This window comes from Gossypium arboreum, chromosome 3 (assembly GCF_025698485.1).
Source record: "Gossypium arboreum isolate Shixiya-1 chromosome 3, ASM2569848v2, whole genome shotgun sequence".
Lineage (NCBI taxonomy): Eukaryota > Viridiplantae > Streptophyta > Magnoliopsida > Malvales > Malvaceae > Gossypium > Gossypium arboreum.
Genome location: NC_069072.1, coordinates 133,301,075 through 133,445,253, shown reverse-complemented (window position 1 = coordinate 133,445,253; position 144,179 = coordinate 133,301,075). Strand labels below are relative to the sequence as shown.

General features: G+C 31.4%; 12 protein-coding genes, 2 long non-coding RNA genes and 2 pseudogenes across 24 annotated transcripts; 7 read left to right on the top strand and 9 right to left on the bottom strand.

Annotated features, from left to right (window-relative positions):
• The first annotated feature begins 12,641 nt into the window (after nucleotides 1-12,641).
• On the top strand, nucleotides 12,642-13,441 carry LOC108475793 (uncharacterized). The gene is made up of 2 exons (XR_001870015.2): nucleotides 12,642-12,809; nucleotides 13,115-13,441. It is a non-coding gene; the product is annotated as an uncharacterized LOC108475793 (long non-coding RNA).
• Nucleotides 13,442-18,494: 5,053 nt separating this feature from the next.
• LOC108475612 (glycine-rich cell wall structural protein 1-like) lies at nucleotides 18,495-19,440 on the top strand. Its single transcript, XM_053025956.1, has one exon. The coding sequence runs from the start codon at nucleotides 18,551-18,553 to the stop codon at nucleotides 19,331-19,333; it is 783 nt and encodes a 260-aa protein (XP_052881916.1). The 5' UTR covers nucleotides 18,495-18,550; the 3' UTR covers nucleotides 19,334-19,440.
• A 7,169-nt stretch (nucleotides 19,441-26,609) lies between these two features.
• Nucleotides 26,610-31,323, top strand: LOC108476230 (protein NPGR2-like). Of its 2 annotated transcripts, XM_017778372.2 has the most exons (7): nucleotides 26,610-26,702; nucleotides 26,925-27,001; nucleotides 27,510-27,790; nucleotides 27,957-28,209; nucleotides 28,386-29,602; nucleotides 30,036-30,189; nucleotides 30,523-31,323. In XM_017778372.2, exons 3-7 carry the CDS (start codon nucleotides 27,533-27,535, stop codon nucleotides 30,837-30,839), a joined length of 2,199 nt encoding a protein of 732 aa, XP_017633861.1. In that variant the 5' UTR covers nucleotides 26,610-26,702; nucleotides 26,925-27,001; nucleotides 27,510-27,532; the 3' UTR covers nucleotides 30,840-31,323. The 2 variants fall into 2 exon arrangements, with proteins under 2 accessions (XP_017633861.1, XP_017633863.1); XM_017778374.2 differs by lacking the exons at nucleotides 26,610-26,702; nucleotides 26,925-27,001 and adding an exon at nucleotides 27,020-27,312.
• Nucleotides 31,052-32,537, bottom strand: LOC108476232 (50S ribosomal protein L28, chloroplastic-like). The gene is made up of 2 exons (XM_017778375.2): nucleotides 32,241-32,537; nucleotides 31,052-31,427 (listed from the first exon to the last, which is right to left on the bottom strand). Exons 1-2 carry the CDS (start codon nucleotides 32,443-32,445, stop codon nucleotides 31,195-31,197), a joined length of 438 nt encoding a protein of 145 aa, XP_017633864.1. The 5' UTR covers nucleotides 32,446-32,537; the 3' UTR covers nucleotides 31,052-31,194.
• A 3,683-nt stretch (nucleotides 32,538-36,220) lies between these two features.
• Nucleotides 36,221-38,755, bottom strand: LOC108476317 (multiple organellar RNA editing factor 2, chloroplastic-like). The gene is made up of 4 exons (XM_017778498.2): nucleotides 38,237-38,755; nucleotides 37,830-37,927; nucleotides 37,676-37,741; nucleotides 36,221-36,607 (listed from the first exon to the last, which is right to left on the bottom strand). The coding sequence occupies exons 1-4, from the start codon at nucleotides 38,656-38,658 to the stop codon at nucleotides 36,465-36,467; spliced, it is 729 nt and encodes a 242-aa protein (XP_017633987.1). The 5' UTR covers nucleotides 38,659-38,755; the 3' UTR covers nucleotides 36,221-36,464.
• A 1,220-nt stretch (nucleotides 38,756-39,975) lies between these two features.
• On the bottom strand, nucleotides 39,976-41,509 carry LOC108475765 (cyanate hydratase-like; annotated as a pseudogene).
• Nucleotides 41,510-58,579: 17,070 nt separating this feature from the next.
• On the top strand, nucleotides 58,580-64,265 carry LOC108474524 (protein NRT1/ PTR FAMILY 5.2-like). Its single transcript, XM_017776473.2, has 4 exons — nucleotides 58,580-58,869; nucleotides 60,806-61,023; nucleotides 62,472-63,037; nucleotides 63,142-64,265. Exons 1-4 carry the CDS (start codon nucleotides 58,755-58,757, stop codon nucleotides 64,025-64,027), a joined length of 1,785 nt encoding a protein of 594 aa, XP_017631962.1. The 5' UTR covers nucleotides 58,580-58,754; the 3' UTR covers nucleotides 64,028-64,265.
• LOC108475205 (protein unc-13 homolog) lies at nucleotides 63,978-68,272 on the bottom strand. The gene is made up of 5 exons (XM_017777191.2): nucleotides 67,387-68,272; nucleotides 66,323-67,207; nucleotides 65,763-66,218; nucleotides 65,471-65,657; nucleotides 63,978-65,327 (listed from the first exon to the last, which is right to left on the bottom strand). The coding sequence occupies exons 1-5, from the start codon at nucleotides 68,005-68,007 to the stop codon at nucleotides 64,360-64,362; spliced, it is 3,117 nt and encodes a 1,038-aa protein (XP_017632680.1). The 5' UTR covers nucleotides 68,008-68,272; the 3' UTR covers nucleotides 63,978-64,359.
• Nucleotides 68,273-70,552: 2,280 nt separating this feature from the next.
• Nucleotides 70,553-72,860, top strand: LOC108475993 (heterogeneous nuclear ribonucleoprotein 1-like). The gene is made up of 2 exons (XM_017778026.2): nucleotides 70,553-70,971; nucleotides 71,370-72,860. Exons 1-2 carry the CDS (start codon nucleotides 70,750-70,752, stop codon nucleotides 72,519-72,521), a joined length of 1,374 nt encoding a protein of 457 aa, XP_017633515.1. The 5' UTR covers nucleotides 70,553-70,749; the 3' UTR covers nucleotides 72,522-72,860.
• Nucleotides 72,861-75,890: 3,030 nt separating this feature from the next.
• On the bottom strand, nucleotides 75,891-85,470 carry LOC108476262 (uncharacterized). Of its 3 annotated transcripts, XM_017778422.2 has the most exons (25): nucleotides 85,189-85,470; nucleotides 84,916-85,090; nucleotides 82,583-82,800; nucleotides 82,385-82,490; nucleotides 82,162-82,263; nucleotides 81,906-81,965; nucleotides 81,695-81,773; nucleotides 81,155-81,302; nucleotides 80,731-80,854; nucleotides 80,175-80,355; nucleotides 79,826-79,854; nucleotides 79,488-79,636; nucleotides 78,924-79,026; nucleotides 78,531-78,626; nucleotides 78,395-78,450; nucleotides 78,183-78,306; nucleotides 77,968-78,030; nucleotides 77,820-77,879; nucleotides 77,583-77,744; nucleotides 77,267-77,340; nucleotides 77,094-77,187; nucleotides 76,851-76,987; nucleotides 76,653-76,733; nucleotides 76,303-76,408; nucleotides 75,891-76,153 (listed from the first exon to the last, which is right to left on the bottom strand). In XM_017778422.2, exons 2-25 carry the CDS (start codon nucleotides 85,087-85,089, stop codon nucleotides 76,082-76,084), a joined length of 2,598 nt encoding a protein of 865 aa, XP_017633911.1. In that variant the 5' UTR covers nucleotide 85,090; nucleotides 85,189-85,470; the 3' UTR covers nucleotides 75,891-76,081. The 3 variants fall into 3 exon arrangements, with proteins under 3 accessions (XP_017633911.1, XP_017633910.1, XP_017633912.1); XM_017778421.2 differs by having other exon boundaries at nucleotides 84,916-85,470; XM_017778423.2 differs by lacking the exons at nucleotides 82,583-82,800; nucleotides 84,916-85,090; nucleotides 85,189-85,470 and having other exon boundaries at nucleotides 82,162-82,271.
• A 2,759-nt stretch (nucleotides 85,471-88,229) lies between these two features.
• Nucleotides 88,230-91,190, bottom strand: LOC108475206 (uncharacterized; annotated as a pseudogene).
• Nucleotides 91,191-106,179: 14,989 nt separating this feature from the next.
• LOC108475911 (uncharacterized) lies at nucleotides 106,180-116,085 on the top strand. 4 transcript variants are annotated; one of them, XM_017777890.2, is made up of 25 exons: nucleotides 106,183-106,411; nucleotides 106,672-106,856; nucleotides 108,931-109,148; nucleotides 109,241-109,346; nucleotides 109,469-109,570; nucleotides 109,767-109,826; nucleotides 109,959-110,037; nucleotides 110,428-110,575; nucleotides 110,862-110,985; nucleotides 111,346-111,526; nucleotides 111,847-111,875; nucleotides 112,063-112,211; nucleotides 112,658-112,760; nucleotides 113,059-113,154; nucleotides 113,238-113,293; nucleotides 113,382-113,505; nucleotides 113,656-113,718; nucleotides 113,807-113,866; nucleotides 113,941-114,102; nucleotides 114,327-114,400; nucleotides 114,479-114,572; nucleotides 114,826-114,962; nucleotides 115,081-115,161; nucleotides 115,374-115,479; nucleotides 115,779-116,085. In XM_017777890.2, the coding sequence occupies exons 2-25, from the start codon at nucleotides 106,683-106,685 to the stop codon at nucleotides 115,848-115,850; spliced, it is 2,598 nt and encodes an 865-aa protein (XP_017633379.1). In that variant the 5' UTR covers nucleotides 106,183-106,411; nucleotides 106,672-106,682; the 3' UTR covers nucleotides 115,851-116,085. The 4 variants fall into 4 exon arrangements, with proteins under 4 accessions (XP_052881915.1, XP_017633379.1, XP_017633380.1 ...); XM_053025955.1 differs by lacking the exon at nucleotides 106,672-106,856 and having other exon boundaries at nucleotides 106,180-106,411; XM_017777891.2 differs by lacking the exons at nucleotides 106,183-106,411; nucleotides 106,672-106,856; nucleotides 108,931-109,148 and having other exon boundaries at nucleotides 109,258-109,346; nucleotides 109,461-109,570.
• Nucleotides 115,899-120,011, bottom strand: LOC108475912 (heterogeneous nuclear ribonucleoprotein 1-like). 5 transcript variants are annotated; one of them, XR_008280269.1, is made up of 5 exons: nucleotides 119,533-120,011; nucleotides 117,806-119,096; nucleotides 117,072-117,354; nucleotides 116,857-116,881; nucleotides 115,899-116,191 (listed from the first exon to the last, which is right to left on the bottom strand). XR_008280269.1 is itself a non-coding variant. In XM_017777893.2 (2 exons), the coding sequence occupies exons 1-2, from the start codon at nucleotides 119,752-119,754 to the stop codon at nucleotides 117,942-117,944; spliced, it is 1,377 nt and encodes a 458-aa protein (XP_017633382.1). In that variant the 5' UTR covers nucleotides 119,755-120,011; the 3' UTR covers nucleotides 117,536-117,941. The 5 variants fall into 5 exon arrangements, 1 of the variants encoding a protein (XP_017633382.1); XR_008280270.1 differs by lacking the exons at nucleotides 115,899-116,191; nucleotides 116,857-116,881 and adding an exon at nucleotides 116,254-116,627; XR_001870043.2 differs by lacking the exon at nucleotides 115,899-116,191 and having other exon boundaries at nucleotides 116,791-116,881.
• A 1,897-nt stretch (nucleotides 120,012-121,908) lies between these two features.
• On the top strand, nucleotides 121,909-122,503 carry LOC108474701 (uncharacterized). The gene is made up of 2 exons (XR_001869922.2): nucleotides 121,909-122,034; nucleotides 122,119-122,503. It is a non-coding gene; the product is annotated as an uncharacterized LOC108474701 (long non-coding RNA).
• Nucleotides 122,504-122,970: 467 nt separating this feature from the next.
• LOC108474700 (uncharacterized) lies at nucleotides 122,971-125,546 on the bottom strand. Its single transcript, XM_017776700.2, has 2 exons — nucleotides 124,655-125,546; nucleotides 122,971-123,564 (listed from the first exon to the last, which is right to left on the bottom strand). The coding sequence occupies exons 1-2, from the start codon at nucleotides 124,891-124,893 to the stop codon at nucleotides 123,504-123,506; spliced, it is 300 nt and encodes a 99-aa protein (XP_017632189.1). The 5' UTR covers nucleotides 124,894-125,546; the 3' UTR covers nucleotides 122,971-123,503.
• Nucleotides 125,547-130,276: 4,730 nt separating this feature from the next.
• Nucleotides 130,277-132,261, bottom strand: LOC108474698 (eukaryotic translation initiation factor-like). Its single transcript, XM_017776698.2, has 5 exons — nucleotides 131,916-132,261; nucleotides 131,135-131,303; nucleotides 130,921-131,046; nucleotides 130,619-130,684; nucleotides 130,277-130,541 (listed from the first exon to the last, which is right to left on the bottom strand). The coding sequence occupies exons 1-5, from the start codon at nucleotides 132,122-132,124 to the stop codon at nucleotides 130,494-130,496; spliced, it is 618 nt and encodes a 205-aa protein (XP_017632187.1). The 5' UTR covers nucleotides 132,125-132,261; the 3' UTR covers nucleotides 130,277-130,493.
• Nucleotides 132,262-144,179: the final 11,918 nt, after the last annotated feature.

Genomic DNA, 144,179 nt, shown 5'->3' with positions numbered 1-144,179 from the left:
AATATCCTGCTATGTTATCCACCAAAGTGTCTATGTGTGGCAGAGGGAAATTATCTTTGGGGCTAGCTTTATTTAAATCTCTGTAATCAACACACATTCGTACCTTCCCATCTTTCTTAGGATCTGGTACAATGTTAGCTACCCATTCGGAGTATTTTACTTCTTACAAGAATCCTGCATCAAACTGCTTATTGACTTCATCCTTTATTTTCAGAACAATATCTGGCCTCATTCTTCACAACTTCTGTTGGATTGGCTTACAATCCTGTCTTATTGGAAGACGATGTACTACAATATCGGTACTCAATTCGGGCATATCCTGATATGACCAGGCGAAGATAGCCTTGAACTCTCGAAGCAACTCAACCAGATCATGTCTTGTGTCCTTAGTAATCAGGGTTCCAATTCTTAACTCCTTCCTTTCCTCTAGGGCTATATTCTCTATTGCCTCTTTCTCATGTGGCATAATTTGTTTCTCTTCCTGCTTTACCATTCTTAACAGATCGAGAGATACATCACAATCTTGAACATCTTCAAAATCCTGAGGTTCCTCTAAACACATGTCTTGCTCGCAAGAGAAATCAGGAGTTGCAGAATTCGTGCTCATATCATTGATATCTAAGGACCTGTGGAGGTATGAAAGAATATACAAAGAATGAATAAATCTAAGAATGATTGTTTAAGTACTATGAATAAAAGAATAAGAATTTCCAGAATTCAAAAGAATATTGGTCGATAAAAATGAAACAATACTCGTTTAAATTGATAAAAGTTAAATTTTATTGAAATAATTATAGATGAACACAGGCCTATTTTCACAAATGTAATCCTACTACTCCTAGGCCCTAGAGTAACAGACATGTTTTGAGAATTACTCTGAAAAATTTCTAAAGACTCTAGAATGGTCCTCCGGAGTCCAATTATTCAGATAGCTCCCCGGTTCGTAAGGGTGAATGCCCTCGAGGCTTCCTTGCTCCGATCCCTTATTGTGTACAGCATTAACTTGATGACTTTCTTCTATCAGCAATCCTCCCGACTTAAAGGATTTGGATATAGGCGGGAATGTCATCGGTTCCCACTCCACTTCTCCTCCATTCAAACGCGCATTTCTTCTCGCTTGGCACTTTTCAATTTCCTTCCTTTTATGCTTGTGGTCTGACTTGAAGCCCAAGCCAAAGCGATCCTTCTTCTCAACCAGTTTTGGGCTCTGAATCCCACCTTGCAACTGTCTTTCTAGTCCTTTTCCTGGCAATGCTCCCTTCGCCATCATCATTTGCAGGGCTATCCTAGTGGCTCTAGACATTTTGGGTACCGGTATCTTATTTTCTTCCACAATGAAGGTAGCATTAATGATTTCTAAAGAGTGGAAAGAACATTCGATAGCCTCTTCACTTGTCTCGACATAAGGGACATTGCTGGTGACTGCCGCTATGATGTCCTCCTCCGCATTGATGGTTATTAAGCATCCTTCTGTCACTAACTTCAATTTTTGGTACAATGAGGAAGGCTCCGCTCCTACCGAGTGTATCCATGGTCTCCCCAACAAACAATTATAGGAGGGCTTGATATCCATCACTAAGAAATCGACTTCATATGTATTTGGCCCAATCTCCAGAGGGATGTTAATTCATCCCATCACTTTCCTTTCAGTTCCATTAAAGGCTCTCACCACATTGTGACATGTCTTCATATGCGAACTATCGATGGGTAATCTATTTAATGTGGATAATGGAAGGACGTTCAAAGCAGACCCATTATAAATGAGTACACTTGGGAGTGTGTATCCTTTGCACCGAGTAGTGATGTGCAGGGCTTTGGTTGACCCTATGCCCCCGGGTGGAATTTCATCATCATTGAAGTAAATGAAGTTGTCAGCACTAATGTTGTTTACCAACTGGTCCAGCTTGTTGACGGATATGTCATGGGTGACATATGTTTTGTTAAGCACCTTTAACAATGCATCCTGATGCACCTCAGAACTCAAGAGTAGGGCAAACACTGATATACGCGTCGGCTGCTCACGCAACTGCTCGACCACGCTATACTCACTATGCTTAAGGAATTTTAGAAACTCTTTAGCCTCTTCCTCCTTCACTGGCTCATTGATGGGTATTTCAATTTCTTTCTCCCTCTCAACCTCAACGCCTTTTGTCTTTGTAGGCTCTACTCCGCCGCCCCCCGTATTATATAGTTTCCCACTTCACGTATGGGAATCTTCATTTTACACATCTCTAGATGCGCTGGCTATACTCTCCCCCTCAGGTATTGTCACACTGCAATCATAACTCTATGGCACCCTCTTGTCATCCTTGTAAGGAAAATGATTGGGTTTATGGATGACAACCCTGGGCCCAGTTTGCACCCCCACTTCATTATTCCCCCGTAAGGAAATAATAATCCTTGGCCGGTGGGTTTCTTACTGTTCATTTCCAAGTACACATATTTGTCTTTCGCCAGAACTACCCTCAAAAATTTGTAGCTCATTGTTAACCATAAGGCCTTGCACTATGGCCCTGAATTTCTCAAAATTTTGGATCACATGATCCATCTCTCTATGGAATTCGCAATAATTCTCTATTTCTCTTCTACCTTTTCCGGAGGTCAATATACCTCTCTTCACCATCTCCTCCCATATTACTTTCATGGGTGTCTTCACCTCCACAACATCTTCTTTGACTTTTCCTTCCCTTGTTTCGTCGATTGCATTCATTTCTTGATTGCCATGATCTGGTAATGGATTTTTAGTACTAGGGGTATTGTCGAATTTCACAATCCCTATCTTGATAAGCCTCTCCACAACCTTCTTGAATCCTGTGCAGTTTTCAATCGAATGCCCCGGTATTCCTGCGTGATACTCGCATTTAGCATTGGCGTCATACCATTTGGGGAACGGTGGCTGCAGTGGTTTCAAGTGGAATGGAGCGATGGCATGTGCATCGTATAAACTTTGATAAAGCTCACGATACGTCACAGGGATAGGCATGAATTGTATCCTCTCCAAATTCTGTCTTGTACCTGATTCCTGTCTTTGAGTACTTTGTTGCTCTACTTTGGGTTGACCAATTGTGACTGCTCTCAAGTTGAAGCTATTCACCTTGTTGTACTTTCTCCTTGGGGCCGATCTTTTAGCCACTTCCCCCTTGATTTTACCGCCCCTCACGGCATTCTCAATCATCTCACCTACCATAACTATATCCGCGAAACTTTTCGTGGTACTTCCAATCATATGAGTGATGAATGTCGCCTTCAAAGTGTTGATAAATAACATGGTGGTCTCTTTTTCCAACAATGGTGGTTGTACTTGCATTGCCACCTCCCTCCATCGTTGTGCATATTGCCTAAAACTTTCATTAGGCTTTTTCTCCATGTTTTAAAGTGTGATCCTATTTGGCGTCATATCAGTCACATGGTTGTACTGTTGCATGAAGGCCTGTGCCAGATCTCTCCATGAACTGATTCTTGCACGGCTCAATTGATTGTACTATCTAACCGCTGCTCCTACTAAGTTGTCTTGAAAACAATGGATCAATAATTGATCATTGTTCACATATCCAGTCATTCTCCTACAAAATATTGTTATGTGTGCCTCTAGACAAGTAGTCCCGTTGTACTTTTCAAACTCTGGCATCTTAAATTTATGAGGAAGCACCAAATCTGGGACCAAACTTAAGTCTTTGGCATCAATCCCATTATGATTGCCAGCGCCTTCTAAAACCCTAAACTTCTCCTCTAACCACCTGCAACGATCTTCCAATTATTTTGCGGATTCAGTTGCCATTCTTTCCTTCTCCATCAAATCCAGATCAGGAGTGATAGGATTGATCGAGCTATCACCCAAATTATTTCCCAAACCAGATGGGAAATTTACGGGGATTCTAGCATCAACTGGCCCATGTTGAGGCCTCACGGTGACTGATGGCCTTTTAGGAGGTACCTCGGTTTGCAGTGGCATATGAGGCGGAGTAAAACCCGAAGGAGGACTGTCATTCTCCTCTTCAGTGATTGCCATGGGCGCTTTTCCTTTATCAGTGGTTCTCAGCAGCTGAGCCATTTCAGCCATCATGTTCCTCTGAGCCTCTAGCATTTGCTCCCTCATTTCATTCTGCATTTTGGCCAACTGTTCTTGCATTTGGTCTTGCATAACTTTTTGTAATTGCTCGAACCTTTGATCCATACTCTTAGTTTTAGTGCAAGTGCCGTAAGTATGTGTGATTTTCAGGCTTTCCTTTCTCCCTTTGGAAGTAAACTTTAACTAATTAGGGTCCTTCTATAACTCTGAATGCAAACGATGTGATGAAATGCTATAAGATGCAAATGCATGAATACAAAAAGGATATCAATTCTGGTTCAACTTCATTTAGAAAATTTTATTTAGAAAAAAAATATCTTTACATACAAGAGGATTACAAATACGCTTTCGCCCTAAAGCCCAAAGTTTTAACTCTATCTAATAAAAGGGCTAACTCTCGTCCTATATCCGACGATGATGAATACATCAGACTCAATACATCAGATCGAATTGCCAAGTCTTGCATATATTCGGCAACCTCTCGAATCTGGGCTATAGCCTCACCAATGACATGATCCCTTTCTCTAACTTGTCCTCTAGCCTGATGAAGCTCTCCCTTCAAATAATCTTCTTGTGCCTTGAGCTGCTCAACCCGGAGTTCACCGTCATGCAATGCCACTTCCAAATCCTCAACCTTGCTTTTTAGCTCCTTTAACTCGACCGTAGAATTATGGTTTTGGTGCCAACGTAGAGATCTTCCAAGCTCAGCTACCTTAGTTTTTAACCCTTTTATTCTCTTCCTCTAATGCCAAATTCTGCACCTGCATCTCTTGGAACTTTATCTCCCAATACTCGGATCTAGCCTTTTCCTCTTGGACCTCTTTCTGCAATTGATCTGAAGATCCTCCTACTCTCACTCTCCTCAAGGATACTTGTGCCCTTTTGTAATGCTCTTTTAGATCATCTCGATCTTCCTCAATCTTCCTCTTTTCTTTCCTCTCTTTCTCGACCTTCATCTTTTGAACGTCGATGTCCAAGCTCAAGTACATCTTTTCTTCTTCGAGCTTTGCTACCCTTTTCTCGAACTCCAAGCTCTTTCTCTCGAACTCCTGCTTTATTATTTCTAACTCTGAGGGCATTACTTGCAAATATTCCTTTATCGGTCGAGCCCCTTCCATGCTTGGCTTAGGAATGTTATCATTAACCCTTCTGCCTCTCCATTCAACGTATTCCGGTGTGGTTACAAGGCTAATAGCTACTCCTTTTAACCGACAAGCTTTTTTCCAAGCACTAGAAACTTTACTAACCTTCCTCTTGTAATCGGCTCCTCTGTATACGAACTCAATTTGCGCTAACCCCTGAGTCGCTGGTACGAATTGTCTCAATCCATGCTACCTCAGCATGAGCAACGGGGCATAACCAATGGCACCCCAAATTCCAAACAGGGGAACCCAATCAAAACTGCCGCATCGGTAAAGAACCTCACCAGGAGTCATCCACGGAGCCCGCCACTCGACATCTTTCGACTGAAAGTTCTGAAGTAGCGCCATCCAATTCTCTTCTGGAACATCAACTCTCCTAGTTGAAGCTACTATGTCCCTCAACGGTGAATAATCCTTGAAGAAGACCCGACAAACCACCCTATCTATCAACCAGAAATGACTGTAAAACCAAGCCAAAAGTAACTGAGCACATCCTATAAACCTGCCAGCACCATCCTTCCTACATGCACCTAAAGACCTGAATGCCTCCTCTAAAATTGCAGGGACGGAAGTGACCTTTTTACTGAGTCGATGAAAAAGATCCGTGGTTGCCTCATCCACATATCCTAAAGCCCTAGGGAAAACCATCAGTCCATACAAACTTAAGGCAAAAACATCTACCTTCTTCGTCTCATCAGGGTGTGTCAGAATCAGATCCTTCAAAACGTCCCACGAAATGCACTTGCACTCACCTTTCTCTTTAATTCTGGCCGTGATCTACTGCTCGCTCATCCCCGTAATAATCATCAATTTTTTCCAAAAGGTAGGGACACAAGCAGCTCGAGAATAGATCCTATCATTCTGAAATCTGGGACAACGAAGTAAGGCAGTGTACTTCTCCACAGTAGGTACCAAGTCTACTTCCCCAAAAGTAAAACAACTGTACGCCGGACTCCAAAACTGAGCAAGGGCTCGGAATAAGTGCTCTTCTACCTGAACATCAAGCAAGTAAGGTAAGTCTCCGTAATTATCATAGAATAACTGCTTGGTCTTTTTGCCCCACCGATCCCAAATTTCCTTAAGCTCTTGGAGATGATTCTACGTGACACTAATACGAGTGTACACTGACAACTCCGACACGTATCCTACAGCTATACTATCTCCCTTTTCTAGTTAAGTTTGCTCAGACCATCTATGGACGTTGTCGTTGCCTTCCACTCTATCAAGAAGTTCGTTCTCCATAATAAAACTTCCTAACTTAGAAACTGATCGTGAATCGATACCCTTGTAAATGCAAAATGACATGCAAACAAAAGAAAAGAAATAGTCAGTATCACATGATATCAATAAATCTCAACGATAACTTATAAGGGTAATATCTAAAGTTTGAAACTAACTAAGTTGGGCTTTTACAATTTTTCAATATGAGGTTGGTTCTAAAGTTTGAGGTACCCGAACCAGCAGATTCCTCGATCCTCACCCATTATAGGCTCATTTGAATCGAGTTTAGTTCAGGGGAATATATTTCCCTATGGCTACACGGAGATGAAAATCTCACGAAACCATAGGTACGGATGTATCCCGAAAGTGATCCACTATCCTGCACGGAGGCGAAAACCTCACGAAGGCGTAGCTTTTCACTCCCACTTAAGGGTGTGACCACAACGGTCATGCAAATGCAATGCGTATCAAAATATAGCATGCAATAATACAAACACATGTAATGCAAAGAGGATTAAATTTTAAAATTTTTAATTTTCGACATTAAAGACACTTGATAATCAATTACACGGCTTGAATCTCTTATTTAGTCCCCAGTGGAGTCGCCAAGCTGTCGAGACCAATCTTTTTAAATCGAGTTTTTTAAAATGGGAATCGACTTTAAAAACAAAAACGGAAGTCGCCACCAATCTTTTTAGGTGTGATTGGATCACCTTTAAAACATTTTTTGTTTTAAAATCATTAGTTTTGGTCTACGAAATAAAAAGAACGGGTTCAGGAGTCGGTTACGTACAAGGAAGGGTTAGCACCCTCGTAACGCCCAAAAATTAGTACCTAATTAATTATCAAATATCTTTAAGATCGGAAATTTAAAAAATTTTAAGATGCAATCCTCTTTAAAATATTTTGGTTTTTGAAAATTGGGGTTCACTTGTATCCAAAGTATTGACACTAAGTTAGCTTTTTAGAAATCCCTATCTTGAAACAACAAGACGCTACATCCAGTACGTTAGGACATATTGCTTTGCAATTCCAAGACAGTTGCTTACATTTGAAAAACCGTTAAACACTTAGAGGGGTACTTGATTATTCGAACTCAACCAGAAAAGTCACAACCTAATAAGTTAGGGCACTACTTTCTCGAAATTTCCAAACACCAAGCATTGCCTTTATATTTTTTGAAAACGTTGGAGCCTTATTTTTTTAAAAAAAATGATGCGTGGGGAATTGTATTATATTATAAATCATACATAGTAACATATTTGTAACACCACAAACCCGGCCTAGACGTTACGACAGAATTTGGCGTGTCACATTGAAGTGTTTTTCGAAAACCATGTTTTTATTAAAAACCCTTCTTGATGTAAAACTCATTGGAGCGTTATTGTAAAACTCATGTTTTAATTAAAAATCTTTGAAAAGAATATTTTTGTTATAGATTAAAGTGAATGGAAGCTGTGCACCAAGTAGAAAGCCAGAAAAGAGGAGGTGAGTCTATTGAACTGCTTAAGTACCAAGCTCTTCATGGATCCAATCCTAGACATGCACACATCCATTGCCACACTTAAAGCATATTACTTGTCCACGAACAACAAATTAATTTTAAATCCATTTAAAATATTTATTTCCTTTGAAAACATTTACGTTGCGGAAGCTTTGCTTAATAATCGTGATATTTTGAAAATAAGTAACTTTTATAAAACGCGCCCTAGAGCTAACCAATTTAATAACCCAAAATATTAAAAATAATAAAAAGAGCGGCCTTATTACAACTTAAACTAGAATAAAAAAAATAATCAAAATAATAAATGCAAAACTTATTTTAAAGAAAACAGAAACTTAATCTTAGTGGCCACTCTGAACCCCGCCCAGCTCCAAGTCCACCAACTAGGGCTCACCTACAAGGATGGAAGAGAAAGGGGGTGAGTTTGGAAAACTCAGTGTGTAAAGTATCCCAACCAGAGCCCAAATCAGTTCAAGCTTTACTAGGCCTAAGCCCTATTCAGAAATCAGTGTTAACTGGGCCTTAGCCCATATCAATATTAATTTGGGCCATAGCCCCTTACAGTATCAGAGTATATTGGGCCTAGCCCATATCAGTATCAATTTGGGCCGCAGCCCTATTACAAGTCGAGATATATTGGGCCTTGCCCATATTAACATAGTTGGGCCCGCTTCAATACAGTTGGCCCATAACAAAATAGTCTCATATGATTAATGCATGATAACCCCATCCAACCCTGCACTTCCCTCCGTCCATCCTTACACTTCCTGTGGGGAATAAATCACCCACGCCATCCCTATACTTACAGTGTTAACATCGGTTGCGGCACTAACTATAATCCGCAAAGAAAGTCGCTTATATCGGAATATGTGGCACAGCCACCAGAACGAGTTCTTCCTTCATAACAAAACCCAACCCCATGCAACAGATATACATGTCATGGCATACAGCAAACAGAATCAGAATATCATGCATTTCAGTCAAAATCAACCTTAAGGGTATAACGGTCATTTTGCACCTAGGGGTAAAATGGTAATTTTCATACTTAGGTGTAGTTTAATAAAATTTACTACTCTAGAGTTTACATACATATTCTAACCATTAACACATTAACAGAAACACTTACCGAGCATTTTTACCGAATTGGGCCTGTTGGCCCGCTAATCCGTTTTTGGCTCATTAAGCCCAAATATACCGAAGTGCACGAAATCATGCACTTTGTAGTCTAAAACATAGCAGCTTACCCAAAACATTAATCGATTTACCTCACGAGCATTCGCACACTCGCAAATCTATAAAATTCCGGTTTTCGGCATTTCGGCTCTTTGGCTTTTATCGATCTAGACTATGAAAGGGTGTCAGTTACACACCTGTTTTTCAATGAAACGCTAACGAGATCTCCCCCACGATTAACCTTGTTGATCTTTAACTACTAGATCTAGATCTCGACCGCTTTGAACCTGTTGATCTTACTAGCCTCCAAATAGATATTGATCACTAGCCTTCGATGCGCACATAAAAAAAACCGAATGAAAAATACTTAATTTTAATCTTGGCAAAAATCGATAGTATCCCTAAGGTATTTAGGGGTTTTCAGCTTATCCTCGAATTACTAAATAAAGAAAAATAAGATCTGAATGCTTACCACCAAAGACGTTCTTGTTAGAAGCGTTTCCAACACTTTTCAAATCTTAGATCCACTGTGAATTTATCTTAATCGCAAGTAGGAAATAGATCTAAAAATTAATTCCCAAATCACTAAAGTATGGATGTTTCGAACTTTAGTATAATGAAAAAGAGAAAATAGAAAAATAGAAAAGAGGAGATGATAGTACAGATTCGACTTTGAAGGAAATTAAAGAAGGAAGAGATAAGATAAAAGAAAAGAAAGAAAAGAAGAGTAGAAGAAGATAGGTTCGGTTATTATCGATGAAGGAAAGATGAACAAAAAGGGAATAATTCATAAAATCCAAAATTAAAAGAACAAATACGGTACTTAATGCTTATTAAAAATTCTTTCTAATTTCAAATTCCCTTGCTTTGCTCCATGAATTAAGCATTTGAAATTCATCCAACCACCTAGCAGCCTTATCCACCGTTTGACCGCTTCAGCCTGCTGCCTGGGAAGAGTTTTGGTCCAACTCTACTACTCTCCCACACGCATGCAGCAAAAAAGAGCATCCACACGCTCAGCAGCTCGAACCTAAGCCTTCCACACGCATAGGCACGCTGCTGGCCACTGCGTCATAACTTGCTCTTGGATATATGACAGTCGCAATTAACTTTAAACATTACCTGCTGAAGTCTTGGTCCGCCTAAAAACAAACCAAAATAACGCCAGCACTTGGATTCGAGCTCGTGCCCTCTCAGTCCCTGTAACGTGTTGCTGCCACTGCACTGAAGCTCTTCTCATGATATAATCTGCTCACAACTAATCTTAAGACTTATCTACTGCAGTCCCGATTTTGTTTAAAAATAAAACAAAATATGCTACTTACCAGACTAGAACTCCTAACCACATGCAAACTCTTAACGCCTCCTTGCCACTTGACCACGTGCCCTTTTAGTGTCACTTTTCCTCTCGAAATATTTATAAAGCCTTCTTGTGGAAATTCTTGGTTGTAAAAAATACAACCATTTGCGCACGCCGTGCCTTGAACCCAAGCACCTCCCATGCCTTTCCTAGTGTGCTTAGCCACTGGGCTAGGCGTTCCTTCATGCTAAAACTCAGCCTAATTTATTAATAAGGCCTACTACCCAGATTTCCTTAAGAGGCCAAATTTAAGAATTTTGTGGGTCGAACCCTGGACTTTTCCCCACACTATAAGCCCTTCGTTACTTATTTAATTACCAATAATAATAATTTTATAAATATATCTAATAATAAAAATTTTAAATAATACGGTAAATAAAAATTTTCATAAAAATTTTTCAAACATACATACAGTAATATTTTTTTTTCTAATAGTAATAATTTTATCCCATAATACTAATAAAATTTAAAATATCCGTAATAATAAATACAAAAAAATTTTCTAGTAGTAATTTAATTCAATTTTTTTCTTAAACGATAATATTTAAAACTTCTTAATTATTCAGGTTTTCTTCTATCCGAATCCCAGACTTAAGGCCCAATTCTTCCTAGGCCCAATTTTTGGGGCGTTACAATATTATTGTAGTAGGTAAATAATACATGCACTTAAACAAAATGATGGCAATAATATCAAGATCGTGCTTTAAATACACACATATAAAAATAATATATATTGCAAATATTAACAATATGCATACAAAGATATATATATATATACAGCATGTATTGAGAATGAATAAACAAAACGTACCAACATACAAAGTATAATTAAATAATGCATAATATACAAAAAGTGATAATTAAATAATGCATGACATACAAAAAAAAGTAATACAATATCAATGTACATGTTCATGAAATGTAATATCAAATAATAAATATAAAATAACATTTAATACATAAATGATATATACAATATAAAAATATATAAAAGAATTAGTATATACAAAAATAAAATGAGTAATTGATAACAAAATATATTTATAATACAAATAAAAATATGATATTCAATAATAATTTTAAAATAGTATTTAATATACAATATATAATATATAAAAATTTATAAGAGAACAATAATTATATAAAATAAAAATATATTGGTTTAGAAAAATAATGTATAAAATATTAAATATGTGAAAGAATTTATATTTATAATAAAATAATTATATAATATATATAAATATAAGTTTAGAATAATATGAAATAAGTAATTAATAATGAAATATACGTATTGCACAAATTATTATATTATAATATCCTCAAAATGTGCACAAATTATTATATTATAATATCCTCAAAATGTGTAATAATAGAATATAAGTAAAATAATTATTAACGATAAATAAAAATAAGTATATAATACAAGTTAAAAACTTTAATAATAATAATATATAAATAAAAGCATATAATAGTATAAAAGTGACATAGTATAATATATAATATAAAGTATATATGTAAAATAATATATAATATATAAATAATTAATAAATACATAATACAAGTAAAAAATAATAACGATGAAAAATAATAATAATTTATGAAAAATAAAATATAATAAATAATAATATAAATAATATATAAATAGATAATTATATAACATAATATAAAAGTACGGTTTTAAAAAAATAAAACAAATAACAATAAAAAATTTGTATACATGTAATGATAGAAATAAATACATAAGGTCAAATTTGAAATTCTATAAAATTACAGGGGTAAATTTTAGAAAAATAAAGCTGAATTGAGGTCCTAATTAAAACACGCGCGAAACGAAAGGGACTTATTGGGTAATTAAACCCTCATCCCAAAACGACGTCATTCGCTGGAACTGCTTTTTAAAAGGGGTCTGGGATTAAATTGAAATAAATATAAAAGACTGGGGCTAAATTAAAATAAAAATAACATGAAATTTAAAAATTTAAAAACACGGAAGGGTCAATTAAACAATTCGCCCATTTTACCAGAACACGCGGATCCTACCCAGGTTTTCGAATCAACGCGCAGATCTTGTGCCGAGAAACGACGTCGTTTTATGCTTATTGGCTTAAACTAAAACGACACCGTTTCATTTATGCTAATATAAGTTAAATTTTAGTTTTGAAATCATTTTGCACCTGGTTCTGAAGAAAAAAAAAGGCAAAATCCTCTGAATGAGGATCTGGGACTGGCGTCGGAGCTACATCGAGCCTCCGTTCTCAAGCGTTCACGCGCCGTCGCCAACTCCACCACACACGGCGGTTGGGATTCGAAAAGCTTCGCTTTTCGCGGCGAATCTAGAAGGTATTTCTCCTTCCTCTGTTTGTAATGTACTATATGCATGTTGTTTTCAATAAAGTAAAAGAGAATAAAAAAAGTAGAGTGAGAACAATCGATCACCTTTGTTTCTCGCGAAATAGTTCTGATATATTATTGCAAAAAAATATTTTGTATACAATCTTTTTTCCTCCCCTTTTTACAGATTTGAGGAAAGGCTTTATAGCCTTAATCTACTGCCTACTTTGGAAAGAAATCGAAAGATTTCTTTCCAAACTCTGTTCTAATCCTTTTGCTACGATTTTGCTTTGATTTCTTTCCTTTTCTTGCAGGCGAATCGCTAGGATTTCCTTCGAGCATCCATGACTACGCGCTGATGGGGGGTTGATGGGAACTGAAGAGGCGTGACTCTTGGACTGATTGCGACGCTGCGGCGCGAGGGTTTCCCAGGAAACCCTAAGTCTCCTGATGTTTCCAGTTTGGGCTTTGTTGGGCTACTGCTTGTTGGGTTTGGGTGTAGACGGGTTTTGGGTAGTTCTGCTGGGTTAAGGGTTAATGGGCTATAATATTGGGTTGTAACAGGGTATAAGGTTTAAACAGGCTAATTTTGGCCCTACAGGCTGTTGTAAATGGACTGTTTTAAAAACATTCATTTATTATTACTACTTTTTAAGGCCCGGACAAATTTGGGCTATTACACAATCGGTAGTAATTATTTAAAATAAGGATCTAATTTTTTAATGGGCTTACAAAATGCAAATGATTAGTTACTAAACTCATTCCGATAGATACCTTGAAAAAAAAAAGAATATTTATCAAACATCTAAAATCTTGTAGGTTAAAATATAATACCTCAAACTTGGCCAAGATGTTAGAACCAGATTATGAAGGTTACACTAGAATCTTAAACTTTTTCTCCTTCAAATCCAAACCAAAAACCTTCTTTAAAACCTTTCGATTTGATAAAAGTATTTGATTTCGTTTCTTTTGAGTGTTTTGGTGCTTAAGTTTATACATAACACCATCATGTCTTTGATTTTTTTTTTTTTTAAATTCCATGCTTCAATTAGACATTTTTCGCGGAAAAACCTTTTAGAGTTATTATCTTTAGAAAAATCATTTAACTTAATAAATCATTCAATTAGTTTAATTTATCAAAAATAACCAACTAATGAATATTAGCCAAAAATCCAAAAAAAAATAATCGTCCAAAAAACAAACAGTTTAAAAAGTCCATAATATCCAAAAACAAGTTTCCTAACGAAACCAAATTCAATACCAAATCGAGATCCAAGATCGCTGCCCAAACTTATTTGAGAATTACCTAAAAATGGTAAAATAACAAAGTTAGCTAAAAGCCAATATGTGTGCCACGGGCTACAAACAGAAATCACATGCATAATCAGAACATACATATTAGAATTTCACATGTGCAAAAGTATCTATCAGAACAAATTAATCCTACCCCCATCCGCTATCCATCATCTCCATTCAACCAATCAAACTATAAGGATTGCAAAAGCCCATCCAACTATCACACCGTAATGTGGTTGTATGTCATTCAGAAAATTTACAACTAAACTGTCAAATAGAAATTTATGAAAATATGGTCAAAAATGTAGTAATACTGTCAAAATAATACTTCCTCCAATCCATATCATATCTCACCCCAATGCACATATATTATTATGCTAATATCTCATACAACATATATTCTTATCGAATAAAAAATATGGCATGTTTCATCAATATCATTAATTCAGATTTTATCACAAGCTTATATAGAGTTATTACTTGATTTCATGCTTACTAACATACAAACACAAACTTTAAGAATTTCAAGTCCTACATGCTTATAGAGTATCTAAAAATCCAATTTCAAAACTTTATTCTCGATCCAAACAAACCCCACAAAAAGATCAAAATGGGTCCACACACTCATGTGACCCACAACAAATCAGACTGTGTTGCCGACACGGCCATGTGACGAATTGTAATTTCATGTTTTTGAATTAGAAACATACATGTAATTGCTGTAAAAAAGTCGGCACCACAACAGAAACAATTACTGAACACAACATTTACAACCCAACCTAATTAGCAACTAAAAACGAATTCGGTGAGTAGCACTTAAACCAATCCCCAAACCGGCATTAGAAACTTAACCCCGGGAAATCAGCAGTAGAGTAGCGACTAAACTATCGGCGGATGATTGTGCGCCTCACGAACTTCTCCTATCAAAACAACAAAACATCCATCTAAGCGTTACCCAACAAAATAACGACCACCTACTCTAAGATCATATCAACAAAAGAAGTACCACATTACAACCGGTAACAAAAAAAAAATAGACGTTCTTACCAGCAAATTCATTCTTGTCAACAACCTAATGAAATTGAAAGATATGCCCTACAACCCTGGTGTGACATAATTTCCAAATTAATATGAAAATCCAAAACAAGAGAATCAAATTCAAGATCTCTTGATATGTGTCTGTATGTGATATAAGTAAAGTATGTGAAAAATATATGTACGATTTATGTTTTGAAAAATCCAAAATCTTGATTACGTATGAAAAGTATGCATGACATTTGTTTATGAAATATATGTGTTAGTTTATTTATGCATGTGCATCGGGATGGTTTGATATGTGATTGAGAAAGTGTATTCTGATAGTATTACTGTAATTTTGACAGTCAAACTGTAATATCTATTTGGCGACTCAACTATGACTTTATGAGTCTGAAATTAACAATTCAAACTTAATAAAAATTTTGAGCGTTACATAAAATATTTTTAGTCTCTCTATTTTTATTTTTAAACTTTAAATTGTTTTTTATTTTTCATATTTTAAAATTTAATTTTAATTGTTAATATTATTAAATTTTATTTTATTTTATTAATGTAATCTTTTGAATTTTATAAGAAAACTTTAAATAATAGTATTCAAATCAACTTAAATTCAATAATAAAATTTTAACATGACGACGAAACCAATTCAGTATGTTTAAATTAGGGATTAGTAACATCATCGACATCAATTTCCACAGCCAATCTCAATTATTGCAATTTTTGACCACAATTCATTTTCAGTTTTGCAGATTCACGAAGGCATATATGATCATTTAAATTATGATATATTAATATTAATATTTAAATCCAGGTGAAATTTTTGTATTTTTTTAAAGTTGATTTGATCAGTTGGTATAAATAATTTTGTGTTAATTTTTTAATATTTAATTTATTATCTCAAATGTTATATACAATTGAATTTAAGTGTAATATTATTGAATTTACAAAAGAAGAATTTCGCCTTCCATCGTTGGAGATCCGAATAATTATAACTAGAATCAAATTAATATAAAACAGACTAAAAACTAGAATACAATTACAAATAATACAATTATATTATTTTCACTCGTGCTTTGTGTTTGGTTAATTATTTATTTCTTTATTAAATTATATAGTGTAAAAATTTAAAGGTTTCAATTTGCTCAAAATTTCTGTATTTTTCATATATTTAGAATTTAATCTCCATACTTTTTAAATTTTAAATTTTAAATTCATTTATTAACGCTATTAAAATTATTTTGGGATGTTGTGTCATTTTGAGAAAAATAAAATAAACTTTATATCCACATACATAAATTTATAAAAATTTTAACGATACTAACAATTCTTAAAAGTTTGTACCATCAAAAATTAAGATATTAAATTAAATCAAAATTAAAATATATACATTAAATCTCTATTTTAAGTGGACTATAATAACAAATTAAAATTTAATCATTCTTATTCAAACTCAAATTTACTCATAATATTCTAATGTAAAAGGAAAAATTGACAGAAATTCAATGTGGAAAGCGTTAGGACAATCCTCAAATAAGTCAATCTTTAAGGCACATATTGACAAAAAAATCTTACATTATTAATTTTGAAAAACCTTGCATTAATTAACGTCGGTGATGATACTCTTTGACGACAGCGACTTGAAAAGATATCAAATACCGACATTTAGCTACACTAGTTTCTTAGTGTATTTTCGTGTTTATTTATTTAAAATTGTATTTAATTAATATAAATATTATTAAAATACAACAACAATTGCTTTTATTTAATTAATAATATTTTTTAGAAATTGTAAAATAATTAAATTATTTTATAATAAGATATTACTTATCAAATCTTAATTTAATCTCTTTTTATATTTATTACATATGATTTTTAACTTTTATTAATATTAAAATAATAATTTAAATCCAATACTCTATAATAAATAAAAAATATAATTATTATCATTCAACTCATTTGTATAGCTAAATGAATAAAAACTTTGTTATATTTATCATATTATTTTATATGACTTTAGCTATTATTAATTATTAATTAATATTGAAAAATAAAATCATTTTAAATTTTATCTATTATTATTCAACATAGTTTAAATGTATAAAGCCTTTATTATCATATTTATAAAACATTTTAATGATAAGTAACCTAATATTTTCATATTTATCACATCAATTAATATTATTTTAATTATTATTAATTAATATTATAATAATACGTTAAATGCAAAATTATGTTATATCTTTTTTCTATTCAAAATTTTCTTCTAATTACGACTAAAAGACAAATGGTATTACCAAGAAATCAAGCTAAGAATTAAACATTTCCCCCTTCCTTTTTTATGCAATAAATTCTGTATCTACCAAGCACATGGATATGGCTTTATCTTTTTGAAACTAAAGAATAGTCCAAATTATATCATTGTCACTTCAACAATTTTTCAAAGGGTTTGTTGAGTTTGGAGCCCAAGGTCATGCTTCACCTACGTTGTTCACACTTGAACATTGAAGTACGTGTTGGACATGTAAATACATTCAAATTTTAAGGTTATTTAGATTGACAAACCCATATATACACTACATATTTCACAAAGGAAACAGATTATTGAACTTATATGGACATATTTAGCTAACATATATGGTGTCCATGAATAAGCTTTCACCACACTTACTGCTAGATTGGGTGAATTTGTAGATAATATTTCTAGCTTTTAATACATTATTAATGAAGTCTTTTGTTTTGTTTTTATTTTTCAAGTTATACTAAGTGGGGTTAAATTACTATTGTGAGTTTCATTTATTTTTAACTTTTAACTTGCCAATTAAACTAATTAGTGGAGTAGTAAAAAATTGTACTAAAATTTTCAATTGACATCAATTTCAAGTTTAATCAAAATAACTCGTAATCCTACCTCTTATTACAAAAAATTCATTAATTATGAATATATAGAGCGTATAGGATACTTCAAAAGTGAATATGAATATTACCTAAAAAGAACTTATAATATAAATATGAAGTTAAATTGTATAAGGAAATTAACGCAAGTATAGAATTTTAGCTTGATTGACATCGATATTGTTGCTAGTGCAAGAGTACTTGAGTTCAAGTGTGTTGAAGTGTATTTATCTTCTTATTTTAAGGGTGGGAAAGGAATTATAGGTAATGCTAAATATTGTATTGTATTGAAAAAGAGTTTAAATAAAATTTTATAGTATTTTGGGGTTTTTTAAGTCAAAGTTAGTATACTCGCTATTGAGTCAAAAGGCATATTTGGTTACTTAATAATAGTAGAAATGACTATTTGGTTATTAAATGTGGTGAACGGTTATTAGTTGAAATGAATTAATGGGGTCCAAATTGGCTTATAAAAGCACTTGGGATGTTGGAACTGTCATGAACCAAGCTAAAACTCAAACAAAATGGTGAGTGTTACTAAAAGAGTTGTCTTGTTATCTTTGCTTTGTTTTAATGTGTTTGTAGTAAATGTGATTGCTAAAGAAGTGGTGAGTACGAAAGAGGAGGAAGAGAAGTACTTAACACAGGGAGGTGGCTTTGGAGCTGGAGGCGGGGGTGGTTTTGGAGGAGCTGGAGGTGGTGGTGGATTCGGAGGTGGGCATGGTGGTGGTGCTGGTGGAGGCTTTGGTAAAGGTGGTGGATATGGTGGTGGGATTGGCAAAGGAGGAGGTGTTGGTGGTGGATACGGAGGTGGCATAGGAAAGGGTGGTGGGATTGGCAAAGGAGGAGGTGTTGGTGGTGGAATCGGAAAGGGTGGAGGATACGGAGGTGGCATAGGAAAAGGTGGTGGGATTGGCAAAGGAGGAGGTGTTGGTGGTGGAATCGGAAAGGGTGGAGGATACGGAGGTGGCGTAGGAAAAGGTGGTGGGATTGGCAAAGGAGGCGGATATGGAGGTGGAATTGGTAAGGGAGGAGGCCATGGAATTGGTGGGGGGCATGGTGGTGGAGTCGGCGGAGGAATTGGAAAAGGTGGTGGATTTGGCGGCGGTGCCGGAGGTGGATATGGCAAGGGTGGTGGTTTTGGAGGTGGAGTAGGTGGTGGAGCTGGAGGTGGAAAGGGCGGTGGTTTTGGAGGTGGTGGGGGCGGTGGTTTTGGAGGTGGTGGGGTGGTGGAAATGGACACCATTGATATTACAAGCTTCACGATGCATGCATGCATGGATCAACATTCAATATATATTTATTAATCCAAAATGAGGCATCTAAATAAATATTGTTTTAACTCTTCCTATGTGCTCTACCTACTTTAATGTACGACAACAAAATAAATATATGTGAGTTTTAAAATATCAAAGATGAATATGTTTTATTTTATCATAATTCGATTTTTTTATTTACTTATCATCTGAATTTATATTTAATTAAAATTTTAAACTTAAACAAAAATAACTTATGATAAACTTATATGGGTGAAAATTTTAATGTATATATTTATTTATTATGAATATTTTATTATTAAATTGATGTCTATTAAAATTAAAATAAGTTTAATATACATTAAGACTCTAATGTTTATTAGAAGTAAAGCTTCATATTATGTATACTTATTATATCTATAAATATAGACTTTGAAAAACACGTTTAAACATCCTAGCAATAAAAATACATTCTCTTTTATTCTCCCATTTTTGTTTCTTTTATTCTCTTTATTATTTACTTTTTAATACGTTATTTGCATGATACTGCTTTTCATACTTCCTTCTAAAATTTATCTAGTTTCTTTTTTCTCAATTCTCTTTAAAAATACCTTCTTAATTATATTTATTACTCTTTAAAAAAATGGATGCTTAATTCATTTTTAAACTAAATTAGTATCAACTGTGGAATATTTAATTTATAACATTAACTCAATCAAAAATTTAAATATAATATAAATTAATTATAAGCTGACGTCATATTCGAATATAGTAACTAATCAAAGCCCATCTCGATTAGCAAATATTTAAAATACTTATCAAACGTCTAATTTTTTTTAGGTTAAAATGTTTAATAATTTTTTATTTATTCATTTGGAATTTAGTTTTTTTTATTTATATTTTCAAGAATTTAGTTTTTTATTTTTTAATTTCAAATTTTAGATTCGATTATTAATACTGTTAAAATTCTTCTTTTAATTTGTTAATGTGATCTTTTGAAACTAAAAAAATACTCACTAACTTTTAAATATATGAATAGTATCATAATTTTCCTACCCCTGGAAAAGGTCTTTCCCTTTTAGGCCGGTTGTGAGGAGGAGGGAATTGAACTCCCGACAGCATGATTCGTAGTCACGTGCTCTAATCCTGTGAGCCATAGGCCCCTCCTCATCTCCATTGGATCTTTTTCTCAAGAATACCTTAAAAAAAATATTTCCTACTTAGTCATTTTGGGTTAAAAAGATGTGAAAGTGTATTTATTTTTATAAGAATGACACGTTTCAAGGTGTGAAGTGAAAGAAAGGGAATTTCATAATTGTGATTTTAAATAAGACAACCTTTTCATTTTTCATTCTTATTACTTTTTCAATAACGAAGACTTGGAGCATATTTTAACCAAACTTTTAATATCTATTATGGTATTACACATTCATCCTATATGATAAATATATTAATCTTGATGTGATTATATGCTATAAAAATAATAATTAAAACAAATTACAATAATAAATCAACACAACATAGATATATAAATATTTCAGATTTTATATATAATACTAATTATCAATATATTAAAATGCACAAATTCTTTAAATTCAATTATTAAATAATAAAATAAAGTGTAAAAAAGAAGAAGAAGAAGCTTAATACCATTTTTAGCTTTCGTATTGTAAGAAAATTCTCACTTTTAACCTTTTTACTATTTTTATCATTTTATTTCCTACTTTCATTCTATCATTCAAATTAATCCTTTTATTTTTTTAATCACACAGTCATCTTTCTCCCTTTTCTTTTTCTTTCTTGGCTTAACTCAAAACTCAAGGAAAAATTTAGGCACCTCACTTTGTTTCAAAGGCGAAGTTAGAAAATTATTTGAAAAGTCGAAATTAAATTATATATTTTTACAATAGTAAAAATTACAATTTTATTATTTTAATAGTATATATCTTTATAATTTTTAAAAAATTAAATTAAATTTTTATTATTTTTGAAGGATCGAAATACAATTTTATTATTACTAATTTAAAATTTTATAAATTATAAAAATACTTAAATAAATTCTTTTTCATTTTAGGGCCGGGCACTGCTACCCCTGGCTCCGCCACTGCTTTGTTCTTACTCCCATTGCCTTATTCCAGCATTGGAGCTCTGATGAAAGAACACCCTTGGGCTCCCCTTTCCCCCGTCCTTTAACTGGTCGACCTCAAGGAAAGCATCGAAGGAGGTTCATTGAAGGTTTGAAACTCAAGTCTTCAATCCGTCGCTTTTCGTCAATTCGACATCGCTCTGACCCCCATGGCCATCATTCGTCAACATCTTCATCACCACCACGTTCCATATACTTCACTTCAAGAAATTGGGACCAATCCTAGCGGTTGACTGACAATAAAGCTAGAGCAGCCATTTTGGGGTCTTATGAACTTCCTTCTTTCTTGAGAAATTCTCAAAATTTTGTGTCGTTTCCAAGTCAGCAAACAACAACACACTGCCAGATTCTTAAAGCATTTTCAAATATAGAAACATTTCATGTTGGAATATATATATATATTTTTCATGAAAGAAGAAGAGAAATGAAAAGAAAAATATTTTATTATTAAGAAAAAAGAATAAAAAAAAACATGTTGGCATTTTAATCATTACAATGATGCGAATATAGTGTACACGTGTTAACTTTTGATTTTTTTAACAAAAAATATGGGTAAATTGAAAAAAAGTCACTTTTATTTGTCTCAGATTACGTTTTAGTCACTTATGTTTGAAATATTATGTTTTAGTCACTTATGTTATCGTCTTGTTACAAAGTGGTCACTCTGCTATTAAGCTCCGTTACCTACATAACGGCAATCATATATGGCAGTTCAAATAGATTTTAAATGTCAACTTGGATGTCCAATTAGGACGAGAATAAATTTTTAATTAAATAAATTTAATTAATTGAAAATTTTAAATTATTTACCTCTTGGACTGGAAAAGAAAATTCATCTGTCACCTTTTTCTTTTAATTTTCTTTTCCATTTGACCGAAAAAACTATTCCCATCCTAGTTGGACATCTAAGTTGGCATTTAAAACTCATTTGGGCTGTCATGTAGGATTGATGTTAGGGAGGTAACAGAGTTTAATGGTAGAGTGATTACTTTGTAACAAAATACAAACGTAACTGACTAAAACATAATATTTTAAACATAAAAAATTAAAATATAATTTAAGGTAAATAAAAATAACTATCTTTATAATTTACTCAAAAATAATTAAGAGCTTAACTTTAGTGACGGAATAAAAATAAAAAAGTAAAATAATAAAAGAGAGGATTTTCAATGATGAAAATGATATTAAGCCTAAGAAAAAGGTTAGCAATAAATTAGGGTGGCATTTGTGCTGACAAGCTGTGGGCATTGAATGGTAATTAGTACACATTTAATCAAGACAGAAACAGAATCATAACCTTCACTTTTATTAACTGCATATTTTCCCAATTCCAACGTCAATGTTGGAATTAAGTACAGTACAAGGCACAAGGATTATTTTGTGCCTAAACAATAATTTAGATATTACCAATACAATAATAATTAGAATTATTATTACAATTAATGTATATTTTTAAAGTTAAAATGTAAAAAATGAATAATTATATTTATGATCTAATTTGGAGGTGTTTTTTTTTTTTCTAGGAATGTGAAATAGGTTTGGATATTTGTAGATGCCTGTAAAATAAATATAAGTTTAGAAACGTAAAGTTTATGTTTGGATATAATATTTAGAGTTTCAAAAATTCAATTGATTCTCCAATAAATAATATTTTGAATTTTCTTTTTCAAAGGAAGCAACAATCCCAACAAAATTAAAGTCTAAATGTACACAATGCTATATTTATATTATAGTTTTATTATTCGAAAATTTATTTTATTAACTGTTGGCGAAATTCATATGAAATTGAAGATGCGACATATATTTTATAAAATATATTTAAAAATTAAATATTGTTACGATATTTGTTATTAGTGGTTCAAAATTTAAATGGGACTTGAATAGGTTCAGGTCAGATGCCATCAAGTTCACAAGCTAAGTTTGCAGACCAAACTCGCATGATAATGGTTGTTTGCAAGAGGGTACTTATATTCTTCGATGAAATCACACATGAGATCGCGCAAAAAATTACTTAAGCACGTGTTAAGTCTAGAATAACATATATATATATTGATAGATATAGAATATATCTAATATGACATATCGATAAACAGTATTTATATCATATAAATAAAGAAACATTACCATTTAAGAGAGAAAGAAAAAATAGTCAACGAACATATAAATTAACAGAATATTTCTCACATCCTTAATTATTTTAATTTTAAATTTATAATAAATTTTATATAATTAAAAATGAATTTAACTGAGTGGGAAACACGCTTTGTTAGATGGAGTAAAGTAGAATAGAAAAGTAGAGACATATTTGAGTTTTGTCTTACACAGTACATCTTCCCCCAAATTTATAATAAATACATTGGATTTGGATTGAAACCAAAGCAACACAACAAACACCTACTTTCCGACACATTAAACACTCCTCACACCTTTTTGGTGAAGCTTTTAATATACGTGTAGTTTCAAATATATATATATATTTAAAAGAAAAACCTTTTGGACTTGTTTGTACCTCCTTTGGACCATTATTCTTTATCATATCATTTAATTTATACATTCTATTTAATTTATTACATGCACATAAAATTATAATGTTTTGACGTAATATTTAGTATTTGATATTTGAATTTGAATTTTTTATTTGGTATTATTTATGTTCGTTTTATGATCTATGTTCAAAATTTATGATTGTTCTTAATGATGTTGTTTTAAGGTTTGAACCGGTACTTCGTGGTTGCCTTTCTCCAAGATTGAACTTACGTTTGCAATGTATTTTATCATTATACCCAATACTTGTTAGTTACATTTGTTTCTTAATTTGATACTTAACTTTTTTTTTTGTTTGATTTAGTACTTGAACTTGACAACTTTTTTTCTCCTATTTTGATGCCTAAGGTTTTTATTTTTTATTTGGCATCTGAACTTGATAGTTTTTTTCTAATTTGGTATCAAAGCTTTTTATTTGTCCAATTTGATACTTAAACGTATCAAATGTTATAGAAATTACCCTAAAACACTAATGGTGTTAGTTTTTATGAGGGGTCAGGAATAGTTAATGTATACTCATCATGTAACAGATGACATGGACGTTAATGGTAGGAATGCCTAAATTTATTTAGAGTTTCCTCTAGTTCGCTAAACAATATGTTCAAATTTTATTTTTCATAGAGTCTATGATTATTTTTACTGTTAATGACAAAGATAATTCAAGCCTGATCTTTAGAAAGCCTTCAATTCCACAAAATATTGCGAGTATCAGCAAAAATTTGTGTTAAAAAATTATGATTTGAGCTATGCTTAACGAATGACTATTAAGAAAACAAGAGGTTTAAAAAAAAGAATTTCATTAAGTTATATTAAAATAAAATAATTTAACATTTAAAATACAAAAAGAAAATTTACATCATATGTTTTATGTAAATTATACATTAATTATTTTGTTACCTAATAAAAATAACATTGCTAGAGGATTAGGTAACATTTAGTATAATGAAAAGTGATAACTTTCTTAAGAATTTAATCAGTTGAAAAGTTATTCCAACGTTTGCTATGTCAAAATAAAATTATTATTTTTAGAATCTAACATTCCCTTGAGAATTACTTTCCCATAAACATGATAATATGATTCCCGTGAAAAAAGGTGGGAAAATAGCTTTCTCATGTGCCCATGTAAGTTTGAAAGTTAAAAAGATATTAAAGTCAAAATTAACCCTTTCTTATTTTGGTTTAGGGTATTTATCTATTAAACATAAAGAAAAAGCTATTACCTCGTTCCTACTATCAACTCTCTTGTTATTTTAATTAATTTTTTAAATATTATTTTCTATATGCATATTTAATCATCTATATAGTATATTATTTATATATTATATTTATTCTTTATTCTTCTTCATATCTTTCCTTTCGATAGGTTGATTGATATTTCAATTTCATTATAATATTCATTTAAAAACAAGTTTATATATGCATTATTATTTAAAAAATATATGCAAGATAAACATGAAATAATTTTATATATGGCCAAAAAATTAAATACTAAATTAAAAAAGTCAAATTTATAGATACTAAATTAGAAGAATGTAAATTTATATATGAGAAAAATTTAAATACTAAATTAAGAAAAAGTGTTAAATTTATTAAAAAAATCCCAAAATCATAACATAGTTACCATAAGAAAAAGTTGAGACATACCATAAATTAATTGTTTATTTATGTTTAAAATGAAAAAAAAAGGGGGAAGAAAAGATTGGCAGGCAGCTAGAGGATTTGCATGGACCATGAAACCAGCATCTGACACTAAACTATAGAGAAGATTTCAAACTGGGGCCATGGACGTTGCCTTCGAGAAACTGTCTTTAATTTTTTTTTAAAAATAAGGGTAAATTGCACCTAAGATCACTAAATTATTAGTAAATTTACATTTTGGTCATTTAATTTCAAAAAGTTACAAAATGTCATTGAACTATTCAAAAGTTTTAATTTAAGTCCGTGAACTATTTAAAAGTCTTGATTTAAGCCACTAGGTTGTTAAGCAAAGGTGAAGCTTTGTTCACCTCTTAAAAATGAAAAACTGTAATTTAGTCCCTTTAGAAATAGTAAAATTATAAAAGTGCAACTTGGCCCTTCTAAATATGAAAAAAGTTAGTCCCTTAAAAATAATGGAGTTATAACTTAGTCCAAGGTAAAATTTTATTTTGATCTCTTAAAATTTTATAATTCAATTTCAGTCCTGTAAAAAAAATTGCCTTTGCCGTTGTTATTAAGTTGTTGTTTTTTTAAGTTTGAGTCGTTTAGCTAGTGAGCTCTAAGTGATGATTTGACAATTAGTATGGTGGATCAGTACCTATTAATGAGTAGAAGAATATACTTTAGATTCAAGTTGATCTGACAACTAATTATGAAAATTGAAGAAAGCTATTTGAATTTTAGTTAACATATTCATGACGTTCAAAATTGTTTAATGAAAAAAAGTGAATTGTAGAAGAGAAAAAGGAGGAGAGCTTTCGGTTAATACAAGCAGTGCGAACAGAGAAAGTCATACAATAACAGCCCGGTGAATTAAATAAAAAATTTAAAATAACTCAACGACCATTTTGTAACTCTCTGAAAGTTTATAACTAAAACGTAAACTTTCTAATAATTGAGTAACTAGAGTATAGTTTACCCAAAAATATATTATTTTGAACGGTTCAATAATTTATTACTCTCGAACAATGAAAAAAATTTGAAAACTTTTCCTTTGGTTCACATGTTTTTCAAGACAAAAGAACCCAACTGGTACAGTGTTAGATTTCATAATTTAATGCACTCATTCTTCACCATATAAAGCTTAAAACCTCAAAAAAGAAAATGAAAATACAAACTTTTTTCCAAATTGAGAAGCTAAAGCAGTAGAAGAAGAAAAACAAACAAAAAATAAAGTTGATAGCTTTGCTTTGGATTCTTGCTTTGCAAGTGAAAAAACTAATTTAAGGACCCATTTTTTTTTTTTCTCTTTAGGATTGAGTGAATTGTGGAAAATGCACAGTGATGAGAGTGTTTGGTGGGCTCAGTCAATGTTTTTTAGCAATGAAAAGGTACTTTCTTTTAGCTGTTTTTTAACCCCATTTTTTGAATGATGATTGTCAATGGTTTGATTAGTTTCACTAGTGTGTTTTCTTTTACCTCTAACTGTACCTTTCAAATTATGATATTTTTAGATTATTTTATTTTATTTTTTATGTGGTGTAGGTTGCTCTGAATTCATCATGCTTGTGTTGAATTTTTCTGGGTTTTTTTTTTTTTGTTATTTACTTGTGTTATTTATCTTTGATGAGAAAATTGGCTGCTTAAACCCAGATTTTGGATGTTTATGGTGATTTACTCAACCTGTACTGTATGAAAATAGGTATTTATTTACTTTTTTTGGTTTCAAATTTTGATTTTTACTTTAAATTTTGGGTTTTAGGTTCAGAAATGTATGGTTTATCAAGTGCTGAGAATTCAGGATATAGCTAGGGTTTTAATTCTCTTATTTCATGACGTTTTATGTTGGAATGCTCCTAATCTCGATTGGCTTTTGTGATGTCGATGCCGTTTTCGAAGGATTTTGAGTGTAACGGAACGGTATGGCGGTTAAGGATTGGATAAACAAGCGAGGATTCCATATTCGAGGGGGGTTTCAGAAAATGATGAGGTGTATATGGTCAGGACAGCAATTAAGAGTTGATGATACTAATGCTTCTTCCGAGTCGCTAGCGACTCGGGACTATTCGGTGAGTGGTTACTCGTCTCGAGCAGGCGAGATGGTGGAGACTAAGGCTGATAGTAGTAATATCGAAGAAGCTGAGTCATCGCTTCGCGAGAGTGGTTATCTGAACTATGAGGTCAGTACCATCCAATTTCTTAGTTGCGTTTTTGCACTTTCTTGATCTTCGATGTTTGAGGAAATTTCTCGGTGATTTTACGGAAGGAATGGATCATGGTGTCGATTAATGTCTATGTTAGATTTATTTACGGTATAGGCTTATCTAACAGATAGTTTAATTATAGGAAGCAAGGGCATTATTAGGGAGGCTCGAGTATCAAAAGGGAAATATAGAAGGTGCACTTCATGTATTTGAAGGAATAGACGTTTCTGCAGTGACTTCAAAGATGAAAGCTACCCTTTCTAGAAGATGTGAACAAAACCGACGCCGCTCGGAAAGTGAAGCTGCTCCTGCCATGTCTATGCATGCCATTAGCTTACTTCTCGAAGCTATTTTCTTGAAAGCAAAATCATTGCAGCACCTCGGAAGGTCTGGAGGTATGCCCTTTCATTTTCCTTATATTTTACTAGAGATGACAAAGCCTAAGCTGCTCCACGGGTTACCCACCTATACGCTCCGAAAGACTGAAATTTAGGCTTTCTTGATGATTCAGTGTGATAATCATTGTTACCTATTCATGCTTTTTAAATTTTTTTGCCTGATAATTTTACAGAGGCCGCTCAATCGTGCAAGATTATTTTGGAGACTGTTGAATCTGCGTTGCCTGATGGCCTGCCGGACAACTTCTCTACGGATTGTAAATTGCGGGAAATTTTGAACAAAGCTGTGGAATTGCTTCCGGAGCTATGGAAACTTGCCGGAGATCCCCAAGAAGCCATATTGTCGTACCGGCGGGCTCTCCTCTATTACTGGAATCTTGATACCGGAACCAAAGCGAAACTCGAAAAAGAATTTGCAGTGATGCTTTTATATAGCGGTGCCGAAGCAAGCCCTCTAACCCTCCGTGCGCAGATGGAAGGCTCATTTGTGCCGAGGAACAATGTTGAAGAGGCCATTCTTTTATTATTAATTCTACTTAGAAAGTTTCTTCTCAAAAGGATCGGATGGGATCCGTCGATATTGGATCATCTTGCTTTTGCGTTATCTGTTTCGGGGGAACTAAGAGCCTTAGCTCATCAGGTTGAAGAATTGCAGCCCGAGATCATGGAAAGAAAAGAACAATATCGTACGTTGGCTCTCTGCTATTATGGGGAAGGTGAGGAGATAATTGCTTTGAATCTTTTGCGGAATCTTTTGAATAGCCGAGACAATCCGGACTGTGTCCTGGAATTGTTGCTAGCCTCGAAAATTTGTGGGGAGAATATGAATTATATCGAGGAAGGGACAAATTGGGCACGGAAAGCTCTTGTCGAATTGAATGGTGAGTGTTGGCAGATGGTGAGCAAAGCAAACTGCTTACTGGGAGTTCTATTATCAGCTCAGTCAAGGATGGTTTCTTCCGATTCTCAGAGAAATTTGCAGCAGTCCGAAACAATTGAGGTACTCGAAACCGCAGAAAAGCTGATGAAAGAAAGTGACCCATACATCGTATTCCATATTTGCCTAGAAAATGCCGAGCAGAGGAAGTTGGATGTTGCACTTCACTATGCAAAGCAGCTTTTGAAACTCGAAGCAGGGTCTAATGTTAAGGGATATGTCCTTTTGGCTCGGATATTGTCAGCTCAAAAACAGTTTGTTGATGCGGAGACGGTAATTAACGCTGCTCTTAACCAAACCGGGAAGTGGGACCAAGGAGAATTGTTGAGAACCAAGGCTAAACTTCAGATTGCACAAGGGCAGTTAAAAAATGCAGTTGAGACATATACTCATCTTCTTGCCGTTCTCCAAGTTCAGCATAAAAGCTCGGGATCCGGGAAGAAACTTCTAAAGGTAGATTCTGAATACCCTTTTATCGAGTTTATCCTTTTGAAGTTGAATTGCCAAAAAAAGTGATAAAGTTGTATCCGGTTTACAATATTAGGAAAGGAAGTGAAAAAAACAATAATTTGAGTTTCCTCTCTGATAGAACTCGATACCATAAGTGTCTATTTGATAATGGTGAAGATATTATCGAGCATCTATTACTTTTTCATACTTGCATGTGGGTGCCGAAACAAAGAAGTGGCTCAATGTTCATGGATTCTCCTGAAGTTTAGTCTCATGCAAAACATTTTGGGTAAATAGAGTAAAAGGATACTTTATGTTTGTTTTCAGTTCACAAGTAAGATAGCTGCACGTTATTCCGAGCCACTAGCATGTAACTCGTAGAATCCAACGTCTGTCAAATGATTCTCTTATAAATTGTTCTTTCCATTCCTTGCAGACTAAGGGGAAGTGGGATCGAGGCTTGGAAATGGAAACATGGCACGATCTAGCTAACGTGTACATAAGCTTGTCGCAGTGGCGGGATGCCGAGGTCTGTCTCTCCAAATCCAAGGCTATCAGTCCTTTCTCCGCTACTAGATGGTACTCTACAGGTAAACACGTACTTTGTTCATCTACTTGTCGATAAATTATTCTAGATGTTTCGATTAGTACTGCATATCATGTTAAAGTTGCTGACAGTTTGCACTCGTACAAGCTTGTTGAGAGTTCTGTTTTCCGGAAAATTGGAAAACTAGTTTTAAGCCGAATCTTCTGATTTTCTAATATACATCTTTAATCATTCGCACTCTCTTTTGAACTCATTTTCTGTTCGATGCCCGTTATTGCTTTGTTCATATTTGTAATATCTAATATTTGCGCGATAGCCAATCCTTTTAGTTGGAGAACCAAACTAGTTTGCTAAACCCCGAGGGTGATTTTGTTAGGTTTATTGAACGAAGCGAGAGGGCTTCATCAGGAAGCACTGAGATCATACAAGAAAGCATTAGATATAAATCCCACACATGTTCCAAGTTTGATATCCATTGCTTGCATTCTCAGACAACTTGGTGGTCAATCAATGCCTATTGTTAGAAGTTTTCTAATGGATGCCCTTCGACTCGATCGAACCAACCCGGCAGCCTGGTACAATCTCGGGTTGCTTTATAAAGCCGATGTTAGTGCATCAGCCCTAGAGGCTGCTGAATGTTTCGAGGCTGCTGCAGTTCTTGAAGAATCTGCACCAATTGAACCCTTTAGATAAAAGAAACAACTTTGCCCGCATTTTGTTTTTATGTAATTTTGGACATGCCATTTTTGTAAATCTTATAGGTTAGGCTATCTAACATCTAAAAATGTTGAAAATCTTTATGTGAGTTGCTTCAAAAGTTTAAATTAAATTGGTTTATTTAGTTCATTTCAAAACCATCCCGAACTCTTAATATCCGTATCCGTTTCAGACACATACGATACCCCTTTCGAATTCAGATAACATATCAAGCTAAAAAGAGTTACATAAATTAACCCAATGTTTTACCAAATAGTGTTGTTTTCTGGTGAAAATGGTTTCTGCAAAACTAAAACTGGAAATCTAAAAGTTTAGTACTTTTTTTCTTTGATCATTCCTTGCGAAGATCTATCCCAGCCTTCTTAGCAACGGCATCCAATCCGTTCTTCTCGATGGTCTTCAACGCCTTGGTCGATAAACGCAATTTTACATAGCGTTTACCGGCTTCCCACCAAACCTTCTTGTATTGGAGGTTGACAAACTGTAATTTCTTCGTCTTGTGATTTGAGAATGAAACTTTGTTGGCTTTGTTCGCTTTCTTGCCGGTGAAAGGGCATATCCTACCTGAAAAAAAGATCAATAGAGATCATTGAACCGCCATTCATTTTCAGACTAGCAAATCGAATTTCACCTTCATGCTATCTCTAGTTCTATATCCAACCTAGAAAGCCATGACGGCCGTTCCACGACTCCAATAGCCATAAGTTTTCTGTTCGGTCTTGAACACTTAACCTGCTTTACCCGGCTCTTCGTTTGCTCTAGAGTATTTATATTTGACACTCGTATTCAACACATGCTCGAGTAATGTTGAGTATATTTGTATTGAACATGTACTTCTATCCGAGACGCCCTCTCTAATTCCGACAAAAAACACATTGATTTTAACTTTCATAAACTCTAATTTATAACCAATTCCGGCTTAGAATTAGCGTGCTAGGTAAGGAAAGGAAGTTGCCAATACGAGTTCTTAAAAACAATGTCACACTCAAACAATACAAAGATTATAACTCGGTCATATCCACCAATCCATGTCTAAGTACGAGCTGGACATAGATATCAAACACAAATAATTGGAGAAAATTGAATAATTCAATCAATATAGCTCCATATGCTTGTTCAAAAGGCAACTCTAAGCCTCAAACCAATCAAGCTCACATTGTAAATTTTAAAATTAAAATCAACAAACCCAGAAAACAATTTTCACTACCAAACTCCCCAAAGCACCCCACTTAGCATTACAAAATCGTTAACTTCAACGCCAGCATGAAATTTCACATAATTGAACAAAAATGAAAATGCAAAATTGAAAGAAACCCAGAAAGTTTTAATCACAAAGAACATATGACTAAGAAAACAGAAAGAGATGAAGGTATTTACGAGCAACAGGCTGGAGAGCAGGAGTGAAAGGGGAAGATATGGGTTTTAAAGGCGCCACCACGACAGGGAGGTTGCAAGAGATTTTGATGCCGCTGAGTTGGGAAGTAACGAAACCAAGAAATGGTGAAGATGGGTTCGTCTTCAGAGGCTCTGTTTTGTTGAACCGAAGAACTGAACTACTTCCCACAGTAGCCAACGTCGCCATGGTTGCCTTCTCTGGTTTTTTTCACTTCTTTTTGTTTATCTGTTTTGTTTTTGTGAAGGAAAAAAAGAAGAAAAGATTATTTGGATAATGATTTTGTTCATTTTTCTTTTCATTTGGGCCTGGGCCTTATTTCTATAAGGATTTAAATTTAATAATAGTATAGATATCGAATATTTGAATTTTTTAAGATTTAAATTTAATAAATCAAGTTTATTTTACAAAATTTTCAAATCCATTATTCGAAAAATAAAGCAATCTAGCTAATTAGTTATGTTGTCGGTATAATTAATATGTTTGTACGGGAAAGTGAACATCCGACTAATATGTCATAATTTAGAGTTTTAATTCTAGTTTGATCTTGTAAAATAATTAATTAATATGAATTTAAGTAATACAAATTGAAGGATGTGGATATAAAATTACCTCTAATAATGAAATTATCCAAATATAAATAAGATTATCTCTAATTGTCGAATATGTTACAATTTCCTAATTAATTTAATTTAATTTGTCTGACTAGAAACTAAGATTACCTACTATATCATCATGTACCTTTTTTATTCTTTTACTATAAGAGTTTAAGCTTATAGTATTTTATTTTATTAAAAATTTCTCTTGTAAAATAATTCCACATCTCATTTTTATTTAAATAAATAAAGCTAAGATTCTCGCCAATCAAAGTTACCATTCATTTTTATTTTGTTATGGCTTAAAGATAAATTTAATTAAAATTATAAAATGTAATATAACAAAATATTAATTGTTATAAGTCAATTTTGGGCCAGTTCACATCACACAAAGCCCAAATACAAAATAACCTACCTAAATACTAACTAGCCCATAACCTAATTTGACCCACAAAACCCAATTGTATTACAATTAAACCTAACTACCCATTTATAGCCCAATATAACAAGCCCAATATCATTTAACCCTTTTACAACCCAAACCCTTTAAACCATTTAATCCACCCTCGGCCCAATACTAACTTAATACCCAAACCCCACATACAAGCCCAAATTAGAAAAAGAAAAACAGAAACCCTAAAGCTAACCCTAACCTACTTCCTAGCCGCAACCACTCCCCACTTGCCTCTGCCATCTGACTAGCGCCGCTCCACCGGTCAAGTCCCCACCACCTCTCCAACAACTTGCACCTGCAACCAGTGAAACGAAAAGACAGATAATAATAGAAAATAACTTGTAAATAAGGTTATAAAAGCCGAATGAAAAAAGGTTTTGGGGGTTCGAATCTGGAATGAATGAAAAGAAACAATTTCAATACACACATGCAAGCAGTGAATCAAGGAAAATATAAGAAAAAAATACGAGTATAACACAAATCAGAAAATCAAAAGTCAAAAATCCGAAAACTTGAGGTGATCTTATTTTCTTTTATTCATTTACTTTTATTTTTTTTGAATCTATCGATCTACATAAATATATATAGTAAATACAAAAAAAAATTACCTTTGGTGATTTTCGGCCACCGTGTACGATGGCCGGCACGGCGGACGGTGATAGGCCCGACGACCAGAGGTCTTGGACCAAGAGAGAAAAGAGAGAGAGCCCCTTTCTTCTTTTTTTTCTTTTCTGAAACAAGAAGAAAAATGAAATTTTTAGAATTTTTTTTACTTTTATAATACAAGAAAACGGCGTCGTTTTGAAAGACCCCCAAACACGCCCAAAACGGCGTCGTTTTGGGGGCAACCTGATTACCCGACCTATTGGGATTAGGATCCGCGTGTTTTTGCGGAAGGGTCTAATTGCGCGAATGACCCTTCCGCTTTTTAAGTGTTCTACAATGTAGTTTATATTTATTTATAAATTGGCCCTGAAATTTAATTTATTTTATAAATTAGCCCCTTTTACTGAGCAGCGTCTTAATAATTGGGAATATTGTGCTCTTGGTCCCTCTAAGTCATGCGCGCGTTGCAATTTGGCCCTGTGTCGTTTTTGCTCTCAAATAAAATTTGTAATATTAATTTCGCTATTATCATTATATTATTGATACTTAATATTGTTATTTTTATATATTGGTATATATTTTCCTTACATATTCATACGTATATACTTATATATAGTGCTTTTTAGTTACTTTGATTTCATGTTATCATTATTAGTATTATAATATTATATTTATTATTAATGTTAGTATGTATTTTAGTATATGTGTATGTATATATATACTTTTCATATTGTATTATCATTTCTATTATTATTATATCTATAATTTTCACTATTATTATTATTATTTTTCGTCATTATACATGCAAGTATATGTATATATATAGATATTTTAGTATTTATTATAATATTTTCTTACTCTTATGTATATTATTTTTACTCGTTTCTTCACTATTTTTATTTCTATTTTAATACGCTTATATTCTTACATTATGTATATTATTATTTTTATTTTACATATCACGTATACATTTTTTTAATATCATATTATTTATGTATTTCTTGATATATGTATATATCTCTAATATATATAGGTATATCTTTATGTAATATTAGTATTGTTGTTAATATTAGTATGTTTTTAATTATGTGTGTATACATATTATGTAAATGTTTTAATATTATATTATATACGTTTTTTATATATTACGAATATACATGCCTTTTAAACCTTGTATTTATGTGTATATCATGTATATATTATTATTACTCTTATTATCATTATTAGTACATGTCCATTATATATAGAGATTTTTAATGCATATAGGTACATATTTATGTAGCATCGTTAGCATATGTATATAATATATTTTTCTGTTATTAATATTTCTAATATATGTTGTATATGTTCATTTTATATGTTATGTATATGTATATTTTATATATATATTGTTATTTTCTATTGTCATTATGAATATAGTATTTTTTTCTTATTATAATTGGTAGTACATCATTTCTATTTTTTGTAAATATTAATATTGTTGTTTTAATATTTCAGTTTTAATATTTCATTATTAATTGCATCGTTGTTTTGTATTATGTACGAATTCTTATTTTAAATAATGTTTTACTCATAATTTTTATTTTCAATAAATAAGGCAACATGCCGATTTAACATTAAGTCATCGATTTCATCGCTATGTTGGGTAAATATTAATCGACTCGTGTTAAAACGGTATATCCTTCTCAAAAGAAAACTAAACTTGAAATTTCTCGTGTTTTGATCGGATCACTATTAAATGTTACTTTGAACTTACAATTTTGAAAATTAAGATGACACTTGTTTATAAGATACAAATTTTGAGCGTCGCGAGGGTGCTAATACCTTCCTCGTACGTAATCGACTCTCGAACCCTAATTTTTCTTTGAATTTTCACGTAGACCTAAATTTAGCCTTCATTTTGTTCGAAAATAAATTTTCTTTCCCTAAAAATGATTCATTAGGTGTCCGATCACACCTATAAAAAAAATCGGTGGCGACTCACTTCTTATTTAAAAAATCAAACTTCAATTTTCAAGTTTTCAATAAATCACCACAAATAACGACTAAGCTAAAATTTTTACGTAATTTTTAATGTTGATTGAAGATGATATCAAAGAAATAAAAATTTTAATTTATTATTTCATTTTGAAGTGATTAAAATTGAGATAATTATTAAAAAAAAATCACATTAAAAATGAAACTCTAACTATTGCAATTGTAAGATTACGGGCTGCAAATCCATATGAGATTTCGAAAGGAATTGCAGATGAAACATAATTACATGAATCAACTACGCTGTCAACAATCAGTAAAAAGGAAATAAAAATTTAGATTCTAAGGAGAAGGAAAATAAATAAAAAGTAATATCATAAATAATCCTACATCAGTTTTTATGCTGAAACTCACGCAGACCACAAAACATTCAAGTTCAGAATCAGAACTACATTAAAAAACATCAACATAAGCTTTTCTTTTCCACGTCTTCTCTTCATAATAATAATGCTCCCATATCTCAAGGAACACTTAAAAAGAGTTCTATACATCATTTTCTTTCTTTCTAATTATACTTTTCACCTCATGTTCTCTCTGCGACGAACATAACGGGTCCGATCGTTGTACCTTGGTCTGTCTTGGGCCCTTTGCGGTGGTGGTTCCACCCTCCTTTGTCTTTCTGGTGATCGTTGAACAATCTCCCCATTAACAAACAATTCAGCTGCAAAATAATAATTGCAATTGTCAAATATCAAATATTATCCGTCTATCATGAGATTAAAGGCAATTTTTTTATGTATCTTCTCCGATAACTCTGTAATTCCATAAGTCAAAGCACAAAACATGAGTACCGTGAGGACTTTGATGTGAGTCCATTAGTAGACCAACTCATGACTAGTAACTTAGCGAAGATGGACTGAGGTAATAGGTTTACAAGCATTAGAATATAGACAATTTCTGTTTTTAAATTCCCAATGAACAATATTGGCTTCCATTGCCATAACATGCAGTTATCGACATAAATAAAGGATAAGATAATTGAGATAAATGCTCAGTTATTGTTTCAAAAGAAGATGCCAGAAACTATGTGCAAAAACAAAATAGTGTATCATCTCTATGAATCCGAACTCCATGTAGGATGAGATCAGAAAGTCATGAAAGATGCATTCACTGTAAGTCCATTAGCATTCAAAACTAAACATTGTCTATAAGACGTTTTAGCTTTGCCAAGATGGACTAAATGCATAGCTAAAATACTCAAACAAGAACTTGATCCCTTTTGATGGTGCAAACCATATGGTATAATGTCTTCTCCAGTTCTTCCTACTGGTTTGAACTCCATGTTGTAAAAATGGAAGCACAAAGTAGTGAGAGAGACATTTGATTTAAGTCCATTAGCATTCAAAACTAAACATTGCCTACAAGGCTTTTTAGCTTTGCCAAGATGGACTGGTACGTAGGCATTCCCTATTATGCTCATGTAAGTCATGCTAAACATCAGCATGCAAATTACCTTGTTGAGGTCAGTTAAAACAAATATAACATTTCAACGAGTCTCATATGAACTGATAGGCGATTAAAAACTTGAAAGAAAAAATATAAACAATAAAAAGAAAGTATACAAACGCAATCACATAACTGAAACAAGAAGAAAAACGAGCATTTTAATGACAGTTAACTACGCATACATCGTAATGGAAGCACATCTCCAATGTTAAATTAGCATTTTATGTAAATACTAGCAAAAGTTTTTGCAGAACTATATTAGACAAAGAGGCTAACAGCTTACCACCATAGTCCTTGTACTCGGGATCGACATAAGAATCTGGGAGCACGAAGAGAACGCCAGGCAATCCTGTTAACAAGAAAACAACAAAATTTATAAGTTAGAGTAAATGCGGAATGAGACAATCCATCAACTTAAAGGGAGCTAAAAGCAAGACCTTCTAGCTTATTTGAGGTCTCCTCGTCGATCTCGCATCCGAATCCAAAGTACCTCTCACACGAAACGTTGTAGATCTTCTTCTTAGCTTCTTCCTCGCTAACATAGAGACATTAGCAAATAAAAAATTAATATCAAACAGGATGGTCTTAAAATCCAAACTAAGTCTGAATAATGTAAGCAACAGAAGAACTCTCTAAATCCTGAAATGAAATGTACCATAAGCAATCTTAATAAAGAATCAATTCTTGTGAAAAACAAAGGTAAACCCAGAAAAATAGGTAATAAAAAAACCCAAGATATTATCTTCCTTTTCAAAATTAAACCAATTTTTTCCTTCCCATTTTCCCAGACTTTCTCAGCATCCAAACACCCAAAAGAATCCACGAAAAGAATTAAAAAAAAGACCTGCCGACGACTTTAGCAAGGGTTTTGATATAGCAATCGATCATTTCCTGCTTAGTAGCTCCTTCTCCACCGGGCTTATCCATGACGATAAGCCAATGCTCATAATCACAACCCGGAAACAGCGGGGCCATTTCAGTCGGCGGCCGGTCGCTGAAGTTCGACCCGGAGTTGAGCGGAGAGTAAGCGGAGTTCCCGGAGCGGTTGACGCGGCAACGGATGGAAGTGAAGCGCGTGGGAGCGAGAGGGAGACATCGGACGGCGTGGGAAAGAGGGGTAAGAGGGCGGCGGGAGAAGCGGAGGGAAGGGATGGGAGGAGGATGGGTGATGGATTTGGAGGAAAGGAGGCGCTTGGGGAGGATTAAGGAGAGAGAAAGGTGGCGCGTGAGGGTGGATGTGGCCGCACGGGTAAGGGTTTGTGCCATGGTGAGAGAAAGATTGAATTTGATAAGAGTCGAGAGTGTAAGAGAGGATAAACTGAGAGAGGGTTTTTGGGAGTGAAGTGGGTTTTTTCAACTGCTACTATTTATGTATCTCCTCTCTCCCTTTGGGCTTTCAATTGGGCCCAATTGCTTGAAAGTTATTGTTCGTTCGATTTGTGAGCTGAGGATAATATTTAGTAAATACATAATTATTTATTAGTTAAAATTTACAATTTATTCAAAAAAATTATATTTGTTTACATTTTGAATTTAATTTAATTTTTAATTTTGAATTTAAAATTGAAATAATAATTAATGTCAGTAAAGTTTTTAGACTCCACAAGCACTATCAAAGTATTGACAAGTATCTTATAGAAATATAGTAAAATATTTTTTTAAATAAAGATATGTACCAAATACTAACCTTAACATTTAGATCAATTTGTTAATACTATTAAAATTCTTTTGTTAAATTTATTGTATGACATTTTAAAATAATAATAATAATAAACTCACTTGATATCCCTGTAACAAAAAATAACATTTAATTGAACCGGATCATGGGTCGAGCCACCCGGCCCACCTAAAAAATGAGAGGGTTTGAGCAAAAATATAAGATCAAAAAATGGGCTTGGGTAAAAAATAAAGCTCATTTTCTAAACAGGCCAAGCCTCAAGTAAGCTTTTTTTAACCGAGCCTGGCCCAAGCCCAAATTTGCAAAAAAGAAGAAAAGAACTATTGTTGTGTTTTGCTACTCTTTCTACTATTTTATTATTATGTTTTGTTGTTGTTTTACTATTATTTCGCTTTTACATTATTACTATTTTGTTGTTGTTTGGATCTTGTATAATTATTGTTTTGTTGTTAATTTTGCTATTATTTTAGAGACATTTATTTTTAAGTTACACATATTCTAGTGTTATTTAAGTATAAATACTTTTTTTAATTTATTTTCAATTTGTTGAGAATTATTTATTTTAATATTTTTAGTATATTTGATGTATTATATTTTTAAAATTTACTTTTATATAAAAATAATATTATAAAAATTAATATGAGCGGGCCGAACCAGACTTGAGTTTTAGCATTTTTATTTAAATCGAGCTTGGGCAAAATTTTAAGCCCACTTTTCGTGCTCTAGCCTAAAAAACATGCCTAAAATTCTATTGAGGCCCGACCCATGATTACCTCTAATTGGAACAGACTTGAATTTAATAAATAATTTTAATAGTGCTAACAATTCTTCAAATTAACATAATCATTTTAATTAAAATAAAATATTTAGATTAACTAATCTCACTATAAAATTGAGATACCAAGTTATGTCAAAATTAAAGTATATAGATTAAATCTTATTAAATCTTAAATTTGAGAAAAGTATAAGGATCAAATTGAAATTTAAACATTCCTATAAACTAAAAAAGTAGAAGGATTGGAATTAAAATTTACCCATTATGCTCTCATGTAAAAAAACAAAAAGTATGAACAGATATTTATTGCGCAAGACCTTAGGATCTTCCTTCTATATATATGAGTATAGATAAGCAGCTGTTTATTGTTTTAACTGTTCGTTAGCTTCGATGTAGTCGTAGACTTTGAAGCCATATGCTCCGATTTCTGCCATTAGAATCAAGATTTAAATGAGTATTTCTCTCATTTATGTGTATTGCATACCAAAAAGAGATCAGCTGTGCTTCATTAGTGAACTAAAGCAATCAAAGGCAACAAACCTGTTCAGTATAAGGCAAAAACTTCCCGTCAAACGTCACAACAAAGCGGTCTTCCCCATCGCCGCCTTTAACTTTGTCGGCCGAGCGGTAAAAAACAGTAGCTGAAATTCTAAGCAAATACAAACATGGATTAGTGAATGACTACATGAAAATCAAACTCAATTTGACACAATTTGTCAAACTTTCCATGCTTGAAAGATGAAATGAAACCCAAACCATCGCTTCCAAGTGTACCTAATGTGAATCAGTTTAAACCAAAACCAATCCTACATCTTTTCTCTTGAATCATTCATCGTTAATAGTCCCTTGGGGCAACCTTAATTCATGTTATAAAAGTAAAGTGTATCCTATTGTAGTCTGTAACCAAGCATCCTAATGCAAACACCAAAAGACCCAAAAATTTGAACTTAATGTTCAATAAGGAAATTAAGCAAACATGTAGAGTTCATTTTATTTCTCGGTTCAAATTCATTTACATGAACCAAATGCTAACTATTTCTCCTACTTCCTAATTAGCTCAAACACGAACAACCAAAATATAATGAAGGGTTAATTGCATTAAACGTCAACTATAGACTAGATTGTAAATTAGTCCCTAAACTTCAAAAATTTCTAATTGTGTCCTTAAAAAAATCAATATTGTATTAATTAAGTTCTTACTTTAGTCTAATTGTTAACTCATATAGCATCATTAACATTTAGTACTTTTAAAGTTTGAGATCAATTAAGAATCCAATCTGGGAATGTGTGGTGCAGTTAACTACTCCTATAATGAATTACAAATAAAATGGGCAAAAGGAAACCCCTAAAAAGCTTACATGCAATTACCAAATTCTTCATTGGTAATCTCGTTTATGCTCTCACCATAATGCATAACTGCCTCATCCAACCTGAAACAAAAAATGGGTATTAAAAACGGATCCTCATACATACATGAAATAAGTAAAAAGGAGGAGGACCTGTAAAGAGTTGGTTAATGAATAAGGTTAAGATGATAGGATGGGAATGGGGATTTCATCATCTCACGGAGAAGCTCGCGTAGAAAGGGTTTGAGGGTTGAGCTGAGCCTGGCATTTAAGGAGCTGAGCTACATACACATTGGTTAACCCAGTTTCTTCCGCCATTTGGAACATGAAAGCAAGGCGGAGTTGGGTGCTCATACTCTGCCGCAGTATGATGTTAGTCTCCTTTCGAAGTAAATCGCATCCCAATTCAACGGCTTCAAATTTTTCGCCTACTTGTCATGATCTCCCTTTGTTACCTACTTGTTTCTTCCATATCTCATCGTAGCCTTTTCATATGCTTCCGAAGGTTTTCGAAGAAATGAGTAGAGTTTATTAACATGGAATTTCGGCAGAGACGAAAGTCCAAAAACCTTCGGAAACGCATGAAAAGGCTACGATCAGATATGGAAGAAATAAGTAAGGAACAAAGGAAGATCAAAGAAGGGCAAAGACAAGTAGGAGAAAATTTGAAGCTGTTAAAATGGAATGCGACTTACTTCGAAAGGAGACTAACATCATAATGCGTCAGAGTATGAGCAGAGCACCCAACTCCGCCTTGCTTTCATCTTCCAAATCTTGAAAGCAAGAGAAAACCATGACCTCGACCAGGCTGCCAAACTCCCTTCCGTTCTCCCCGGTTGGTTTGCACGCATAGCTGTTAAATTTTATTATTATTTCTTTTGGGTTTAATGTCATATTTTGCAATTAAAATTTTATAAATTGGTACATAAAATTCTAAAAAGTCAGATTTTAATACCTGAACTTTAATGCTGTTTATCAATATAGTATCTCTGACTAAGGGTGTTAATATTTTATCTGTCAGGACACGTGGGCCGTGGCCCACTTGTAGATGCCATGTGACACCATTTGTCAAAAAATAAATAAATGATCAAGTTAAGGGACTTTAAAATAATTATACCAATATATTTTAAAAGCGATAAAAAAAAATCAAACTTTTGACATTTCTACTAATTTCTTGCAAAAAAAATTATTTTATTAATTTTCAGAATTAATTTGCTATTTCTTTCTTTTTTCCCTTTTATTCGTCTTCTTCTTCCTTTCTCAACCATCGTCACCGCCATGACCAGCCTCCTTTCCGGCCCGAAAGTGATACCGGAGTGTTGTTCTCAGTCTCCTCTTTTGATATCTCTGATTATATTTCTCAGAAAACTTCCCAAAAGCTACAAAAATGCCTCTAAATTTTCGCACTTCTCTGACCCCGATCTAAAGATCCAACCGTCGAACCATTGTGTAAGTTTGACAATTGCTTATTCTAGGTATGGCGAACTTCTTCACCGCTCGGATTTCTCAAATGGTTCCTAGAAATCTATGATTTCTCAAATGGGTTTTTATTTGAACTTTTGATAGTCTCTTTTTCTTTTTCTGATTTTCTCCTTTGCTTTATTCAGCTCCGTATAATTTCGTTGCTCATCTTCTCTTTTCTCAACCTTATATTTGGTTGAAAATAAAAACAGTAACCGATAGAAATTGGTCTATTTTTCTGAGTTTTCATTGGGTAACTTCCCTATTACAACACACTGCAACAATATTTCTCACCACTACCATCCTTTACTTTCGATAATAGACCAACCACCATTTTTCAGTCCATGCTATGGGATTGGCTGGAGGAACACTAGCAATCCTCATGATTATCGATTCATCCAGCAAACTCCATACCTAATTTCTTGTCAACAGCAATTGCTGTCATTTTTAATAAGATTTAATGTTTTTTTGTCATTTTCAGTTCTTTACACCATTAGAGAATTGAATTATGATAAGAAAAATGCCTTTTAATTAAAAAGAAGATATTTTTGCCGTAAAATATAAGAATAAGCCTTAAGTTTGAGAATTTTACTCGTCTCTTCTTTTTTTTTTTGGCTTTTAAAATAATTGGTATAATTGTCTCCATGTCCCTTGACTTGATAGTTTTTTTCCTGACAACTTATGATTAGACTATGTGTTCTGATAGGTCAAAAGTTAAGGTACCACATTGATAAACAGTGTTAAAGTTCAGGTATCAAAATCAATTTTTTAAAAGTTCAAGCACCACATTAAAAGATTTGTTAAATTTAAGTATCAAATATTACATTAAGGATAGGTTTAAATAGGCGGTGCGTTTATTAGTGTAAAAATAACAGTAACGGTGATATTAAATATTGTAACATGAGACAAAAAGTAAACTAAACGTATTACATTGCACCACACCGCACCGCTCATCCAAACCCATCCTAAACATTTCTTTTACTTCTTAATTAGCTCAAACACGAACAACCAAAATATAATGAAAGGTTTAATATCATTAAACATCAACTATAACTTAGATCCCTAAACTTTAAAAAGTTTTAATTGTATAGTATCAATGTATATTAATTAAGTTATTTTGTTAATCTAATTGTTATTTTGAGCATATTTAAAACACGTAAATCGAATTTTAAATATATCTATATTTATCGACAACTTGTAATTTAGTAATTTTAATGTTTGAGATAAATTAAGAATCCAAACTAGAATCTCATGCCATTACCAAATTCTTCATTGATATTCTCCTTTATATATATATAGTTGTTCGAAAATTTGTGTGCATGGCAAGTTGGATGATATTGATAAATTTAAAATACTTGACTATTTATTTTAGGTTAAATCTTGTTATTAATTTCTATACTTTGTAATGCATTTAGTTTTTGTACTTTAAGTTGATCAAATTTAGTCCCTATACTTTTCAAATTGGTTAATTTTAGTTCATGTTTTTTTTTTTTAATTTTGAGATTTTGGTCTTGACCTAAATAATAACAGTTAAATATGTTTGTTTAAATGCAATTACTAGTCTTGCACTATGCACACAATTATAAATTTAATTTGTATTCTCCAATTAGATCATTTTAGGTCCCTATACCTATCGAATTTTGAAATTTCAATTTTGAGGCAAAAGACTGTCATTAATTCATTAGCTGAATTTTTAGTCAGTAATATGTGAAAATAACAACCTAACATGGCTTTACACATATGATAATATATTTCTCGCATCAGAATTGGAAAATAATAGAACTTAATTAAATGAATTTAATAGCTATCGTTTAGTGGGATTGAAATTTTAAATTTTCAAAAGTACAGAGACGATGTAGTACCCCGAACCCGGCCCAGACGTTATGGCCGGATCCGATATGCCACATCGAAGCATTCAAAACATTTTATATTGTTGATCCAGAAAAACCTACTTAGTGTTTTAAAAGATAATTTCATTATAGGTTAAAGTGAATGGAAGTCATGCACCGGTAGGAAACCGGAAAAGAAGAGGTGAGTCTATCGGACTACTTAAGTACCAAGCTCCTTCGGATCCAATCCTAGACATGCACACCGCCATTGCCACACCTTAACGTCATGTATATTTCTAGAAACCGATTTGATTAAGTCATTTTAGGAAAAGTGATTAATTTTGGAAAATACTTTCATTGCGGAAGCTTTGCTTGTTGTCGTGTTATTTTGAAATCAATTGTTGTTTTTTTTTTTTGAAAACGTTCCCTAAAGCTATCCAATTTCAACAGTTAAAATAAGTAATACTTATCTTAGTAATACATATTAAAACCATCAAAAATAATTAAGCGGCCTTATTACATTTAAAAACCCAAAACTTCAAACGTAAATAAAAGAATGTCCAGTTCACCAGAAGAAAATCAAACTTTCGAGCGGGTGGCCACTCCAATTCCCTCACGACTCCAAGCCCACTATGGTTAGGGATTACTTGCGTGGATGAAAATAAAAAGGGTGAGTTTAGGAAACTCGTGTGTAAGAAAACCCATTCAAAGCCCAAGTCACTCAAGCCTATTGGGCCTAAGCCCATTTAGGTAACAGTGGTCTTGGACGAGCCCTTTTCAGATTACAATAAACCGGGCCTTAGCCCTTATTCAAATAAAATATGGCCCATAGGCCCATTTCAAAATACATGCAACATCAATAACATATGCAAGCCCATTTGGGAGACTACTCAACCCACCAACCACTACACTCCACCCGTACCAGCCCTACACTCCATGTGGGGAATAGCTCATCCCACCCATTTAACACTCCACAGTTGCAACCTCACTTTGCTCGATTAACGATAAATTGAGGCAAAGCCTCCAAGACGTGGACAAGCCACTTTCAAGACTTCCTCGTCAATATCCCAATCCCATGCATCGATAATAACAACATGGCATGCAGTAAATAACAACAATCAAACATGCATTTAGGTCAATTTAACCCTAGGGGTATTTGGTAATTTATCTACTAGGGGTAAAACTGTAAATTTTCCACTTTTAAAGGTATTTCAGTAATTTATCTATTTTAGGGTTTTTCATGCATATTCCTACTTTTCACGTACTAACAGAATCATGTACCGAGGGTTCTTACCAAATTGGGCCCGTTGGCCCATCATTCCAATTTTGGCCCATTAAGCCCAAAAATATCGAGGGCACAAAAATCATGCACTTTGCAGTCCAAATTTTGCAGCTTACCAAAAACATTAATCGATTTACCTCACGAGCATTCGCACACTCGCAAATATACAAAATATCGGTTTTCGGTATTTCGGCTTTTTGACTTTTACCGATCCAGACTAAGAAAGAGGGTGTTAGTTACACACCTGTTTGCGACGATATGCTGACGAGATCCACACACGAACTGCCTACAATTGGATTACTAACACATTAATCTAACTATTCAAATACGAACTACGTATTAACCCCTTACAATATTCGGCCAACCACACCTACAGATCATAGTAAGCTTATAAGAAATCAATAAGCAACTCATTAACAAATTTTTGTCAATGTTTACCACATAATCATAAGCTCACTGCAAGCTGTCTTCCTGAACAACAGTCACTAAATCATTTATAACTGGAGCTACGAAACTCCAAATAAAGTGCCGTTAATTTTACCTGAAAATAGACTCATATATCTTTTATCCATAAAATTTTCAGAATTTTTGGTTTAGCCAATCAATACCAGATTTTTCTTAAAGTTTCCCATGTTTCACTGTTTGACTAATCTAACCACTCTTCATTACGAATCAAATTTCTCATTGTACAGAATTCAAAATATGTTCTCGTTTATTTCATTTGAAAATAGACTCATTAAGCTTTAATTACATAATTTATGCAGCTTCTAACTTATCTCCCACAATTTATGGTGATTTTCCAAAGTCACGTTACTGCTGCTGTCCCAAGCAGATTTATTACCAAATCACTCTTTCACACCTAACTTGCATGCTTGTTATTTAAACATGTATATCACCAATCAATCATCACATATCTATGATTTTACTTAAGTATAATCTCCATTTCATCATTTTAAAGCACAACATGTTAGCCGATTTTTCCCCTTAGCATCTAAGGCACATGCATGCTCATTTGTTTGGCTCAACTTCACCTATCTTCCATTTTTCATCAAAAGAATATGAAACAACAACCATTTCCTTCATTTTAATTCATGACTAAATGCTTACAACACAACTAAAAACCAAAATATGCTTCAAGAGTTAAGGTAGAATCAAGAAGAACTCATGAACATCAAGATAGAAGCAAACTACCATGAACTTACCTTCAATTTTCTTTCCCAAGTGACCGAACATTCAAGAGCTTTCTCCTCTCCTTTCTCTTCTCTAACTTTAGGCTATGATGAACAAAGATGGACAAAACTTTGTTCTTTAAACCCCTTTTTTTTTAATAAAATTTCATATTTCATCCATTTAATTCTTTAATACAAAAGATATGAAATTCCCATCATGGAACATTTACTTAAACCATTATCATGGAACATTTACCTAACCCATTATCATGGAATATTTACCTAATCCATTATCATGGAACATTTACCTAACCCATTATCAATTTGTACCATGAATTATGGATATCAAGTGCTCATATTGTCTACAACAACATGATGGCTGGCCACTTCATGTAAAATGGGAGGTTTGACATGCAAATCCTCCTATTTTGCACTACTATTTATTTGGCCACTACAAATTAGCCTATAGCATTTTCAAACATTTTCACATAGGTCCTATTTCATAATTTCACTCACAAATGACAAAATCAAAGCATGAAATTTTATCAACATTCACAGAATTCCCGAAAGTTGGAGTGTTACAGACGAAAAATGACCAAATTAAAGTACTGAGATTAAATCTACAACTTTTATAAAGTAGAAGAGCAACCTTTGTTTTATGTTTAAAACTTCTAACAATTAAATATATATTATTAAGGAGACACAATATTAAGGATTGATGTGATAAAATTATTAGATTACTTTGAAATTTTATATGCAAATATAACTGTATTGTTGATTTCAAAAGCTTAATTATTCAAATATTAGTTATATAAAAATTACATTTAAGTGTGTAAAATTACTTTAATTATATGTGAATCCTCTTTATGTATATTATCGTGTCATTATTTTATTTTTAATTTTTTTCATTAATTGAATTAATATTTCGAGACACCTTCCGATGCATAAATAAAAAATTATTTAAGAAAAATAAAATGAAATAAATTTTTACCTGCATCACAAATATAATTATATCAATTTAAATAAATTTTAATCTAAATAGATGGAGTATAACAAATTCTAATACAAATTCATATAAATTATTGATTCTTAATTTCACCGGTTTGATAATTTATCCAAATCAATTTTTACTCATCATATTCAAAGGTGAAATCGAAAATTTTAATAAAAAGATCAAAATTTAATTATAAAATTTTTGGGTCCAAAAACAAAATATTTTCCTTTCACAAGATCAATATATTTTTCTTCCCACAAAAATTATTTGTCACATGTGAGTTTCAATAATAAATTAGGTTTATTTGGGCTTGTAAGTCCACTTTTGTACCTAAAAACAAAAGGGCTCCTTGAGTTAACATGTCTTCCTTACCCATTTCAAAAGGCTTTCCTAAGTGCCTTTGGGTCATTTCATCCCACACTTGTGAGTTAAAACGATAATAAAAGTTTTAAAATACATTTTAAAATATTTTAATATTAAAATTCAAAAAAAAGTGTTTTGGACTAATTATAGAGAGAACCGTAAGCTTTAGTCAAAAGTCAACAAAAAAGTGCCACATGCTGTCACTCAATTGACTAATGTGCCACATGTCGTCAGTAATCTATTAGTAGTAAACTGAAGATTTTAACAGGAGTGACTAGTTTAAACAAATATTTTATCTCGAATGATTAAATAAAGAACAAAATTTTAGAGTAACCAAAATAAGAAGAATCACATTTTAAAGTGACATTGGGTGTAGTTTACCCATTTTTAAAATTTTAAAAGAGTACAAGGCCTTCCTCATATTTAAACCTAATTCAAACTATCAAAGTTCTAAAATTAAAAAATATTATATTATATTATTTTTACTTTTTTCAATCATAATATTTTTTAAAGATAACTTTATTAATTCGTACAATTGAAAGAGAAAATAATAGCAAATATTTGTCATAGATGGTAAAGAACAAGCTCCATCAACACAACAAAAGTTTTAGCCTTAGCATCAATAAAACATTATGACATGTTGACAATTGGCTTTGTCACAACTCAGACACGACATATGCAAGCACTTAATACGATAAGGAAATCAAACACGGATGATCTATAGTGACGAGCAAAAATAACGCAAGAATCGAACATTCACCAAACTAGAGAGGATAACAACAAAATCATCCCTAAAATCACTTGTAAAACTAAGATTATATGTATAAGCAAGACTAAAAAACGTGCTACGAGAACAGACATAAAACTAAAGATTTATTAAATAATGGAAAAACAGACAAAAAAATATATAAAACTTAAAACAATACAGATCCAAATCGACACGTGAAGTCATTTATTATTCTTGAATACTCTCAAAACAAAAATAAATTAAGACGTTGACGAAAAACCGTCTACTTTCTAACAAAAATTACTTAATTAAAAATCAACCAGATAATTATTGAGAATACTGTACCTAAATGCTTAACCTTCTACTCAATTGACCACCTGTTTCTTGTAAATGCATCAATTAATTTGTAATTTATTTGTTGGCTGTGTTTCAGACTTTTGGTACCAAAACAATTCCAAAAAAAAAAAATCCCTTCTAGATTTTTTACTTGTCTTTATTTTTTTTTATTTTGCAAATTAAAATGTTGATATTTTATAATTAAGATCATATTTAATAATTATAAACATGATATAATTAGATGATATTTTATAATTAAAATCTACATGGTAGGAATTATTTTATCTTATCAATTTTTTTTAAATGTGAACAAGATTTTGATTATATTTACTCTTTTTGATACAATGCTTAAAACTACTTATAGCCTTCCTCAATCCATAAATAAGAAAATAATGCGCTCCAACACACTTACACCCATATTCTTCTGTATTGATAACAATACCTATGTCAATCGAGTTATGAGTCAATCAGCAAAAGCATATAACAACTTAAATATATATATATGTCGTTTTGGCATCTGGGGAGGCCAAATGAAATGGTGTCGTTTCATGCTACTATTTAAGCCGAATTTTTTTTAAAAAAAATTCATTTCAACCCATCCTCTTTAAAAAAAAATGAAAAACCTATCAGCCTCTCTCATCCTCTCCCTTTCTCCGGCCAATTGGGCTCGACCGCCGAAGTTCAAAAAAAAGGGCTTTTAGTTTGTATTTGTTCTCCCTAAGCCCGATTTAAAGCTAAAATTTCCAATATTCGAACAAAAGTTCTCTGAACAAACGAAAAACCCTTTGACTTCTGGCCACCTTTCATCAGAGGTGGCTACCTCAGTCATCCACAACGATGGAGCACAAGCCCTCAAGTACGCCTTTTTAGGCTCTTTTCCTTTTTAACTTATGTTTTTTTTTTAAAATAGATTTAAAAAAATAAACAGAAAACAAAAGAAACGAGAAAAAGAACAAACAAACACGTTTTAAACTTCAGTTTTGTTTCTTTCTTTTTTTTATTTGCCCGTGTGCGTAAAAAAATACAAGGAGATGTTGTGGCTTTTTTATAGCCGAATTTACAAGTTGTTCATTACAAATATTTTGCTTTTTTCTTTGTTGTGTTCTTCTATTTGGCATGTTGGCTGTTGCGTATTCATTTCTTTGCAGGTGGCAATAGAGTGACTGATTGTGGCGGTGGCAGGCATGTCAGATCGCACGCGGAGAGGCTGTGGCACGTGTGGCGCTAGTCCTAGGGTTTCTTTTCTGTTTTTGTTTTTATGTTGGGCTTGTCATGTTTTTGGGTTAGAGTTAGTTTTGGTTCAGCCTGATATGTAAATGGACATATTAGTGAACTATTAAGATTTATTTTGGGTTTTTATTTCTATTTATTTTTGGGTCTTGAGCCCGGGTTAAAATTGGCTTATTATATAAATCGACACATAAAATCATTTATTATTCTTGAATACTCTCAAAACAAAAAATAAAAATAAAAAATTGACGAAAAACCATCCAATTTCCAAAAAAAAAATTACTCAATTAAAAACCAACCAGATAATTGTTGAGAGTATTATCCTTACATGCTTAACCTTCTACTCAATTGACCACCTGTTTCTTGTAAATGCATCAATTAATTTTTAATTTATTTGTTGGCTGTGTTTCAGACTTTTGGTACCAAAACAATTCCCAAAAAAAAAAAAACCTTCTAGATTTTTTTACTTGTCTTTATTTTTATTTTTTAAATTAAAATGTTGATATTTTACAATTAAGATCATATTTAATAATTATAAACATGATATAATTACATTATATTTTATAACTAAAATCTACAAGATAGGAATTATTTTATCTTATCAAAATTTTTAAAAAATTATGAACAATATTCTAATCATATATAATCTTTTTGACATAACATTTAAAACTATTCATAACTTTTCCCAATCTATAAATAAGAAGATAATACGCTTCAACTCACTCACACCTATATTATTTTACATTGACAACAATACCTATGTCAATCGAGTTATGACTCAATCAGCAAAAGCATATAACAACTTAAATATATATATATAATTATGACATAAAAATAGACAAATAAAACATGAATTATTGGATCTAAAATTAAAATTTGTCCAGATTAAAAGCTTTGAAATTTCAAACAAGAAAACCATCAGAGTAAGTTTCGTATTCAAGTTTGAATAAATATTTGGTATGGATTTGATGCAATGATTAAAGGAAAATATATTTCAATAATGTTAATCATCTAGAAGTGAGCTGTAGATGTGGATTATTATTATTATTATTATTATTATTATTATTATTATTATTATTATTATACATTTAATTTCATTGATTATATCTTGCACGTTTATTTGACTAATATCCACTATCGAATCTCTTGTTAGTGATGGTGTTCAACTAATTTTACATGCTATTTGTTTAAGCCTTATTTTTAAGCAAAATAGTTTTTTGGACTCTATGATATTATGGAAAAATTATTTTAGTTTTTATTTAATTTTTATTTTTTAAAATTTTAAATTTATATTTTTTGTCAATTGATTTTAAAATAATTAAAAATTTTAATATTTTTAATTTTACTGACGTAATATATACATAAATCACACGTGAAAAACAATCTACGTGTTAAATCTATGATTCTCCTAGAAAAGGTCAAATGATAAATCCAAGATTCCTAGATAGGCATCTTTTTAAAATGGTCCACACTAGAAAAAGCTAGTATTTCCTTACATTATAGAGTTGACAATTGGTCCCAAAGTGTTAGCTTGTCATCCCTTTTTCCTTATAGTCTACTACCCACCTAATAAATATTAATAAAAGGCCTTCTTTTTGGGTGTATATTTCTAGATCTTCATTTTCTTTGTTTGTTATAAAACGATCTTTAAATACAAAAAAGTTGTCATTCATTTATACATCTTTAAATTATTTCTCGAATTTTAAATTAGCAGTTGAACTTTAGAATATTTTAATTGAATCCTTAAAGTATCGGTATTACATAGGAATAGAACTTTACGACTTTCCCAACTTGATTTTTAAACGTTTTTTTTTTTGTTCAAATTAGTCCTAAATTTGAATTCTATCAAATAATTTAATCATTTTTAAACATTGTTAAGAGATAATGACATGGCGCTTTAATCCCTAATTTTTTTTATTTTTTAAATGGAAATTAAATTTAGGGACTAATTTGGACCTTAAAAAGTTAATGGACCAAGCTGAGAAAAGTTACTAAGTTCGAGAACTAAATGCTACTTTATCCTTATTATAAAAATTAATCATTTTATCAACATAGTCGTCAATTAAGGTTTTAATTTCCGGCTTGAATATGATGTGGAGTATATTTAGAACACGTAGGATTATCATATGAACAACTTAGATCTAACATTTAAAAAAAAAAACATACACTATCATTAGCCTATTTTTTTTAACACATCAAATCCAATATTTCAATACAGTAGGTACAAACATGTTTACAATTTGATTATTATGTTTTAAATAAACTCTAACTCTAATTTTAGCTAGTATTTAATGCTTAAGCTAATGTTAGGTTGACAGAACAACCTAATAGTTAAAATATTGATGACATGATGTCTTAATTAGAATAATTTAAACTTTTGAGATTAATTTAAAATTTAAGTCATAGTTTAAGGTCAATTTGTTTAGATTCATTTAAGATGTAATTTTTAAATTATAAAAAACATTTTAAAATTTATTTACAAACCTAAAAAATATAAAAAAGTATTAAAATAAGAAAAAATTTGTGGCATTGGTGTTTGATATACTTTCAAGGTTATTTTCTCTTCCCGTTGTTAATTTCAATGTAGGATGTAAAATTGTAATATCAAGAAACACACTCACTGTCATGGTGAAACACATGCATAAATTTTTTTAATATATAAAAAATTGTTCAACACAGATACCAATATACTTGGTGTTAACACCCGTTACTGAATTCCTAAACCAACCAATGAAAATTCAATACATAAATTTTTTCACCAAATCATTAAGTCCACATAAATATAATAACATTATGTGAAAACTAAATAAAATAAATAACTAAATATATGGTTAATAAAAAGAAGTAAAATTTAAACTTATATAAGCAAACACGTCATCTTCTCCGTTTAAGATCATCTTCTACAAAGAGTTTTTCATTTTAAATAATATTTTTTAAAAATATTATCCTTGAAAATCTGAGTATTTTCATTTAAGTTTAGTATTTACTTCTTTTTATTAATCGTATGTTTAATTATTTGTTTCTAATTTAATTTATTGTTTTATTTAATTTTTCACATAATATTATATTATTCATGTGAACTTGATAATTTGAAAAAAAATTTCTTTGTGTCAAAATTTCATTGGTTGGTTTATCAATTTACTAACGTTGTTAACTCTAGGTACTAACGTTGTTAACTCTAGGTACTATAATAAAAAATACATTAATAGTTTAAATACCACATTGGATATTTTATGAAAGTGCATATACCATAATAAAAATATATATTGATAGTTCAGGTACTACAATGGACATTTTCAATATATAAATACCTTATCAGATAATTTATAAAAATACATGTACCAAATATGAAATTACCCCTTGTTTAAATCCACATAAAGCAAGCAATTAAAACACAAATGTCACACGGGATTTATTCATTTAAAAATTGTCTTTATTATAATGTTTTGTTCATTTTTTAAATTAATTTTATTTATATTATAATTTTTATCATATGTTCACTAAAATAATTATTTCTTTTCTAATTAAAAATTTTAATTAAAAATAATTTTAAATTTTTGTTAAATGGTTGTGTTAGACATAGATTATTTTATGTCAAATTATGGTTATGATTCCTCTATTATGTTTAAATTTAAGATTCAATATCTATACTATATTTTGATGTAATTTGTTCCTTTGCTTTTATAATATCATTAGTTAGTTTAAATAGTCAACACCCTTAATTATTTTGGATAAAATGTTCAGATGGAATTTTTTCTTCATAATGCTCATTCCAACTGATCATATGCCAAAATACTCATTCTGTGTTAGGCAATCCATGTGTGTGTCACATTATTTGAGGTGATTTGACAAACATCGCAAGTTTAAGGGCTAAAAGAGAGAAAAATTAAATAGAAGGTTAAAATAACTTTTTTTATAAAATTGGAAGATTAAATAAGTCATTATATTTAAAAAATTAAAATATTAATTAAGTTCTTATCGAAAACTTTCACCCAAATGAGTTCTTAAAGTTGAAATATTAATTAACCCAGCTTCTCGTTAGCATTAATCATAACCATAACTTTTTACTGACATGACTATTTGAGTGTAAGCAATCGACAACACATGAAATACCATGTGTCATTGATGTTAACGTATTATTTTATTATGTCACTAAATATTTAGAAAATAAAAAATTCTTAAAAATTACTAAAATGCAACTCCAAACTAAACCTAGACATCCTTTTGTCCAGGTTATAATTTTTTAAAATAATTATTAAAAATTATAAAAAATTATAGAAAACCAATTAAAATTATTAAGAATTATAAAAAATTATAAGAGATTGTTAAAAATATTAAAATATTTAAAACTTTTAAATATTACAGAAAATTCTATAATCCTTGTTATAGAAAATTCTAATCCTTTTATTAATTCTCAACTATATAATATTATTCACATTTAGATCCTAATTTGGAGCACATAATTAGTCAGACAAGAAAGTCGTTATAATTTCCATTTTGTTTTCTATTTGATAGTATCTTTTCTTACAATACGTGTTTTAATCTCCAAGGTAATTTTTATCTTCCTCTTGCTTAGCTTAAGTGTATGTCTTTTCTTTTACGATGCAAAATGCCATTTCAACATTAAGTTTACTTGGCATATCACATTTCGTCATTTACTTAATCGTTTAATTATATTAGAAAAAGATACGATTAAATTCTATCAATGTTTTAATAAATTAATATTATTATGTTAAAATTGAATTAGTAAAAATTTTCTATGAAAACTTAATTAATTTTTAAATTTTTAAAAGAGATTTATTTAACCCTAAACCCATAATATTTTCATCATTCAAAGTATTGATGGTATAATTAAACTAATAGTATTGATGGTCAGATCGTAATAAACTTAAAATTTTTTTGTAGAAAAGAATTTAGGACAAACAACTAATAGTAATAAAGGACTTGAAGCAGCAAGATTACACCCTTTTATTAGCTTCCAAGTATCCTCCTCCAATAAATCACGAACATTATTTAGAAGTTCTTCAATGACCACCAATTGATTTAAATCACCCCCAACTGTTTTAGTAAGACAATCAACAACTTTATTACTATCTCTTTGAGTGTCTTTAAATTTGACTTGTCAAGCTTTAGAGCAATAACTACGAATCATTTTAACTTCATCGACATTATTTGCTACTGTGAGACTGTTCTGAATAGTTTCGAATAGCTGTGCATTATCATTTTCCAATTCTACTTGCTTGAATTTATGATCCCAAACTAAATTCAAACATTCCAAAGCAAGCCGAGCTTCAACATAAAGAAACTTTAAAAAAATTGCATTAATTGAACACTAGACTAAATTTTGAGTTAATCATATAATAATGGGATTTATTATCTTTTAAGCTATCGATTGTCTTAATTGACTCTCTAGATTTTGATTATTTTTGTCTTCTTCTCCAATTTGCGATAATTAATTGTAATGTTCATCGAGAAGGAAGCAAAAGGTAAGATCCAGACTGAGACCCTTTTTCTAAAATAAAATAGTAGATTTACTAAAAAACTAGTCATAATTTCATGACAATCACACTTTACTTTAAAAAGGAGGTACGTTTTCATGTTAATTAAATCTAATTAATAATGTGCTTGAGGTATAATAGATTTGTCCATCAAACAGTTTTAAACTATGGATGAAATAAGGCATATATGTGAACTGTCACGTGAATGATATATCGGTATTTAATTAAATTATATTTTTAAATATTTTAAAAATTTATTAAAAATTCACGTAGCAATCTACATGCATGCCACGTCAATAAAGTTAAAAAACATTAACTTTTACATCTATTTTAGGGTGATTAATAAATTTCAAATCTAAGGGTTAAAAATTAAAATTAAATGAAAAGCTAAAATAATTTTTTGTAAAGTTGAAGGGCTAAAATTCAAATTCGAGTGAAGTTTATCTAATTAAAAATTGTTTTAAGTGTTGCCATGAACAAATTTAATATTATTCTCATTTTTTATATTTAATTTCTCTTTCAAAATACACTTTTTCACACACGTTGACAGAATACATATAATAATCCATCATCAAAATCAATTTTGTAAAAGAATAATTTTAGTGTCATATCAATTGGACTAATTGACAAATAAATAAGTTTAGCAGTGGTAAATTAAAAACATATAATTATGTCTAAACTATTTAACTTCTATATAATATTATATATATTCTTATATTAAAAGAAAATTTCTTATTAGGAGGCACAATAAAAGCTCAATATTTTAAAATAACTCGATCATTTTTAAAATTGATGATTAAATTCGATTTTTTATTAAAATATTAATGACTAAATTTAACATTTTCTCGAATTTTTTTCTTTCTAATTTATATATGTAGAATAATTGAAGGAGAGAGTTGACTTAATTGCTTGCAAACAGACGCTCAATTACGCCATTTGCTTGCAAACAAATATTGGACTTAAATGGCTTCTAATGATAACTTGCTTAGACTATTCTTATGTTATTATTATAAGTTTTATTTGAAATCGGAATCCTCAACCCTCACTATGACAATCATATTTTATTATAATAATCGAGTTTATTGTAAAATTAATTTTTATGTTTTATGTTTTATCTTTTATAATAATTTTTATCTAAATATAAAATACATTTTTATTAAATTAGTTCTCTATAACAATTTTTTTAGATTGAAATATAAAAATAAATTTTAGTTAAAATATTGCTTTAATAAAATATTTAAATTTATATAAAACATATATTGATAATATTTTATTAGATGAAAGTAATATTTAATAAATAAAATTTCATTTATAAATTGAAAAAATATTTAGTACACTCTGCTAGTGAAGTTTTAAACTCTAAAGTATAAAAGGGTTGACAAGTGTTTTATAAAATATAATAAAATATTAAAAATAAATATTTTTAAAAAAGAGACATGGGCTCTCTTTTTTTTTAATTCTCATTAATTTCACAAAATTTTTAAAAGTTTAATTAGACCTCATTTTTTTGAAAAAATCTCATTAAACTTCTAAAATTTTGAAAATTTTAGTTAAGTCCCTCTAAAACTTAATCCTAAGATTCACTACTAGAGGGTTGGTTGTCTGTTTTATTGTTCGTGAAAAATGATTCTTTCGGGATTTGTGGCTACCTTAAATTCTCTCCCTATTAACGTAATGTACCTTATTATTACATCTAATATTCATAGTTGCTGTTTGGCCTAAATGTTAAACATTGTAGCTATTTGGAATATTTAAAATCATGTGAATAAAATAGTGTAGATGTATTTTTAGTACCATTTTTAATCACATGTCAGTTTTAGAAATGTTCTCGCTTTCGACGGAATCGTATGTAAATGTTGTAAGTACATTGCTATCAATTGAATCACACAAGCCTTCAATTAGTTTCCATTAAAATTCGTTTATCTCTTAATTAGGGATAAAGTTAGGTATTTCGTATCCACCGTCGAGGACTAAATAATTTGAGGGGTTCGAAACTAACAATTTAATGTTAAAAGGACTTAAATTGAATTACTAATTTTAAGAAAGGTTAAAAATGTGATTTGACCAATACAGGGGTGGTCAAGTCCCTTACTCCACTATGCCTTTGCTCTTCGGTTTAAACTAGAGTTCGAATGGCACTAATTTAAATGTATAATTGCTTTTCTAGCTCATCTTAAATTTAATAATTCAATTTAATCTCTTTTCAGTCCCTTAGTTAAATGAAAGAATTACATTTTCTTCTTTTTATAAATTAATAATTTAATTTAAATTATTTCACCCAAAATCTTTTCTAACCCATAAATTTTTTTAATTTTAAAAAATAATCGAACCAAATTCGATTTTCTTTAGGCAAGCTCGTGCAATAAACCCTTTTTTTTCTTTAAATGTAAAATAAATCCAAAAAAGGAAAAATTAGGCAAGGCCTTTCATAATCCAAGTCAAACCAAAGGGGTGGAAAATGCAAATATATATATATATATATATATATATATTGAAGATATTGGTAGTATCTTTTAGAGAATCAAATCATATGTCTATAAAAGGGATGGATATGCACGAACTCCCCCCATTGCAAAATGCATGAGTATCTATATAAAGGACTAAAAAGAAACCCAAACTAGTTCTTATAAATATATATCTATATACATATAGAAGCTCAGTTTATTGTTCATCAATGGCGGTTGAAGAAGGAATAGATGATTATACACAAGATGGAACTGTGGATCTTAAAGGAAACCCAGTTCGTAGATCCAAGAGAGGTGGATGGACTGCTTGCTCCTTTGTTGTTGGTAAAAACCTTCATCCCTTTTGTTTTTGCAATTCCCCCCCTTCTTTTTTTCCCCTTTTGGCACAAAGGTGAAATTAATCTCGGGATAAGATGCCGAGAAAGTTATGGGTTTCTCTCCTTTTCTTCGTTTTCTCCCTGTTGGTGGAATTCTATACGTTTGGGATTTGAGTCACAACATTTGGAATCTCTTGCTTTATTCCTAAATAACTCAACTACAAAATTAGTCCTCAAATTATGTTACTTTTCTCATTTAGGTACAATTCATATTGTACTTAAGAATGTGTCAATTATTACGTTTTAATAAGTGGGTACCGTGTTTTGGGTAAAATGAGACGAAATTAATAGTTTATGTATCATTATTGACCGAAAAAACTTAATATACCTATTAATGTATTAAATCAACAGTTCTGAAAAGAGATAGAAAGGTCCCCTCAAATGGAGCATCTTAGGGTTATTTAGCCCATAAATTAACCATGGGTTTTCAGGTTGGATTATCAAGTTGGATTATTACATATTTTATTATCACTATATAACAAAATTTGAGGTAAAACTAAAAGTTTTACATAAAAAGGATTTAATTAGATCATTAAATTTTTAAAAAGGACTAAAATACAAAATTTTAAATAACCAAAGCCACTGTCGGCCTTGTTCAAGTGTAATATATTTTCAATCTTCATTTTTTTTTTCTTTAAAGACAATAATCTTTTAATAGATTCATTGCAAGAGAAAAGTCATTTTGGATTTTACTTTTTTTAAAGACAAAACATGATGATTTTAGTACTTTTTTTTTATCAATTAAAAAGTTTGATAAAAAGGCATTAATTTGGTTCAACACTTCAACTACCACATAATAAATTGAAGAAGCTTCCTTTTTTCCACAAATTTAAGACCTAATTTAATGTCACCTCCATTTCTCTGTCTTATATCCTTTCTCCAAAGCTTGAATTCATAATATTTAATAAATAAATATTTTAAATTCGAATTTCGACATTTGCAACGCGTTTTTCTTTCGTGGAATTATGATGTCTTTTTTATATATGAAAAAATATCTCTTCGTCAATTAATAATGAAAAATAAAAGTTGATTTTCTTTTCATACACCCATGGACGTGTCCATCATGGACCTACATTAAAAAAAAAAAAAAAACCCTTATCAACATATGATGACAATGAAGTATCGAAAATTAATGTTGAGTAAGAAAAATTGAGAAAATAAGAAATTAATTCGAATTGAAATGTTCGTTTTGTAAGGTTGAAGTCATTAATTTCAGGGGGGGAGAAAGACAATGATGGTTGTGTCTTAAATTAAATTATAAAATTTGAGAAGAGTAAGAAATTAAGACTAAAACCTTGTCTACCCCTCTTGAAGTTGGTTTTATCGGTTTGAGAATTATTTAAATCATCCGATAAGTTTAGAGTTTAAATTTACTTGAGGTTTAGGGTTTTAATTTTTATGGATTTTATATAAAATATTAAGTTAAAATTTAAAATAATATTAATAATAAAATCTGTAATTTATAAGTGAAAAAGTATTCTTTTAAAAAAATTAAAACATACTTCTAAGTTCATGTATTTTTTTTATATTTGAGATTGTTAAAATTATTCTATTAAATTCATTAGCGTGACATTTTAAAATAATAATAAAAACTCACTCGAAAACTATTTAACCAATAAAATAACGTAATAAACATGAATTTATTAAAAATTCAACAATATTAATAATCAAAGTTAGATTTCTAAGAAATTAAATTTCATGAAAATAGTAATTCACCATAACATGTGCATGAAGAGGACATAGTGTTAAATCCCAAGGAACTTACAGACAGTCACCATAGAAAAGCCTTATTTTCTCGTTTTTGTCGTTTTTGAAAGTGTGAGCGCAGCTTTGTTAGAAAAAGAACATCCTTAATTAATACGAATCCAACATGTTTTGTGCAGTGTATGAAGTGTTTGAACGAATGGCGTATTATGGAATATCGTCGAATCTGGTGCTATATTTGACTCGGAAACTGCATCAAGGCACAGTGAAATCAGCGAATAATGTGACCAATTGGGTGGGCACCATTTGGATCACCCCAATCTTGGGTGCCTATGTTGCCGATGCTCATCTTGGACGCTATTGGACCTTTGTCTTCGCCTCTCTCATCTACGTCACTGTAAGTTTTCATTATTTTATTATTTAGGGTTTATTATTTTTCTCCTACTTTTCCAACTTTTAAAATTTAGGGTTTTTAGTTTTGTTAAATTTGAATATCCGATATTTTTAATATTCAGAAGCCAATTAACAATATTTTCAATTAAATTTTAAATTTTAATTTTAATTGAAAATAACATATAAAATTAAAATTTTAGAATTAAAAATAAAAATTAAATTTCAAAATTTAAAAGTATAAAAACAAAGGACATAATTAAGCCTATTCGCCAGCTTTGCTTAAAACACCCTAACCCCACTGATAAAAATAGTTAAATTGCTTTTATATTAACTAATCTTACATAAGACATTTTTATTATATATACATGACGTATTCGTAATAAAGATATTTTTATACTCATGCATGCATATTACGAACACATCACATATATAATAAAATAATTAACTTTAATACCTTAAAAGAAAGTATACGAAAAATTCTAATTTCATCTCTATCTCAATCCCTCGAACATATGATAATTAAAATTTTAAACCTAAACTCATTATTTTAGATTTTTTAATCAATCATTCAATCAAGAAAAGAAACATTGTTGATTTTAATGGTTTGAGATATCAAATAAGAGCACATGGTTGCAAAAGAGAACAAAGAAAAGACTGATTTAAGTAAAATCACTGAGAAAATAATTGAATTTTCAAACATGGACAAAATGTGAGACTTTAAATATATATATTCTTTACTTTGCTTCTATTATTACAAGACAATAAATAGATGATGATTAATGACTAAGGTACTGTATATTATTGGTTGGAAATTATTGTCAAACATGTGGACCACATGTCATAATTTCAACTTTGTATGTTTACAAAGTCTATATTTTTGTACATATCTTAGTCAATTTGGTATATCAATTCACATTGAATTAGACCCACATGCTATCGGTCCAAAGTGAAATTGAAATTGAAAAATAAATTTATTTAAAATATGGGTAAAATAAATTTTTATATTTTGTAGAATTTATATTAAAGTAAATTAAAAATACTATACCATAACTTAAATGTTTAAAAAATATATTAAATTATTTATGGTTAAAAGTTTTATAAAAGGAAAAAAAACATAATGGTAATAAAAAATATTGTTGCGTATGCATAAATAATGATAGTAGAGTGGGCCCTGAAAATTTGTATGCCCAAGGCTATAGATAAGCTTAGTTGATGCTGATGATGATGATAATAATAACACACTTTGACTGTTTTTTATCAAACTGATAAAAGAAAATTCGATTGAACTGATGAAGCACATTTATTAATATTTTATACTTATTGTTGTCAAAATTTTATTTCTAATTAACGTGTTTTTAATAATTAAAGTGATTTTAAGCCTTTAATCTTTTAGTGAAAACCATTCCACGTTTTAATTATTAATCTTTATTAACCCAATTATTCGATCAACAGGGAATGTCGTTGCTAACATTATCAGTATCAATCCCTGGACTAAAACCACCACCTTGTCACCAAGCCAACATAGACGATTGCAAGAAGGCATCAACATTACAGTTAGCCACATTTTTCGGTGCATTATATACGTTAGCCATCGGAACTGGTGGCACGAAGCCGAACATTTCGACGATTGGCGCCGACCAGTTTGATGATTTCCATCCGAAAGAGAAGGCTAGCAAGCTATCATTCTTCAATTGGTGGATGTTCAGCATCTTCTTTGGGACACTCTTCGCCAACACGGTCCTCGTTTACATTCAAGACAATGTCGGTTGGACGTTAGGGTACGGTTTACCCACGCTCGGGCTCGTGATTTCTGTTATGATTTTCTTAGCTGGCACCCCGTTTTATCGGCACCGGGTGCCTGCCGGGAGTCCGTTCACGAAGATGGCTATGGTCATAGTGGCTGCCACTAGGAAATGGAGGGTGCCACTTCCTAGTGACCCTAAAGAACTACATGAACTTGACTTGGAAGAGTATGCTAGGAATGGGAAGTTCATGATCGGTTCGACACCAACTTTGAGGTTAGTATTAATTATTGTTCGCATTAGTCACTAGGGTCGAGCGAAACTCGGTTTTAAACCCAAAACACAATTCAATTTACTCGTTTTGGGTGTGTAAATTGCAGGTTTTTGAATAAAGCTGCTGTGAAAACTGGGTCAACAGATCCATGGATGCTAAGCGCAGTAACCCAGGTAGAGGAAACTAAACAAATGTTAAGAATGATCCCAATCTTGATTGCCACATTTGTGCCAAGTACCATGATTGCACAAATCAATACATTATTTATAAAACAAGGCACCACCCTTGATAGACATATAGGGAACTTTAAGATTCCCCCAGCGAGTTTAGCCGGATTCGTGACGATTTCGATGCTTGTTTGTGTCGTCCTCTATGATCGCTTTTTCGTTCCGGTCATCCGGAAATGGACTAATAATCCGAGGGGCATCACTCTACTTCAAAGGATGGGGATTGGCCTTGTTCTTCACTTCGTAATCATGGCGGTTGCTTCTTTAACCGAGAGGTATAGGCTCAATGTGGCTAAGCAACATGGTTTAGTTGAAAATGGAGGCCAACTTCCATTAACCATATTCATTCTACTTCCCCAATTTGTGCTCATGGGAACAGCTGATGCATTTCTAGAGGTGGCTAAGCTCGAGTTCTTCTACGATCAAGCACCAGAAAGCATGAAGAGCCTCGGTACTTCTTATTCATCAACAAGTCTAGGGATCGGGAATTTTCTCAGCAGTTTCCTTCTGTCAACGGTTTCTGATATCACTCAAAGGGACGGTCACGAAGGATGGATCTTGAACAACCTAAACAAGTCTCATCTTGATTACTACTACGCATTTTTCGCAGTACTCAACTTCTTGAACTTCATTTTCTTCATGGCAATGATCAGGTTCTATGTCTACAAGGCCGAAGTTTCGGATTCAATGCACGTGCTTACGGAAGAACTGAAGGTGATGAGATTAAAAGCATCAAATCAAGAAGCAGCAAAAGGAATAGCTTGATGGAACAACGTTGAACAATATCACTTATACTCTCCATTGAAATGCTATGTGTTAAAGAACAATTAAAAGGTTGCCTAATGTTACAAAAGAATTGAAAATGAAGCAAAAGAAAAATGCACAGTAGCTATCTCTACCCCCCAAAAAGATCTTGTTATATAACATTTAAGGTAACCGAATTTGATACATTGTGCTTGCGCTCTAGTTTCCTTTCAATATAAAAAGAATATAATTTAGATCATTGAGAACCAATGCTATGAACACACCCCCCCAAAACAAAAAGAATCTGTTCCGGAAATGCAAAAATGTATACAATATTACCTGTATCACATATGTCATTTCCTTTTTGCCAACTGAAATGACTTCTTTAGGAATTGATTGGCGACTCGATCATTCCGATGGCACAAAACTCTTAGTATTGTGTTTGGATCGGATCTATCCCACCTTCCTGTTGTTGGTGGCATAGGTAGCTTTTGCCCCGTGCCTACAAGACCTATTCCACTAGTTTCACAAGTGATAATGCTGAGATCTTCCGTTAGTTGTTCGGTGGATAGAGACATCAATGATATAACCCCTTCAATGGTATCGGCCTCCTTTTCGACTACATCATCAGATATCAATCCTTCTCCGCAATTACAAAATACCCTTTTCAAACTGTCGAAATCGTCATTGATCATCTCATGATCTGACCGATTAAAGGTCCTAGATGGTCCACCAGCGAGCAAAACCATGAGGAAAGCTTCAAATGATGCTTTCATGACTTCTTTCATTGCTACTGCTTGGACACGATCTATGACTATTGCATTAAGAAGTGTAAGGTTCTGCTTTAGAATTTTGACTGCAGGTCGAATTCTTGAATTGGCTACGTCACCAACGTAAAGGTTCTCGTAGAAAACAGAATTCGAGTCAAGGAAGATAAGGCGGTAAGCAGCAACTTCTGATACATGATCACATGCAGATTGAATAGATGCATTAACATTTTCAAAGAAGGAATATGAAGCACCGCGTCCACTTCTTCCATTGGAATTGTTTTGTGTTGAAACTTTAGGAGAGGTGGCTAGAGCTTTATCAAGAGAAGGGAGGTTAGTGATTAGATAGTGCAAGGTATTGAGTCGAATGTAAAGGCGTTGTGTGCCACGGCTTGTCGATGGGCGAGAATGGTGACCATCCATATTCACAATTCGATGCATATGTTCTACTCCAACACTGCAAGGACTGGCCTTTTTCCAGATTTTGAAGAATTTTGAGTCTCGGTTGCATCTGGTTAGAGGAGGAAGTGTAGGGAGATAACTCTTTTTTGACCCTGAAACAAAAAAAAAAAAAATCAAAAACGAGAAATACATCATCCCTATATGTTATCGACTTATTGCTAAGAATAATTAAAATTGTTCCACGAAATCGAGTAGGCTTAAAACAGTGTATGAAACACAACGAGGTGACTCTCACCACATGATGCTACAAAGGTAGTGTATTCTTGGAAGAGCTGCTCTAAACCTTCAGCTAGATCAAGAATCAAATCGTTGGTAATTCCGATTGGAATTTCGAAGAAATCTTTCACCATTTCCTTGGCCAAATTCAGTAGCTCCTCAGCGGACTGCGCATATGGTTCGGATTTGGACTTGGGATTCCAATTCTACAACATAAAACTAGAACCAATTAGTAAGCTCAACCATAAGATTATTAATTTCTTTTTCTCAGTTATGAACTCGATAAAGAAATTACAAAGAAATTGACTGACTTCGGTTTCTTTTGCTCTAGAAAGAAGATCTTTCCCTTTTTTTAGCCTTTCATCTATCCATTGTCTCAAAAGCTTCAATATGATTGAATCAACCTCGTATGGCGACATTTCTCTAATAATTCCTTTTCCTCCATCTTCACATTCTACGGAATCTTCGACCACCATCTGAACCAAAACCTTTTCTAGTTTTGAAGCCCCTTGTAGTACCCCAACTATTTCGCTGTTCAACATACGTGTCCCAGACAAATGTTGCTTCAACAGTACCCCATAACATTGGTGTAGTGTGACAACCGCAACTCCGGTTGCAACCGGATGCCATCTCTTCAATATAGGACTAAAAAGCTCTTTCTCTTTCTCGGCCAACATCTCAGTTTTTTTAGCGAATTTTAATATAGTTACACTAGGTTCTTCCTTTTCTTGTGTATTTGCAAGTTCGGCATTTTCATTTTCTACCATCTATAGCAACAACAACAAAAAAAGAACACTAAGGAGTAAATGAAAATTATGCCGAAAAAACGAGTAATTGGTCAAGATGGTTGCCTACAATGTACATTACTCACCTTTGCAAATGCATTTTTCACAGAAGATCGAATGTAAAGATCTACACGATCACTGGTTGAATCCACAAGCATTATATCCCCATTTTCACCGCCTTCCCCTTCCATGATCTTAACATCTTCACCTAAAATCTTTGCTGAAGATAATGCCAAAGGCAAAAGACTTTCAATTCCACTAGTAGTTCCTTTGTTGAAATAATCATGGTAGCTAAGTAACCTCTTCTCTGCCCAATTTTGAATTGAATCCAACATTAAAGACAATAGTTTCACATACGATGCCTCTCTATCCGGCTTTTTAGCATCGTTTGCCACCTCTGTCAACATAGTATATGCGGCATAAAGAAGATCAGGCTCCGTTTGATTAGTTGAAACATATTGTTGAAAAAGCACCCAAGTGAAACAAGCATTGTGAATCGGCCTATTGATCCCCAACGTAGTCCATGTCTTTTTCATCAATTCTAGCAATTCATCGACCTCGTCAAGGACCTGGGTCTCGTCCCTGATATCGAATATGGCCTGAAGGAGACAAGTGTAGAGGTGAACGTTGAAAGGGAATCCATCAGCCCAATGGGGCACATTGTTAGGAGAACCGTTGGTACTTCGGCAAGCTAAAGAAATGGCGGTATTGCTCAATGTTCTCATCGTGTCAGAGTTCTTGCTAATGTCTATAGGCTTGAAATCACTGGAACGGATTATCTCGCGCAGACACGTCACTAAAGAATTTGATTTCTCGATAGGGACCGATGGGTAGAGGAGAAGGCCTGCTTCTAGGATTTTGAGTTGACGCTTTTGCCAAATGTGGTACTCGTGCGGATCGTTGAATTCAGATGGTTTAATAAATCGAATAAGCTCGAGTGGAAGAATGATATTCTCTGATTTCTTACCTGTCTGTTCAAAACCAACGTGGAGAGATTAAACAGCAGCATTTAGCACCTAATTAAGCTTGCAAATCAATCCCAAATTCAATCCTAAGGATCTAAACATTATAATGCTACTTTTCACATCAATTAAAAGGAACAAATGAATTGGGAAATTAATTGAAGAACATAAACACAAACAATACTTACTTGGCCAACAAGGGTTCTCATGAGAGTCTTCCTAAGCCTATTATCACTTTGTTCTGTCACCCTCATTTGTTGTCTCATAAGCTCCGCCGATGTCAAAGGTCGTCGAGGCCTCCCCAACAACGTCGAAAACGCTGAACCGACACCAGGGCTAGAACCAGGCGACGATGGCGAAGACGACCCACCACCGCCATCGCTGCTGAAATTCAAAGAAGACATTGACATCCTTCTAGTATGTTGTGGTCTTTTCACCATCTTCAACCCCAAAGCCCTTTTAACCCTACTGGAAGGGGCATTCACCGCCCCATGGTTAGCCCGCCGACTAGGTGAACCCGGTCCTTGTGATGATAGCCCACCCGAACTCCCTTCATCCCCGTAATGATTATGCTGATTCTCATGTGATGAATAAAACATCAAAGCATTCCGACCTCCGAAACCCGGCGATGAACGACAAGACGTAAAGAAGATTTCGTAAGCCGTTTCACGAATATCATCATGGTCGATAGTTTCAAGTTTGCCAAAAGGCCATGCAAGGTCGATATTGGCGGAGCTAGAGGAGGTGGTGGGGGAGGTGGTCAAACCATAGAGAGGACCAGAGAAGAACTCCCGACGGGATTGGACCATGACGGAGGGGCGAAAGGGAGAACTCAGTGACCGGCGGAGAATGGGAAAATATCCGACAAGACAAATAAGGGACAGAAAAAGGATAACATTTCTTCTTATAAAGAATGAGAATAATACAAAAAATACAGAGAATAATTTTTGTTGGTTATGGATGACACCATGTTTGTGTCAAAGAAGGAAAAGAGAGAACGAAAAAAAAGAGCATGGATTTGTCTGATGGGTTTGGCAACAACGTTGTAGTACCATTCAAATCAGCAAAGATAGGTTGGTCATTCACACTTAACATAGCCTCCCCATTTTTATTTTTTTTAAATACTATTTTAAGAATATATATATATATATATATATATCAAATATTGGTTCTATTCATGATTAAGTCTTGGGTTTAAATTGTCGATTGAGTTATAGCTCAATTGACATGAATATTATTGTCAATATAAGAGGACGTGAGTTCGAGTGCAATAAAGCACATTATTCTTCTATTTATGGATTGGTTAGGTGACAATGTCATTATATTCGCGAACTATTTGTGAGCTAGTTTGGCCAAAGGTCCTTGAGGAGCTTGTGAGGGGTTAGCTACCATGTGTCCCATTCTATGAGGGGTATAACAATCATAAACTACAAAGTTGAGTTCATAGGATTGACATAAGAAGGTCCCTAATCAAGACATTTTTTATACGTTAAATGTTACTCGAATTAACATTTATTATTTAAAAATATAATTTATTGTTTAAAGAAGTTAATATTTTTAAAGTTTAATGTAAATGATTTTTTTAGAATTGACTTGTATTTAAAAAAATTCAAAATATTTTTATACATTGAATATTAACTTTATTATAATTTAAACTTATTTCATTCTTTTTAATAATATAATGATTAAATAAATATTAACATAATGTGCTGATGGATCAAATGCTTTTGTGTATCATGGTTTTACGTGACAAAGCTTCATTAAGAATTTTCCAGAGAAATATAATTACCTTGCATGGTAATTTGAGTTTCCATAGAAACTGTCATATTTTCTTTGAGGTTGTTGAGTTGAGCATGATTATGTTATTTATCAATAAATTGGTGAGTCTTGAAATAATATTTCACTAAAATTTCTCCATTGTGAGTATACAAAATGGCGTTTATTTCCCACCATCTTTATATATCTATATCAGACATCTCATTTTTAATTATTCTTTGATTAGGTGTCTCTATTCGATATAATTCTTTTCATTTGTTAGCATTATGTTAGGTGATGTTATTTGATAATATTTTTCCTTTTAATATGCTTTTTCACACTCTAGAATTTTTAGGTTTTTCCTATTTTTCAAGGAAGTTTTCATTTGAACAATATTTTTTAACTAATATTTTTCTTAAGAGTCAACTTTGATTATTCGTAATTCTCCGGACTATTTTAACCAATAAAGCTTTGTTCGAGAGTTGCATGTCAAAATCCCTAGAATTTTTGCTCGAGCAAAGGTGGTCTCAATTTAAATAATGAAGTTTCATTGTGTTCTCTTCTTCTCCCTACCAGAATTTTCATATTACTTGATCCATTTTATTTTAAATATTGTTTAGGGCTTGAAAGAAATAGAATTGGTAAAATATGCGAGCTTTCTATTTTCAATTTTATCAGGGTAAGTTTACCTCATTGGTCGAGTAGCTTGTTTTCCATGAAAGAGAGTTTGGACTCCATTCAGTTTAAGATGGGTTGGAAAAATCTAATTTTGATTTAGCATGTCAAGTTCCATTCCCAAGTATTTGACGCCTTCTGTTGCCATCTTCACCTGTAAAATTCCTCTGAACATTCTTTTAAATTTTGGATCTTGATCTCTGATTTATTGTAATTAATCCTCAACCCTGAGAAAGAGTAATATTGATTCAATATGCTTTTAACTACATATGGCATGATTCTTTGTTAGTTCTGATGAATTGAAAATTATCTTTTGCGAAGAGTAAGCGAGAGATTGAAATACTTCTTCCTACTTTGAGTAACTACATCTTCCTTCATCGTTCTAATTTATTGATTATTTAAGAAAGAATATTTTAACATAAAACGAAAAGGTAAGGTAAAGAAAGGATCACCTTATTTCAAACCTCTTTCAGGCCTAAAATTACCCCTGGGAACTCCATTAATTATGATTTAATTCCTTCAACATTGAAACGTAAGTAAATATTTGTGTTTAAAATTTACGTTTAAACAAATATACCTAAGTGTACTTCTATCCTTATTTCATTTCTTGTTTCGCTTTTTCCACAAATATAATTACAATTACAAATTATACATAACTGAATAACTATAATAATAAAAATATTTAAATTTAAATAAAATATGAATTCCAACATGAAAATTTGGAAATAAACCAACTATTCATAAAATTATGTTCTTAATATTTAATTGCAAAAGAAGATGAGAACCTTATTTAAAACCCAGCCCAAATGAAACTAGACCTATCAGATCCAATAGTTCGATCTACACGAAATCGCAACCGTTCATTCCCAAAAATATTCCAAAATCTCAGCCGTCCAAACGGCACACAACACGATCCCTCACACTTTTCTTCCCTTTCTTTATTCTAGGCTTTAGAGCAGCTCTAACTTCCTCTCTCAAAATCGGCCCCTAAAATATTTTCTCTTCCTTATTCTCCAAATCCCTAAAAAAAACCCCCAAAACCCTAAAACCTAAAACAAGGCTAAAATCGGAAGCTTGTTTCATTAGATTTGGAGGAATAAAAGAAAATAGTAGAAGGGGGAATGGATTCAGATCAGGGGAAGCTGTTTATTGGAGGGATATCATGGGAAACAAGTGAGGATAGGCTAAAGGAGTACTTTGGCCAGTACGGCGACATCTTGCAGACTGTTGTTATGAGAGATAAGGTCACGGGGAGACCTCGTGGCTTTGGATTTGTTGTCTTCTCAGATCCGTCCGTCATCGATACTGTTCTTCAAGAAAAGCATACCATTGATGGTAGAACGGTAATTTTTTTAAAAATTTTCTTAAGATGATTTTCTAGGGCTATTTTTATCTGCAGTGTGTTTTCCTTTTTAGTACTTACTCTAGGTAAGGAATTAAATTAGGGGGTTTTATGTTATTTTCTCTTGATTTACTGTTTTATGATTGCATGGTTCCGTGTTTTCCTTCACTTTTTTTTTTTTACATATTTTAAGTTTTCTTTCTAAGCACGAGAAGGTACTTGGATTTCTTAGTGGATGCTATATTCTTTTGGTGCCAAATTTGCAGTTTAAGATGTTTTTAATTTTTATACTATATGTATATTTTTAAAGATTATCCGAGTTTCTGTATTTTATCTCTATTCTTGTTGGCCTTGCCTGGTGCAAAGATAGTTCCCAATTATAAGATAATTGTTTCCCAGGTTGAGGCAAAGAGGGCATTATCTAGAGAGGAGCAGCAAACTTCCGCTAGATCTGGTAATTTTAATCAGGGTAGAAATTCTGGAGGTGGTGGAAATATCAGAACCAAGAAGATTTTTGTTGGAGGGTTGCCTCCGACTTTAACTGAAGATGGATTTCGCCAATACTTTGAGGCTTATGGTCATGTAACTGATGTAGTAATCATGTATGACCAGAATACCCAGAGGCCTCGTGGGTTTGGTTTTATCTCCTTCGACAGTGAAGAGGCGGTTGATAGGGTTTTGCACAAGAGTTTTCATGATTTGAATGGCAAACAAGTTGAAGTGAAACCGGCCCTTCCTAAAGATGCCAATCCTGGTGGGGCTAGCCGGTCTATGGGTGGTGGTGCCGGTGGTTTTGGAGGTTACCAGGGATATGGTTCTTCTGGTGGGAATTCAAGTTCTTATGATGGTCGTATGGACTCCAATTACATGCGTGCCCAGGGCACTGGAGCTGGCTTTCCACCTTATGGTTCATCAGGATATGCACCTGGTTATGGTTATGGTCCTGCTAGTAATGGTGTTGGTTATGGTAGTTATGGCAATTATGGTGGTGCAGGTGCTGGTTATGGTGCCCCTGCCGGTGCAGCTTATGGGAATCCCAATGCTGGCTATGCAAGTGGGCCTCCTGGTGCCCCTAGAAGTTCATGGGGCACTCAAACTCCATCTGGTTATGGTGCTATGGGTTATGGGAATGCTGCTCCTTGGGGTGCTGGTCCTGGTAGCGGTGGTCCAGGTTCTGCAGCTACTGGCCAATCACCCACTGGAGCTACTGGGTACGGTGGTCAAGGTTATGGATATGGGGGATATGGAGGTAATGATGGATCTTATGGGAACGCTGGTTATGGGGCTGCTGGAGGTCGTTCTGGTGGTACTCCAAATAGTAATGCTAGTGCAGGTGGGGGAGATATGCAAGGGAGCGGTGGTGGTTACATGGGAGGTGGATATGGTGATGTAAATGGAAGTTCAGGGTATGGAAATGCATCATGGAGGTCTGATTCATCCCAAGGTTCAGGAAATTATGGGGGTAGTCAGGCCAATGGTCCTCATGGTGGACAAGGTGGTTATGGTGGTGGGTATGGTGGTGCACAGGGCCGACAAGCTCAACAGCAGTGATCCTATCGCTTGAATGACAACTTGATCTCTACCTCTTCTGTGCATAGCCTTCTCTTTGCTCTTGTAACTGTGATGGTTCTTACTCCCAGCAGCAACAGGAGAGGCTCAAGTTGGATGTCAAATCCCCTTGGGATCGGTTGGATTGCTTGAAACCCTGTAGTTTGCAGTATCTATTTTGTTAGCCATAATAAGTAGTTTTGAGGCATAATAGATGCCTTTATTCGGTTGTGCTACTGAGTGTAGTTTTATTTGGCGTGCTTTCTTTATTTTTGTCTTGCTGCTCCAGTACCTTATGTTTGGTAGTGTTTAAGTAAGCTTTAATAGTTTATATATCTTAAATTTGTGTTGTCTTGCTATTTTGAATATTTTGTTGTTTATATCAATCTAGGAAAATTTGACAATAGATGATTATGCTTGATTTGATATGATCAGTAGGGTATGGAGATTTACCAAGGATTTTTATTCATAGCAGTGGAGCTATGGGCCACTTGGGTTGATCACTCGTAGTGATAGCGATAAACGTAGTGGTAGTTGAGACTTGAGGATGGCATAATCATTTTTCCCCTGTATTTGCCCTTGTGTTGTACAGGCGGAGAGATGCTCAAGAGTTCAAAGGTGGAGTCAAGTGTCCACTCATGGCTGAACCCAAGCTTTGTGGTGGGGGTTGTTCAGTGAGGGGTATGTTCAGCAGAGGACTTGCTCAGTTCATATTTTGAATTAACTTGAGATGGGAGAGGCTCTTCCCCACCCAGGTCTCGCCACTACGCTGCGAATTCTTGGCTTTTGAAGTCGAATGGTTTCCCGATCTTCATCCAGGTTCTGTGGGGTTTTATTCAAGATGGAATTGAATTAGTGAAGCACACTGCTCGGGGGTATGTTGACTCGAAGCTTAGCTGACAGATCAAGATTACAGTACTCCCTAATTATTGAGTGCGCCTTTTGATTCTTTGGAGTAGTGATTACTGATTATAGAGCACTAGAAAAGTACATGTCCTTAAAGTTCCCATTAGTTTTGGAATGAATTAATTGAGTTTTGCCAAACATTTAATGCAAGGGCTTTTTCTCCTTTTTACTGGCAGTAGGTTAAATTCTCATGAATGCTTTTGGTAACCTCATAATTATTCATTATTCTGGGCAGTTGAATTGAGTTTCGGTTGGTGTAAGGAGTTAAGGACTTAGGGTTTATGTTTTCAGGATTAGAATGCTCAAAGCATTTAGGATCAAGCTTTTATACGTTCGGCTTCTTGACAACCACTAGAAATGACTCGGTGAATGTATGGCAGCATGTATGGATAGAAAAACTCAGCTTATCTATTATCAATAGAGTTAGGCAATGAAAACCGCAGATATCGTCGGTACTGACTTTCCATTTAAGCTATTTCCTGATTGGGATAATCAAATGTGTATTAGCTCTGATTGATGCATTAGCTTTAGTTATTGCAATGAGAAATGAAAAAGCTGGTAGAAGGTAAGTAATGGGCGATGGTTGTGTAGCAAAAATTTGGCAGCCTTGACCGAAGTGAAAACCTTGGAATGGACAGCCAGGTTGTATGCTTAATGCCTTTAAACAAGATCAGTTTCGAAGATGAGTTGTTTTCTGCTTTTATTATTCTAAAACTACTATTGCTTTCTACTATTCTTTTACTCATTATCAACATGATTTGACGAATTCTCAATTTATATTGCCAGCGTTCTTAACCCAGAGGATGAATACTGTGTTTTCTGTTTTTGAAAAGTTTGATTATTGCTATCAAAAAGTGTTTTTTTTGAGCTTTTGAGATTTTTTTTTCCCAAAAAGTTAAGTTAAAAATTTTAATTTAAAATTTGAGGTTTGCTTTTTTAAAGACATTTAAGTAGATATTTATCGAGAATAGTATTGGACTTGTTGAGGAAATCATTGGCTTTGGACAAAGAATGAAATCCCTCAACAAGATGCTCCAATATGTAACTTCTTTATGTAAAAAGATTGGTGATTGTGAAGATTTGAGAGATTTGAGTTCAACCTATCTCTAATTTTAGGAGATTGACTTGACTGGTGGAATGTGTATAAAATTTTTATAAGATTCATCATTTTTCTATTTGATTCACTAACAAAGTAATATCTAGTTTAGTTTAGGATCCGTTTGTTTACATGTAAGATTTTACGGAAAATATTTTTATATTTTTCTATGTTCGTTTCATGGAAAATAGTTTAGTTAATAGAAAATAACTCACAAATTAAGGTAAAATAAGTCATTTTTCCTGTAAAATAATTTATCCTTATCTTTTTAAAAATGAAAGTCATTTTTGAAAAGAACTTATCTATAGATAATTTTATTTTATTTATAAAATTAACTTAAATCAAGCTTAAATATAAATAATAAAATTTATTTTTATTTTTAAAATATTATATTTTTAATATTATTAAACGTACATATTTAATTATTTATTTTTAATCTTATAATAAATTATTAATATAATAAATATAATTTATTATTTTAATAAATTATTTAATATTTTAATTTTATTTTAACAATAAATTTTAAAATAATAATTTTAAATAATATTATTCACATATTATTGAAAATATTCAATATTAATATTTTAATAATAAATATTTATTACAATTATAAATATATTAATAATAAATGTTTTGTAATATAAAGGTTAAAATATGTCATAAGTCTATGTACACTTTAAAATTTTTAATTTAAATACTCATTAGTCATGTAATTAGAAAATGACGTAATGAGTCTGAATTTAACATATTATTTTTAATATATGCAAAAATAATGTAAAATATAAAATTATAGATAAAAGTAAATTCAATTAAACAATGAAAAAATAAGAAAATCTCAAATGTATGTTTGTTTAATTGAAAACAACTTTTATGAAATATTTTAAGAAATCTATCAAACAATGAAAATATTTTACACAAATTCATCTAAACACCGAAAATATTAGCTTTTTCAGAAAAATAAACAAACGGAGCCTTAATTGTATATTATAATTCATTAATATTACATTTGGTAGGAATATTATTTTTATACATGTTTTAGTATATAAATGAGCAATAAACTAATTCATTTAGTAATATATAATTCCTATGACTTGCTTTTAGCAAAAGATCGAACACCATTTATTTTGAATAAATTTTAATTTCAAGTTTAAAATTGTATGAACTATTCTTTATTTTATGTCTCAATTATTATAATATATATATTTAATAAATAAATATTTTTATCATGTTATTATACTTGTAACCAAACGAAAAATAAGAGTTGTGTTTTCAACCTTTATTAGAAAAAGTTAGGTTATTGAGTGAATTCATAAAGGGTGCGCGAAAATAAGATTGCAATAAACTTTGTGCTGATAGAATATATATTAAAGTTTATACAATGATTGAATAGTGAATTTATTTCTGAATCAGTTCCTGCATATGCAGGTTTAAAATCGAACTAAGCAAGCAATTGTAATGTTCTTTTCTATTTTTATATTTGAATATAGGTTTAATTTTCCATAAATTAACTTGTAGTATCAAATTTCTGCAAACTCATATCAGAAATGAGGAGAAGAAATAATTAAGCAGCAGAAGGGAAGCCTTTGAAGGGGTTGCCAAGTGCAGCTACATTTCCAGGGCGAGAAAGTACAACCTACATTTGCAAAACATTAATGATAATTAAATGGCATAAACAAGGTACAAAATACATGTATTCATGTTATTTGGACTTCAAATATATTTTTTTTGTAGGATTCTATGTCATATTTTCATTAAATAGATGTGTAGTTACTTGAAACTCACCTGGTAATTACCAAGAGTATTGGACTTGAAACCAGCAGCACAATAATCAAAATGGTATTCCCATGTTCGAATGAACTTGTCACTGAATCCCAATGCATTGATTTTGCTATGTAACCACAACACAATCAAATTTCCAAATTTCATTAAACAGGTTAATACTACGTAATGTCTTATGTATGTCCAACACGTATTTTAACATGAATTTGTTGAATTTCCTTTTTCCTTTTTTTAAGATTTTCTTGTATTTGGAAAATTCTTAAAAAGATATCATGGTACCGACATTTAGATGTGTGTGGGACACAAAATTTCAAATAAAAAACACGAAGAGTCGGAATAGCACACAAATGTACCTCTGCTTCTCCAAGAAATTCTTTCTCCAGTGTCTAAGCGTTTGGTAGTAATGAAGTCCTATGTTTTCCACATGCTCCACACTACATTACACAACTTCCTTCACTTTTCTCCATAACCAAATATGTGTATAATAGAAACCAAAACAAAATGCATGGATATGTACATAAACGTGTACTAGGGAGGAAATTGCATTATACCAGAGTCTGGATGCAGCATTCATGGCTGTTGCTACCCTAGTCAAAGAAGGTATGCATGCACCAGGGAAGATGTATTCCTTGATAAAATCTGAACTTTGCCTGTATTCATCGTACCGTTCTTCTGGTAGTGATGTGAACTGCAGTAACATGAACCACCCCAAGCATTAGACAAAAACAAATGTACTAGTAATAATGATGGCCATAGCTAAATGGCTATAATAATATTCTTCAAACTGTAGTTACTTGTAAAACAAGAAGTCCATCTTCTGCTAACACGGATTCGCAACAACCGAAGAAGTCCTCCATGCATTCATGGCCAACAGCTTCTATCATCTCACTGGAGATGGCCATATAGTGTTATGATCTTTTTTTTTGGGTATGTAATGGGGGTAACATTGGTGGCTTAAAGAACTTACCAAGATATAATTCTGTCATACTTGTAGGTGCTAGGTAGTTGTCGATAGTCTCGGAGTTGAAATCTTATATTTTCCTGACAATAAGTTAAAAGAAAATTCTGAATCCCTGAAAGTCAATCAGATGCAATGGCCAGAGCCATTGACAAACTCGAACTGGTGCTAAAGCTGATACAAAATTACTACTAAAGTTGCTAAATTAAAAACATGTCGTGACTTCAATTTGACCTTCTCTATAATGGTAGATAATTAGAAGCTTATCATGACTTCAAAATAAGCTGCAAGGAAAAATTGAAGTCGCAAATTATCATATAGGTACCTGAAGTCCAGCTTCCTTCACTCTTTTTTCTGCAAGTTTGAGTTGCTCTTCGGATAAAGTAATGCCGGTATATTTGCATCCGGTTCGTTTGACAACCTCGATAGCTAAGCTTCCCCAACCACATCCAATCTCAAGAATTTCATGCTTGTTATCAATTCTTGCCTGGAAAATCGAGATGGAAAATTCGATAAAAGATCATGGAATGACCAGAAAGTAATTATTATTGTAAGGACTTACTTTTTCAATCAAAAGAGAGATCTTTCTGTGTTGTGCATCTTTCAAATCCTCATCTTCTGTCTGTAAAACAAACAAAAATCAAATTTACCAACAATCTTATTTAATAATATCATCACATAAAGTGCCAAGTATTGACAGCGAGTCAAACCTTAAATACTGCGCAGGAGTATGTCATTGTCTCATCCAAGAAGAGTGCAAAAAGGTCCTTACTCTAAGAATACAAAGAATGATTATAAGCATTATGTATGTCCTAAAATCTTAATAAGCTGCAAATAATCAAATATATACACACACACATCGAGCATAAGATACTTCAGCATACTTGGATAAACATCAAAGAATTTACAGGTCAAGGCCTCATACCAGGTCGTAATGGCGAGAAACGTTCCTACGAGCTTGTGTAAGAGTATTTTGTCTTAAGGCATGCTTGAAGAAATACTTTGCTGATGTTAAAGCAGCTGTAAACAACAATGGTGTCCACCAACCCCTTAACATAAAGGGTTAGATATACTATCTCAATTGGGATTTTAGGTGAAGAATATGCTTATCATCTTTGGGTTTCCAAGTAAGAGTACCTTTTCTTATTCAGTTTTGAGTTGGAAGAAATCAAATCTCTGTTGGCGATAAGAATCTGCAGGTAACAAGGCAAATCTTATGAACAGATACCGGTAGTTATTATAACACATTGTTATGATTGTGTCATTTTCTTACCATTATAAGGTTGAGCAGACCATCATTTTTATCAACAAAAGAAAAATCCCCATTGATATATGAATCTGCAAGGCCTAAATCTGCCTCTGTCATAACCTGAAAAAGCAATTCTTCGTGCTCATCAATAGCTGAAATATCATGCATAAGGAAAACCGTATCCATAAGTTCAATACATTAAACATAGTTTGACATATACATTATTGAGAGTGTGGATACGGTATATTTTCTCCTATATTTGGAGAATCATGCTCTTGTACAAATATGGAAATTTGTGATGGAAATATGTGTCTGACATGAGTGTAGGACAAAGTAATTCAGTTAAAGTAAAAAGTCAGAGAACATAAGATAACCATATGGTATCTTCATTGAACGATTGATTTCAAACGTATTTACCTTCCAGTAAAAATGTGGACTGTGAACTTTAATTACAGTTTTTAGAGAACACTTATTGCTAGTTCCTTCAAAGGTAAACATAGTACCACCTTCTTCCAATAAACTGTAATGGAAAAAAGTAAAAGTTATTAATTATTAAAATTTAAAAAAAAAATGATGTTCATGGTTGAATCAAGGGCATAGATAGCATTTCAGAAGTCCAAGAATCCTTTTTTCAAAACAGAAGTCTAAAACATAGATAGCTGGTTCATATCGAATGAAGAGGTTTGAACGAGTTGGCCTGTTCAAACCATGCACATTGTCATGAAAATGACATGATAAATGCCTCACAAGTAGGGTTTTCTACTTGGTCTTTAGGTGAGTGTTGGATACTTAGCCTTGTCTATGGTTCTTAAATGAAGAACAAAAATGATTTGGACAATAGATGAAGCATACTGATCTTAAACCTAAAGCTGAAACCCTGCAATGGCAATCAAAGCACATAATGATTTTATAATTTGACAAGTGTGCACACATTAGAACAGACAACAACCAGCAGCAAAGTAGGACATTGGAGGAACTCACATCACACAGCCGGTTGATATAAAATGACTGAGGAATCTAGTAACAAAAAGACGTGCCCCTGTTTCCATCAGAGAGGGCACCATATGCTTTGGATTGCTCAGAATATTACAACTTTTTCCCAGCAGACCGTTTGCAGCAATCATCCCAGCCTGGAAAGAAGTGAACCTCACTTGTGAACTGCAATATAATAAATACGTACTTTCGAAAAAAAAAAAGTAAAAACCTTGGTGAAGTATATATATTAGGGAGACATCCTTTAGTCAAATGGGAGATCAATATGCACTAGTTTGAGAACATGGTAAGGTAAGAAATAATTTATGATTAAAAGTAATCACTACCTTTAATCCATCTTCATGGAAGCCATAGCCTGAAAAGAAAGTTAGTTGAGTTACTATGATGAATTATTTGAAAGTGAAGTTTCCTAGTTTTGAGCCAAATTATAGTAAGTACTTTTAGTTTTCAGATGTCAGGCAATCAGCAAATTAAAACACTACTAACTGGCTAACAAGGAAAATTTAGGCACAATGTGAGCCTTAGAGAAACATATTTATTCATGTTCATATTTACTGTAGGTCAGATGTATACTCTGTACTTAAATAACTGAAGGAAAGGAATTTTGAAAAGTAAAATGTGATTAACAAAACAAAGACAGTCTGCAGAGGGTCTTTTATAACAGAATCTGCTCACCCAGGTATGCTCCACAAAACCAGATTCCTCTCTTTCCTTGAATCCGATCAAGCTGAAGAGAAGCTTTTGTTGCAGCAACAGATGGTACTGGATGGCCTGTTCTCCACTTAAGCAAGGTGTGTTGTGGTGTATAATCTGGATTGAGAGTTACCAAAAAGGGTAGGCTTGTTTCTCCTAGATTCTGCAAATTCATATATTGCAGTCTAATACCATTAGTGATGAGATAATTTTTCTCATATTAATTCTGGGTTGCCTTCCCTTTTTAGAAAAATATAATTTCTGATTGTCATATTCTAAGTTAATAAGGTTATAACTTTAGAAACCAATTTCAAGAAGCATTCCCACTCCCATATCTTAACATCACCAGTAGTTGGCGGAAGCTCTAAAACAGTCCTCATGATTATATACTGTCCTAGTATAATATAAGCAATCACATTTTGAACTATGAGTACTTAAAATTCAGTGCCAAAAGTACTAATCAACATAACATATTCCTTTTTCAAGTAGGTTTTGGATTCAAGAGTGTGTATTTAAGCAAAGAGAACATAATAGCTACCTGAAGCACATTAAGCCAGTATGTCAAAGATACATTCTTGTCTGTACTTCCAAGAAAATTCCACGCACTCCATGCTGCTGGGTTTTTGGGCATTAAATTTTTGTCACGATGAAGATAAATATCACTGCCAGATAAAGAGAATCACAAATAAATGTGCAAAACTGAAAGATCAAAATCCTTTTTTTATGGTTCTCTCTTTCATGGTGAACTTCTACATTGACATATTCACATCGAAAATCCTGAAATTTAAGAGGTCAATGTAGGCCCTTTTTTTTTTTTTGTGTGTGTGTGTGTGTTGGGGGGAGGGGGGTGGAAGCCTTCAATGGAAGTAAAGATCTCTTCATGGTATTTGAGGTAAATGGAAATTTCACAGGGATTGCATAAAATATCAGTTTCAGTTATATACTGTATTCAATAATGGTACCTATAGACATATTGGAAAGCACCAAGCACTGTTGATTCATCATATGTTGCTTGATTCCCTAACAATCTCAAAGCATCTGGTGCATGAACAGCCATTATGCAACCTTGATATAACTCTTGAGAGTCATCTCCAGATAATACAGTGCAACCTGTAATAAACCTTTAGAATTACCAGTGGACCACAAAATGTTTCTGACATGAGAAAAAGTCTAAATATAAATGCCATATCTGTCATATTTCTTCAGTTTTAAGAAATAGTTTTATTCAGATAATGCAAAACAGAAGCCAAGTTACTCTTAGTCATCTTAAAAGGCCTCGTTTAAACATGTTATGTATCATCTTAGAGAATAAGAATGTAGGAATGAAGTAAGTAGAAGATTCTGATAAAACAAGTTGAAAGTGGAAACCATGCTGCTATGATCATTTCACAAGCACATTATTTATAAAATGTTGAGAACTTTTGAATCCAGCTTTGTTGTATAAAAATCTTAATCATTTTGGAGCAAAATACTCGAACGGAACTTTGAATTTAGATACTAACCTTCAGCATCACTCAAAACAGAATGCACCTCGCAACCAGTTCTTATTTGACAACCTCTACTCTCCAGCTCTTCTCTAACCTGATTACATTTTGTCAATAACCCGACAGCAAAAATAAAATGTCTGGAGCTTACATCTATTTGCATGTACCAATGAATTTGGATACAAAACGGTGCAACCTAAGAAGAGGAAATTATAATGAGAACCGGTACCTTATTGACGTAACGATGTGAACGCCATCGAACGGTCATCCACTGTGGTCGTCCAAAGAGCTATAAAGACAAGCAAAGTAATATTATCAAATCCAAACTAACATAGAAAGCTCATACTGACCATGACCTATGTTAGCCAGACTTTCATTTTCCATACAAATTCATGTCTAAAACTCACCCGAGTCCGAGTAACATACTCCACGAGTGATTCTTACCAAATACTTTATATAATACTTTCATTTGTAAGAGAATGTACCTGAAGTAGATGATGATTGCGGCAAAATGAAAGAATAGAGAAAGCTGAAAAATCCATAACTCTTTCTGTAGGGCATGACCATATTGAACCACATACAGGCACCTAAAAAACTACAACATTGTCATTGCTATTGGCTACTAATGAGACATTTCGTCGAACAAATCAACTTTGATACGAACAAAAGCATATCAGAAAAGGTAGAGAGGTCTCTGATATATCTCACCAGATAAGCCTTCTGAAATAATTCAGAGTAACCCTTTGATTTTATGAACTGTCCCAATGTTTCATTACGGTCAATATCCGGGTTGTTTTCGAGCAATTCAAGATAACTGCAAAATCAGAAATGAAAGACGACATATATTCATATCCAACACTTACAATTCATCTTGGAGTAACATAAAGACTTTTTATCATTGCTCACCTAATAACATCATTCTTGAACTTGAGAATTTCTCTAAGCATTTGCCAAAAGTGAGGATAGAAGAGGTTGGATTTTTGGGCAAACAAGCCTGAGAGGCCATTACGGCTGCCCCATTCACAGCCTTTGCCTTCATTAAGGCTCACTGAGAGTGACATATCAGATGGTTCCATATCAATCCCAAGGCTCTCAAACAACTCCATCATATTTGGATATGTAACCTGCCATAAAGTAATGTCATCACATTAAAGCGCACACACACATTTCAGAGACATCCCCACTAATAAATTTATCAAACATTATGTTTATCAATGAAGAAACTTTCAATTACAATTCCTGCATGAAAGTTTCAACATCTATTCCTTGAAATAGTAGCACTAATGTTCAACTTGTATTTTCTTTTTGGGTAAATTATACCCATTGTCACTAAATTATTAGAATATTTTGGTTACTCAATTTCAAAATTTACAAAATATTCCTCATGAAAAAAAAGATTAGTTATTTACTTTTTTTTCATGAATATTTGAAATAAAATTTACTGAAAATAATTATGTATTGAAAAGTTAAATTTTAATACAGAATTTTATAAGTATTAAATTTATATTATAATATCTTTTGGTATATTAATAAAAATTAAGCATGTAATATAATTATATTATTTTATAAAAATAATCATAAATATAAAAAATATTATTAAAATCTTCTTGATAATTATATATTTTTATTAAATTGATATCACCAATCAACTTAACACCAATTGGATAGAACCTAAAAGACAATAATAAAATTTAAGCTTTAAACCTTAAAGAAGAAAAACCTCAACCATTACTTTAAGAAGATATTATTGTTTTTCTATTATTTTAAATATTAAATTATAATTTTTTAAAATATTTCACCCACAAAAGTGAGTGTGTCCTAATCCATCTTCTATATATATTTATATTTAAATATTTATTTTGGTTAGAGTCAAGTCAACTCGATTTTTAATTTTTAAAAAAATTCATTCCAAGGTAGACTACAATAAGAGGTCCCTCAAATGTGTTTTTTTATTCAATTATGAAAATTATAAAATAATCATTCAACTATTTAATATTATATTTTTAGTCACTAACACAAAAGTAGAAACACCACAAATTGAAGATAGTTGAGTGAAATAAAAAATATAGCTGAATGACTATTAATATAATTAACCCTTTATTTTGTATTATTTGCATTACAACAAGTGGTAGAGACACATGTTGCATTGTGGGGTTAATTGACCCAACAAAAAAATTGATTACTTATATATATATATATAATCGATGTATTCATCCTACAAAATACTTGAAAACGGTTTCATAAAAAATTGATTTCGCAAAAAAATTGGAAAGGTTGTATTAAAATCTTTCAAAATAATTATTTTATAACATAAATGGTTTTATATAAAATAAATGATTTTTTGTTTATTTTCTTTCAACACCTGCCATTTTGTTCTATAAATTTTCTTATTTTTCACACTCGTAATCTAAGTGTTTGATCTTTCAATACTTTTAAATGGTTCTCCTTAATTTGATAATAGTTCTTATTTATTATTTATTTTAAATTTTATCGATTAATCTTTTAGATTAGGATTGTAATACCTAAACCCTAAAAGTACTAAATTTAATTATTATTTTTTGTCTACTACTCAAAAAATTGTTAGTTGGATAATCTTAAACCGAAACATTTCCACCCAACCATAATATTACATCACACATTAAAAGTTAATTTGAGACAATAATTAATCTATAAATTGATTAACAAACTACCAAATAAAAAGACAAAGAAAAAAGGCACCAACCACCCCTTCTCCATGGCCTTGGATCAGTTTACATTTTTTAATTATTTTTATATTAATATATTTAAATTTTAATTATTTTTAATATATTTGCAAAGCAAAAAAAAAGCAATTTGTTATTAATTAATGCATTAGAAAAGGAAATAAACTATTGTAATGTAATGTGGAAAATTGTTTAGGTTCAAGGAAAGAAAATATAGGGGGTTTTGAAAACACGTGTAAACAAGGGTTTTACGTGTCTGATTTTCAAGCACACAAGAACTACCATTATTTTCCACCTCATTACAAATAATTATAATATAAAATGGTATAAATATATAAAAGACAGAGAGAAAATTATTTTTAAAATTTTCATTTTCTTCAATTTTTTTTTAATTTTGATTTTTGTAGATTTTTAGTCTTCCAAATTCCTATAATTTCAGTTTTATCTCCTCTCTAGCAATACCAAGTAAAGGCTTTAGCGACGAAACGACTAAAAGCGTCGAAAAAGAAAATGAAAAAGAGATGGTAAAAAACATACGCGATTAAAGACCATGAAACCAAGGTCTAAATCAACACCATCGAAGTGAACGGTCTTGGAATGGCCTCCCAAATATTCTTCTTTCTCATAAAGCACTACATCTGCACCGGCTTTGGCTAAAGTATAGGCTGATACCACCCCACTTATCCCTCCACCTATCACTGCTATTTTCATCCTTTATTTCACCACACCCAAAAATAAAACAAAACCCTGAATTTATGAACTCTGTTGAAGATGAGAGATTCAGATAATGCAAGAAAACGAAAAACTGACCTGAAAAATGGTTCAAAAGAAGAAGAAGAGAGAACAAAATAGTAAAGGGAGATAGGGAGGCCACTGTTCAATTCTCTGATTCTAAAAGGCTCTTAATTGATAGCAGAGTAGATAAGTCATATTTGTATATACATTTAAAAAAAAAGGCTATTTAGAGATGCGGTGTGCTTTGGCACTTAGCTTCCTTATTGTTTCTCTATTATTCAATTTGGTAGCCCACAGTGCCTATCATCTCATGAGTTTGATGGTGGGTTTAGATGGGAAGTGGGATATGGTATAATACGCTACAGTTATTTTTATACTAACTACATATAAACGTATTATTTATTTAAATTTATATTGAGTCTCATCTGTATACATTTTTTTTAAGAAATAATGCATAAAGAAGCATTTATTAAAATTTACATCGAATTTTACTACTCCTCTTCACATTATGTGTAAGTTATAAATTTAATTTTTTTACTTGTGGATTGAGTTTGGTTGGATTAGGTTTCGACTAGATTTATGCATTATATTAATATTATACATAGTTGGTCAAGCTTAGCTCGACTCGAAATACTTAGCCTTTGCCCAAATATACCCATAATCGTAAATAATTAACTCAAGCTTATTTGTCTCATGCATATTGTTTTTTTTTAAGTATAATTACTTTTATTATTATTAATTATAATTTCTTTACAATCATTATATATTTATACTTTGGATAAACTACACCTCATGTAACTAAATTTCTAGTAAGTTTATGTTTTGGTCATTCAACTTAAAAAGTTATAAAATAGTTATTGAATTATTCGAAAATTTTCATTTTAGTCATTGAATTACTCAAAAATTTTATTTAAGCAATTGGGTTATTAAGTTTTTTATTTTTTAAGTTCAGCTCGCTAGTTTCAAGTGACGATTTAATAATTGATATAATGGATTAGTACACATTAATGAGTAAAAAAATATACTTTAAATCTAAGTTGATCGAAGACTAGTATTGAATATCCAAGAAATAAACTATTTAGATTTTAATAAAAAATTAAACTATAAAAAGAAAAAATGTAAACTTTCGTTTAGTATAGATGACACAAACGGAAAAAGACTATACAATAATTAAAAAATGCCTTGATTGAATTAGAAATGCGGAAGTGAAAACCTTGGAATGGACAACCAGTTTGTATGCTTAATGCCTTTAAACAAGAATGAGTTGTTTTTTTGCTTTTTTTAGGCACTTAAAAAGAGATATTTTCGCTTTTTGAAGTTTTGATAGAGTTAGGAGATAAATATTTAATCGAGGATAATATTAGATTTGTTGAGAAATTTATTGGCTTCTAACGAATAATATCAACTTTTTTTAAAAATAGTAAGAATGAAATCCTTCAATAATATTTTAAGAGTCTGTTTAGTAGTGCTTAAAAAAAAACGTCTAGTTCTAAATAAATTGTGCTAAATAAGCAGGTTTTAGTTGAAATTTTTGGCTTTTCGAGAGTGCTTCAAAAGTACTCCTACAAAGAGAAGCTAAAATTTTTAGATGCTTAATTACTTTTTAACCCTTCCAATAACATAATACTTTCTTTTTTTTTATTGAATTACAAATGTGTTAAAATAATTAATAAAAATTTAAAATACTAATTATAAATATTTAATGGTTATATTTAAATATTCAAAATATAGTTTATATATTCTAATTAAATTTTATAAATAATTAATATTTATTATTTTAAAATATTTAAAATTTATATTTCATATATTAAAATATTAACAAAAAGTTATAAAATTTTTTATATTCTTACTAAAATATAATAATATTAATTAATTTAAATATTATTTAAATGCATATTTGTTAGTTGATAATAACATGTTTAAAATGAACATTTTATTTCTTAAAAGTACTTTTTGACGACAATCTTAAATACTCACATTTTAAATCAAACTTTTTAAAAGTAGTCCTCAAAACTACTTTTTTTTTACAATACTTTTCAAAAACAATTTTCAAAAATATTGCTAAATTAGTGTTAAGTGTTTGATAGTTATGAAGCCTCATCTTTTCCATATGCTTCCATCTATAATTTCTTTATGTAAAAAGATTGGTGACTGTGAAGATGGAGAGATTTGAGTTCAACCTATCCCTATTTTTCGGAGATTGACTAATTGGCTGGTGGAATGTGCAGAAAATCTTTATAAGGATCCATCATTTTTCTATTTGATTCACTAAGAAAGTAATATTAGTTTATATTCAATTTAGTTTGAAAATTTTTTTGAGCCCATAATTTTTCGTATATTCAATGATGTTATATTTGGTAAGAGTATTATTTTTTACATTTATTTTACCATACGAGTGAGCAATAAACTAATTTAATTAGTAACATTCTAGTTATTCTTAGGATTTATTTTTAACAAAAACAAGGAACAATTTTCATTTATTTTGAATAGGTTTTATTTTTTTATAAGAGTTTATATTCATCTTTCTAATTTTAAGTTTAAAATTGTATTAACTATTCTTTATTTTATATCTAACTATTGTATATATATATATATATATATATGTAATAAATAAATATTTTCTCATTTTATTACACTTGTAACTAAATGAGGAATAAGAGTTGTGTTTACAACATTTGTAAGGAAAAGTTGAAGGTTATTGAGTGAATTAATATAAGGTGTGCAAGAATAAGGTTGCAATAAACTTTGGGCTGGTTGGATTTATATTAGAGTTTATACAATGATTGAATAGTAGATTTATTTCTGAATTAGTTCTTGCATATGTAGGTTTAAAATTGAACTATGTAAATAATTGTAATATTCTTTTTGCTTTACTCATTGTGTATTAGCAAAATCCTAAATCTTATTTTTGTATATTTGAATAAAGGTTAAAATATGACTTAAGTTTATATACATTTCGACAATAGAAATACAGTGATTAAATTTTAAATTTTCAAAGAGTATAGAAATTTATGACATGTTTTAACCTTGAATGAAACTAAACTTGTAGTATCAATTTTCTGCAAACTCAGTCCATGGATGAGATAGAATATCAGAAATGAGGAGAAAAGAAATAATTAAGAAGCTGAAGGGAAGCCTTTGAATGGGTTGCCAAGTGCAGCTACATTTCCAGGGCGAGAAAATACAACCTACATTTGCAAAACATTAATGAAAATTAGATGGCATAAACAAGGTACAAAATACATGTTTTTATGTTATTTGGACTTCAAATATATATATTTTTGTAGGATTATATCTCATACTCACCTGGTAATTACCAAGAGTATTGGACTTGAAACCAGCAGCACAATAATCACAATAGCATTCCCATGTTCGAATGAACTTGTCATTGAATCCCAATGCATTGATTTTGACATGTAACCACAACACAATCAACTTTCCAAATTTCATTAAAAAGGTTAATACTTATTATTTATGTCCGACACGTATTTTAATATTCTTAAAAGACATATCTTGGTACCTACATTTAGATATGTGTTGGAGACAAAATTTCAAATAAAAAATGGAAGAGTTGGAATAGCACACACAAATGTACCCCTGCTTCTCCAAGAAATTCTTTCTCCGGTGTCTAAAGAGTTTGGTAGTAATGACGTCCTATGTTTTCCACATGCTCCACACTACATTACACAACTTCCTTCACTTTTCTCCATAACCAAATATGTGTATAATAGAAACCAAAACAAAATGCATGGATATGTACATAAAAGTTTACTAGGGAGGAAATTGCATTATACCAGAGTCTGGATGCAGCATTCATGGCTGTTGTTGCCCTAGTCAAAGAAGGTAAGCATCCCCCAGGGAAGATGTATTCCTTGATAAAATCTGAACTTTGCCTGTATTCATCGTAACGTTTTTCTGGTATTGATGTGAACTGCGGTAACATGAACCACCCCAAGCATTAGACAAAACAAATGTACTAGTAATAATGATGGCCATAGCTAAATGGCTATAATAATATTCTTCAAACTGTAGTTACTTGTAAAACAAGAAGTCCATCTTCTGCTAACACTGATTCGCAACAATCGAAGAAGTCCTCCATGTATTCATGGCCAACAGCTGCTATCATCTCACTGGAGATGGCCATATAGTATTATGATCTTTTTTTTGGTATGTAATGGGGGTAACATTGGTGGCTTAAAGAACTTACCAAGATATAATTCTGTCATACTTGTAGGTGCTAGGTAGTTGTCGATAGTCGCAGAGTTGAAATCTTATATCTTCCTGACAATAAAGTTCAAAGAAATTCTGAATCCTAATCCACGGAAATCGACTTTCAAAGTTAAAATACAGAGATAGCAACGGCTATGAACCCCTGAAAGTCAATCAGATGCAATCTCCAGAGCCATTGACAAAATTAAAAGCATATCATGACTTCAATTTGGCCTTCTCTATAATGGTAGATAATTAGCAGCTTATATTTTTTGTCATTAAGTTGCAGATTATCATATAGGTACCCGAAGTCCGGCTCCTTCACTCTTTTTTCTGAAAGTTTGAGTTGCTCTTCGGATAAAGTAATGCCGGTATATTTGCATCCGGTTCGTTTGACAACCTCGATAGCTAAGCCTCCCCAACCACATCCAATCTCAAGAATTTCATGCTTGTTATCAATTTTAGCCTGGAATAGTGCAAAAGGAAAATTTGATAGCTTAAGGTATGGCTAGAAAGTATTATTACTATAAGGAATTACTTTTTCAATCTGAAGAGAGAATTTTCTCTGTTGTGCATCTGTCAAATCTTCATCTTCTGTCTTAAAACAAACCAAAAATGAAGTTACCAACAACCTTATTTTAATAAATTATTAAATGAAATGGCAAGCATTGACAGTGAGTCTAACCTTAAACACTGCACAGGAGTATGCCATTGTTTCATCCATGAATAATGCAAAGAGTTCATTACTCTATGAACACAAACCAGAGAACATTTTTATATGCATTTGGTATGTCTTAAAATCTAAAAAAGCTGCATATCATCACTATACATATTAGTTGTTTCATGTTTGAACTTGCATAAAGACTATTGTAGCAATAAAATTTATGTCATGGCCTCGTACCGGGTCGTAATGGCGTGAAATTTCTTACGAGCTTGTGTAAGAGTATTTCTCCTTAAGAAATGCTTGAAGCAATACTTTGCAGATGTTAAACCAGCTGTAAAAAAAAAAAGGTGTCCATCGACGCCTAAACATAAGGAGTTATATACAATCTCAATTGAGATTTAGGAGAAGAATATAAAAGCTATGTTGCTCTTCGATTCTTCATTTTTCTTGAATATGTCAAACTTTTTTCAAAATGTCCTTGTATTTAGAGGATCATAGCAACATAGGTAATGTATTATTGTGGTTTAGAATTAGTAGTATACCTTTTCTTACTTGAGCTGGAAGAAATCAAATCTCTGTTGGCCAAGGCAAATCTAATAAAAATAAATACCAGTGATTATAAACTCATTACTATTATCATGTCAAATTTTTTTTACCATTAAAAGGTTTAAAAAACCATATCTTTTATCAACAAAAGAAATATCTCCATTGATATATGCATCTACAAGGCTTATATCTGCAGCAGTCATAACCTGAAAAGCAATTTTTGTACTCATTAGTGGCTGATATAAAAGGAAATTGCATCCTTAAGAGAAGTTACCTTCCAACAAAAATGGGGGTTGTGAACATTAATAACAGTTTTTAGAGAACACTTTTTAGTAGTTCCTTCAAAGGTAAACATAGTACCACCGTTCTCCAATAAACTGTTCATGGAAAAAGTAAAAGATATTGATTATTAAAACTATAAACAAAAAATGATGTTCATGGTTGAATGAATCAGTTGCATAGACTGAACATAGATTGTAACAACTCACATAACAGACCCGGTTGATATAAAATGACTGAGGAATTTAGTAACAAAAAGACGTGCCCCGGTTTCCACTAGAGAGGGTACAATAGGCTTTGGATTGCTTAGAAGAATATAACAACTTTTTCTCAGCAAACCATTTGCAGCAATCATCCCAGCCTGCAAAGAAGTGAACATCACTTGTGAACTGCATTATAATTGTAACACCCCAAACCCGTGACCGTCACCGGATTTGAACACGTGGTGTTACCGGGCTTACTTCCCTTATTTCTCTCTTTGTGAAATCTGATTGCTGTTCTAGGCAGGCTAGCTAACTGCGTCACTGTCTCCTTAAAAATCATATCTCGAGTTTCAAAACTCGGAAACTGATTCCGTAAATTTTCCCTGAATTTAGACTCATATATCTATCCATGGATTTATTTCTAGAATTTTTGGTCGGGCCAATTGGTACAGTTTATTAGTTAAAGTCACCAATGTTACAGGAGTCGACTACACTGACCTTCGCGCGTTAAAACTTGAATATCTCTCTGTACAGGGTTTTAATACTGGTGCCGTTTGTTTCTAATGAAACTAGACTCAAAATGGAATCTGCACATATAAGGCATGACTTCTAATTCTTTCTGGATAATTTATAGTAAATTTTCAAAGTCACGACAGGGGACCCAGAAACCGTTCTGGCCCTGTCTCACGAGAACTTTAATATTTCTCAGTATACTGCTCATATGGTCGTTTCGTTTCGTCCATATAAAAATAGATTCATCAAGGTTCAATTTCATAATTTACTCACTATTTAATTCTACTTATAATATTTTTAGTGATTTTTCAATCTCATCTCACTGCTGCTGTCCGCAACAGTTACTGCAGTAGACTATGCCAATTTCATGAATCTTTCCTTGGCCTTAATCATCCATCATACATGACACAAATTATGGCCACCTTATCAAAATTTAAAGTTTCTAAGACTCGTGGCTATAGGTTCTAGCATCCCACTCGACGACCGCATAGGCCATTTTCATATGGCTTAAAGTTTACAACCCACAGTTCAACAAAATATAATAGCCTATACATGCCAAATGTTCTTCAACAACGAAGACAATACCAAAATATTTCAGCCGGTGTGATGACTTCAACGACGGTTCCGATCACGCAAACAATACGAGTCCGAGAGACCTAAAATGGGTGACAAGAAAACACCGAGTGAGTTTATAACTCAGTAAGTCATAAGCATTCATCAATCCACTGATAAAGTTACTACAACATGAACAATAAACGAGGTTAGGTACTCATCCATATCGAATCTATACCATAATTCCTCGGACCTTTTGGTCCAATCTCATACCAAGTCATACATCCACATTTCATATTCTACACAACAAGATATTTGAAGCATTTTCACACACTAACTCATTTCCACCACAATCATACAATTTCAATCATCACATAGATTTAAGGCTTACCAAATTCAACCCCGAGCATGAACGTATTTTCTATTCGTCATGAGCTCAAGGTACTTACCCGATCCGCTGTCCATACTCAATTCGATGGAGACACACCTCCATATATATAGAGTACGCACACAGTGCTTAATACTCGATTTCGCACACTTAGTGCCACGCGATTTAAGCCCGCACACATAGTGCCATACCCTTCGAGCTCGCACACCCAGTGCCGTATTTTTTTTCCAGCATGCACACTTAGTGCCATATATTTCCAGCATGCACACTTAGTGCCATATATTTCCAGCACGCACACTTAGTGCCAATCTCGTCACCGTACACACGTATTGCCCGCACACTTAGTGCCGAAAGCAAACTTTCTACACATTTCACTATTTCTTTTACATTCAACAATTGTCATCACTCCATACACATACAATTTCATTTATATATATATAGCATCCCATTAAACACAATTGCATAGATTTTACAATCATTTAAGCAATATCAAACATATGTGCTTGATGACTTACCTTGTGTTGGGCAAAATGGTTCCAACTCGGCTACTCGATGTTCTTTCCTTTGCCTTTGCTTGTTTCTCCACCTCGAGCTTCTTGAGCTTAGTCAATAAATTAACTAGTTTAACCGTCTTGCCAAATATTTATACATATACACATGACATCAACTAAACTATCATCATTAATACATCAATTCACAAAATTTTATCTCATAAGCATATGACCCATTTTTACCCCATATGGCCCAATGCTTCATTCATTACCCAACTAGCCATTCAACAATTTCAACCTCATTACCACCCTTTTATGTCTAATTGTCTAAATGAGATTATCAACATGCCTATCTATAGCCGAATGTGCTAAAATTGATCTAACATCACCTACACACTTGATTAAATGGCCGAATACCCATACTATCAATTATGGCATCATTTTTTTTTTTTATTCTTTCAAACACTTAGTTTTCCTCCCATGAACACTTGGCCGAATTTCTTTTCTCTTCTAGCATAGCTTCACACCTATTTGTAACATCCTATGAATCCACATACATCACATTTCTACATAAATTTCTTTTACTTTTCTTCTACTTCCATTCACAACATCAAAGACACCATACACATATATCATTACTAAGCTTGACACTTAGCATGCAAATGACATCCACACAAACCCACCTTAGCCGAAACTTAACTCATCTTCATGCCTCACCACCACAACATCAAATATCAAACATCAATGATACCAAGAAGACAACACCTATGGCCGAATATCATCCCCATTTCATGGTAAAGGTTTAGACCATGGGTTAGGTGGGATTCAAACTATCAACTAAAAACATGCATGAGTCTCATGGATAACATCAACATACCTTAGTCTAGCAAACTCCCATAGCTGATTTTCTCAAGCTTCCCCTTTCTTCTTAGTACATTCGGCCAAGCAAGGAGAAAATGAGAGAATGAACACTTTTTTTTTCTTTTCTTTGTTTTTCTTCATATTCTCTTTTTTTTTTTTTCATTTCTTTATTCTTCCTACATAATCCACTAACTAAACATGTTGGCAACATGTTTCCACTCATAGCATGGCCGGCCATCATGCTTCATTTTGGCTAATTTGACATGCAAGGACAACACTTTCCCACATGTATTAATAGGCCACCTTACATTTGCCTAGCACATTTCTAAATTTTCTCACATAAGTCCTATTTGATAAAAATTCACTTACAATTAACAAAATCCAAACATGAAATTTTCACACATGCATATATGCATATAATGAGCATCAATTATGATGGTTAATTATTATTATGACTCGGTTTAGTGGTCCCGAAACCACTTTCCGACTAGGGTCAATTTTGGGATGTCACAATAATGAATACACTGTTAAGTATGACTCTTATTTCAATCAAATAATCTTCTAGTTAAACTCTGTTTATTTGTTTTAATCAAATTCTGATTAGTTTAGATTATTTTATTATTATTTGACTTATGAATTTAGCCTATAAATATGTTCTTTTACAACATTAGAAAACACATCCATTATAGATTAGAACTCATAACATATTTAGAGAATTTTGTGTTTACGTCTTGAGAGTTCTTTGTTTTCGGCACTTAGTTTTCATCTTCATCTTTTATACTCTTTATTCTTTTTCTATTATAGTAAAATAATCTTTGTTTATGGTTTTTTATCCTCTTTAAAGGGGTTTTCCATATTAAATTTTTGTGTTCAATTTTTCAATTTTTTCTGCTATTTTTACTTGTTCGTTGCTTAATCGGATCGATTCTCAACAAGTGGTATCAGAGTTAGTTCAATTTTCATAAATCATGCCGTTTAGAGATGGCAACAATAAGGTTTGAAATTAAGAAGTTCGATGGTGAGACAAATTTCAATCTGTTACAAGTTCGGATGATGGCAATTCTAGTTCAATCCAACTTGAAAAAGGTTGTTATCAGGAAAAAGTATAAGAATCTAAATAAAACAGAATGGGAAGAGTTTGATAAAAAGGTTTGGCTGCAATCCAATTGTGCCTCGCGAATACAATATTGCAGGAGGTATTGGTGGAAAAGACCTCATCCACCTTGTAGAAAAGGTTAGAAACTTTTTATGAGACTAAGTCTCTAGCTTACCGTTTAGTATTGAAACAATGTTTATTCATTACTCTTTTAAATGATTTAAAGAATGTTGAGGTCCAGATTGACGATGAATATTAGGCTATGCTATTATTGTGCTATTTACCCTCTTCATACAAGTCTTTTAGGGAGACCCTAATTTATGACAAATACAAAATCTCATTCGAAGATGTGAAGGGTCATTTATTGAGTAGAGACAAACTCGATAATGAGTTTCGTTTAGATAGTAAGGCAGATAGGCAAGCTTCCGTTTTGGTAATGTCAAAGAAGCGAGACAAAAGGTGTCGCTATTGTAAGAAGTTAGATCACGTCAAAGTAGATTGTTATAAATTGCGAAATAAAAGGATTGTTGAGAGTAACAAGGAAGATGTAGCTAGTGCTAATTTGGCCGACGAAAGCAGTGATAATTTCTTATTAGTGTCAACAAGCAAAAACTCTGAGCTTATGTAACACCTCCTACCCGTATTCATTGACGGAATAGGGTACGAGGCATTACTGGAGTTTACTGAACATTTTTAAATAATTCTGGATCATTTATTATTCAAATATTTGAAAATAAATTGGGTCCTCGAAGCCCAAAACATACATTAAACATTCAATCACATTCATGTCACATAAATATACAATTCAAACATTCAATAATTCAATTCAAGCTGCACGAACTTACTTCGTTGCTTGTTCGTGTTTATAATTTCACTAATCCGAAAACTTTTCTTTTCCACGTTCAAGTCTCATATTTGAGCCGTCCGGATCTTTATAAATAAATTTGACCATCATTTTTATTATTTCATATTCTGATACGCTCAATTAATGCTCTAGGCAAGATTACCACTTTACCTCTGAACTTTTGATTAATGACGATTTCATCCTTAGGCTCAGAAAAATAAAGTTCTTGTAATTTAATCTTTGTTTTGAGCCTAATTATTCTTATATTTTGATAACAGCCCATGAATTCTATAAAATAATAAAATTTTTCATAATTTCAACACTTTTTAATTTAATCCCTAAAACATGTTTTCACCCGATCTTGATCTAAATTAATAATTTCATTAAATTTTATAATTTAAATAATAATATAATCCATTTCATGCAATTTGGTCACTTTTTACATTTTTACAAAATTACCCATAAAGTTTTACTTTTATTTAATTTAGTCCCTGAGCCTAAAACATGCAAATTAGCCATGCTAGTTGAATATTCATATATATATTTTCCTCCTCCTCCTCTCCATTCCACATCCTTGATGTATATATCATGCTCATAAGTAACATTGTCTATAATTTCACTATTGACTTATATGTATATTCAAAGCTATCCATCCGTATCATAGTCAGTAAATTATTTTTATCTTAAGATACAGAACTCCAAATTAAGATCTTCTAATTTTTCCTAAAACTAAACTCACATATCTTCTTACCATAAAATTTTTAGAATTTTTGATTTAGCCAATAAGTACAGTTTATTCTTTAAAGTTATCCATGTTCTGCTGTCTGACAATTACAACCCTTCTTCACTTAGAATTAATTATCTCATCGTACAAGATTCGGATGATGTTTCCGCTTATTTCACTAAAAATAGACTCATTAAATATTTTAAACATATAAATTTAAGCCCTTAATTATTTTTCTCCAATTTTTTTTGATTTTCCAAAATCAGAACAAGGGAACCCAAAATCATTCTGACCTTGTCTCACTAAATTTATTATATCTCACAATTCACAATTATATTGCTTACACCGTTTCTTCTATAAGTAACAAGACTCATTAAGATTTAATTCCATATTTTTTTCATCCTCTAATTTGATTTCCACAATTTATGGTGATTTTTTAAATTTAGTCTACTACTGCTGTCCAAAACTGTTTTAATGCAAGATGTTTATTTGTCATATTTATAACACCCTTATTTTCTTTCTCTACTCTATTTCTCATTACTTTCTCTTAATTTCTCTTCACTAACATATCAAGAACATAAGACCATATATATAAGAAAACTCTACTTTAACATCAATTCCATGCTTTTTCAATAATATTAATCTTAAAAATATATTGAAATCTTGATGTTCTTACCTTGTCTCATTGATTTCATTCTTTAACTTGATTTTCTTTCTCCTCCAGCTACTATTTCTTGAATCTAACTTAATATTCTAGCTCCCTATAGTCTCCTTGTGATCTTTCTCTCTTGATGGCTATAGAAATTCTTTTAATTTCTAAGTGAAAATGGTGGATTTGTGGTGAAAGGATCAAATTATAAAGAAAGTAAAACTTTCTTTCTCTCTCTTCTTCTCACGTTGGTTTGCATGGGAAAGATGATGAAAATTCATCATCTTTCCTTCCTTTTATACTTAATAAATAATAATAAAATAATAAAATATCTTATTAAAATATCTTATTAAAATATTAATAAAATAATATTTATCTAATTAATAATTATAAAATATCATCAACATCATTATTACTTTCTAGATTTCTCTCTCTTCCAAATGACCAATTTTCCCTTAGTGATCTTTTAAAATTCCATCATTGAATAATCACATAATTTGGTAAAATTACATAGTCCCTCATAATTCTTTTCCTATTCAATTTAGTCCTAATTCATACATTTTCCTTAGTTTCTAGATCATTCCACCCTTAAAATATTTTCACTATTAATCCTTCAATTTTTTTCATATTTACACTTTAACCCTTCAAATTTTGAGTATTTACTCTTGTGCAACAAAACTTTTCTCACTTTTATAATTTAGTCCTTTCTTGAATTAATATATCATAATATACTTCTCAATGTTGACATAACTCAGAATTTTCCCTTTTTGTCACTTTATTTCCTTATTTTACTATATCAAGGATAATATCTTACTATAAAAATTTTCAGGATATTAAGGTAAAACGTAAATTTCAATCTGTGGCAAGTTCGGATGATAGCAATTCTAGTTCAATCTGACTTGAAAAAGGTTATTATCAGGAAAAAGTATGAGAATCTAAATAAAATAGAATGGGAAGAGCTTGATGAAAATGTTTGGCTGCAATCCAGTTGTGCTTCGCGAATACAGTATTGCAGGAGGTATTGGTGGAAAAGACATCATCCACCTTGTAGAAAAGGTTAGAAACTCTTTATGCGACTAAGTCTCTAGCTAACTGTTTAGTGTTGAAACAACGTCTATTTATTACTCTTTTAAATGATTTAAAGAACGTTGAGGTCCAGATTGACGATGAAGATCAAGCTATGCTATTACTGTGCTCTTTAGCCCCTTCATACAAGTCTTTTAGGGAGACCCTGATTTATGACAAAGACAAAATCTCATTCGAAGATGTGAATGGTTATTTGTTGAGTAGAGATAAACTCGATAATGAGTTTGGTTTGGATAGCAAGATAGATAGGCAAGTTTCCGTTTTGGTAACGTCAAAGAAGCGAGACAAAGGTGTTACTATTGTAAGAAGTTAGATCAGTACATTAAAGTAGATTGTTATAAATTACGAAATAAAAGGATTGTTGAGAGTAACAAGGAAGATATAGCTCGTGCTAATTTGGCTGAAGAAAGAGATGATTTCTTATTAGTTTCAATGAGCAAAAACTCTGAGCTTACATCCGAGTGAATCTTAGATTAGGGATGTTCTTTCCACGTGTGTCCCAAAAGAGAATGGTTCTCCACATACAGTTCGATTGAGGATGGAATTGTGCGCATGGGAAACGATTCATCCAATAAGGTAATTGATATTGGTACTGTTAAAATTAGGATGCACGATGGAACTATTAGGACACTCTCAGATGTCACGTATGTACTTGATTTACGAAAGAATCTCATCTCCTTGAGTACTTTAGACTCAAAAGGATGTAGAATCAACATCAAGTCGAGCGATATTAAGGTATCTCGTGGAGCTCTCATTTTGTTAAAAGGTAAAAGGCCGACAGTTTTTACATTTTGGAAGATTCTACAGTGACCGGTGAAATCGAACGTCCCTTGTCTGTTACGGAGTCGAAGTCAACTTGTTTGGAGCAAAGGCAACTTGGTCATAGGAGGGAAAAAAGTATGACCGTTTCGTTAAAGAGAGGTTCTCTTTTGGACGCAAGTTTTGAAAAGTCAGGGCACTGTATTCGTGAAAATCAAACTCGAGTTAATTTTGATTTGGCACAAGTCGAAGGCTAGAAGTCTTTTAGTTTCTAAACACAGATTCGACTCAATTAATTCCCTGCATAGTTCAAGATAGGCTTGTGATGGGCTTTGTCAAAGATGGCGTTGTGAAAATATTAAGTCAAGGTGGAGATTTGTTAAGTATGACTCATATTTCAGTCAAATTTGAAAAATAATCTTCTAGTTAAACTCTATTTTTTTGTTTCAATCAAACACTGATTGTTTAGATTATTTTATTATTATTTGACCTATGAATTTAGCTTATAAATAGGCTCTTTTCCAACCTTAGAAAACACACTTATTAGATATTAGAACTCATAACACATTTAGATAATTTTATGTTTACGTTTTAAAGGTTCTTTGTTTTTGAGATTTAGTTTTTATCTCCATCTTTTGTACTCTTCATTCTTTTGTCATTATAGTAAAATTATATTTGCCCATGATTTTTTATCCTCTTTAGAGGAGTTTTTACACGTAAAATTTGTGTGTTCAATTTTTCATTTTCTTCTGCTATTTTTACTTGTTCGTTGCTTAATCGAATTAATCCCCAACATACACTCTTTTAAAAAAAAAAAAGTAAAAAACTTGGTGAAATATTATACTAGAAAAACATCCTATTCATATAAAATATCAACGTGAACTAATTTGATAACATGATAGGATAAGAAACAATCACAATTCCTACAACTAACCAAGTTACAGAGTAATATATGATTAACAGTTCACTACCTTTAATCCATCTTCATGGAAGCCATAACCTGAAAAAGGGAAGTTACTATGATGAATTACTTGTGCCAAAAGATACTATAAATAAAAAACCAATGCTTAGAAATATAGATATGACATTCACCTTTTTGATATTTCTTAGTATTAGCCAACTAGCTGGTATAACAAATCATTTCCGCTGTGAGTGCTAAATTCATGTGCTAGCGTTCACTGAACCTTAGAGAAACTTATTTATCCATGTTCATATTTACTGTAGGTTAGATGAATACTCTGCATAAATAACTGGTGAAAAGGAATTTGAAATTAAAATGTGATCAACAAAACAAAGTCTTAGAGGTTCTTTTATAACAGGATCTGCTCACCTTGGCATGCTCCGCTAAACCAAATTCCTATATCTTCCCTTGAATCCAATCAAGCTCAAAGCTCACAAATTATTAATATAATTATTGATATAATATTATTTTATGTTTATATATTGCATACACAAGTAGTTATATTCATTCAATATAAAAATAATTTGATGTATTTATTTCTTTAAACGTGTATAATCGAATCAAAATTAAAGTTTTAGATATATATTTGAATCGTAATCAAAGTTTTATGTGTATAATTGTACCGAACCAAAGTTCATATATCAAACTGCACATTGAATAATCAAAGTTCATGTATAATATTGTGATTTTTTTTAATAACTAATATGTTGGGGATCGACCTGATTAAGTAACGAACAACTAAAAATAGTGAATGAAATTAAAAATTTGAACATTCAAATTTAACGTGGAAAAACTCAGTCAAAGATGATAAAAAATCACAAGTAAAGATAATTTTACTATAATGGTAAAAGAACGAAGAGTACAAAAGATGAGATAAAAACTAAATCTGAAAATAAAGAACCCTCAAAATGTAAATACAAAATTCTACAAAAGTGTTGAATGGATGTATTTTCTAATATTGTAAAAGAGATGGGATAAATTTGCAAGTCAAATAATAAAATAATTTAGACTAATCATAATTCAACTGAAACAAATAAATAAAGTTTAACTAGAAGATTATCTCTCAAATTTAACTGAAATATAAGACATACTCAACATCGTAAGGTAATATTTTAATATGATTATTATTTAGGAGGGTATTATTGTATTTTCCCTTTTTTAAAGATTTTTTTTTTAAATATATATCATTTAGTTTGGTTCCTCTAGTTGTTTTTCTATTAGTACACTTTTTTTTTATACATTTCAATCAAGTTGAGATAAACTACTGCAAGCTTTGGAAGCGCACAAAACCCAATATGGTCTACAAAGGTGACTCGCCATAGCTCTTAAACACGTGCAAGACGCTCAGCATGACTAGTTTACATTTTCATAAAGACACTTGTAGGCTGGTGAAAACTTAAAAGGAGCCTATATACCTCCCATCGACTAAGGAGAATAGGAAGGAAACTAGCGTTATTCTGTCAAATCCTCGACAAAGTCTACCAGCCTCCCATAGAATCACTAGAAATCAGCCTTTATAGCTCTCAGCACAGTTGTGTACAAAAATAAAGGCTTATTACACCCATTTAACCAAATGCTCCAATTTTTTATGTGGGATTAAGCAACATTTAATCTCTGAATAATTGGTAAAAAATTTTAATTTGGTCACTAGATTTTTTTTTAGTCCATATCAGTCTTGAAATTTAAAATTTTCTTTTAATTTGATCCCTCAATTTAGATTTCTTTCAGGAGTGACAACATAATATTTTTATATTATGCAACTCCATCACTTGAAAATTTAAAATATATATAATAATAAAAACTTTAGGTGATGATATGGCACAATTTTAAAGTGCCACATCATCAAACCTTAACAAAAAATCAAATTCAAGGATCAAATTGAAGAAAAATGCTAAAATTGGAAACTAAAAAAAGTTCAAGGACTAAGATGTGAAAAATTAATAAGTTCATGACTTTATCCCTTCTATATTTCCTCCTACTGTCGGTGTCAAGAAAAAAACATTTCATTTAAAATAAAATAAAAAAGTAAAAGGGAGGTACTTATTTAAGTGAAATAGATCAAAGGCGTTTCTAGTATTTTGCACACGTCTTTTCTTCCATATAACCTACAAAGGTATAATAATAATAATAATAATAATAATAATAATAATAATAATAATAATAATATAAAATTAAAGATATTAGCTATTTTATTTTTTAAATATCTAATTTATATGTGATGCAATGGTACCATATAAAAAAATTGATATTTTTTATATCTGTTTTACGATTTATGTTCGGGACTATTCCACTCAACAAGACCGTCTCTAAGGTTCAAATCTCTAAAGTTCAAAGACTCTTATTTGTTATGGCAGCATATAAATTAATACAGTATTAATGAATCATTAGTCGTCATATGTTAAAAATTGTGATAACTATATTTACCTTTTAATCATTTTTAAAATTATTCATTAATTTATTAATAAGGTAAACTGTACTAGCAGTCACTCAATTATCAATAAATTTTATTTTAGTCACCTGACTATTTAATTTTATCTTTTTGTCACCAGAGGATAATGGTGACAGCTTTTAAAATTGACATAATAATATTTTAACTCTTAATATTTATAAATTATGCCAATTTAGTTTTGATTTTAAAAATTTAACACTTAATATTTATATATTATATAACTTAAAGGATTAATTTTAAAAGAATAAAAAAAATAAAAATGAAAAGAAATTTGAAAACATATTTTCAGTCAAAGATAAAAAAGAGCGATGAGGAAGTGAACCACGTAGAGACCAAAACAGCTGCATATAAGCACGAAGAAGACGTGGACTCCAGCACTTTGCCCCATGCCCATCATTTTCCATGTTTCAAGCAAGATATAAGTCGGGTCTGGTTGATTTGATTTGATTTTTTTTTCGAAAAATTAAGTTCGGGTTTTGTCTAATTGACTTTAGTTTAAAATTTGGATAATATTATAAATTAAAATTACTTTTATACTAATATTTTAAATAATTTTATTATTAAATTTAAATTAAAAATAGTTAATTAATAAAAATTATGGTTGACCCAATCTAGGAGCTCAATTCGGATGGATATTTTAAATAATTTTATAATTAAATTTAAATGTATCTAATATCTATAATTAATCTTTTTCATTAAGATCAATTTAAAAATAAAAATAATTGTTTAAAGTAAAAAAAATGCAAACAAGCCCCATTTACTGGTTTTTTTCATGTTCTGCAAATGCATCGTTTGGACCATTCTTTTAAGTTGTCCATGTTTTCCACATGCATGCTATGACTATTCTCTTATATAATTCTCTTTCCGAATGTTTGAAAAATTCTGAATTGTGTTTAAATTATATTATCATCCTCTTTTGGTCAGCAAAAAAGTGTCCTTTTACTGAATTTAGGAGGATATACATAAATAAAATGAATGAATTTAAATCAGATTATTTCATATATATTTTAAAAATAAAAATTGAATGAGTTTTGAAATTAAATATGATCTTTCTATAATAAAAACAAATTCATGAGTTTGAATATTCAAATCACAATTAGATGGACCCATTTTGTCTTTTACCAATACATATGGTGAAATATCTTAAAAGAAAATGGAAAGCAATTATTTATCATACTGCTAAATTACTACTGAATTTCTTAAAAATGTGGATTTTAAAGGAAATAATTATTAAATTAAGTTATTTTTTTCGAAAAATTACAGGATTAGGTAAAAATAACAAAAACGTTTTCAGTTGATTTGCGGGAAAACACTTCCAACTGGTAGTGTTTTCCTTCCGGTCCTTTTTTAGGGTTAGATTTTTATTTTTTAAAGTAAGTTCTGTGGAATTTAGGGTTTAGGATTTTATATGATTTTTTTATATTTTTAAATTTTTATATATTTTTTAATAGTTTTTTGAGAGGTAAAGTTAATAATTATTTAATTAAATATTTAGAAGCATCGTATTTACATGCATTTTGAGCCTCATTCACGCACTGTCTGAAACCAGTTGATAAGCACCTTAGAAATGAGCTTATACAGAACTACACATAAGCTGATAGGATGAAACTGATGCATACGAGTGGGATTAATAACTTTTGGAAGGAGCACTAAGTTCGTATGATTGATATCAGCAATGTATAAACCAGCATTCAAGCAGGCCAAACAAAACTGAGTAACACCAAATCCAACGATGTGTTAGTATAGTTGACAGAACAAAACAGGAAACCCGTCAGGCCCCGAAGCTTTTGTGGGACCTATTGAATTTAATATCTATCATTTGAGTCAATGTTGAAATTCTAAAATTCGAAAAGTATAAGGACTAAAATTAACTAAATTATAGTATAGTAAACCTATTAATAAGTTGGGTTATCTGGTCAAACTCAAAAACCCGCTCAAAATTTGGAGGGTTTTAACAAAAATATTATACCTAAAAAATGATATTAGACAAAAAAGGCTGGTTTAAAATATATGTCGAGCTTGACTTCAATATTCAAAGCCCAATCCTAATTTAACCTAACTTTGTTTTTAGATTTATAGTATGCCATTATTTATTTAGTTTATATATTATATAATTTATATCAAATGAAAAATTAAGCATACAATATTAAATTTAAATATTAAAAATATAATAAGTTATTTAAGTTTAGTGGTGAAAAATATTTAATGTTTAGAAATTTAATAAAAGAATAAGGTAAACTATATCCAACGTCACTAAACTAAAATAATTTTATATTTTGGTCACTCAACTTCAAATTATTATAAAATGGTCATTGAACTATTAGAAGGTTTTCGTTTAAGTCATTGAGTTGTTAAAACTATTATTGTATAGTCTTCTCTGTTTGAATTATATACACTAATAGAGTGCTCACCTTCCCCTTCTCTTCTACAGTTCAGTGTTGTTTTTTTTTTGCATGAAATAATTTTAGACGTCATGAATCTGCAAATCAAAATCCAAATAGCTTTCTTCTCTGATCTCTAATACTTGTCATCAGATCAACTTGGATCTAAAGTATATTCTTCTATTCATCAATGTGTACTAATCCATCATATCGATCGTTAAATCGTCAATTGAAGCTCGCTAGCTGAACTAAAAGAAAAATTAATAACCCAATAATTTAGATGAAAACTTTTGAATAATTCGATAACTATTTTGTAACTTTTTTAAGTTGAGTGACCAAAACATAAACTTATTAACACTGAAGTAACTTTAGGTGTAGTTTACCCAAAGAATAAATATATAATGTTTGTAAAAAAATTATAATTAATAATAAAAATAATTACGTCTTAAAAAATATGTTGGAGCCTAAATGAGCTTGAGTTAATCATTTACAACTATGGGGATATTTGGACAAAAGTAGAGTATTTCAAGCCAAATTAAGCTTGACTAACTATGTATAATATTAAAATCATGCATGATACTAATTCAAACCCAACTTGAGCCACGAGTACAATGAGTAAATCTATAACTTACACATAGCATCTTTAAGAGATTTTAAGAGTACTTTTGACTAAACTAGAATTTGTTGGCTTCAGATGTGTTGAGAGAAGAATGGGTTCAGTTAGAAGTGTTCATAGGCTAAGTTCAAGTCGGGCTTAAGTATGATATTAATATACTTTATGTTTACTCAAGCTTGGCCCAGCTCAAAATATAGGCTTAAAGTTTTACTCAAACCCATCTATGTTTGTAAAAAACTAATTCAAGTCCATTTTAAGTTTGTCCATATTATTTTAAATTTTTAAAAATATTTATATTATATTATTTTAATATTTAAAAATTTTATACATTTTTATTTATTGAAAATTTTATTTAATCATTTTATTTTTTAATGTTTATATTAAAGTATTATTATATATTTAGTATATGTTTATTTTTTTAAGGTATTCTAAATAATATAATATAAAGTATTATAAACTTAAAAATGAGTCAGGCAGGGTTGGACTCGAGTCTTGAATATTTAAACCTAAGTCTAACCCATATTTTAAACGAGCTTAATATTTTTATCCAAACTCTTTTAAATTTCAAACAAACCTTTGGATCGGAAAGAATAAACCCCATTAATTAGTTAATTGGGGCGGGATTTTTGTAAACGTTTTTTCCATTTCATTTTGTTTATCAATGCCGCCGTTTGGTTTGCTTTGAGGCTGTTTGGTAATAAATAAAGTCCAGGCGTTTTTCTTTAAAATATTAAATCTAACTCTAATACACGTTAGAATATTAAATACTGATGGACTGATAGATACTGGAGGAGGGGTACCAAATTGAATGATAGAGAAACAATAAAGGAGCTAAGTACCAAGGCACACCGCATTTCTAAATAGCCTTGTCTTTTTTTTTGTTTTTGTTTTTAATGTATGTCTATAAATATGACTTATCTTCTCTGCTATAATTGAGAGCCTTTTAGAATCAGAGGATAAAACAGTGGCCTCCCTATCTCCATTTACTATTTTCTTCTCTCCTCTTCTTCTTTTGAAACATTTTCAGGTCAGTGTTTCTTTTTTGCATTATCTCCATTTCTTATTCAGTTTCAGTTCAGAATTCACTCCCAAATTTTCTGAAAAATAGCTGCTTCATGTCGTAACATTCAACACGTTGGTTATCTCATATGGCTTTTTCTTTTTTTTTTTAGAAAAGGACTAGTTTCTTTTAAGACCAAAAGGTCTGAAAATGACAGCATTATCTGAAACTCTCACCTTCAAAAGAGTTCATAAATTCAGGGTTTTGTTTTTTTTTTTTGGGTGTAGTGAAATAAAGGATGAAAATAGCAGTGATAGGAGGAGGGATAAGTGGGGTGATATCAGCCTATACTTTAGCCAAAGCCGGTGCAAATGTAGTGCTTTACGAGAAAGAAGAGTATTTGGGAGGCCATTCCAAGACCGTTCACTTCGATGGTGTTGATTTAGACCTTGGTTTCATGGTTTTTAGTCGCGTAAGTTTTTAACCATCACTTTTTCATTTTCTTTACCGACGCTTTTAGTCGTTTTCGTCGCTAAAGCTTTTACTTGGTATTGCTAGAGAGGAGATAAAACTGAAATTATAGGAATTTGGAAGACTATAAATCTACAAAAATCAAAATAAAAAAAAATAATTTTTGAAGAAAATGAAATTTTTAAAATAATTTTCTCTCTGTCTTTTATATATTTATACCATTTTTATATTATAATTATTTTTAATGAGCTGGAAAATAATAGTAGTTCTTGTGTGCTTGAAAATCAGACACGTAAAACCCTAGTTTTCACGTGTTTTCAAAACCCTCTATATTTTCTTTCCTTGAACCTAAACAATTTTCCACAGCATTAGAATAGTTTATTTCCTTTTCTAATACATTAATTAATAATAAATTGCTTTTTTTTTTTACTTTGCAAATGCATTAAAATAATTAAATTTAAATATATTAATATAAAAATAATTAGAAAATGTAAACTGATCCAAGGCCATGGAGAAGGGGTGGTTCCTGCCTTTTTTCTTTGTCTTTTTATTTGGTAGTTTGTTAATATTTAGTACTTTTAATGTGTGATGGAATATTACGGTTAGGTGGAAATGTTTTGGTTTTACGATTTTCCAACTAACATTTTTTTGAGAAGTAGACAAAATAATAATAATTAAATTTAGTACTTTTAAAGTTTAGGATTACGATCTTAATTTTCTAATTGATAAAATTTAAAATAAATAAAAAACTATTACCAAATTAAGAACACTCATTTAAAAGTATTGAAAGATCAAACAGTGTGGAAAAATAAAAAAAATCGAGAACAAAATGACAGGCGTTGAAAGAAAATAAACAAAAATTCATTTATTTTTACATAAAACAATTTATGTTATAAAATAATTATTTTCAAAGATTTTAATATAACTTTTTCAATATTTTTGCAAAATGATTTTTTATGAAACCGTTTTCGATGTATTTTGTAGGATGAATACACCAATTATATATATTTTAAAAATATAAATAATATTTTTGGGGTCAATTAAACCCCAGTACTGCATGAGTCTAACTATATTAATAGTTATTCAATTATATTTTTAATTATCTAATTATTTTTAATATTTTGGTGTTTTTATTTTTGTGCTAATTAATTAGTAATTAAAAAATAATATTAAATAATTAAATGATTATTTTATAATTTTTGTAATTAAATAAAAAACACATTTGAAGGACCTCTTATTGTAGTCTACATTAAAATAAATGTTTTTTAATAAATTAAAAATTGAGTTGACATGACTCTAGCCTAAATAAATATTTAAATAATATATATATATATATATATAGACGATGGATTAGGACACACTCACTTTTGTGGGTGAAATATTTTTAAAATAAAAGATATATTTATAATTTAATATTTAAAATAATAGAAAAACAATAATATCTTCTTAAAGTAATGGTTGAGGTTTTCTACTTTAAGGTTTAAAGCTTAAATCTTATTATTGTCATTTTAGGTTCTATCTAATTGATGTTAATTTGATTCTTGATATCAATTTAATAAAAATATATATAATTATCAAGAAAATTTTAATAATAATTTTTTATATTTATGATTATTTTTATAAAATAATATAATTATATTCCATACTTAATTTTTATTCATATACCAAACGATTTTATAATATAAATTTAGTACTTATAAAATTATGTATTAAAATCTAACATTTAACTTCTCAATACATAATTATTTTCAGTAAAATTTATTTCAAATATTCATGAAAAATAAATAAATAAATAATGAATCCAGTTTTTTTTCACCAATAATATTTTTAAATTTTTGAAATTGAGTAATCAAAATGTACTAATAATTTAGTGACAATGAGTATAGATTACCCAAAAAAAAAATACAAGTTGAACATTAGTGCTACTATTTCAAGGAAAGATGTTGAAACTTTCATGCAGGAATTGGAATTGAAAGTTTCTTCATTGATAAATATAATGTTTGATAAATTTATTAGTGGGGATGTCTCTGAAATGTGTGTGTGCGCCTTAATGTGATGACATTACTTTATGGCAGGTTACATATCCAAATATGATGGAGTTGTTTGAGAGCCTTGGGATTGATATGGAACCATCTGATATGTCACTCTCAGTGAGCCTTAATGAAGGCAAAGGCTGTGAATGGGGCAGCCGTAATGGCCTCTCAGGCTTGTTTGCCCAAAAATCCAACCTCTTCAATCCTTACTTTTGGCAAATGCTTAGAGAAATTCTCAAGTTCAAGAATGATGTTATTAGGTGAGCAATGATAAAAAGTCTTCATGTTACTCCAAAATGAGTTGTAAGTGTTGGCTATGAATATATATCGTCTTTCATTCCTGATTTTGCAGTTATCTTGAATTGCTCGAAAACAACCCGGATATTGACCGTAATGAAACATTGGGACAGTTCATAAAATCAAAGGGTTACTCTGAATTATTTCAGAAGGCTTATCTGGTGAGATATATCAGAAACCTCTCTACATTTTCTGATATGCTTTTGTTCGTATCAAAGTCGACTTGTTCGACGGAAATGTCTCATTAGTTGCCAATAGCAATGACAATGTTGTAGTTTTTTAGGTGCCTGTATGTGGTTCGATATGGTCATGCCCTACAGAAAGAGTTATGGATTTTTCAGCTTTCTCTGTTCTTTCATTTTGCCGCAATCATCGTATACTTCAGGTACATTCTCTTACAAATGAAAGTATTATATAAAGTATTTGGTAAGAATCACTCGTGGACTATGTTACTCGGACTCGTGTGAGTTTTAGATATGAATTTGTATGGAAAATGTAAGTCTGGCTAACATAGGTCATGGTCAGTATGAGCTTTCTATGTTAGTTTGGATTTGATAATATTACTTTGCTTGTCTTTATAGCTCTTTGGACGACCACAGTGGATGACCGTTCGATGGCGTTCACATCGTTACGTCAATAAGGTACCGGTTCTCATTATAATTTCCTCTTCTTAGGTTGCACCGTTTTGTATCCAAATTCATTGTTGCATGCAAATAGATGTAAGCTCCAGACATTTTATTTTTGCTGTGGGGTTATTGACAAAATGTAATCAGGTTAGAGAAGAGCTGGAGAGTAGAGGTTGTCAAATAAGAACCGGTTGCGAGGTGCATTCTATTTTGAGTGATGCTGAAGGTTAGTATCTAAATTCAAAGTTTCGTTCGAGTATTTTGCTCCGATATTATTAAGATTTTTATACTACAAAGCTGGATTCAGAAGTTCTCAACATTTTATAAATAATGTACATGTGAAATGATCATAGCAGCATGGTTTCCACTTTCAACTTGTTTTCTCAGAAGCTTCTACTTGCTTCATTCCTACATTCTCATTCTCTAAGATGATCCATAACATGTTTAAACGCCTTTTAAGATGATTAAGAGTAACTTGGCTTCTGTTTTGCATTATCTGAATAAAACTATTTCTTAAAACTGAAGAAATATGACAGATATGGCATTTATATTTAGACCTTTTCTCATGTCAGAAATATTTTGTGGTTCAACTGGTAATTCTAAAGGTTTATTACAGGTTGCACTGTATTATGTGGAGATGACTCTCAAGAGTTATATCAAGGTTGCATAATGGCTGTTCATGCACCAGATGCTTTGAGATTGTTAGGGAATCAAGCAACATATGATGAATCAACAGTGCTTGGTGCTTTCCAATATGTCTATAGGTACCATTATTGAATACATTATATAACTGAAACTGATATTTTATGCAATCCCAGAGATATTTCCATTTACCTCAAATACCATGAAGAGATCTTTACTTCCATTGAAGGCTTCCACCCTTCCCCCACCCCCCAAAAAAAAAAAAGGGCCTACATTGACCTTTTAAATTTCAGGATTTTAGATGTGGATATGTCAATGTATAAGTTAACCATGAAAGAGAGAACCATAAAAAAAGGGTTTTGATCTTTCAGTCTTGCACATTCATTTGTGATTCTCTTTATCTGGCAGTGATATTTATCTTCATCGTGACAAAAATTTAATGCCCAAAAACCCAGCAGCATGGAGTGCTTGGAATTTTCTTGGAAGTACAGACAAGAATGTATCTTTGACATACTGGCTTAATGTGCTTCAGGTAGCTATTATGTTCTCTTTGCTTAAATACACTCTTGAGTCCAAAACCTACTTGTAAAACGGAATATGTTATATTGATTAGTACTTTTGGTACTCATAGTTCAAAATGTGATTGCTTATATTATACTAGGACAGTATATGATCATGAGGACTGTTTTAGAGCTTCCACCAACTACTGGTGATGTTAAGATATGGGAGTGGGGATGCCTCTTGAAATTGGTTTCTAAAGTTATAACCCTTTTAACTTAGAAGATGACAATCAGAAATTATATTTTTCTAAAAAGGGAAGGTAACCAAAAATTTATATGAGAAAATTGATCTTATCACTAATGTTATTAGACTGCAATGTATGAATTTGCAGAATCTAGGAGAAACAAGCCTACCCTTTTTGGTCACTCTCAATCCAGATTATACACCACAACACACTTTGCTTAAGTGGAGAACAGGCCATCCAGTACCATCTGTTGCTGCAACCAAAGCTTCTCTTGAGCTTGATCGGATTCAAGGGAAGAGAGGAATTTGGTTTTGTGGAGCATACCTGGGTGAGCAGATTCTGTTATAAAAGACCCTCTGCTGACTGTCTTTGTTTTGTTAATCACATTTTATTTTTCAAAATCCCTTTCCATAAGATATTTATGCAGAGTATACATCTGACCTACAGTAAATATGAACATGGATATATGTATCTTCCTCTAAGGCTCACATTGTGCCTAAGTTTTCCTTGTTAGCCAGTTAGTAGTGTTTTAATTTGCTGATTGCCTGACATCTGAAAACTAAAAGTACTTACGATAATTTGGCTCAAAACTAGGAAACTTCACTTTCAAATAATTCATCATAGTAACTCAACTAACTTTCTTTTCAGGCCATGGCTCCCATGAAGATGGACTAAAGGTAGTGATTACTTTTAATCATAAATTATTTCTTACCTTACCATGTTCTCAAATGAGTGCATATTGATCTCCCATTTGACTAAAGGATGTCTCCCTAATATATATACTTCACCAAGGTTTTTACTCTTTTTTTCAAAAGGATGTGTTTATTATATCGCAGTTCACAAGTGAGGTTCACTTCTTTCCAGGCTGGGATGATTGCTGCAAACGGTCTGCTGGGAAAAAGTTGTAATATTCTGAGCAATCCAAAGCATATGGTGCCCTCTCTGATGGAAACAGGGGCACGTCTTTTTGTTACTAGATTCCTCAGTCATTTTATATCAACCGGATGTGTGATGTGAGTTCCTCCAATGTCCTACTCTGCTGCTGGTTGTTGTCTGTTCTAATGTGTCCACACTTGTGAAATTATAAGATCATAATGTGCTTTGATTGCCAATGCAGGGTTTCAGCTTTAGGTTTAAGATCAGTATGATTCATCTATTGTCCAAATCATTTTTGTTCTTCATTTAAGAACCATAGACAACTATTAGCTACTAATACTGTCAATTGTTTCACTTAAAGCCGGACCATCCTGATTTAGACTAAGTATCCAACACTCACCTCAAGACCAAGTAGCAAACCCTATTCGTGAGGTGTTTATCATGTCAATTTCATGACAATGTGCATGGTTTTAGATAAAGGATTCTTGGACTTCTGAAATGCTATTTATGCCCTTGATTCAACCATGATCATCGTATTTTTTTAATTTTAATAATTAATAACTTTTACTTTTTCCATTAACAGTTTATTGGAAGAAGGTGGCACTATGTTTACCTTTGAAGGAACTAGCAATAAGTGTTCTCTAAAAACTGTAATTAAAGTTCACAGTCCACATTTTTATTGGAAGGTAAATGCATTTGAAATCAATCGATCAATGAAGATACCATATGATTATCTTATGTTCTCTTGACTTTTTACTTTAACTGAATTACTTTGTCCTACACTCATGTCAGACACATATTTCCATCACAAATTTCCATATTGTACAAGAGCATGATTCTCCTAATATAGGAGAAAATATACCGTATCCACAATCTCAATAATGTATATGTCAAGCTACGTATAATGTATTGAACTTATGGATACGGTTTTCCTTATGCGTGATATTTCGAGCAATTAATGAGCACTAATAATTGCTTTTTTAGGTTATGACAGAGGCAGATTTAGGCCTTGCAGATTCATATATCAATGGGGATTTTTCTTTTGTTGATAAAAAAGATGGTCTGCTGAACCTTGTAATGGTAAGTAAGAAAATGACACAATCATAACAATGTGTTATAACTACCGGTACCTGCGTTCATCAGATTTGCCTTGTTACCTGCAGATTCTTATTGCCAACAGAGATTTGATTTCTTCCAACTCAAAACTTAATAAGAAAAGGTATACTCTTAATTGTAAACCCAAGATGATAAGCATATTCTTCACCTAAATCCCAGTTGAGATAGTATATCTAACCCTTTATTTTTAGGGGTTGGTGGACACCATTGTTGTTTACAGCTGGTTTAACATCAGCAAAGTATTTCTTCAAGCATGTCTTAAGACAAAATACTCTTACACAAGCTCGTAGGAACATTTCTCGCCATTACGACCTGGTATGAGGCCTTGACCTGTAAATCCTTTGTTGTTTATCCAAGTATGCTGAAGAATCTAATGCTCGATGTGTGAGTGTATATATGATTTTTTGCAGCTTATTAAGATTTTAAGACGTACATAATGCTTATAATCATTCTTTGTATTCTTAGAGTAATGACCTTTTTGCACTCTTCTTGGATGAGACAATGACATACTCTTGTGCAGTATTTAAGGTTAGACTCACTGTCAATACTTGGCACTTTATGTGATGATATTATTAAATAAGATTGTTAGTAAATTTGATTTTTGTTTGTTTTACAGACTGAAGATGAGGATTTGAAAGATGCACAACACAGAAAGATCTCTCTTTTGATTGAAAAAGTAAGTCCTTACAGTAATAATATTTTCTGTTCATACTATAATCTTTTATCGAATTTTCCATCTCGATTTTCCAGGCAAGAATTGATAGCAAGCATGAAATTCTTGAGATTGGATGTGGTTGGGGAAGCTTAGCAATCGAGGTTGTCAAACGAACCGGATGCAAATATACCGGCATTACTTTATCCGAAGAGCAACTCAAACTTGCAGAAAAAAGAGTGAAGGAAGCTGGACTTCAGGTACCAATATGATAATCTGCAACATATTGACAAAAAATATAAGCTGCTAATTATCGGCCAAATTGAAGTCATGATATGTTTTTAATTTAGCAAATAAAGTAGTAATTTTGTAAGTATCAGCTTTAGCACCAGTTCGAGTTTGTCAATGGCTCTGGCAATTGCATCTGATTGACTTTCAGGGGTTCATAGCCATTGCTATCTCTGTATTTTAACTTTATTGTCAGGAAAATATAAGATTTCAACTCTGTGACTATCGACAACTTCCTAGCACCGACAAGTATGACAGAATTATATCGTGGTAAGTTCTTTAAGCCACCAATTTTACCCCCATTACATACCAAAACAAAGATCATAATACTATTATGGCCATCTCCAGTGAGATGATAGAAGCTGTTGGCCATGAATACATGGAGGACTTCTTCGGTTGCTGTGAATCAGTGTTAGCAGATGATGGCCTTCTTGTTTTACAGGTAACTGCAGTTTGAGAACATTTCCAGTATTTAGCCAAGATCATGAAAATTACTAGCGATGTTGCTCGGACTCGTCATTTTTTTGGAAGTGTCTGTATTCAACATTCATAATACGGAAATATGATGCGCCAAGGACGTAAAAAAACTTGGAAAAAATCTGACACATAATTGCACACTATACCCGACATCAAGTAACATAGATTACCAGTAGATTTGTTTTGACTACTATTTGGGATGGTTCATGTTACTGCAGTTCATATCAATACCAGAGGAACGGTACGATGAATACAGGCGAAGCTCGGATTTCATCAAGGAATACATCTTCCCTGGTGGATGCTTACCTTCTCTGGCTAGGATAACAACAGCCATGAATGCTGCATCCAGACTCTGGTATAATGCAATTTCCCCTCTTGTAAACTTTTATGTACATAACCATGCATTTCGTTTTGGTTTCTGTTATACAAATATTTGGTCATGGAGAAAAGTGAAAGAAGTTGTTTAATTGTAGTGTGGAGCATGTGGAAAACATAGGACTTCATTACTACCAAACGCTTAGATATTGGAGAAAGAATTTCTTGGAGAAACAGAGGTATGCCATTCCCAGTACATTTGTATGCCATTCCAACTTGCATGAAAATCTTGAAAAAGAAAATTGCACACACTTGTGTTAAAGTACGTGTCAAACACTCGCACACAAGTTCAATCCAAATAATGTAGATAAATAAGACTTTATCTAATAATTTGATAACCTTTTCAATGAAATTTGGAAATTTGATTGTTGTGCTGCTGGAAATTTGATAGCAAAATCCATGCCTTGGGATTCAATGACAAGTTCATCCGAACATGGGAATACTATTTTGATTATTGTGCTGCTGGTTTCAAGTCCAATACTCTTGGTAATTACCAGGTGAGTCTTTCCCCATTTTCATTTTTTTCTTTCTAAAATAATATTAACCAACACTTTCTTAATGAAATTATGAGGTATTATCCGACAAAAATATTAGAAAATTTTTTATAAAAAGATTGTTTGAAAATACTTAAATCGAACACTCGCCCTAGGTCCAGATAACATAAATACATGTTTTTTCCTCCTAGATCTATTTGAATATCTTATGAACTATTTGAGACCATGCATTTCTTGGAAATATAGACCTTGCTTATGCCATCTAATTATCCATTAATTGAGCTAATGTTTTACATATGTAGGTAGTATTTTCTCGGCCTGGAAATGCAGTTGCACTTGGCAACCCATACAAAGGCTTCCCCTCAGCTTCTTAATTATTTATTTTCTCCTTATTTCAATCGTACTATAGCCATGATTTGAGCTTGTTGATAACTGATACTACACGTTTGGTTTCATTCAAATATGGTATTTGAGTGCATATATATACATTGATGAATGTAATTCTGGCATGCCTCGTAGGAACTTGCCAGCAGGATTATATTTTTACATGGACATTTATTTTAATTCTCTGTTCAAATTTTAATAAAAGAATAATTTTGACTTATTAAATGCCATAAATTAAAATAATTATAAAACCTGGATCATTTTATATCATTAAAATGGATCTTCATTCCCATGCGGATATGCGCCACCAAAATCCAGAATTCCTTTAAAACTGAGTGATCAAACAATCAATTAAAAAAATTAAATATATAAATAAAGCAGAACAAGAACTCATTTTAGCAAGGAAAACATTAAAAAGTAAAAGAAGAAAAAAAAACCCAGAACAAGAGTACCATACAAGTCTTACTGTCTAAGGACATTAGCACATGCACTAAACATGTAGACAGACAACTATTTGATGCAGAAGTGTATTACTCAAAAACAGAGTTCGAGTAAATAGCATATAAGATACATCTGAAGTTTTCATTGCCTAACTAGCCTAACTCTATTGATAATGGAAAGACCGAGCTTCTATTTTCTATCTATACATTCTACCATTCTGTCACCAAGTCATTTCTAGTGGCTAGCAACGTTTGAGCCCTTAGTCCCGTTGTCTAGAAGCAGAACACCTAAAATCCTTGATACTAAATGCTTTCAGCACTACAATCCTGAAAAATGAATGCGTTTCATTATCAACCGTAGTATCCAAATCCTTCCACCGACCAAAACTCAATTCAATTGCCTAGGTTGACACTCAAAAGTCAAAACTACTAAAAGCCTCCTCTCCCCTTTCCACTGTATTATTAGTTTATTACCTAAAATGTACATTAGTGGGGAACAATGAACAATCATGAATAATACAAGGTTACCAACAGAATTCAGAACAATTTAACCTACTGTTTGTAGAAGGAAAGAAAGGCCCCTGCATTAAATGTTTGGCAAAACTCAATTAATTCATTCCAAAACTAATGGGAACTTTAAAGACATACTTTTCTAGAGCTCTAATAATCAATTATCATACTATGAAATTTACTCCAAAGAATCAAAAGGCACAATCAATAATTATGTAATCTTGATCTGCCAGAAAGCTAACAGCTTTTGAATCAACATACCCCAAGCAGTTTGCATCACTAATCCAACTCCATCTTGAATAAAAACCCCACAGAAACCAGGATGAAGATCAGGAAACCTTTTGACTCAAAAGCCAAGAATTTGTAGTGTTGGGACAGCACCTGGGTGGGGAAGGGCCCCTCTCATCTCATGTTAATTCAAATTTTCAACTGAGCAAGTCCTCTGCCGAACAAACCCCACGCTGAACAAACCCCACCAAAAAGCTCGGGTTCAGCCATGAGTGGACACTTGACTCCACCTTTGAACTCTCGAGCATCTCTCCGCCTGTACAACACAAGGGCAAATACAGGGGGAAAATCATTATGCCATCCTCAAGTGTCAACTACCACTACGTTTATCGCTATCACTACGAGTGATCAACCCAAGTGGCCCATATCTCCACTGCTATCAAAAAAAATCCTTGGTAAATCTCCGTACCCTACTGATCATATCAAATCAAGCATAATTATCTATCATCAAATTTTTCTAGATGATATATATAACAATAAAATGCTCAAAACAGCAAGATAATACAATTTTAAGTTATATAAACTAATATAGCTTAAACACTACCATAAATATAAAGGTATTGGAGCAGCAAGAAAAAAATATAAAGCAAGCCAAATTAAAACTACTCAGTAGCACAACTGAAGAAAGGCACCTATTACGCCTCAAAACTACTTATTATGACTAGCAAAACAGATACTGCAAACTACAGGGTTTCAAGCAATCCAACCGGTCCCGAGGTGATTTATCATCCAACTTGAAACTCTCCTGTTGCTGCTCGAGTAAGAAACCATCACAATTACAAGAGCAAAGAGAAGGTCATGCGCAGAAGAGTTTGAGATCAAGTTGTCTTTCTTGTGATAGTATCACTGTTGCTGAGCTTGTCGGCCCTGAGCACCGCCGTACCCACCACCATAACCACCTTGTCCACCATGAGGACCATTTGCCTGAGCACCCCCATAATTTCCAGAACCTTGGGATGAATCAGACCTCCATGTTGCATTTCCATACCCTGAACTTCCATTTACATCACCATACCCACTTCCCATGTAACCACCACCACTCCCTTGTAGATCTCCCCCACCTGCACCAGCATTACTATTTGGAGTACCACCAGAACGACCTCCAGCAGCCCCATAGCCAGCATTCCCATAAGATCCATCATTACCACCATATCCACCATATCCATAACCTTGACCCCCATACCCAGTAGCTCCAGTGGGAGATTGGCCAGTAGCTGCAGAACCTGGACCACCACTACCAGCACCAGCACCCCAAGGAGCAGCATTCCCATAACCCATAGCACCATAACCAGAAGGAGCTTGAGTGCCCCATGAACTTCTAGGGGCACCAGGAGGCCCACTTGCATAACCAGCATTAGGGTTCCCATAAGCTGCACCTGCAGGAGCACCATAACCAGCACCTGCACCACCATAATTTCCATAACTACCATAACCTACACCATTATTAGCAGGACCATAACCGTAACCAGGTGCATATCCTGATGAGCCATAAGGTGGAAAGCCAGCTCCAGTACCCTGAGCACGCATGTAACTATTGGAGTCCATTCGACCATCATAAGAACTTGAATTCCCACCAGAAGAACCATAACCCTGGTAACCTCCAAAACCACTGGCACCACCACTCATAGTACGGCTAACCCCACCGGGGTTTGCATCTTTGGGAAGGGCCCGCTTCACTTCAACTTGCTTGCCATTCAAATCATGAAAACTCTTGTGCAAAACCCTGTCAACTGCATCTTCAGTGTCGAAGGAGATAAAACCAAACCCTCGAGGCCGCTGAGTATTCTGGTCATACATGATTACTACATCAGTTACATGACCATATGCCTCAAAGTATTGGCGAAACCCGTCTTCAGTCAAGGTCGGAGGCAGTCCTCCAACAAAAATCTTCTTGGTCCTGATATTTCCACCACCTCCGGAATTTCTAGCCTGATTAAAATTACCAGATCTAGCAGACGTTTGCTGCTCCTCTCTAGATAACGCCCTCTTTGCCTCAACCTGGGAAACAGTTATCTTATAATTGGGAACTATCTTTGCACCAGGCAACGCCAATAACAATACAGATAAAAGACACAAAATCGGATGAAATTAAGCACACACACACATATAAGCACAAAAACACCTTAAATTGTAAAATTGGCACCAAAATAATATAGCAGACACTAAGAAACTCCAAGTATCTTCTCATGCGTAGGCAAAAGACAATAAGATAAAACATACAAAATTAACAATAAATAGAGCATAATCCGAGGGGAGGGGGGAAGAAAACTTGGAACCATACAATCATCAACCAGTAAATCAATAAAAAATAACATATAAACTCCCAAATTCATTTCACTCGCTAGAATTAGTATTAAAAAGGAAAACCCACTGGGATAACAATAACCCTAGAAAATCATTATAATAAATGTAAAAATAAAAATAAAAACCTCACCGTTCTACCATCAATGGTGTGCTTTTCTTGAAGAACAGTATCGAGAACCGACGGATCTGAGAAGACAACGAATCCAAAGCCACGAGGTCTCCCCGTAACCTTATCTCTCATAACAACAGTCTGCAAGATGTCGCCGTACTGACCAAAATATTCCTTTAACCTATCCTCACTTGTTTCCCATGATATCCCTCCAATAAACAGCTTCCCCTGATCTGAATCCATTCCCCCCTTCTACTCTTCTCTTCTATTCCTCCAAATCTAACGAAAAAAGCTTCCGATTTTAACCTTCCTTTTTGGTTTTAGGGTTTTGGGGTTTTTTTTTTTAGGGACTTGGAGAATGAGGAAGAAAAAATTATTTGGGGGCCGATTTTGAGAGACAAAGTTACAGCTGCTCTAAAGCCAAAGAATAAAGAAAGGGGAAGGGAAGAGTGAGGGATCGCGTTGTATGCCGTTTGGACGGTGGAGATTTTGGAATATTTCGGGAAGGAACGACTGGGATTTTGTTTAGATAGGACTATTGGATCCGATTGGTCCAGTTTCATTTGGGCTGGGTTTTAATAAGGTTTTCATTTAACATAAAATTATTTTATGGAGAATAATATAATTTTTGGCCCCTAAACATCTAAACTTGGCAATTAGTACTATTTGGTACTTGTATTTGTACTTTTTTTATTCATTATGGTCCTTGAACACAGTAATTAGATTCATTTTGATCTCTAGACTTGGATTCTATCAAGATTCGATGATATAAACAGTGTTATTGGAACATGACCAAATTAGACGGATTGAGAACCAATCAATATAACAGTCTAAATAAAGCGGTTGAATTGATTGATTTGAAAACTACTTGAAATTGGTAAAATTTGAAAATCAGGACAAAAATCGACTATTCAACAGATTGAACCATTTTAATTTTTTTTACTTTTTTATACTTTTACGAATTTTTAATTATTGTTATTGTGGCTGACGAACCAATCGAATTGGTTGAATAGGAATTGGTGATCTAACTTGTTCAACCAACTATTTGATTATTAAAATACTGAATGTGACACTATGAGATTGTATCACACCATCACTTTTTTTTTAATCAAAAGGAAAGAGCACAATGTAATATAAGACTATCAACCAACTTGTCACACCATCACTTCAATATTTATAAATTTCCAGGTGATTTTTATATTTTTCGAGTTTAGGGATTAAAATGGATCTAATTGTAAAGTTCAAATGCTAAAGTGGAAAAAAAAATATAGGTACTGAAGTGAATCTAGTTGCTAGCTCAAGGGCCAACAAACATATTATCCCAAATACTTTATATAAATTTTCATGAATTAATTGCACCGAACATCCTTAAACTACCCACATTTTAAATTGATCCCTATACTTTAAATCATTCTAATTACATCCCTAAACTATTGAGGTTATATCAATTAGCTCCTTTTATTGCTAAATCATTAATTTAACTATTAAATAATACGTCAAATCTTATGTAATAAGATTTAAAATGAATTTTTTTAAAACTAAATATTGTAAAAATAGATGTTTTAAAAATCTTAGTTTTGAAGTTTCAAAACTTTTAAGAGAACTTTACCATTCACTATTTTTTTCAGTTTAACTTTTTTTTTACTTTCAAAAGTTATATGACAAACTTTTATTTATTTAAATGTAGCTACATAAAATTTAATGTGTCATTTAAAGATTTTAATAACGAAATGAATTGATTGATTTAATATTTATAGTTTGAGAATATAATTAAATTTTTTAAATTTAAAACTAATTTAAAATGAACGTCATGATTTGGAGATATATATGGTATAATTAACGCAATTATCATCATAAATTTTATTTAAAATATAAAAGTTTATTTATGTTAAAAAATTAAAAATAATTGTAATGGAATTAAACAATTTAATGTGTTTAATATTATGTATTTATTTTTATATAATATTAGAGGTATTGATGAGATAATATGGTTCGAATTTGTGTAGGAATTTGACTTGATTAATATTTTTATACTCTTTTATCTCAATAAAAATGTGAAATTTGTTATGAATATCTTATTAAATGGATGTCCATTATGATTAAGATAAAGTTTTGATGTAATTTAAATTCTAATAGTTATTAGAATTAGATTTCTACTTCTTTTATACTTCTCTTATCTATAAATAGAGACTACGATAAAGCATTATAAATTATCCTTTGATTAATAAAGTACATTCTCTAATATTTCTCTCCATCTTTCTTTATTTTATAACAAAATTATTATTATTTTAAGTAACTTCTAATTATTTTAGATAGATTAGATATATTGTATAAGTAGAAGTATCTTTTTATTTTCTATAATTATCTAATTAAGTAGGGATTATAATCCACCTTCGTATATGATTGTATTGCTTCTTCTTTTTAATCATGAGAGAGATTATTGTATTGGTAATGGCTTGTTTTGAAAATCATACGCAAAATATACCCAGAAAATCATTCAAACATCCCCTTCCTGCACATTCAGTAAGCTTCTTCTTTTTTTAACCATGACTTCACTGCTTCGTTTAATTTTTGCCGATTAATGGTTTTTTTTTTTCTTTTTTGCAGAAACTTGGTATTCCTTCAAATCATGACATCCCAGTAAATCCCTTTTTTGGTATCTTTCGTTTGAGGTCAGTTACTTAATAGTTCGAAATACTGATGTTTTTGACGCATTAAAGAACTGGATTTCCTTTTTCTTATTGAGTGAGGTTTAACTTGAATGTTGAAATCATTGAGCCTATTCCATATGAACATATCAACAGTGTTGAAGAAGAAGAAGAAAGGAGAATTAAATATTTGAAATCATTCTATTTAAAGAAGTTGAAGCAAAAATATCACGAATGCCAGGCCAAGCTATGGCTTAGTTTATTATAGTAATAATGTTAATCAAACATGGAATCAAGAATGCAGACCAAGGGCTTAGTTTATTGTAGTAATAATGTTAATGTCAGTTTATGATTCTTTCATTCATGTTTAGATTGTTTGATGAGGTTTGGTGATTGAATAATGTGGTGAGATTGAACCATACAGACTATAATACTTGGATTAGGATGATTTTGATAACGAGTAGAGAGGCCCAAATGTAATCTGATTTCTCATTCAATGACCTCCTTAATACTTTCTTTGCCTATATATGTTACTTGGACTAGGGCTTGCATATATGCAGAACAGTTATCAATTGAATATTTTAAAGCTCTTCATCAGTTATCGATATCAGAATCGGATCGTAATGGAATTCCGGGGTATGCATCGATCTATCATGCAGCACATTGTGCCAAAAATTCTATGCTTTAAACAAAGACAACCAGAATATGCATAGTTCACACACTGCAACAAGAACTTGATGGTATCAGTTCAGAAGTTTCTGGTACTCAGATTCATTTGCAGTTCAGAAGTTTCCGGTACTCGACTAAACAGTAACCATAATAACAAAGCTCAACAGCTTGATCTTTAACTCATAATTTATCAGCAGATAGGAAAATAGCAACATAGAATGTTAATTTATGGAGATCTAACATTCAGAAGAACATAAGCTGCAAAGTATTCGACTGTTTTGTTTCAGTATCAAGGAATGCTATCTCTTCTAACATTGTTCGACTCGTATATATCAACATACAAGAAAAAGCATACAAAAACAGAGACAATTGTAATGATTAATGAATACACATCGTGCAAAGATAAACGGTCATCTTCATCTGCTTCCGTTTGTGAGATAAGGTCCGTGAAATTCTCATCTGTTAATGGTGGAACATGTGATAAACCCCCATGGGGGGCCTCCAATTCGATGCAAAATTACAAGAAGACTGCCTCGGTCAGCTTCTTGATGTTCTGTTCTATCCTTCCAAAAAAGAGTTGAGACCAGTGCTATCTGGTAACAAGATATCAAACTCGAGGTTGAAAATGAAGCCCAATCGATTTTTTTTCCAGCAGAAAAAAAAAATGCCCTATATCTACATTATTATACATATGCAGGAATCTTTATCCTCGTCGTCTTCAGAATCGCTCACATCACTGCAAGCACGGATAGGACATTAGGAAATGAGAGATACAACAGTGAATCAACCGAAAAAAAACACATTATCATCATATTACAAGGCCAAATTGTAATTCACACTAATCCTTTTCTTTTGTAGTTTGACATATATCATGAACGCACGAAACCTAGAGTTACCGATCAATATATGTCAAAAATTGTGTAGGATCGTTCATGCTCAATCAGCAATTCTTCCAGCATAAAACAATACTAATACAAAAGATCCCAAAATAGGCCACCATATCGATCACAAAAACCAAAAAATATACCATGCAATAGAATTCAAGTAACTCGTAATTAAGACAACAAGAACTATTCAAATCGTGTTATTAGAGAAGATAGTCCATTGGATGCCAAAGCATTAAAAGGCGTAGATCACAAACTACATAAATAGAACATAAAAACACGAAATCCCCCGAGCAGATATTCACTGTGTTATTGATTCAGATAACGTCTATAGCTAATACGAACGGAAATTTTGAAGAAAGGTGCAAAAGCATGCTGTAATAGAAGGCATTTGGCACAATTAAAATAGTTGAAAACCTTGTCCTAAAACTTTATAATGAGTGACAGCCAAGTCCTCGATTCAGATTCATTCGTAGGAATATGAAACAAGAAACTTAAATTTGATATAAACCAATTATTAAATCAGCAAATTATCCCCAAATCAAACCCTTAAAAGGAACACAATCATGCATCTACAGAACATTAAAAAGGGATAAACATTGCATTGCCTTAAGAGTGAAGTTTATATGCAACATGAAGTTACAAACTTTGTACTCATTTGTTCTATTCTAAGAATTATCATTTAGTTAGACACTGATATGTACACATCAAAAATGGAGTACAGCATAATATGTTTTAAGGACAAAATGGTAAGCAAGTAAAAGCACAGGGAATTTGCAGATACTATCAAGTAATTATGTTCTTTACACTTGATCAAATTCAAACAGAATATGCAAACAAAGAAGCCAAACGAAAAGAACCAAAGTTCTCAAAACATCAAACAGAAGTACTGTCATGTTAGAAGATAAACTCCAAAAAATAAAAAAAAAAACCCAATTTTACCTTGGTTCAAATTCCATGATCTCCACAAGTTTATCACCATTTCTATCATTCCATTGGACTTTTCTCCTTGTCTTTTCAGATTTTCTTGACATCCCACCTTTTTTAGGTAGCAACAAAGAATTTGACTCACTGTATTCTTCTCCATCAGTGTGATCTTCAGTTTCTGCAGAATCTATAGAACTTAAAGAGTTCCTTTTATGTCCATTAACCTCCTTCACATCATTAGGGGCAGCATCCATTGACAATTCTACTCAAAAGCTCTGAATCTATTGAATAACTTGGATTTCAAGAGAAAAAATGGGGTCTTTTATAATAAATTATAAAGCCCCTTAAAGATTGAGATTTTTCAAAAAAAGAAAAAACCAATCACCCAGAAAGCAAAAGGAGATGAATGATCAAACCCTAACCCCCAAAATTCAAAATTTTTATTTTATTCTGGTTGGAAAGTGGAATCCTTCAATTTGATAAAATCCCAAGAAAAAAGTCAACCCTTTGTTTTTGACACCATAAAGAAAACCATAAATTGCAAATTCAATTTTCAAGGGGGAAAATACAAAAACCATGAAACTTGAGAATCTCAAATCAAGCTAAAAAATTCCAATCGGCTTAAGATTTATTTTTCCTGGAAAAGTGATGGGAAAAAATATTTGAGTTAAAAATAAATAAATAAAAAACCAGCTTTTGACCTTTAATGAAATACAGAAATGAAGTAACCAAAACTCTATGAATTGACAAATTTTTTATCTATGAATATAGAAAAAGAAAAAAAATTTAAAAAAAAAGAGAGAAAATCTTGGAATTTGTCTCTAAAATAAAATCAATTAGGTAAAGCATTTTTATTGGGTGAGGTGTCAACGTTGGAGGAGAAATCGATGGAACTTTGATCATAACGGTGAGATTTTAGCGTGTTTATATCGTGTCTTTTATATATATTAATCCTCAAAACATGAGATAAATTTATCCATAATTTTAACAATTTTGATCCTTTTTAATTTCAAATTACGATTTTTATATATAATGATTTTTTGAAAATATATAAAATTAATATAATGATAATTATTTGGTGTAGTTGAAAATTATCAATTATCTTAATTATTTATATTTATTTTTAAATATAATTTAAAATATATGATAAAATCTCAAATTAATTTGTAAAATTATAAATTTTATACCAAATAATTATGATTAATATAATGCATATGTTTTATTAATTATAAAAGTCAAAGCATTGATTAATGAATTTTTTTAAAAATCAAACGGAATCTTTGATTAATAAATTATTCAGTGTTTAATGTAAACTATGGCACGTGAAAAAAAATTAAAATTTAGTAGATATTTTATATAAGCTTTAATTAAGATGATAAATTTAAATGTTTAAAATTATAATATTTTAGGTTTAAATTTTATTAGTTGTAGGATTTTTTAATTTTATATATAATTATTTTGAAATGATTAAAGTATTTTATAATAAAGTGATTTTAATAATGGTAACAATTAAATTTACAATATGAAAAATAAAAAATTAAATTCTTAAAAATAGAATAAAGGGACTAAATTTAAACATGAAAAGTTTTAGAGACTTAGAAAATAAAATCATTAAATCAAGTTTAAATAATAAAATATAAAGTTACGGAAAAATTTATTAAAAGAAATTCTTTTATCAAATTAAGGGACTTGGATTGATTTTTTAAGGAAATTTAAGAATTTTGTTAGCTTTGGAGTATTTTGATTTTGTGAAAATTTATACTTGATATTTATAATCATTAAATATTTAAATAAGATATAAAAGTCTGATTTAAATATATAAAAAATTCAAAAAATCGATAATGTGAATTTAGATATTTACAAATTTTTATTTGTTTTATTTAGAAATAATCATTATATATAAATCTTCAAATTTACCATACGTAATTAGTGGGTTTTGTCAAGTTAAATTTTGGTTCTTCGTACATTTGTATTTTATGTTGGTTTGATCTTAAACATGTGTTTACAATTATAATATGCTTAAATTTATATTGTATTATATTATATTTGTATTTATAAACTTTAAAAATTTTCTTTCAAAAAATAATTAACAAGCCAATTCACCGGTCCAACTAATTCCAATAAATTCGTACCAAACCCTCAATCAATTGGTCTAATTTTTTTTCCGAATTGACACCCTAATCAATTTACGATCCAAACCGATTCAATTCAAACAACTATACTTAGAGTAGTGATTAAAGCTTTCGTTTAACACCTAAATGATGTGAATTCAAACTCCACCATTTCCTTCCCTTGTTATGATCAAAATAAAAATAAATAAATAAATTATAGAAGTAAATGTTAAATATATATATGAGTAAAAAAAAAATTATTCCATCCCAAAATTGGTCCATAAATTTGGATAACATTCTTTTGGTTTTTTTGCAAAAATTCATAGAGTCCACACATATAAGTAATAAGAGACAAAAGAGTCCTTGGATATATACTTGATGAGAAATGGACTGTGTATCTACTTCAGCTGCAAATTGGAAACACAACAAAAAGAGTCCATGTTCAATGAATGAATGCTAATACTCTATTTCCTTTGTACTTTTCTGGTTTCAAAAGCACTGTCATTCCCAATTATCTACATTAAATAGAATTCAATTAATACAAAATTTTAAAAAATAAAAAAAAAATTGGACAAAACCAATACATAGCATAAAAATATAATAAAACTGAAGACGTAAATATTATAATTGCTCGTTGTGAGATTTGAATCCGAGTATCTAAAGACCCAATGCCTTTGCTTTAATCAACAATACCAAAGCCCCACTAGAATAATCAAATTACAATATTCGGTTTATATTTAATCGATTTTAAATCAAGATAAATTGGATCGAGTCAATTCAAGTTTTAAATTTGTTGAATTATTTTGATTTGTGTCAATTTTTAGTGTGACTCATTTTAGGTTGAGTTATTTAGTTCGAGGCTTTTTTTTCTTTTTTGTTAAATCATTTGAGTTCATATAATATACGGTTCTAATCACTTCAAATTTGAGTCATATCTAGTTATTTGTTCAAGTAATTTTAAGTCTTGGGTCAGTTTTGGATAAATTTGAGTTTGAATTATTGGCATTTTATAATCAAATTAGGTTAGAAAATATCTAAATTTAAATTGATTAGATCGTATTTTTTATTTCGACTCAAAATAGATTGGTTTTACATTATTATCCACGTAAATACTTGTCATGATATTTGAATTATACAAAATTTAATATTTTAAAGAATAATTCTACTATTGCATATCATCAAAATAAAATAAATAGCTAACTTTTTTTTATTATCAAAATAAAACAAATCATAGTTTCTCGTAGCTTTTGGAAAGTGTTGTGAAAAGTGCTTACAAAAAGATTGGTTTAAGATTTAAGTATTTAGTGCTATCGTCAAAATGTGTTTTTGAGAAATAAAATATCTATTTTAGATATGATGTTGTATAGTGAAAGATATGCATTTAATTAATGTTCAAATTAGTTAATATTATGATATTTTAGTAAAAATATAAAATTAATTTATTTTAATTCATTATTAATATTTTAGTATATGAAATGTAAATTTTAAATATTTGTAAATAATAAATATTAATTATTTGTAAAATTTAATTTGAATATATAATTTATCTTTTAATTATTATTAAAATATAAAATTTATTAATTTAAATATATAACTTTATATATTTGATATAAATATCAACATAGAAATAATTATATATTTAATATAAACATTACGTAAAATATATCGAGTATAAATAAAGGTTAAAAATATCATTTTGACTCCAAAAGTGTTTCTGGAAAAAACTAAAGCTAAAAAAGAATTGTTTTTGCTTTTGAATTCAAAAGCACTTTCCAATTCAAAATTTGTCGGTTTAGCATTGATTAAAGCTCTAAAAGCACTTTTGAAAATTAACGAGAAATAAGCTTTAAATTTCATTTTTTTTAATTCGTGGCTAGCAATGGGCCTACAGAATATAGAAAATTAGTTACTGGACTCGCTCCGATAAATACTTTGAGAAATAAAAAAAAAATTTAATTTTTTCTTCTTCAATTACATTTATAAATTTAATTCAATTCAATTAAAAATTATAAAAATAGCTAATTTCTATAGTCTAGAAAGGTTCACTTTCATCCAATAGTTGAAAGTATTTTAATTCTCATTATAAAAGTTGTAATTATGGTTCTTGCACCTTCAGTTGTAACCAATTTGTTTTCAAACTCAATTCTATACGATTATGTAAAGTTAACTTTAATTCTTCTACTAAAATGTTGCTCTAGACTAGTTATTGTACATTAAAAATTTATTCAAACCATTACACAGTTACAATTTACTGTTAAGTTATTAATAATTTGGACAAAATATATAATGTCCAACTAATTTACCCATAACCCGACCTGAAGTATAAAAAAATCCAACCATCCCCAAAAAGTCCATGTATTTTTAAACTATTGTGTGACTAAAAATTTTATTAAGTACGTATTTTTTTAGCAATGTGATAGTTAAAAATACATGAATATTTTGGGATGGTTGAATTTTCTTTTATGGGTCGAGCCAAGTTATAAGTAAATTAGTTGGATATAATATATTTCCCCAACTGAGTTAGTGTTAGTTGACTCATCTCACAAACTCAATTAATTATTTTGTTAATAGTATAGATATATAAGTTATAATAGAAGTAATAAAGTGTGCGTATGCAATTGACATGAATTTAACTTGCACAATATGCATATTTTTTTGTTTTTTTAAATTAAAAGAATAAACACTCCAATAGTACAACTTATTTTAAATACAAAAGATTATTCTTTTATAATTTCCCTCACCAAGTTAATACTTAGTTGACTCATAATATCCTCAAACAAGAATTTTATTAATAATATAGACATATCATGTTCACATTTTATTTAAAGATGTTAATACATTTCAAGTCTTTTGAAAAATTTGGCATTTTTAATCATAATTTTTGTTAAATACAAAACATGAGTTTAAATGCATTTAATCACATTGTTCTTTTAATTTAAAAATTAAAAGTTTTGAGTATTTACCAAAATTTATGTAAAATTTTAGCATTGCTACAAATGTAATAACAAAGAAGTCGTGAATTCGAGCACAATTTGAACATACTTAAATACATAATAATTTTTAATTTAATTAATTGAGATAAATGAGTTTATCGGTAGATTATGAATATATTTTTAAAAGATAAAATAACATAATAAATATAAACATGATCAACCGGAACTAAAATTAACTCAACACAAAGTACAACCGAGTAAAAAATGAAATATAACCATAACTAGACCAAAATAAATCTAAACAAATCCACAAGGTGAGCTCGAATTTGGGGACGGAACAAGTTCTCAATTAAAATTTTCAACTTGAATGTAATCATCATCCGACACGAATATGTTCAACTTTTACTATAACGACGTACTACCTAAATATGTGTGACATAAAGGCTGGTTACAAGGTCGGGAAAAAAAAACCCGGACCGACATACATTAGAATCAAATCGGACGGTCAAAAGCAAGGTGAGAAAGAAGATACATGAAAGATGTTAAGGCTTGAACCTGAGACCCGACTCCTTAAACATGACAAACTTCCCTAATTTATTTTAGAAAATAACATGAATACAAAGTAAATATACGAATATGTCAAAATCTACATAACACAAAAATTATAAATGAAGGGGCTGTAGTAAAAATTTCAATATGTAGAATATAAAAAATACCTCGACATAAAAACTTTATAATCGATGGTATTACATTAAAAAAAACAACTCACATGAAAAATATTTCAAGCCCCAAAGACAACGGCAAAGATGTTCAAACATTGTATCGGCCTTTTGCCGATCTTTCCCTTCTCGAGTCATCCTGCAACATACAAAGCAACCGGTCATGATAAAAGAATATGCAATCAAAATCACAAGTATAGATCGAATAATGCTTACATGGAAGCTATAAGTAATTTTATCGTTGACGTCAATGATCTCCTTCCACTTCCTCCCGATGCCCATCTACAAAACAGGGTTCAAATTAACATCATCAGCGCATATACCATTCAGAAAAGTCCCAAATTGAGAAGAAGAGACAATGACTTCATTGTACTTCTGCAAATTATACATTGCAACCTATGTTGCTCGGACTTATTTGGAAACATGGAAACATCGATATAAGAATAAAAACTCAAACAATGTAACAAGTTTGGTAAACATGATGATTAAGATGGTTTTACATCACGGGAGTCCTATACCTGAGCAGCTTCGTTCGTTGCTGTCTTGGTCCATAATGCAAGTTTGTCCTGCCTTGGGCGTACGCTGGCAACTACACCACAAATCTCATCCGCCTCATCGAATTGCTCCCCGATCAATGCCATCAACTGCAAAAAATGAGATATAGTCAACCAAAATCCCAAAACATCTTATATAGGTCACAGCAGGCATAACAATATGGCTCAAAGCACCCACGGTTTCAAGCCACATATTCTCGAGATTAGCCTTTCTGTTGCTAGTGACAGACCACTTTCCTCCACTAGCACACTCGGGATCTTCCCATTTGGGCTCAATTCCGGCCTTAAACAAGTGGAAGTCAGCATTCCCGGGCAACTTGCTGGGCTTGAATATTTGATCATACAAACTGAAACATGACAAAAGTATTTTCAGTCTCGACTTCCAATGCGAACAATAGAAAACATAACAAGGCAAACAACAGAAACCATCTTAAGTTCCCTCGAATCTAAGAGGGAGAGGTATCAATAAACCGAATCATACGGAAATGGTTGAATTTCATAGCTAGACCTGACAATATTAAACGCAACAATGAAAAAAGTAACTAAAACAAGACATAAAACATGATACAAATACACGAATGTTTCCAAATCTATATAATACAAATAATCTAACACATCAAAATTCATGTAGATATAAAATGTCTTAAATACAATATGCACAATTTTCCAGGCGCTAAGATCCTAGACAACAATAACCTCCAATGACAATCAATTTCTCACTAACCAAACACAAAAATACAAAATACCCTTTTTCTCTTTAAACAAAGCAAATCTCCAATAAATCATTGAACAAACAAAAATACATCAATAACCCAAATGGAAAAGAACCTTTTTTTTTTCAAAGGATACGAATAAATCCAATCCATAAATCGAATAAGGCACGATCAAGACCAACTAAAAAAAATCAACAGATCTTCAGATATAGATAAAAAAGGAGAATTAGGTATTTGAATAAGTACCACCAAAATTCTTCTACGGTGTCAAATGTGTAAACCTTGCGTAGAGAGGTACCCCAAGCGGCGCCTTGTTTATGCCCTGTTTGGTTATCAAACCAAAAGGTCCACTTTCTCTCGAGCTTATGTGGTTGCTTCTCTGCCCCTGTTGTTGTTGCCGCCTCTGGCGCCGCCGCCGATATGGCGTTAACTTCCACAGCCGCCTCGCTTGCCATAGATTTTCTTTCTCTGTATTTTTCTTTCTTTTCTTTTCCGCTTCGTCTTTAGCTAAGCTTAAAGGGCAAAAAAAAAAAGGAAAAGAAAAGAGGGGAAAGTTTTCAGTTTTGGGTTCTCCTTTGTAGTTTTGGGTTTAGGGTTGTTAATGGACTTGGGGCTTTATTAGTATTAAAAGGCCCGAAATAGTGAAATTATTTTTTCATTTTAACTTTTTTTTATTTTTCAAAATATGTATTTTTATTATTAAATTCAAATTTTCAATTACATTAAATAATTTGACGTGATTTTTTTAAACATGTGATCACGCCATATCCATACACATTGACCTTTTTTTTTTTCTTTGTCTTTTTTTTTTTTACAATTTTGACAATTTTATTCCATTTAAGAAAAATAATAATAATATTGATTGAGTCTTTGTAACAGCCTAATTTTCAGTGGTATCCGGAATAGAGATTTAAGATCACTAAATTCGACGGGTGAGTTGAAAATTTAATAAATTAATACCTATGAGTCAAATATGAGTATAAAAGTATTTTTTAATTAGTGAATTTGGTGATTTAAAAGAATTAATTAGCTAAATTGGGTCGAGAATGAGGTATCGAGACCTCGACTTCATAAACCGAGCCATAAACATTTTTAGAAATATTTATGGAGTGTTGGTGAGGTAATAATAAAATTTAGTCAAAAAATTTTGACGTTTGGGTGGTTAATTAAATAAAAATGACTAAATTGAAAAAGGTGTAAAAGTTGCTAGATGGATTAAATAGTTTAATTGTCAAATGAGGAAGGACCTAAAGTGAAAATAATCCCAAAGGAGATATTTTCGGCAATACCTGAGAAAAAATCAGGAAATGGGTGAAATAAGGGCAAAATTGGAAAATTGCTAAAATTGGCTTAATAAAAATGGGACTAAATTAGAATATCTAGAATTCTCTTCATTTCTCTTCATATTCATCAGCTGAAAAACAGCCATGGAGGAGGGTTCAAGCTGGTTTTCATACTTTGGCTTTATGTAAGTTTAATTCTTGCTTTCTCCTTGAATTTTTTATGTTTTTGGACTTTTACAATTGGGTCCAACTTATTATTTCATTAGTTTTTGATTCCATGGCTAATTTTTGAAGTTGTTATGGATGAGCGCTGGAAGTATATGATGATTTGGCATGGAATTAGAGCTTTAAATTGTTTATATTCTGATTTTATTGAAAGAATTGAATAAAAGGTGAATGTTAGGGACCTAATTGTAAAAGAGTTTGAAGTTAGAGTTTTATGTGGAAATTCTGAATTTCAATAGTTATAAAATAACTTATAATGTCTAGAAAAATTATTAATTGAGAAATTTATCTTAATTGAGGGGTTAATTGAGCAAGGACTGAATTGTATGAATTGTAAAATTTGGGGCAAAATGGAAATCAACATTTTACACTAAAACTGTTTTGGACAGCAGCAGTAGTCTAACTTTGAAAAATTACCAAAAATTGTAGAAATGGAATTAGAGGATGAATAAAATATAAAATTAAAGATTATTGAGTCTAGCTTCTTATAGAAGAAATGATGTAAGCAATGGAATTGTAAATTACGAGATATGATAAATTTTGTGAGATAAGGTCAGAATGATTTTGGGTTCCCCTGTTCTGACTTTGTAAAATCATCAAAAATTGGATAAAAATAATTAGGGCTTAAATTTATATTTTTAGAATCCTGGATGAGTTTATTTTCAAGAAAACAAACGAGGACATCATTCGTATCCTATACGAGAAGATAATTGATTTTTAGTGAAGAAGGGTCGGAACTGTCAGACAGCAGAACAGGGGAGACTTCAATGAATAAACTGTAACCAAAAATTTTGAAATTTTTATGGTAAGAATACATATGAGTCTAGTTTCTGGGAAAATTTATGGATCTTAATTTGGAGTTCTGTAGCTCAGGATAAAAATAATTTAGTGACTATGACACAGATGAACAACTTGAATATTCACATAAGTAGATAGTGAAAATTATGGATAACGTTACCTACAAGTGTGTTGTTTATACTAAGGATGTGGATGGAGAGGAGGAGGAGAAAAAATATACATATATATATGAATGACTTGTGTATAAATTGATCACATGCCCGATTATAATCGATAAATGTTGAATTAGAAATGATATAATGTTTTATTTGGAATATTTATTATGAAATTATGATTATCGCTATAATACAAAAAAATCGAACTTGTGAGTTTATATAACTAAATTTTAGTGACCATTTGTTAATATTATTAAATTTCAATATTATTTTATGTATGGTGATTAATATTTATATTTGTTAATTGTTGAAATTAAGTAAATTATGTACAAAAGTTATGAAATTGAACTGTGTATTTCAGAGGAACGAAACACAAAAAATGAGTACGATCTTTCAGTGAAAAAGATGAATTGACTGTAAATTACCCAAGTAAACCGAGATTCAGCATTTGTTGCGAATTCTCGTATTTGCTTTCTGTTTAGCTCTTACGAGCTTCCGTTAACTCATATGAGTTTCAGTTAAACCTTTTGGGGTTTCAATTCAGCTCTGATGAGCTTCAGTTAGCCTTCGGGCTTCCGTTTAGCACTTCTGTAACGCCCCCTTTACCCGAGACCGTCGCCGGAGTCGAGCATGAGGCATTACTAAACTTATTTGAGCACTTAAACAAATTCAAACAATTTATATCACACTTTCCAGACAAGCTGTCCAACTGCGTTATAGATGCAAAAAAAATCATATCTCGAGTTACAAAACTCGAAATCTAAATCCGTAAATTTTCCCCAAATCTAGGCTCATATATCTACTTACTAATTTTTTTCTAGAATTTTTGGTTGGGCCAATTAGTACAGTTTATTAGTTGAAGTCTCCCCTGTTTCAGGGTTCCGCTGCTCTGACCCCTGTTCACTACGAACCAAATTTCTCCATGTACAGAATTCAAATAACCAAGAAGTTTATTTCTATTAAAAATAGACTCAATAAGGAATCCATACATATATAGTATGACTCCTAATTAATTTTTTATAATTTTTAATGATTTTTACAAATCAGAACAGGGGAGTTCAAAATCACTCTGACCTTATCTCACAAAAATTCAAATATCTCCTGATATGAAAGCCTTTTGCTTACACGTTTCTTCTATGTGAAACTAGATTCAATAAGATTTAATTTCATATTTTATTAAACCTATAATTATATTTTTATGATTTATGGTGAATTTTCAAACTCAGACTACTGCTACTAACCAAAAACTATTTTAGTACAAAATGTTGTTAACTAGTTTATAACATCTTTACTTCATTTCATTTAAACTCTATACATGCCATATAAATCTTCAAACATAAAACAAAAGCTACCGAATTGATCTGGATAGTGTGCTTTGTTGTGTTGATCCGATCTACCCACTTCACTTCAAGTCAATCTACATAAAATATTAAACACACACAAGTAAGCTTATTGAAGCTTAGTAAGTTCATAGGTTAAAAGTAATGCTTACCAAACATAATATTTCCAAACAATACCAAAACACTTACTAAAGTTTCCTGCGATTCACAACCATTGTTATAATAATTCACATAGTTGAGCTCAACAGTAACAACTACTCAATCTCTTCCATTTGGATCACTTCTCTTTTATTTCTTATAATCAAATTAGGAAACGGCTTACGAAATTGAGTACGTCGTTGCTCAATGCCACGATTCACAACTCAGTATGGTTTTCCTCATTGAAATACCATACCTACATTTTTCAACTCGGTATGGGAAATGCCATACCTACATTTCTTAACTCAGTATGGATTTGATAATACCATACCTACATTTCACAGCTCAGTATGGATAATACCATACCTACATTTCACAGCTCAGTATGGATAATACCATACCTACATTTCACAACTCAGTATGGATGATACCATACCTACATTTCACACTTTGCCATGGAACAACCATGGTCTTATCCGTCAATTCATCACACGTCACGATACGAACGTACTCAATCCTGCGTTTTCCTAATTTGCATTTCCACATTTATTCTTTCATTAACAAAATCTACACAATCCCACAACAAATTCAGTATATAATAACACATTATAAACTTCAATCATTCACAAATAAACATCTAAATTCAACCATATGAACTTACCCGCTAATTTGTAGAAGATATTGAAATTTAGGGACTATTCGCAACTTTTTCTTTTCCTCGTTCTTCTTTGGATTCTTGATCTATAATATAAAATATTTCTACTCATTAGCATTTATTTGATTTCTATTTCACTTCACAATTTATGCTGTTCAAATTTCGAAATTGCACTTTTACCCCAAAATTTATAGTTTTCACAATTTAGTCCCTACTCAATTCACCCATCAATTGAACTAATTTTTCTCAATTAACACATTATTTTATCATTATAAACTATTTCAAAACCTTTTATATTCTGAATTTCAACAGCAACCTTCAATTCACAACTTTTTCACAATTAGGTCCTAAATATCATTTCCTATCAAAATCACTTAATAAAACCACCTTAATATGAAATTAGAACTTAAATTTCATAATAATTCATCATAAAATTCCCTTATCCATCCAGGGTAACTTCCAATTTCACCCATAAAATCAAAAACTAATGAATTCTACAAGTGGACCTAATTGTAAAAGTCATAAAAACATAAAATTATCAAGAAAAAGCAAGAATTAGACTCACATGATGTAAAAATATGAAAACCAGCTTTCTCCAGACCTTATATGGCGTTTTGGCTGAGAAAATATGAAGAAATGTCTAGATTTTTCAATTACATCATTATTTAACTATTAACTTTTATCTATTTCCAATTTTGCCCTTGTTCACATTGTTTTCTTGCTTATTTCATACCCAAACCGTCCAGCCATTAACCTTTGGGTCTAATTGCTCTTTAAATCCATCTTTTAAATACTTAAGCTATTTACTCACAATTTAACAAATTTTGTGCTATTTTCAATTTAATCCTTTTTAATTAATTAGCCATCCAAACGTTAAAATTTTCTAACGAAACTTTAATACTAACTCAATGACACTCCATAAATATTTATAAAAATATTTATAGCTCGATTTTCAACTTTGAGGTCTCGATACCTTATTTTTGACCCTTTTGACCTAATAAATTCTTTTAATTCACTAATTTCACCATTTCACAAATTCTTCTAAATTCTTACTTGACTCATAAATATTAAATTACTATCTTGTTCAATCTTATTTGTCGAATTTAGTGATCTCAAATCACCATTTCCGACACCACGAAAATTAGGTCGTTACAACATCCCTCGATCGACCTTTGGGCTTCGTTTAGCACTTCGTGCTTCACCACCTTTGGCTTCCGTTTAGCACTTCTGTGCTTCAGTCAGCCTTCGGGCTTCCGTTTAGCACTTCTGTGCTTCAGTCAGCCTTTGGGCTTCCGTTTAGCACTTGTGTGCTTCAGTCAGCCTTCGGGCTTCCGTTTAGCACTTATGTGCTTCAGTTAAGCTTCGGGCTTCAGATCATGAAGTACTCAATTCCGTAAGACGTTCTCTAATTTAACAAAGATTGGTAAGTGAGATATGAAATTAGTATTGGTAGACTTATGGTTATTATTGATATTGATCTGAAATAAGTGTACCCATTGATATTTAAATGATTCAATGGGTAAAGTTCTGATATGAGATAATATGAGTTTGAAATGAATTATTACCTATACATACCTGAAATATATGGAAATAATGGTACGTGAAATATTGATATAATGAAATGAATGATAAATGTTTATAAAGAAACAACAAAAGAATGATATGTATCATGATATGCAAAAATGTGATTATCTTTAATATGTTGTTACAAGGGAAATTATGTATGTTGAGACGAGCAATAAACTCAAGTGTGATATGATGAGAAAATAAGTTTATCTCTGTTGAATTTATATGAATATGTTCAAGTATGCTAACAAGTGTTGCTGTTGATGCTTAAACAAGTGCCAAGCTATTTGTTAAATGGTAAAATGTTTATTTTTGTATGATGTGTTGAAAGGGTAAGCGCTCAAATGAAAATGTACTTGTGCTCGTGAGAGAGTGGCAAGTTTTAAGTTATGCAATATCTTATGAAATAACTTATCATGTGATTAATTGAAAAGAGTTATGTCCAAACGCACTAGCTTGTGGGTATGATGGCATGGTATGCTTATAACCGGTGTGTTATACATAAAGAATGAGTGTGGAAAGTAAAGAAATACATATGAAAATAAAGGAACTCAGAAAAGTTAAAATTATTTAAAATCTTATTAAGCTAGAGATGATATGTATAAATAATGTTGTGGATTTATTTACTTTGTGAATTGATGAATATAACTTCGTGAATATTGTGTGAACCACACAACCTAGCCACACAGCCTGTGACCCCTTGCAGTATTGAAATTTTTTTTTTAATATTTTCGAAAAATTTTCTGAGTTCTCGATTAAGTCCCGATATATATATTCTGGGTCTCGATGGCTCACATAAGAGACACTATGATTAAATTTGATTGATTTCAGGTATGCATGTTATGTGAAGCAAAATTTCTGTTAAATGATCTGTAAATTTTGGTAATACTCCAAATCCCTATTCCAATGACGGATACGGGTTAAGGGTGTTACAGTCTTAACTCAATCGATATGGATATTGCTGTCAATATAATGGGCTGAAGCGAACTATCCTACTATTTATGGGTTGAGGATGGGTTATATGTAATTCTGTTGGAAAATCCAAAATAAGAACTTTGTTATAATATCGAAAATAAAAAAATTTAATCAAAATTGTACATTTTCGATTCGTCAGTATGTCACAATTCCTCTAAACTTTTGGGTCAAATTGTAAATAAAAAATATATTTATAAATTTTTTGAAATAATTTCTCTAAATAATTTTCTCTTGAATTCAAGTGTCTATGCAAGGCTCTAGGTATTAAATTTAATAAAATATAATTAAGATAAGTATTAAATTTAATTTAATATTAAATCTATTAAAGTAATATTACTTTTGAGATATTTTATTTGAAATCAATTTTTCTGATAGAATCCCAGTAGAAGTGTAATTTCTCCATTGCTCCATTGGTGACCATTTGTTGGCTACCGGAATATCGTCGTCACAGCTGCTAGCACCCCAAGCCAATTCAGTCCAAGCCAATGACGGCCTCACCGGCTCAATTTCACATATTTGGTTCAATTCGACTACTTTTTGGATCTTAGTCTCAATTTTGGGCTCCCGAGCCCTATTTACGATCTCAGGTCCAATTTTCAAGTTCAATTACCCATTCGGCCAATTGTTTGACTTGAAAATTAATTTCCAAAAATATCATATTAATTTTAATTAATTTAATTTTACTTAAAACTAATTTTTCCAAAAATCACTTAGATTTCTTAAATTAATGTTTAAAGAAAATTCTTTAATCAAATTCTCTAATTGAACAATTCTTACGACCACCGAATTTAATTCCATGTCGAATTAATAGACTAAAGTATTTTCAAAGTCGTAGAATTTCCTTCTAATTTAAAAGCAGTCCAATCAAGCTTTTATTAAACTAGTGGAGAGACCAATCGAACATATACAATTAGGTTCTAGTAATTACAATTATATTCAAAAGCATCGTTCTGATAATTCACAATCACTTAATTATCGAGCTAGTCCACCAGAAGTATTATGATTGAAATCTCCTTATTGTAGACTCTTTATGGAAGCAATTCATCCAATTGCTTTGTCCAATGACTTCGTAATGTGTGTGTTACCCTTATTGATATCCTTGATTCCTTTTAGCTAAATCCATTCACTCAATATAATCATATTTTATCTCACTGTCACCATTGTGTCTTATTAATGATTAATATGGTCACTGTCGACAAATGACCACGATAAATTACTCGTTCCTTGTGACCACGATATATATTTATCAATTTACATAACGCCAATGAGAGAATAATGTTAACTTTTTAATTAAGCTATGAACTCCACTGTTGCTAGTAAAGTCATGCTATACACAAGTCATGTACCCAACATACCGGCTATTAGCTCAATCATCTTTAGAGTATAAGCCTCTACTTATATCAAACCAAATGAGTTACATACACATGGTTAATAACTAACTCAGGAATTAGGTAAATCACCCCATGAATGTCACAAGTGAATTAATTCACAAATGAATTCAAAATTAATTCATTTTGGAACCAGTCTAATGTATTATTTTGCCAATTAATACATTTATGTCTTTACCCATTGAGTCAATTGCTCCGATAGCTAAGACTAGTCATTTCCTCAATTGGATTTATAGATGACATAATAATCTTTTTTAAGTATTTGAATCAAATACTTACTTTAATTCTTTTACGTGATTACGAACTCGTTTAAATTATCTACTGAAGTAAGTTGTCTTTTTCGTAATGTAAACGTTTTACAATGCCAGTTATAATCAGTTTGAACTTAGACAATCAATGAGCTAATATTTGCTTGTTGCAGTTTTGCTATGCATACAAAACATAAAAGACAGAAATACAAACGACATAATGATAAAATATAAAATTAACTTTATTTATTTATCCATCATTCAAATAAATAGAAAACAATTATATGTTTATTATAATATGGGCACATTTCCCAGTAAGTTCTAGATATTGTGTTAAAGAGAGCAAACATGACCAGAACCAATAATGAAATTATTTAACGATTAAATGTTCGATTCAATTTCAATAGTGGTCGAGAAATGTTGTGTTGATTAGGGGCGAATCCAAAAAAAAAATGTAGGGTTGAAATTGAATTATAAATTTTTGAGAAGTTAAAATATAAATTTATCATGTATTATTTATGATTGTACTATTTCTTTGAAGGGATTTTTTTTTTCATTTTGAGGAGGGTAAAGTATAATTTAATCATATATTAATTCACCCGAGATGCTCATAAAATTAGATTGTTCAAGCATTCAATACTAGATCCAGATTTATGATTTGCCGATGAAATGGTTATTGAAGAAAAATGTGAAAAAAAAACATTATATAGACAATTTAATTATGAAAATTTAGATCAAGTTACTATAAAATCATTTAAAAAAATACCGAATTAGACTATTTTTTTGAAAATTACGAAACTAGGCCGATTCTACAAAAATTTACAAAAACAAGTATTTATAGACCCAAAGTCTTAGTTCCATTGTTTTCTTAAGTTTGTGAGATATTGGATATGAGTATATATAGACTCATAATCCATTTGTAGCTTATTCCTAAATAATGTGGGATTGTTTATTCTTTTAACTCTAATAAAATAAAGCATTATAAACTCTTATACAAATATTATCGTAATAAAAAAAAAAAGACAAACTTACACATATAATAATACATAATATTTTATATGTAGATATTAGTGCTGCCACTTTTAATGTTGATGTGGCAGGAAGTGCTTCCAATTGGAAGTAGTTTCTTATAAATAATTGGAAGCGTTTTTCTACAGATCACCTGAAACGCTCCTAATTTTATAATATTTTTAAAATTTTTTCCATTTTTTAGTAATTTAGTAAAAAAATTAGCCTTTTAGTACATGTTAAAAAAATTGTTATTGGACTCCATAAATGATCACGTCACTCTATTAGAACATGTTAATTTTTTAATATATTACATATTATATTTATTAAATTTGTAGAAAAACATATATAATACATTGTCGAAACAATTTTTTGAAAAACGGGAATCGACTTAAGTTTTGGAAATGAAAATAAAAAATGGGTGTGGGAGTCGCCACCAATCATTTTTAATGAGGTGTGATCGGGTCACCTCGTAAAAGTGGTTGTTTTTAACAAATAGTTTGATTTATTTAAACAACGATTTTGGTCCACGCAAATCAAGAAAACAGGTTCGGGAGTCGGTTACGCACGAGGAAGGATTAGCACCCTCGATACGCCCAAAATTGGTACCTAGTTGATTAATTAGTGTCTTAGTGTCGAAGATTTGAAAACTTAAAAGAATTTAAAATACAATCCCTCTTTGTATTAATGCTGATTTAAATATGATCGAATAAGTTAAAACGGATGTTAAGGACCGTCTCATCTCGAAGTAATAAAATGTCACGCCCAGTAAGTTAGGACACGTCATCTCGAACTTTGAGAATGAGCTTGTTTTTATTTAAAATTCATGTATTTTAACACTTTTTTTTAAAAAGGATGTTCGGTTATTTAGGGTAAATGAGAAAAGTCAAACCCAGTAAGTTAAGGCACTTTTTCTCGAATTTCTTAATACCGAATATTGCCTTTATTTGCAAAAGCTCTTATCTCGAGATAACAAGATCTCATATTCAGTAAATTAGGACACAACACCTCGTATCTTCGAGAGTAAGCATTTATTTCAAAACTCGTATTGTGATTTAAAAGAATATGCCGCTATTTAGGTTAAATTAGAAAAATCGAAACCCAATAAGTTAGGGCACGTTTTTTCGAATTTCCAAGTACGGAATATTACTTTATTTTAGAAAGCACAATTGTTTTATCGAGTGAAAGACTAATGAATTATGATTTTATGGCCAAATGAGAGAACAAATTATAATGATAATATGTGCAACAAAGAACGTAATGAACGTAATAACGTAAATAACGATGACAAGTGCAAAATAATCAATAAGATAAATAATGGGTTAAATAAAATAATAAGTGAATAAACAAAATTATTTGATAAGATAAAAGAACTCAACTAACAAATAATAAAAAGCTAAGCAAATAAATGTGAGAATAATAAAAAGATTAAATAAAACAAATAAAATAATAATAATAATAATAATAATAATAATAATAATAATAATAATAATAATAATAATAATAAAACAAAGAATAATTATAATGATACCGAATAATGAAGATAATACCTTAATAACAATGATATGTTAATAATAATTGTAATAGAGAACAACAATACATTAATAATAATATATGTTAATAACAATAATAAAAATATGTAAAAAGGGAATAATAATATAGTAAAAATGATGATAATATGTTAATAAGAATAATAGTAGTAGTAGTAATAAAAAGATAATAGTAATACAAATAAAAATAAAAATAAAAATAATAGTAATAATGATAATAATAACAATAGTAATAAAACAGAGGAAAAAAACAACATAACAATAAGAGTAATAATAATAACTATTATAATAATAAAAATATAAAATTAATGATATAATAAAATAATAATAGGAAAATAAGTATAAAAATAAAATATAATCATAGTAATAATATTTGTAGTAATAATAATAATAGTAAGAATAATAATAATATAACAATAATAGTAATATAACTAAATAATAATAATAATGAAAATAATACTGACGGTAATAATAATAATAATAATAATAATAATATAGTTAAAAATAATAGTAATAGTGTTAGAGGTAACGATAATAAAAAATAGTGATAGAAAATAATGATATTGGTACATAAATATAAATAGAGATATAATACTTTAAAATATAATAATAATAATAATATAGGCAAATAAATTAGATAAAATAAATATAGATGAAAATATACTAATAGCAATAATACCATAGTAATAATGATAATAATAATGATAATAAAGATAAATAATAATAATACTAATGTTAATAATAATAAAATAAAAATTGTAATAATAGTAATAATAAGAACGTAATAAAAAGAAAAAGAAATGATAACATGTAAATAGAAATAATAGTATATTAATAATAATAATATATGTTAATAATGATAATAATAGAAAATAATAAAAATAATAAAATAAAAACTATGTCAATAAGGATAATAGAAATAACAGTAATAAAAAAATAATAAATATAATAATAGAAAACAATAATGAAAATAATTAATTTGAGAATAAAACAGCAAAATAATGAAAAAGGGACTAAATTGAACTTAAAGTAAAAGATCGGGGCCAATTCGGAATAAAAATACAAAGGAAATGACCAATTTGGGCGCGGGGATAACAAGGGAAGAACAAAATGGGCAATATCCCATCCTCCCAAAACGCACAACACCAAGAGGGACCAAATCGCAAACCCAAAACAATTAC

Bases quoted from the DNA above. Each gene is read 5' to 3' on its own strand.
- LOC108475612 (XM_053025956.1), top strand. From the start codon at position 18,551: ATGGTGAGTGTTACTAAAAGAGTTGTCTTGTTATCTTTGCTTTGTTTT.
- LOC108476230 (XM_017778372.2), top strand. From the start codon at position 27,533: ATGGCGGTTAAGGATTGGATAAACAAGCGAGGATTCCATATTCGAGGG. The intron at 28,210-28,385 runs GTATGCCCTTTC...ATAATTTTACAG, and splicing joins GCACCTCGGAAGGTCTGGAG to AGGCCGCTCAATCGTGCAAG. The intron at 30,190-30,522 runs GTAAACACGTAC...TGATTTTGTTAG, and splicing joins TACTAGATGGTACTCTACAG to GTTTATTGAACGAAGCGAGA.
- LOC108476232 (XM_017778375.2), bottom strand. From the start codon at position 32,445: ATGGCGACGTTGGCTACTGTGGGAAGTAGTTCAGTTCTTCGGTTCAAC. The intron at 31,428-32,240 runs GTAAATACCTTC...TCTTTTTTTCAG, and splicing joins TGCTCTCCAGCCTGTTGCTC to GTAGGATATGCCCTTTCACC.
- LOC108476317 (XM_017778498.2), bottom strand. From the start codon at position 38,658: ATGGCACAAACCCTTACCCGTGCGGCCACATCCACCCTCACGCGCCAC. The intron at 37,742-37,829 runs GTCTTGCTTTTA...TCTTGTTAACAG, and splicing joins GACCTCAAATAAGCTAGAAG to GATTGCCTGGCGTTCTCTTC. The intron at 36,608-37,675 runs GTAAGCTGTTAG...ATTATTTTGCAG, and splicing joins CGAGTACAAGGACTATGGTG to CTGAATTGTTTGTTAATGGG.
- LOC108474524 (XM_017776473.2), top strand. From the start codon at position 58,755: ATGGCGGTTGAAGAAGGAATAGATGATTATACACAAGATGGAACTGTG. The intron at 58,870-60,805 runs GTAAAAACCTTC...TGTTTTGTGCAG, and splicing joins TGCTTGCTCCTTTGTTGTTG to TGTATGAAGTGTTTGAACGA. The intron at 61,024-62,471 runs GTAAGTTTTCAT...TTCGATCAACAG, and splicing joins CCTCTCTCATCTACGTCACT to GGAATGTCGTTGCTAACATT.
- LOC108475205 (XM_017777191.2), bottom strand. From the start codon at position 68,007: ATGGTCCAATCCCGTCGGGAGTTCTTCTCTGGTCCTCTCTATGGTTTG. The intron at 67,208-67,386 runs GTAAGTATTGTT...GGTTTTGAACAG, and splicing joins TGAGAACCCTTGTTGGCCAA to ACAGGTAAGAAATCAGAGAA. The intron at 65,328-65,470 runs GTGAGAGTCACC...TTTTTGTTTCAG, and splicing joins TACCTTTGTAGCATCATGTG to GGTCAAAAAAGAGTTATCTC.
- LOC108475993 (XM_017778026.2), top strand. From the start codon at position 70,750: ATGGATTCAGATCAGGGGAAGCTGTTTATTGGAGGGATATCATGGGAA. The intron at 70,972-71,369 runs GTAATTTTTTTA...ATTGTTTCCCAG, and splicing joins ATACCATTGATGGTAGAACG to GTTGAGGCAAAGAGGGCATT.
- LOC108476262 (XM_017778421.2), bottom strand. From the start codon at position 85,089: ATGAAAATAGCAGTGATAGGTGGAGGGATAAGTGGGGTGGTATCAGCC. The intron at 82,264-82,384 runs GTGAGATATATC...GTAGTTTTTTAG, and splicing joins TATTTCAGAAGGCTTATCTG to GTGCCTGTATGTGGTTCAAT. The intron at 79,637-79,825 runs GTAGTGATTACT...ACTTCTTTCCAG, and splicing joins TCCATGAAGATGGATTAAAG to GCTGGGATGATTGCTGCAAA.
- LOC108475911 (XM_017777890.2), top strand. From the start codon at position 106,683: ATGAAAATAGCAGTGATAGGAGGAGGGATAAGTGGGGTGATATCAGCC. The intron at 112,212-112,657 runs GTGAGTTCCTCC...TTCCATTAACAG, and splicing joins ATATCAACCGGATGTGTGAT to TTTATTGGAAGAAGGTGGCA. The intron at 114,103-114,326 runs GTACCAATATGA...CTTTATTGTCAG, and splicing joins TGAAGGAAGCTGGACTTCAG to GAAAATATAAGATTTCAACT.
- LOC108475912 (XM_017777893.2), bottom strand. From the start codon at position 119,754: ATGGATTCAGATCAGGGGAAGCTGTTTATTGGAGGGATATCATGGGAA. The intron at 119,097-119,532 runs GTGAGGTTTTTA...ACTGTTTCCCAG, and splicing joins ACACCATTGATGGTAGAACG to GTTGAGGCAAAGAGGGCGTT.
- LOC108474700 (XM_017776700.2), bottom strand. From the start codon at position 124,893: ATGGATGCTGCCCCTAATGATGTGAAGGAGGTTAATGGACATAAAAGG. The intron at 123,565-124,654 runs GTAAAATTGGGT...CCGTGCTTGCAG, and splicing joins ATCATGGAATTTGAACCAAG to TGATGTGAGCGATTCTGAAG.
- LOC108474698 (XM_017776698.2), bottom strand. From the start codon at position 132,124: ATGGCAAGCGAGGCGGCTGTGGAAGTTAACGCCATATCGGCGGCGGCG. The intron at 131,047-131,134 runs GTGGGTGCTTTG...CATTTTTTGCAG, and splicing joins AGAATATGTGGCTTGAAACC to TTGATGGCATTGATCGGGGA. The intron at 130,542-130,618 runs GTAAGCATTATT...TGTATGTTGCAG, and splicing joins AAATTACTTATAGCTTCCAT to GATGACTCGAGAAGGGAAAG.